The sequence below is a fragment of the Panthera leo genome, chromosome B3 (assembly GCF_018350215.1).
Source record: "Panthera leo isolate Ple1 chromosome B3, P.leo_Ple1_pat1.1, whole genome shotgun sequence".
Taxonomy (NCBI): domain Eukaryota; kingdom Metazoa; phylum Chordata; class Mammalia; order Carnivora; family Felidae; genus Panthera; species Panthera leo.
This window is the reverse complement of record NC_056684.1, coordinates 130,687,416-130,831,594: the sequence shown is the minus strand read 5'-3', so window position 1 is coordinate 130,831,594 and position 144,179 is coordinate 130,687,416. Positions and strand designations below refer to the sequence as shown.

The following is a 144,179-nucleotide window of genomic DNA, read 5'->3' as shown; positions in this document are numbered from 1 at the left end:
CCTGACAGCATCCATTCCAGGCGAAGCCCCACTTCCTGGAACTCTGTTTAAAATCACCTACCACAGACCCAGTCTCTACAATAAGGCCATTCTAACACCCTCTTGTTGAGACACTCCATGGCTCCCCCTGGTGTGCATTCTCTCTCATTGCAGCCAGTCAATAAACCCAATTTCATTGGACGGCAGGTTTTACCCCTCCTGGTAGTCTTTGGCTAGCACTCCCATCGGGTACAATGTGCCTTCCATTGCATTATATTGGTTAAGGCAAGTCACAAAGCCGCCTCAATTCAAGGAGAGGGGAAACAGACTCCTCCTTCTTGTGGGTGGAGCAACGGGGGGATACAAGGGACTGTGTGGCCATCTTTGGCAACAGAACTGTAGCACGTTCATTCATACTTTACAGAGAGCGGCTGAATCTTGAAAAATGTATGTGGGACACTGGCATTGCCACCTGCTTGAGCCATATTCGGTGACGAGGACTTGTTCAGCTAATAGAAGGATTCAGCCTCTCTTTACACTTTCAAAATATGACCTTCCTTCAGTGTTTTTACGCTGCCTCCCATCTTTTCCTTCATCCAACATGCCCCGCCCCCCACTGACCTTTGACAGCAACTTCTTGTTCTGGGGCAACTGTTTCCCTGCTGGTCACCTTCTGGAACCCTGGGACAAACGCCTTCGCTGGTTGTGTTGCTGTTATCCCCACTGTGCCTTGGAGAATTGGTGGGACCAAGGCTGCTTTCCTTCCACAGCTCCGTCTGTCCCTCCCAGGCACCACCAGCTACAAGGTTGGTGTATGAAAGAGACTTCAGCAATGGTGACGTGTAGCACAGAGGGAAGGCTGTCAGCAGTGTGTGGCAGCTGGGCACCCATGTGGCCCTGGGGAGGGTCATCATCGTTCACCTCTCTCTCCTGCCCTCCTCCCCCAGTGGGAGAATGGACGCTTTCAGATAATTTCCCTTGTCGCCCCCTTTAGTCTACGTACAAACAGCAGTCATACATCATGAATCACCCCAGGGTGAACTATGATAATCTGCTTGTGTAAGACTGTGGGTGTTTTTCTCTTCTTTTTGCTCATCTGTATTTTTCTACAATACAATATTGTTTTTGTAATATGACAAAAAAAAAAAAAAAAAAAAACAAACCCAAACAAAACCAAGTCTCTTTTTAATTACAAACAAAAGAAGGGGATGTAAACAGAGAACCCTAATGATTCAGGTGTTTGGAAAGACTTTCCCCAGGAGTCTGAAATTTCTCATTACTTTGTGTTTAACCTTGCCAGCGAGTGTTTAGAATGTAGTATGGAAGGAGACAGTGCATTTTTTAATGTAAATGCTTAATGACTTTTTCAATACTTTTCGGACACGTGGTCAGAGAGCAAGTCCTAATAAAGACATGAGGTGTTGCCCGACTTAGTAATCAAAGTAGTTAGTGAGCAACTTGAGGAAGAAAAGAGGTGACTGTGTTGGCTGCCAGCAATGGCAGAGATAATACTCTGGAGACTCAGAAAACGGCATCGTAGGAGTTGTCTGTGGAGGCAAGATAAAAATGAGGTCATCTTACAATAAGATCCTGCAGAGACTTCACCGTGGACAGAGTTCTATAAAGCCCCAACTCAAAACAAATTCTCCTGGAGACGAGAGATGTCCTGCTTCTACTGCTGAATGCCTTTTCCTAGCACATGCTCGTTGAACTTCAGGGTGATGAAATGAGAACACAGGAGCGATTAGTACACATTCTGTCGGCACAATAAAAAGGGGCATCAAGACCGTTTCCTCTCAAGTACCTTGCTTTTGACTCACTTTGTCACTCATTTGCTTTCTCACTTGCAGGTAATGAGGTGGAATGAAGGGTGTAAAGGCTAAGGATGGAGGTTTCCTAGTTTAGGAACTCACATAGGCACCTACCGCGTGCCTCGTCCTGGGCTATACGCTTTCCCACTGCTGGGAAAGACTTACGACAGCAATAATAACAACAACCATTTTTGATGCCTGTTGCGTGCCAATGTTGTGCTGTGTCCATTAGGATATTCAGGCCTTAAAACAACTCTGGGAGGTTCAGGCCAGTCCTATTACCTCTTCTTTTCTAGATACAGTGACTGACACTCAGGAAGTAATTTACCCAAGGCCGCATAGCTAATATGAACCCATTCTAGGACATTAAACACAGCATTAGGGTCTCTTTACCTTCAGTCTTGGGGTATTTCCATTAACTTCATTGTGGTATCTCCTTGATTTTGATTATTAAACGTGCTTTGTTGTTGCTGTTGTTTTTGTTTTGCTCTGAGCAAGTGATATTTGCTGTTTTCATTTTGATTTTCTACTTGGGAGCCAATCTTTTCCTGGTGCGAATGTGGTAAACAGATTACGATGATTACAACAAAATCCTCCTATAATGCTCTTAAGTTTTCCCTCATCCTACACTGATCTATTAAATATCTAGCCTCATGCAAACCTAGGCAGTGATTTTCTCTCATAGTGTCTTACTACTTATTGAATTTTCTCTTCTTGATCCTTGGGGCCCATGTTGTAAAAGAGCATCCACAGCAATCCGTTACTGGGAACAAAACCCCTGAAGGTATGAAGGGCCACGCCATTTGGTATTGGCCTGACATTTTTTTGTTTCCCCTGGAATTCTCTTCCATGAATGATGCAGTTTGAAACAAATTCCCTCATAGCGAGGTATCTAGGGAAGCTCAGAGGAGAGCAAAAAAATGATGAAATGTTTTCAAAATAAGACCCTGGAGGAAGAGATAAGAAACCAAACATGTTCAGCCTTGTGTCAAGAAGACGTAGGGGAGAAATAACTATAAACATGCCTGCTGATGTAGCGGACAAAGTGAAAGGCAATTTGCCTCATTACAAGGGAGGGCAAAAGAACTAGGAAGGGGGCTAAGTTATGGTAAGGAAATTTTAGCTTGAAATATGATATTCACGCATACTGAGGTAGCTTACTGAAGATTCTATTTCCACCCATTATCACTATTGGCGGTTTCCAATGTATTTGCCCCATATACGCACACTTTTGTATCAGGTTGACTGTGGCAGCACATAATGACTGGCGGTGGGATGCAGGGAAGGGGATTCTTGTGTAAATGGACAACTATGGTCTTGTCTTGTACCCAGCTTGAACAACTGAGCAAGGGTCAATGTTTGACTGGTTTGTCACTCCTATTTTATGGCTATAGGGCCATTTTCATCTATTTGGAAATTTATTGTGCTTCTGGCATCATCATCATCATCATGATAATAATCATAAACATTTACTGAATGCTTCTGAAAGTCAGGCGTTGTGCTAATGAGTGCCTCCCATGCATTTATTCATTTGCTTCTCACGATATGCCTGCGAGGTAGGAGTTATTGTTACTCGACACACCCCTGGCACTGGTTTCCTCACCTGAGAAGTGTGTTTCATAGTCATGGTGCAGCTGAGGGCATGAGGAGTACAGTAAAGCCTTGGATCGTGAGTAACTTGCTCCGCGAGCGTGCCAAAGGTGAGCAAACCTTTCTAACACATTTTCACTTGATAAATGAGTGATGTCTTGCAGTACGAGTAGTACGTGACGCAGGACGTCCCGTGATCACCACTGAGCCAATGGTTCTTGAAATTCTCTTTGATACACGAGTGCTTTGGATGACAAACATGTTTCTGGAATGAATTATGCTCGCAAACCAAGATTTTCCTGCATTTAGCAAATAAAAGCCAGGTGTGCTACGTATCTTACAATGCGTGGGGCGGTTTCTTGAAGTTGGCCAGCTCAGAATGCCGACAGAATAGCTCTAGAGACCATGTGAACTCTAAAGAAGTCCCCAAGTGTCTGAGAAGCCTCTCAGCGCAGCTTTAAGGGGGCGTGAGCTCTTTCCTTATGATGGGGCATTCGGACTCTTATACCAATGCCGAGGTGCATTATGTAGAGGGTGATTATTGAAGCTTAAGGGGCCTGGGTTTTATCTATGGTGTCCAGTGATTCTTGGTCCCGACAGACCTCAAGAATCTTCCGGAAAGCTTTGAAATATACAGATTCCCTGGGCACCAGCCCTGGAGATTCTGACTCAGTAGGTCTGAGGTGGATAGATAGCCCAGGAACCTTTTTGTTGTCGCTATTCTTTTTTTTTTTTTTATTTTTTTTTTATTTTTTTTTTTTGTTGTCGCTATTCTACGAGGGATTCTAATGATCAGCCACTGGCCCCACTGCCCTGCTTCAGTCCATCCACTTGCACATGGGGCTGTGAGTTCTCGGGGTTGCAGAGCTGGGCTTAGCACCCAGGTGTCCTGCTTCCTTCTCTCCCACTGCAAGACTCTGCTCCTTGCTTGCTGCTGCTGCTTTGTGTTGGGCCTTCCTAAGGGAAGAAAAAGAGAAAGCGAGAAAAGGACATCCTGCATTTCTAAGATACACCAATGGTTGCGTGTAATTCCCCCTCCCCCCATGGCCTCCACTGGGGGTTGGCTGTGCCTTTAGATTGCAGGCCATTATGTTTTATGATGATCAGTGCAGGTCCAAGATTGATCATGAGCACAGGTGGAGTTTGCACCCACCCAGATAATTAGGGAAGCTCTCTAAATAAAAGCTGTAGCTCGAATACTTAATTATTAGGTGGGCTTGTGACTGTCAGGGAGTAAAGAGTTTACTTTTTAAGGGGTTGAGATGATGTCAGGAAGAAAAGTCAAAGGAGCCCTTTCAGCCGGGAAGTCAAACTGATGTCCCATTGGGAGAAGCCCAGAAGAAGTTGTTTTAATTTTACCCAGCACCTTCCGAGCTCCAGAGTGGCTGAGGGAGGAGTCCTGGTTGTATGAGTCTGTTTGTATAGAGGTGTGTTTGTGTGTGACAACTTGGGGAAAGAGTTCACCTCATTTTAGAAATAAGGAAACAGAAACCCAGCAAGAGGTTAGACAACCTGCTTGGGTCCAGGGGCAGAGCTGGGATTTGAACCACAGCTGTCTGACCGCCACGCCTGAACTCAGACCTGCCGCGCTCCCTGGCCACACAGGGAAGGTTGTGTTGAGCCAGGGCAGCCAGAAAGAGCCCATCCAGGGGTCAGAACCCTCATGCTAACCTGAAGGTCGTTTTCCCAGCCCCAGGCTTAGAACTCCATTTTCCGTTCTCATTCTCCTGGCTTAAATTCTGGCCTACCTCTGTCTGCTTCCGGAATTGTACCCACCTGCTCACCCTCCCCACGTCCCATACCCAGCTTAGCAGGGGTTCTGGTGCTCACCCCAGCATGTGCGTGGGCCCGGTACCTCATCTGCAGCTTCTAGTCTGGCTTCAGCAGGGCAAGTGGGAGCTGCCGCCCAGGGTTTCCGCGCCTCCAGATTTGCCTTCTCTTGTACGTGCACCTGTTCGGGAGCGGCGCTCTCGGAGGGGATGGCGTGTGGGTGGGAGACATGACCGAACGGACAGATGTTTGCCTCTGAGTCCCAAAGACCTTGGACCTAAGGGAAACCAGTAGCAAAGTGAGATGCCCAGCTTCCCAGTTCCGGAGCCTGGGCTGAGGGGAGATGGAGGGAAAGGAAGGGCCGAGTTGGCAGCCGGGGCCGGGGGTGGCTTACGTAAACCCCAGTTGGGTTTGGAGGAGTTAGGATAGAGTCAAGTCCTCTAGTGCAGGGGCCACATTTCCAGCAGAGATTCAGGAGGTGTCAGTCCCCAGGACAGAGGTGACTGTGCTGGATGTCCACGAGGCGGACTGATCCCACCAAGCCCAGCGTGGCAGGGCACCCGCAGGGTCATCCTCCCTCACCGAAGAGTAAGGTGTCAGAGGCAGAGGGTCCTAGCCTCACAAAGGTCCCCAGACGCCAGCGTGGCGTCAGAGCATCACGCTTCCGGGAGAAGGCAGGGGACATGGGAGATAGCGGGACCCAAACAGGCCTCGAAGTCAGGAACAAGGGCTGATGCTGCATTGAGCAGTGCAGACTGAGGACAGGTGTAGACCGAGGACGGGTGTAGACTGAGGATAGGAGCCTAGTTGGAGACGGGGTGGGGGAGGGGGGCATGTCCTGACGCCGGTGTGGGCAGGGCATGAATGAGGTCCAGCCAGCCTCTTGTAGAATTTGCAACAATACCCTGGCCCTGCATAACCGCCCCTGAAACATAGCCACGACGCTGGGGGGGACGAAGGGAAGGGAAATCCGGATCACGGGTTGAATGACATTTCCTGCTAAAGCAATTAAGAGGATTCAAAAAAGTTACAGTTATGCTTTTTTTCCCCCCAAACACGAGATTCTGAAGGGACAAGCCTTGCACTTTCATTGTTCCTGGGTTTTCTGCAGCCCCTGGAGCCCTTCTTTGACTTCTGGGGCTGGGGAAGCAGAGAGACGGGTTCTCTGGATTCACATCCACCACCTTCCTCTCCTCCGGCCGCTTTGAGTGCTTCCCTGCCCCCAGGCAGGTTGCCGCCTCTGACAGCCCAACTTCCTCCTTTTGTGGGCCCCTAGGATTTAATCTCTGCGGGTTTAGCGTTAGTTTTGTCACTCCGATTTATCTGGTGGGATCACAGCCTGCTGCTGCTCCCTGAAAGGTACAAAAGCTATGGTCTATTAGGAGACGGAGGAGAGAGCAGTGACTTGACTGCTTCCGTCTGTACAGCTGAGCAGCTTAGCATTTGACTGATAGGTGTGTAAACAAGAAAATACCGTGGCTGGATCCCCATGCTTCTGAGGAGTCTGATGACACACAAGATGCTGTGCTGTCAGTTGTATAAGTTCAGTTAAATTAATTGGTATCAATTCAATTTTTAATTAATTAACTAATTAATGATTCAAATCTGTGGAGGACCCATCGTGTGCTGGGTTCTGTAGCACTAATGCCCTAGAATCATCCATCCATCCATCTATCCATCTATCTATCTATATTCTATCAGAGGAAGTTTCTGGAAGCAGCCCTCCAGATCGGCTTTGTATTTAGATTCTGACTTGTGCCTATTTCTCTCCAATTCAACCATATGAATCTGCAATATAGGAATCTAGTAGTTTTCTTCCCCTGGTAGCTTTCAATCCCGCCTTTAAAATGTATTAACAATTGCTATCGTTTGTTAGCACTAATCTGTGCATATTCTGAATGTGGCACTTCCCTTATATTATTTCACATACACCTCATAAAAAACTGGTAAGAAGGAATGATCATTTCAGGAATACCCAGGAAGAAAGTGATTCTCGGAGAGGTTACTGTGCCCAAGGTGGCACAGGACGTAAGTGACAGCCAGGACTTGAACTTTGGCCTGCTTTACTCCGTGTCCTAAGCTATACTGAAATGTACTGAGTCCTTACTCTGTGTCTGGCACTGTACCAAGAGATCCGACTCCCATAATCTTACTCCTCAGAACAGCCCTATGAGGTGGCTCCCATTTTACAGATGGAGGAACTGAGGCTCAGACAGGTGATAACTTGCCTGTTGCTGGAAAGTAGCAGACTTTGAAACTTGTTCTTTCTGATTTCAGTACCACCTATGTTATATATCTACAAGTGTACAGGTAATTAATTATATCCAAGTGGAAGGGAAAGAAATTAACATTTATTGAATGTCTTTTTTTATACGAGGGCATATATTACTTTTTTCTAAAACAGCTCTAGTAGGTGGAAATTATCCCCACTTACTGATAGAGCAGGCTCTCTGGGCAGGTGGATTTTTAACTCACTGTCATAGAGCAAGTTAAGTGTGAACTTGATACTTTATCTGGTCTATTTTTCCCCATTACGTCATTTTGCGTCCCAAAGAAATAAAAACCCACTTATAAAAAATCATTTTATGCATTAATTAGTTTTAATTCCTGAAGGACTAGCAAAGAAAAACATCTATGACTAGCACTAGGGGTCAATTCACTTAACTCATTGAATGCTTGGTGCTTCCCACTGTTTCTTTTTTTTTTTTTTTTTTTAACATTTATTTATTTTTGAGAGACAGAGCATGAAAAGGGGAGGGCTAGAGAGAGAGGGAGATACAGAATCTGAAGCAGGCTCCAGGCTCTGAGCTGTCAGCACAGCTTGAACCCACAAACCTGAGCTGAAGTCAGATGCTTAACTGACTGACCCACCCAGGCGCCCCTCCCCGCTGTGTTTCTAAGCATCTTTTAATTCACAAACATGAGTGAGTTGTGACACTTGTAATTCTTGTTAGTTTACTTAAATAAGTGAGCATCTTTTCGTGTGTCTGTTAGCCATCTGGAGGTCTTCTTTGGAAAAGTGTCTATTCATGTCTTCTGCCCATTTCTTAACTGGTTTGTTTGTTTTTTGGGTGTTGAGTTTGATAAGTTCTTTATAGATTTTGGATACTAACCCTTTATCAGAGATGTTGTTTGCAAATTCTCCCATTCCATAAGCTGCCTTTTAGCTTTGTTGATTTTTTTCCTTTGCTTCGCAGATGTTTATCTTGATGAAGTCCCAATAACTCATGTTTGCCTTTGTTTCCCTTGCCTCTGGTGATGTGTCTAGTAAGAAGTTGCTCTGGCCGAGGTCGAAGAGGTTGCTGCCTATGTCTCTTCTAGGGTTTTGATGGTTTCCTGTCTCACATGTGGGTCTTTTAGCCATTTTGAATTTATTTTTGTGTATGGTGTAAAAGAATGGTCCAGTTTCATTCTTCTGGAAATACAAATCAAAACCACAATGAGATACCACCTCACACCTGTCAGATGGCTAAAATTAATAACACAAGAAACAACAGGTGTTGGCGAGGATGAGGAGAAAGGAGAACCCTCTTACACCGTTGGTGGGAATGCAAACTGGTGCAGCCACTCTGGAAAATAGTATGGAGGTTCCTCAGAAAACTAAAAATAGAACTACCCGATGACCCAACAATTGCATTATTAAGTATTTTTTCAAAGGATACCAAAATACAGATTAAAAGGGTACATGCACCCAAATGTTTATAGCAGCATTATCAACAATAACCAAACTATGGGAGAGCTCAAATGTCCATCAATTGATGAATGGATAAAGAAGACATATATATACATACACACACACACATATATATACACACACATATGTATATATACATATACACATATACATATACATGCATATATACACATATATACATATGGCATATTACTCAGACATCAAAAAGAATGAAATCTTGACATTTGCAATGATGTGGATGGACATAGAAGGTATTATGCTAAGTGAAATAAGTCAATCAGAGAAAGACAAATACCATACGATTTCCAGTCATATGTGGAAGTTAAGAAACAAAATAGATGAATATCTGGGAAGGGGTGGGGAAAGAGGACAGATGGAAACAAACCACAAGAGATTCTTCACAATAGAGAACAAACTGAGGGTTGATGGAGGGAGGTGGGTGGAGGGTTGGGCTAAATGGGTGATGAGCATTAAGGAGAGCACTTGTTGTGATGAGCATTGTTGTATGTAGGTGTTGTATGTAAGTGATGAATCATTGAATTCTACTCCTGAAACCAATATTGCGCTGTATGTTAACTGACTAAAATTTAAATTTAAAAATAACAAACAAAATTGGGCGCCTGGGTGGCTCAGTCGGTTGAGCGTCTGACTTCAGCTCAGGTCATGATCTCACAGTCTGTAAGTTCAAGCCCCGCATTGGGCTCTGTGCTGACAGCTCAGAGCCTGAAGCCTGCTTCAGATTCTGTGTCTCCCTCTCTCTCTGCCCCCAACCCACTCACATTCTGTCTCTGTCTCTCTCAAAAATAAATAAACATTAAAAATAACAAACCTAAAAAAGAAATACTGAAAAGAAAAAAAATAAAGAAGTGATTTTTATGGTGGAAGCCATGGAGATAGATTGTCTCTTGTATGCAGGACATATCGTACTGCCCATGACTTGAAAAATGCTGTCTGTGGGCTTATCATGTGCCTAAAGAGATAGTGACAATGATTTTTACAGTAGGAGCACCATTGTACCTTATGAGGAAACAGACAATAAGGGACTGCCCCTGTGGTAAAAATAAGTCATGGCTAAAAATGAAAGAGCTAATCCAGGCAAGGTGATGAGAAAGATAGAAAGTATGGAAATTGTCCTGTTGGGACAGATAGCACCAGACTCAAACACAGGGGTCAGGAGCCAGAACTTCACATGTGTATTGTGTGTCTGAAGAACACTGCTCAGCAACTTCTCGTAATCCCTCTGTCGGAGTCATGTCTCCAACAAAAAATTGGGATGCAAGGGCACCTGGGTGGCTCAGTTGGTTAAGCATCCAATTTCAGCTCAGGCCACGATCTCACAATTCGTGAGTTCGAGCCCTGCATTGGGCTGTGTGCTGCCAGCGTAGATCTGGCTTCCGATTCTTCCCCTCTCTGCTCCTCCCCTGCGCTCACACATGCGCCCTCTATTTCTCTCTCAAACATAAACATTTAAAATAAATAAATAAAAATTGGTATGCAAATTTTGCCGTTGTAGTGTTGAAGGCTAGAATGTCTAGCAGAATGTTAGGAATCATGAGTAAGTCCCTGAGAATCTAGGAGCCCAAGGGAAATTTAGGAAAGTCACAATTTTTTTTTTAAACCTGCCAAGATCCTATTTAAAAAAATTATGCCTTGTGATGCAGAGAAACAAAAGCCTAAAAAAAATTAGATTGTTCTATTTAGTTTCCTTTTTTTTTTTAAAGGAAAAGCTTGTACTTAGTGACTTTAATCAAATACATTCTTTTTATTTGTTGCTTTCTTTTATTGGATTCTGGAACAAGCAGAAGCAAAGTGTGTGTGTGTGTGTGTGTGTGTGTGTGTGTGTTGGTGGGGAGTAGGGAGGCTCCATGTTATTGCCACAATAAATATTACAGTGCAAAATCCCGCCAGACTATTTCCTCTAGCGAGAGCTGTTTGAGAGTGTAATAAGGCTTGGTGACTGTGAATTCATGCCTTGTGTATGTTATTGTAAAATGAACATGGCGACAATACATTGTCTTAATGGGTCTGGAACTGGCAGTGAATAAGAGAGGCAGGCTAGGGAAGGGGGCCAGGTACAATAGTAGCCCAGAGACTGAGAGATGCCACCAGTTTGGCAGGGAGGCCGTCTTCAGTCTTTATACTGTGCAAAAGAGGTCCCTGCACTGGGTCCTCATGCTTTAGACGGTCCTGCTCTGGTCCTTCTCCAGCTGTGTCCTTCCCCATTGGGCACAGCGCTTGAGAGGCAAGGGGATGTGCTTACCCAGAGTCCATATCCATCCCTCTAGACCATACTTCAATAACAGTTTCTTGCCCAAATAGTCCACTCCCACTTCTGGGATCTTCTTAAAGTCCATCCTCCTGAGGGGAGGTCACTGTGTAGATAGGAATCCCTGGGTCCCTGTGCTGGCCAAGGGGAAACTGTTTATAGAGGTGTGGACATACCTTAGATCCCGGGTGGGGTGTCCATACAGGCACACATGAGGTGTAACAGGTTGCTGGAGAGAGAGAAAAAAAAAGTGGGGTGGTCTCTGAGCTGAGGGCGAGCTGTCAACTTCCCCAACATCACCACCATGTTCTGTTATGAAACTCCAAAGGGTCTGAGACTGGCAAAGTTGAACTGGATCTCTAGGTCATTATGATGGCACACTTGTTAAGGTGGAAGGATAGAACGTGTTCTAGATAGCAGTTTGCTAGCTTAGTTTATCATGCTGAAAAGGCTATAGATGTGGTATATGGACCTTCACTTGTCTTCCTGCCACAGGCCTCGCAAATATCAGGTATGGGACTGGCAGAGCCTGGCTGCACTTGAAAGGGGATATAAGACTGAGAATTTGGTCTAGCGTTAGGTTGGAAATAATTGGACGTCCCCAAAGATGACTTACCAGTTCTGTGAGAAGGACAGAATTAAGAGTGTTGATGTCAGGCAGAGGTGAAACAGACCCCAGCTCTCTTTTGGACCTCTCCTCTTCCTCTCCCTGGCTTCTCTGCATCTCTTGGAGATATAGTCTGGTTGGACAGAAAGCAGATGTAGTGGAAGGTATATTCAGAGCTGAATTGATGGGGAATCTTTCAGCACTGCCAATTATTGGCCTCAATTTCCCTATTAAAATAGTGATATTTACTTCTGGGGTTGTTTTGAAGATAATGAATTAATGTAAAGTGGTATAATGTAAACTAGTCTTCAAGTTGAAGAGCTGTTCACCCAAGGGCCCCTCCCTTCTCTTTCTGCTTTGATAAGAATAAACTTTCCTGTGTTTTATTTCCTTGGATACTTACCAAAAGTCTTATTTAATATTTTATATAATTCTTACTAATGACATAACACGAATACTCTCAGGAAAAGTTTTGAAAAGTGACTCCTGGAAATAGTGCACTTTAATGCCACAGAGATATTTTGGGGCAACAGGGTCCTTTAATTCTCACTCACAGAGTGACCAGTGCCCATCTCAAAGGCTTAACTATGTTGAGATGCAGGTTTCATCGCTCTGGTGTTATCTTTGACATATCAACATTGGCTTCATCTCAGTTATTGGATTTTGATTTATTTCCAGAATTACCTGGACTGAGTTCAATGCCAGAGAGTATTTGGAATGATGGACTATCACAAGGACTTCATTTTCTTGAAATGTCGCTCTAATGTTCCAATTTTTCTCAGCAGACAGTAGTGTGATGGTTAGTTTTATGTGTCAACCTGACTAGGAGACAGTGCCAAATTATTCAATGAAATGCTAATCTAGGTGTTGTTGTGACTGTATTTTGTAGCTGTGGCTAGCATCTACAATCAATTGACTTTAAGTAAAAGAGATTGACCACAATAATCTGGGGGAGGCCCATCCAATCAGTTGAAAAACCTTAAGAACAATCAGGTTTCTCTGAAGAAGAAATTACGCCTCTGTCTATCTATCTATCTATTATCTAATCCTCCTTCCTTCTTTCCTTCTTTCCTTCCTTCCTTCCTTCCTTCCTTCCTTCCTTCCTTCCTCTCTCTCTCTCTCTCTCTCCCTCTCTCTCTCTCAATTGGTTTCCTTTCTCTGCTAGAACCCTGACCAATACAAATTTTGGTACCAAGGGTAGTTCTAGAAGTACAGAATCTCAAAGATGAGTTTCTGAATTGATTCCAGCTTTTCTGGAATTGTTTTTCTAATCTGGCAGAGTCCGGCTACATTTACAAGGGGATATAAGATTGAGAATTGGCTCTACTGTTAGACTAATGTGATTAGACTGTTTACATTTAGAGGCACTAGTAACGCCATTTCCTGTGGTAAAGAGGGCACTGGTAGTCTGTGGCATGATGTGGCAATAGAGGAACACAAAATATCATCATTGGATACTCCTAATCAAATGGGTATAAAAGGCGAAGTTCTGGGTAATTACATTTGATTGGTGCTTCAGAATATTTTAGTCAAATTAAGGAGTATAATGATCTTGGTTGCTTGCTTCTAACTGGCCTGGAGAAACTAGGGAAACACAAGGATGAACTCAGAGGTGTAAATTCCTAGCTCAAGTTCTGCAAACACGTCCTGAAAGAAACACCGATCTTCTATTGTTGCAGGACTGAGATTTCTGAAAGCCAAACTCTGAGTCTTATCCTATGTGTAGCGTTAATACAACAAACACTGAATCCCAACCTCACAGAGTTTCTTCTGTTAAAGTGGGCCCATTGGTGGGAAAGAATGGGATCCTGAAAATTGAAATGGGATGTATCAGGAAACCTCAATGAACCTGAGGATACTGGACCCTTAAGTTCTGCTGGGTGTTCTTTGCGAATAGTACCTCCCCTTCCTTGTCTGAGGACGTTAGCACTGCTTTGTCCGAAGAATCTGTAATAATCTCCCTGATGTGATTCCCTGGCAAGACACTGCCGATTTTCTTCAGGACATACTCCATACCCCTCTTTGCTTTAAAACTCTAATGAGACTGAAGTTCCAGGGGGTGAGGTGCAAAGCGTGATGCATGAGGAGATGCAAAACATACCCAGAGAACCTCACGATTTTTCCAAATCATACGGACAATAATCTGTGATATGTGTAAGGATGCATAGTAAGGGAGCGGGGTATCGCGGAAAAAAACATAAAGTTGGGTCAGGCTGAATTTACTGATATGCGTTCACTAAGCAAAACTCCTGGATTCGGTTTTTTAGCCTGAAGATTTAGAAACCACTCTAAGTTTGTTTGTTTAATTGGCTGAAACATGGACCAAAAGGTTGTCTGCTCTAAGCTAAGTTGAGGGGCGCCTGGGTGGCTCAGTTGGTTCAGCGTTCGACTTGAGCTCAGGTCATGATCTCATGGTTCATGGGTTCAAGTCCCACATCAGGCTCTGTGTTGAGAATTCAGAGCCTGGAGCCTGTTTCAGATCCTATGTTTCCCTCTCTTTCTGCCCCTTCCCTACTCGTACTCTGTCTCTCAAAAATAAATTAATTAAGTTGAAATGGCAGAACTGCCTTGCTGTACTATTCAGGAAGGTTTTTAAAGGCTTAGGGAGATTGGAATTTTAGATTAGATTTATCATCTAAGACCCACTCATCCACCCTAGGAGGACCTAGGGAACACACCTGTCATTACAACGGTGAGAAATAAATTTTTGAGGGCAGTCTCAGCATCCTTCATGAGCTCTGTGGTTGCTCTTCTCTTCAGGTCAGAATTTACAGTGGGGACTGTTGACACCAAAGAAGGAAGCAGAATAATCTGACTCACAAAGAGGTATGGTGCTGGCTAGATGATCACAGTGTCCCTAGAAAAAGAGTAGATAGACATTCTACTGAATTCTCACTTGATCTGTACAAGTGGAAGTGTTGCAGATTGAGGGAACAGGAGTCTAACTTGAAGCATAGAAATAGTTATGCATCAAATGGTGCCCTTCCTAAATTTGTATGTTGAAGCCCTAATTCTCAATGAGACTATATTTGAAGACAAGGTCTTTAAAAGGGTAATTAAGGTTAGTTTTTTTAATGTTTATTCATTTTTGAGAGTGACAGAGTGTGAGCAGGGAAGGGGCACAGAGAGAGGGAGACACAGAATCTGAAGCAGGCTCCAGGTTCTGAGCTGTCAGCACAGAGCCCAATGCGGGGCTCGAACTCGTGAACCGTGAGATCATGACCTGAGCTGAAGTCGGACGCTTAACTGACTGAGCTACCCAGGCACCCCTAAAGGAGTAATTAAGGTGAAATGAGGTCATGGGGTAGAGCCCCAATCCAGTATGACCTGTATCTTTATAAGAGGAGGAAGAGGGACATCTGGGTGTCTCAGTCAGTTAAGCTTCTGACCCTTGATTTTGGCTCAGGTCATGATCTCACAGTTGGTGAGACTGAGACCTCGAGATGGGCTCTATCCTGATAGTTGTGGACTCTGCTTGGGATTCTCTCTCTCTCTCTCTCTCTCTCTCTCTCTCTCTCTCTCTGCCCCTCCCCACCTCATGCTCTTATGCTCTCTTTCTCTCTCTCAAAATACCGTCAAAATATTTTTCTCTGAGCACAGAGAAAAGGCCAGTAGAGGATAGAGAGCCATCTGTAAGACAACTAGAGAGGCTCCAGGAAAAACCAAACTTGCTGACCCCTTGATCTTGGGTCCCAGAGCTGTGAGAAAATTTTGGTTGTTCAATCATCCAGTCTGTGGTATTTTGTTGTGGCTATGGGAGTAAAGTAAGACAGAGAGTCATGACTCCTCAGTCAATCACTAGACTTGAGCCAATTAAGGCCAGGTTAGAAAGGAACCAGCTACACTTGCCAAAAGTGAATACTTCTAATTTAAAAAAAAAATTTATTTATTTTTGAGACAGAGAGAGAGCACGCAAGGGAGGGGCAGAGAGAGAGGGAGACACAGAATCTGAAGCAGGCTCCAGGCTCTGAACTATCGGCACTGAGTCTGATGTGGCGTTTGAACTCACGAACTGTGAGATCGTGACCCAAGCTGAAGTCAGATGCTTAACCTACTGAGCCACCCAGGTGCACTCAAAATGAATACTTTTAATCTTTCTCCTGGACTTCCCTAAAGGGATCTATTGTCTTTTACCAGAATAACTGCACTGGGTAAAAGGAAATAATCAGACCTTTCAGAGACTACTGGACACTTGCCCTGAACTGATAATAACTTCAGAAGACTCAAAATATCGTTGTCGTCAAAAACAGTAGGACTTATGGAGATTTGGTGATCAATGGCGTTTTAGCTCAGATTCATGTCACGGTGGATTCACTGAGTTGCTGAACCCATACTATGGTTATTTTTTCAATTCTGGAATGTGTAATTAGAAAAGACATACTCGACAACTGACAGAATCCACACATTGGTTCCCCGACCTGTGGAGTAAGAGCTGTAATTGGGGGAAGTCCAAGTGGAAGCCACTAGAACTTATGGTATCTAATAGTGAACTAAGACATTAGTGCCACTAATCAAGGACTTCAGAGACACAAGGTCGTGATTCCTGCCACTCTCCACTCAGCTCACCTATTTAGACTGTGTAGAAGACAGATGGATCTTGGAAAATGACAGTGGATTATTGCAACTTAACCAGCAGCTGCTGGTGCAGATGTGGTTTCATTGCTTGTGCCACTTAACATACCCCCTGGTAACTGATATGCAGCTGTTACACAGGCATATGCTTTTTTGTTTTTTTAAAATATCTGTTAGTAAAGGCAATCAGTATCAGTTTGATTCCAGCTGGCAAGGTCAGCAATACACCTTCACTGTCCTACATTGGGAGAAGATAAATTCTCCATCCCTATGTCACAACTTCAGGAACCTCAATCAACTTTGGCTTCCACAAGACATCGTACTAGTCCATGACACTGATGCTATTATGCTGGTCAGTATAGACCCTTTGGACTTTGGATCAAAGCCTTGCCATACCCTGTGGATAACTACTCTTTGGAGAAACAGCTTCTTCTTGCAGCTGGGACTTAATAGAAACTGAATTCTTGACCAGAGGTCGCCATGTTTCCATGTGACTTGATGAGTTTCCATGTGTTCATGACAGCATAATACACTTGCTATTGTCTGATCTGCCCAAGCCAAGATGGATGTGTACAGTGGCATTCCATTTTCAAGTGGAGGTGGTATATACAAAAATCAGACCCTGAAGTTTTAATAATTTACATGAGGAAGTGACCAAATGTCCATGGTTCCTATTTCTACTATTACTGTCTCTCTCCAAACCTGTATCTATGGCCTCATGGGGAGTTCCCTATGAGCAGTTGATGAAAGAAGAGAAACAATTTTGATGTACAGGTGGTTTTGATGTACATGCTATTCAGGCACCGCCTAAAAGTGGACAGCTGCAGCACCACAGTTCTCTTCTAGAACATCCCTGGAGTACATGGTGAAGGGAAATCTCTCAGTGGTTTCTCATCTTACTTGTAAAGAGAAGTGGCCAGAGGTGTGAGTTTATATCAGTTCATGGGCTGTGGCCAATGGTTTGGCTGGACAGTCAGGGATTTGGAAGGGAAATATTGGAAAACTGGTGATAAGAAGGTCTTGGGAAGAGGTATGTCGATGAATATCTTTGAATGGGAAATAGAGTGAATAGATCTCTGTCCTATGTGAATGCTCACAGAGGAGTAACCTCTTCAGAGGAGGGTATTAATAATCAAATGGGTAGGATGACTTGTTTTGTGGCTACCAGTCAGCTTCTTTCCTTGGCCATTTTTCCCAATGGGCTCGTGAACAAAGTGGGTATGGTAGCAGGGACTGAGGTTCAGTAACATGAACTTCTACTCACCAAGGCCAATCTACTACAGCCACAACTGAGTGCCAATCTATCAGTAGCAGAAACCAACAGTGAGTCTCTGATATGGCACCATTCCCAAAGGTGATCAGCCAGCTACTTGGTGGCAGGTTGATTACATTGGACTGCTTCCATAATGGAAGGGGCAGTTCTTTGTTCTTACTAGAATAAACATTACTCTAGATATAGATTTGCCTTCCCTGCATATGGTGCTTCTGCTGAACTACCATCTGTGGACTAACAGAATTCTTTATCTCCCATAATGGTACTCCACACAGAATTGCTTCTGATCAAGGAACTCCCTTTGTAATGAATGAAGTATGGTAATGGGCCCATGATCATGGAATCCATGAGCTTTATCATGTTCCCCATTATCCTGAAACAGCTGGTTTGATTAAAAAAGTGGAATTGCCTTTTGAAGCCTTAGTTCAATGCCAGTGAGGTGATAATACCTTGCAGGACTGGACCAATGTCATACAACAGGCTATAGGTACTCTGAATCAGCATTTAATACATGGTCCAGTTTCTCCAAAAGCTAGAATTCATAGGCCCAGGAAATGAGGGGGTAGACATAGAAATGGCACTATTTACTATTACCCCTAATGATCCACTAGCAAAAATTTTATTTTCTACCCCTGGGACTTTATTTTCTATTGTTCTGGAAGTCTTAGTTTCCAAGGAAGAAACAATTTCCAACCGAGAGACACAACAGTGGTTCCACTGAACTGAAAGTTAAGACCATCATCTGGCCACTTAGGTCTCCTTATGCCTCTAAATCAACAGGCAATGTTGTCCCATGCTGGATGGGTTCCTTGATCCTGATTCCCAATGTGATTAAAGTAAATAGAAAACTACAGGGACTGAATTCAGGCAGGACTAATGGCCCAGACTTTTCAGAATGAAGATTTGGGTCACTCCACTAGGCTAAGAACCATGACAAACTAAGGTTCTTGCAGAAGACAAAGAGAATATGGAATGAGTCGTGGAAGTAATCATAAATGCAAGCTAAGACCATATGACCAGTTGCAGAAACAAGGACTGTCATTGTTAATATTTCTTCCTAATTTTTTACGAATATATTTATGTGTATGTATGCCTGTATTAATATATATATATATAATATTTTTGTTTTCTTTCCTCTCTTATCCCCTTATCATCTAACATAAGATGTATTAATAATAGTTAAGCTTACATCACAGTGTTTAAGTAATGGAATATCAAGGAGAAGTACAAATGACACCCCAAAACGTTGCGTCCTCTTCTGGGGAAAGGGTTAGTGCATTTTCAGTTATATATAAGGTCATTGGATCCTGTTAGGTGGAATTATTACTTGTTTTTGTCTTGATTTGGAGGTAAAGTATGGTTGAAGGAGGTATGAAGGGGTGCCAAATTGATAAGGAGGGAACTGTAGTAGTTTTACATACCAACTTGGTTAGGTTATAATACCCAGTTATTCAATCAAACACTAATCTAGGTGTTGCTGTGAAGGTATTTTTATATGATTAACACCTACAATCAGTTGACTTTCAATAAAGAAGATTATAAAGTAAATGAACTTCATCTAATCAATTGAAAGACCTTAGGAGAAAAGCTGAGGTTTCCCTAAGGAAGAAGAAACTCTACCTCTGGATGGGAGCATCAGGTTCTGCCTGAGAGTTTTCAGCCTGCTGTTCTGCCCTAGAAATTTAAGTCCAGTCCCCACATTGTGTAAGCCAATTCTTTGAAATATGTGTGTATGTGTGTGTACGTGCGTGTGTATATGTATTAAATATGTTTATATATTATATAATATAAATATGTGCATAATACATATTATATCTATCCAATTCATTCTATTTCTGTAGTAGAACCCTAATACAGATAGAAAACTAAATATGCAATGAGATATATATCACCAAATACAAAATTATATTAAGCAAAATGCTAGGTAACGAAAGCATAATCCTGAAAACTCATGAACTTCTTACACTTCATCCACCTGGAAGAAATGGAATGAAATGATTTTTCTGGCAATTTGTCACCCAAAGCCATATCAATTATAAGAGCTGCCTTTTATTGAATGTCTATTTATATAAGCCAGGCACAAAGCTGGGGACTTTACATTTATTTATGATTTTTAAAAAATGTGACAAAGTAAACATCATTTCTAATTTATAGAGTATGAAATGGTGTTTCAGAGAAAGGGAATAACTTACCAAGAACGTGCTTGTGAAGGCAGTGCAGGGACTTGAACTCAGGTCAACCTGACTCCAAGGTCTGTGCTCTCCGTCAAAGAGATGACAGTATTTCAGCCTAGAATTCCTAGAAGGTAGCCCCGTGTATGTTGAGTTTGGTAGTAGCCCTCATGGGGACAAGTGACAAATGACAACTTCATATACCATTCTCCGTGCTTGGGAAATGAAACAAGATGCTGTGTCAGCCTTTGGACAACTCGTGTGCAACCCGCTTAGTATAATAACCATCCAACTCTATGATGGGGGCAGTGAAAGATTCCAGTACTCATGCAGTTGTGTGTCCATTTGAGACAAGCCGAGGCGACTTATGTTTTCTTTCTTGGGACTGTGGTTGAACACCAAAGCTAAGTCATAAAACACCAGAACAGGCCAAAGAATACATTTAGTGAAACCCCTGGTTTTCTAAACCTAAGGTTCTTGGTTAGAATATTTCGGTCACTCCGAAATTTCTAATCCTTAGGATATTTATAGACCAATAATCAGGGCTAGGAAAGTTGAAATTTACAAGTCAAGTTGACTTCAGTTAATGAGGCACCTCTGGTATCACAAAGAGAACATTGGACCAGGAGTCGGGAGACCAAGACTGAACATCCAACTTTGGGCCTTACTAAACACTGTCTCCTTGTCCGGGTTACTTAATCTTCCCAATTCTCACCGACTCCATCAATAAAATGAGTACGAAATCCCACATGATGGCTGTGGGGTTTTAAATGTGCTTAAATGAGAACACGCGGGTTGAAAATCGTCTAGCGTAATTCATGGCGTGTAATAGGTAATCAATCAACGCTTTGCACAATTTAGCAATCGCTCCCCTTTTCAGGCATACTAATTCTCTGTTGTCATTGTAGAGGTCTTAGTGGGAGAGTAATTCCAGGCATTCATCTCCTACCCAGGAAGCCAAGAGGATGGACATCTTTCCACTCCAAATAGGCCCGTGAACCTAGTTTGCCTCTCTTCCCTGGGACATCGCATCCTGAATGAATGATGCAAGGTCAGGAGAAACAGAGATGACTCATGTTAGGAGCAGTGGCACCTGAGGCTTTCTGACCAAGCTCTTCGAGTTATGGGGACACTGCAGGGTTGTTTGCTTCTAGTCTCATGTCCTTGTGGAGCCTCCTGGTTTCCTGCTCATTCCGAAGTCTGATCTTCCAGCTCTCACGGATGATGTTAGCAGTAGCACCCTCCCACCATCGATATTCTGAAGAATTCTTCCTTTGCTAATAAGTTGGCTGCGGTTGGCTTTTATTTCTTGCCATTGGGATCCTGGCTGACACACATGTGAAGAACTGATATGAGAGAAGCAGTAGACTAGGGCTTATAGTCCTGTTTGCATATTTCATTAGGTTTGGTGAGTTTGCAATCATTGGTGTGGGTGTAAAATTCCAATTTACTTCTCTAATGAACTCTTCAACGATTGACCTGCTCCTAATTTAGCTGTACATTATTATAGCTAAATGTTGGTTGCTACGAAAAGACCTTGTTTTGACCTCATAAGAAAACACCATTCAGAATCAACTGGAGGAAAGCAAAACACATGGCCCAAAGTCAGGGAAGAAATTCACTGTGTGTGTGTTTTAGGGCTGGCTGAGTCCTTATTACCATCTCTTTCCTAATACACTAACAATCTCTTGCACATTTGACCACTGTTTAACATGATCAGACAAATATTATTTTAAAAGGAGACATTCTGAGTTAAAAATGACCCTCCTTCTTGGGTGTGTTTTGTGGTTTCTGCGGCTGGAGGTTACAATAGGCTATTTGATTAATGAGCTGTTTTATTGGGATGCAAATAATGCATAATGTCATAAGATCCATATGTTGTACATTACCGAGGCATAAAACCTACCTTGGCATGAAATGGAAAATTTAAAGCATCTTTCTTGAAAAAATATATCATGCTAAACAAAAAGCATGTGGGTATTTCTGGTATTTATGAAACTGGTGAATGCTATTCCAGATTTGCTTAGGTTTAGTGCTAACTCTGATCTTGTGTGTGTGTGTGTGTGTGTGTGTGTGTGTGTGTGTGTGTTCTGTATTCATCAGAAGTACCTTTATGCTTCTGTTCCTTCTCAGTCTGTTCAGAATAGTTGAAAAGAGCCAAACAGCTGTTTCTGATAACACACAGTAGCTATAACCTGCGTGGGTTAGAATGAAAATGGTAGATACTGGAAAAAATGTAATTATAATAAAAACAGCCTTTGGGATTGTAGCATGTAATTGCCTCTGCATCACCAGAGAGGAGGAGCATGAGAAAGATATGTAAATACACAGTCCAGTGGATACAAATTTCAGAGAAATAAAACCCTTTGGGGGTATAGAGACTAACAAGGTGGTGGGTGTGAAGTGTGTTGGAACCCTGAAGTTTTGGTTGATATTGGAGATTTCACCCTCCCTGAAACACTCATAAGGCCAGATGAGACCGATCAGCCAACTTTCCAGAACCTTCACATGGGTAACTACTCTTCCACCTTCGGCTTCTGCTCAAGTACCATTTCTCAAAGGGCCTTTCCCCAGTTACTCCCTGGCTGCCATGGTCACTCTTATTCCCATGATGTCATTTTATTGTCTTTATGAAAACTTTTACTGCCTGAATCACCTTGTTTACCTGTTGGTTTACTTATGTAGTGTATGCTTTGCAGGAGAAAATAGGCTCCAGGTCAGATGGGTTCACAGCTATAAACTCTGGTCAGTGTCTGGAACACAGTAAATGCTCAATAAATATGTATGGAATGTTGAATTTAAAAGTGAGGATAATAATAATCCTTCTCCCTTGTAAGGAATTCTATAAGGCTTAACTGAGATAATGCTTGTGAACTTGACATGATAGTACCAATGCAGAGTATTTGGCAACTGTTAGCTAGCATTATTATATGTATATTAATTAATATATAATTAATATAATTATTTAATATACATTGATTATATTGTTTATCATATTACAGATATTATATATGATTTATCATATTTCACATTTTATATATCATATTATATACATTAATATATTAATTAATTAAGGTGTAATATAATTATACAATTATATAAATTGTATATGTTATATAAATTATATAATTATAGTATATAAAATTAACATATATTATATAATATATCACATATAATTAATACATTTTTATATCATAATATATTAATTTTAATTAATAATTTAAATATAATTTAAATAAATATTATAATGACATAATAAATAATTAATATATGTTAATATATATTAGTAATGGGCAGTTGGCTCATGTGATGGTCATGAAGGCTGAGAAGTCTGATGATCTGCCATCTGCAAGCTGGAGTCCTAAGAAAGCAGATAGTGTAAGTTACAGCTCAGTCCCAAAGTTCTGACAACCAAGAGTGCCAATGGTATAAGTCCCAGTACAAGGGCAAGAGAAGGCCGTGTCCAGCTCAAAGAAAGAGAGAGAGACAGCTGATTTCCCTTTCTTCCACCCTTTTGTTCTATCCAGGTCCTCAATGGACTGGATGATACCCCCCGCCCCCCACCATATGGGGAGGGCAATCTACTTAGTCTACCAATTCAAATTCCGGTCTCCTTAGAAATATCCTCAGAGACATACCCAGACATAATATTTAACCAACTATTTGGGAACAGCATGACCCAGTCAAGTTGACACATAAAATTAACCATTACAATTCGGATGCTATAGAACCATACAGGAGGTTGATTGATGCCCATGGGGAGTGATTTAACTTGGCTCTGTTATTCTGTAACTTATTCACCTAAAAATTTGGAAAGTAAAGTTTCACAAACCTAGATCAAGAAAATTACACAGGGGCACCTGGATGGCTCAGCTGGTTAAGCATCCAGCTCTTGGTTTCGGCTCAGGCTGTGATCTTGGGGTTTGTGAGTTCGAGCCCCACATTGGACTCCATGCTGACAGTATGGAGCCTCCTTGGGATTCTCTCTCTCTCCCTCTCTCTCTGCCTCTCTCCTGTTTGTGCGCTCTATCTCCCTAATTAAATAAATAAACTTTGAAATAAAGAAAAAAACCAAAGAATTAGTTGCACAGATTATTAACATTCTCTGTCTGCTATAGCAGTGAGATTATGCCTACTGTCGGAGAATTATGACTCCATCAAGAACTGGTATGCTATAACAAACTCAGCAGGAAAACTCTACAGGAAAGAAGTTGAGTTAGAAAGCTCTTTCAGATTGTGTGGTGTCTCTGGGTCACTGGGTTATCATTAGGAACCTTAATTATTTCTGAGCTTCATTTATTTAAGTGCTTTCTTAGAAATTTCTGGCTCAATGTAATTGCACTTACTCTAGCTTATTTGATGGCATTATACTCTGCACCTTTAATAAACCTGCTTTATTAGGAAGAAAAGATACATCAAATTTCTTTTATTTACACAGCACAACATATGTAGGCTTTATTCTTAAGCTTCCTATAGATAGGGTGATGAGATATGCGATCCTTCTTGACTGAAGTTCCACTCTTCAAGCAAAGTTGTGGATGTGTTGCTGTTTCTTTTCTTGATGATAGAATTTTACTTTCTAGCCAGGTTTATCTTGCCTACCAGAAGGTCAGGGCATGGGCCAGTCCCAGCTGGGGAAGGACTGTTACTCCTGTGAAATGTCTCCTTGCTGGTTCACTGCACGCCAGAGCTCCTGTTCACAGGTATTGATTTTTGCACAGTAAAATTCTGATGGCTTCCTCAAAGGGGCCAGTTTTTTTCAGATTAACAGCTGCTCTGTTAATGTCAGAGGAGCTCAGTGGCTAAAAAAGGTCTTTATTTATGGATGTCAAAGAGCATGTCTCAAACATCAGGCCTCTCAAATTCAAAACAAAAGGAGTGTAATAAATGGAAAATTATAGTTTATGTGAACTGTCCTCTTTGACTATAACATACTTTAGGTAATAAAGTCAGGGAATACAAAGACAGTAGATGTTCTTGTCATTACTTATGTGGTATGTTGACTTTGTACTATTTCCACATGGACGCTAAAAATCTGTGTTTAGTGTTCTTTTAAATTTAATTGTATTAACGAACCAAGCAATGACTTGGCTATGTTTTTATTTTTATTTTTCCTGTTGTAGTAGGAACAAAGAGACAAGTAGGCACAGATCATCATTTCTATTTCACCAGACCATTTGTAGTCTAACGTGAGTCATGGTGGAGATGGGATCTGAATGGACCCCAGATATCAGGGCTGGACACAGACTTCCTATTTATCAGAAAACTATCTACTTTTCCTGGAAGAAGACAGTGAAAGGGCTCTTTGGCTTATAGGTTGATCCTGTGTATCTCTTTTTGAATGAAAAGAAGAGATCACAACTGCCCCAACCAAGAAGACAGGGAAACTGCCCTACTATATAGAAAGTTGGAAGACATTTGCCACCAGCCTGGGTTACCTGTGGTTCTGGATTGAGGAGCCTGTGTGTCATGTAGGGTTGTCTCCCACAAGCCTTCTGATTTTCAAGGTTCCACAGGGAGTGCTCCCATGTAGTTATCTGTCACCTCTCTTTCCAACCTCTTCCCTGTAGCCTAATTCTTCATTTCTGAAAATTAATTAAAAAATCTTTTTTAATAAAAAAGTTTATTTTTGAGAGACAGAGAGAGATGGAGTGCAAGCAGGGGAGGGGCAGACAGGGAGGGAGTCACAGAATCTGAATCTCCAGGCTCTGAGCTGTCAGCATAGAGCCTGACGTGGGGCTCCAACCCACCAGACGCGAGATCATGACCGGAGCTGAAGTCGGACACTTAACGGACTGAGCCACCCGGATGCCCCTCTGAAAATTAATTTTTATCAGAGTAATGCAAGCAATAGGCTAAGAGTCACATATTAAAGAGCCTGTAATGGAAAACAGCTGCAGACAGAAATGCAGCTTGAAAACATGGAGGGAATGGGGAAGAAATACTTTGTTTTCTCTCTCTTCCTGTCTTGTGTCTCCCGTGGGCCAGTACTTACCAGAAATGGGAGCCTGGGTGACGCATTCAACAGGGCAGAAGATGACTGCATGGAGAACCAACGAAGCTGGCAAACAACAACAACAAAAAATAACCTAATACCTACGCGGAGTAGCTACTGTGAGACTTACATGAGGTAAAGCTGAAAAACACCAGGAAAGTAACTGGTAGGTGGTGGGTCCTCAAATACACATTTTCCTCTCCCTTTGTTCCCCTTTCTCATTGATCAGAATCTGCTTTAAAAAAAAATGATTTGTTTAGTGCATGAGCTGTAAATGTCTTAGAAGCATTTTAACAAGGATGAGACTAATTCAAAACATTTAGGATATTTTAGTGTTAGTAACTTGTGAGTGGTATTTTGACGGGGTGGGTGGGCAGGAGGGGGCTTGCCTCCATCTCTTGTTCGCACCCAGGGGCAGCTGCTTGTTTAGTTTGCCCTGCCTTGTGTGGTAAGGTCCTGCCTGCTTTGCTCCAGGGCCCCCTCAGCTTTGCCTTTAGGACTCAGTGCGCTGTTGCCACAGAAAGGTGCTGTAATCCGAAAATGCCGGTCGTAAATCTCTCTGGAAGCCGGGAAGCCTGGTTGTCTCAGACCACTGAGCCACCGCATGCAGCCACTCTCGCTGCAATGCATGCACCTTTGCATTCCCTGGCACGTTTGCCAAAACCACGTGCCATTTGGTCAGTGCCAAAGAAATGACTTTCTACCCTCTGAATCTTGTTTCCCACCCGTACTGTCCTTGATGCCGTGGGTTCTGATGGGTTGCCGGTGCCCTTTATTCTTTGCTATTAACTTCTCCCTGCCTCTCACTAATAACCCTTCAGTGGATCCCAGGGAGTTTCTAGGTTATGATTGGAGCAGTTGTCTGGTCCAGGGAGTCATGACATCCTTCTGGCAGAGAGAAATGGTCCTGTATTGCAGGACCTGCCTCAGTCCCTGGAGGCTGAGCTTTGACCTTGCTCAGGGAAGCTTTTCTGACCTCTGGAAGGGGCTGACCAGCAGAGAGTGCCCCTGAGAGCTGGGCTGGGCTTCCCGTTGGGATCTGGGACAGCCCCTAACCCCACGAGTCCTGAGGAACATAATTTTCTCTCAGGGCTCCCATCTACCCTCCACTAATCTACTTCACCCAGTTTCCTCGTTAAAGTAAAAATCATCAATGTGCTTTTAATGTGGCTTTTTGTGTTTCATTTCCTTTGTTGCTTAAAAAATGTTTCCAATGAAACATTTTATAAGATTTCTATACAGTGCATACATTTTGAACATTTTGTTCCTATTAACATAAAATATTATTCTCATTTCCTCTTGTGTTGGGAAGAAAGAGGAAAAAAGTATTCTAAAAATTAAAAATAATTTCTTTGCTATTAAGGAGGTATGAATGATTTATGAGCATAATAAAGGCAAGTCTCTTTGGTCAACATTATGAATTTGAAAATAAAACTTCTTTTCAGATTTTTGAAATGGCTTCGATGACAGTAGGCCCTAAAATAACAAAGGAGACCAGGTTATAATGGGAAATTCTTTCCCTCTGCTTTTCCTCTCTGGGGGACATCGTGTGCTCTCTACCCTTGGGAAGCAAAGTGGAGTCATCCCAGGGTAGAGTCAGGGAACGCGGTGTCGAAGAGGTTGTTTCCAGGTGCATCTGTGGGTCATCTGCATCTGTACAGAGATGCACTGGAAAATCCCCTCTGTCATTTTTATATGTCCTTAAGGGTCATATCTAGTTGAGTCTTACCAAAGCTACCCATGTTGGCTGACTCGCTCCGGGTGACACGGGGTCCCTTGGTTCCTCCCACGTGCCGATCGCTCAGTAGCTCTGGGAAATGACCTAAAGGACTGTGTGTTCTCAGGGTAATTCCCCTGAAGCTCCATCAGGTCTGCCCGTTAAATCCCATGCTTGCCAGAGGGAGGGGGTTCTGTATTTGGTTTTTGGTTCTGCGTCTCATGGTTCCCAGCCCATTGTCCCAGTTCTGCAACACTCGGCTATATATTAAGCTGGGGATATCACCAGGGGAGGCTGGCAATTGCAAGGGTCCTCTTGAATGGCGTTTCCTAGGTGAATTCACCCTCGTTTGAGGTCAAGTGGCTGGCAGTGCATGCTCAGAAACCAGATTCTCTTAGTGTATTAACAATGTGCTGGGGAATGGCCGTATATCAACCAGCTTACGGGGCTGAGGAAGAGCCTGGCCCTCCAGTTACAATAGAAATACCACCTTTGAAACACTTGCATCGATGCCAGATCATTGCAGGGAGAAGGTACCCGCTTGGTGAGACCTAGAAAGACTAGTGGTGACATCACTAAGATGCTAGCTGCTGGATGTTCAAGTTCTAGGCAACTTACTGAGCACCTAGTTCAGGGAGGGCTCTGTTTGAGACACTGGGGATACAGCAGGGAACAAAGCAATCAGAAATCCTTGCCCTCAAGGAGCTTGTATTGTAGAGACTATTTGAGCCCAGAGGTCTGGGTAAATCACTCATGCACACATGTTTGGATTTCCATTTTCTCTCCTCAATGTCTCACAAACTCACCCCAGAAGTGAAGGCATACTGAGGCAGTCCTTTGGAGAAATAGCCTGAAGAAAGGGCAACGTGGTGAGAAATGTCTCTCCACGCCTTCAATTTTAACCCAGAAAATTCTTTTTAAAAAAAATTTTTTTTTACGTTTATTTTTGAGACAGAGAGAGACAGAGCATGAACGGGGGAGGGTCAGAGAGAGGGAGACACAGAATCCGAAACAAGCTCCAGGCTCTGAGCTGTCAGCACAGAGCCCGACGCAGAGCTCGAACTCACGGACTGCGAGATCATGACCTGAGCCGAAGTCTGCCACTTAACCGACTGAGCCACCCAGGGACCCCATTGACCCAGAAAATTCTATGTGTGGGAATAAGGACAAGGTTTGATACTTTGTTATGGTGTTCTCTCTCCCCCCAGTCCTGCTAGCTACAGAAAAGGTCTTGTCAGCCTGCTTAGCGAATTTAAAACTGAAAGAATATGTGAGAAGGGACAGACCTCAGACAGAAAAAGGAGAGAAGCCAAATCCATCTTCAGGATCAAGAGTGCGTGGTGTTGCAGAGAGAGGGTTTGACTCGCAATATCCGAAACCGTGGTGAAGGAGAGCAAGAGAAGTGAAGACAGGAGGGAGGGTTTTCAAAATGGCTGTGTTAGATTATGAATTGAATTTCCTTTCATGCTTTTTTTGAATGGAATTACTTTTGAACTACTTTCGATTACTAGTCTGCAAAGATTAAGCCATAAAGGGCCCTAGGATTTATTAAAGTTTGTGAATTCTGGGTTCTGCTTTTAACCTGATTATTCTTAAGTCCTTCAGTCTGCTGGCCTCATATTTTCCTTTCACATACAGTTAAAATAGTATGATCCCCCTTTCCACCGACCTGCAGGAAGTCTGCTATCCACTCCAGTATTTTTAAGGTTCCAAAGGTGCGTCAACTGACTGTCATCTCCCACTCCAACATTCTAGCTCGATTCTTCACTTCTTCAATTCAGTTTTTAATGAAGTAATGCATGCGCTAGTTTGAAACTCAAATATTCAATGGATCAAAATGCAAAACAGAAGTCCTCAACTAATTGTTCCAACCAATTGTCCAACTCCTTTCAGGCAACCATTTTTAACTCTTCCAGCTCTTGCTTTCGTATACAGTAGAACCTTGGATTGTGAGTAACTCGTTCTGCGTGTTCTGCAACACAAGCAAACATTTCTAATGTATTTTAGCTTAATAAATGAGAGCTGTCTTGCAACACGAGTAGTACGTGACGCCAAACATCACATGATCACAACTGAGCCAATGGTTCTTCTCTCTCTTGCTGTGGGATTGTGGGTGATCGTCGATGCAATGTCACCTTTCCGTAAAACCCTCAAAAGGGGGTAAAAGCAAGTGTCATTGGATAGGTTTCTTGTTAAAGTTGCACGAAAAGAAAAAGATTCCAGTGAGCCAGGAGTGATTCTGTTAGTGACAGTGAAAGTCGTCCTGCATGATAACCCTCCTCTCTCGTCTCCCTCACACCAGCCATGAAGGTTTTCAAAGGTAAGGGCAGGTTAATTTGTTTATTTTTCTTTATATTTTGCATTTTATTTATTATTTTGTATTATATTACAGTATTGTAATCATTTTTATATGAATATTTTTGGGTTATGGAACGAATCATGAGAGTTTCCACTATTTCTTATGGGAAATTCACTTTGAAACACAAGTGCTTTGGATTACAAGCATATTTCCAGAATGAATTATGCTTACAAACCAAGGTGTTACCTTCTTATTTCTAAATAAAATGCTTGCTTTATCATTTATTAAATTATTAACTTTAGGTGTTAGGGACGGATATTCTGTTATGATGGGCGAAGGTTTAACTCTCATTCTTCTACATCCCCCCATCCTGCCCACCTTCTCTTCCTATGCTCTATTTGAATGATATAAAGTATTTTTGATCAAATCAGCAGTCAGGATTGACATTATTATGACTATGAAAAATATTAATAACCAAGAACTGTGTCATAGTTCTATCTTCTTTCTTGTACATATTGTTTTTTCCTAGAGTTAGTATTTTCCTCATTTTTTATTTGCTTATTTTTGTGTGTGTGCTTCTATTTAATATTTTTCATGCTGCATTGTATTTTCTTACACATCCATTATTATTATTTTCTAAATGGTCAAATAAACAAAATAATCTATCAACTAATTCTTTTTCCCTGGGTTCCTCTCTCCAAATGCTTCCTCTCTTGGTTTCCATTTGGACAGTTGCTTCTCAGGCCTGCTGCTCTCATCATGGATTTCCTTTTTTGTGTCTTTGTGTTGCATCCACTGTTTCCAACTCATTCTGCATTTGCCCCCTCACTTGAAGGAGGGAGCACATGCTCCTATACTCGTGGGAAGTTGTTCATAGTGATAATTATGTGTTTAAAATATTGCCTTTTTGTTTCTGATCTACCTTCATACTTAGTTGATCATTTGGGTATATAATGGTAGGTTGCAAATCATTTTGCCTCATAATTTTGAAATTATTTTTTCCATCGCTTTCTAACCCCCAGATTTGTTGCTAAGAAGTCTGATATTATTTCATTCCATACACTTTGTCAATGACCTTTCCTCCCAACCCCAAGGAAACTTACAAGATTTGTTTCTTTTACTTTCTGGTGCTCTGATATTTCTTAATGAAGAGCCTATGTGCTTGCTTTTTATCGTTTGCTGTGCTGGACACGGTGTGTTGTTCTTTCAGTCTGGAGAATCTCACATCCTCTGGCCCTGGAAAATATTCTCTGGTATGAATTTGAAAATAGCTTTCTCTCCATTTTTCCTTCTGTTTTATTAATCTATTGTTGAGTTTCCTGGGCCAATACTCTGAGTTTCTTATCTTTTCTCTTCATAGTTCTTTTGATTTTATTTGCTCTACTTACCAAAACGTTTCTTAGTTTTTATCTACCAAACTCGTTGTTACTTTTTTAAGAGTGGGGGGTGTAGAGAGAGAGAGGGAGAGAGAGAATCCTAAGCAGTCTCCACGCTCAGCATGGAGCCCAACGTGGGGCTCTATCTCACGATGCTGAGATCAGGATCTGAGCTGACATCAAGTGGTGGATGCTTAACTGACCGGGCCACCCAGGCGCCTCAGTGTTACATGTTTTATTTTGACCAACAATTTTCCAGTTTGTTCCCCAACACTTGTCTATGCAGCATCCCATCTTCCTCTTATATTTGCCTCGTCTTTTCTTATCTCTCCACTTTCATTCCTTCTCCCTTATTGACTAAGCTCATAGTTTTCTTTTCTTCCTTCCTCCTCCCCTTCCTCCTTTTTCTTTCAGTTGTGGTATTTTGGGTTCTTTCCAAACGTTGAAAGTTGTTGCCGTGTTTTGGGTTCTTTTCGTGTTGGATGCCTTTTCCAAATGTCTGATTGTCTCTTCACATTTAATAGTGACGACTAAAAGCTGATTAGAAGTGCTGAAAGGGGCGCCTGGGTGGCTCAGTCGGTTAAGTGGCCGACTTCAGCTCAGGTCATGATCTCGCGGTCCATGAGTTCGAGCCCCGCGTCGGGCTCTGTGTTGACAGCTCAGAGCCTGGAGCCTGTTTCAGATTCTGTGTCTCCCTCTCTCTCTGACCCTCCCCCATTCATGCTCTGTCTTTCTCTGTCTCAAAAATAAATAAACGTTAAAAAAAATTAAAAAAAAAAGTGCTGAAAGTGGGGACTGGACATATTCATAAGTAATTTTCAAGATACTGGGATTGGATGCTACCTGTAGAGCTGATATCAGTATCTGGCAGCTTTTTATTTGGGGATTGTAATTTTTCCAAAAGAAGACTTTTCAAATCTTCCACCTATAAGGGCTATTTCTAGAAGTAGAAATTTCACTTAAACTTCTATTTTCAACTGTTGATCTCTCTCTTTCCTGGATTTTGACTAATGTCCTGAGTTTCCTCTGTTTGTCTTTTCCTGAGAATGAACCATGGGTCCTGTGTGTGTGTGTGTGTGTATGTGTGTGTGTGTGTGTGCATGCGCGTATGTGATGGGGGGCTTCATGAGGTGAAGAAGGAGACAAGGAGCCAACCCTTCCACAAAGGGACTTTTGACTCTTTATGGGCTGAACTGTGTGTCCCCCAAATCTATGTGTTGAAGTCCCTCAGAATGTGATTATATTTGGAGACAGTTTTAAAGAGGTAATCCAATTAAAATGAAGTCATCAGAGTGGCCCTAATCCAATATGACTAGTATCCTTATAAGAAGAGGAAATTTGGACACAGGCAATTACAGAGGGAAAACTATGTGAAGACACAGGCAGAAGACGTCCATTCACAAGCCAAGGAAGGTGATCTCAGAAGAAACTGATTCTACTGACACCTTGATCTTGGACTTCTAAATGCCAGAACTGTGAGAAAATATATTTCTTGTTGTTTAAGCCCCTCATCTGCGGTACTTTGTTATGGTAGCCCAAGCAAACTAATGTACCATGTTTTCGGCCCTGTTCCACATCCCTAAGTTTGATGATGCCTGTTTCCTTCAAATTCTGTTCTTTTCAAGGTCCTGTGGGATGAACTGGCTCACATCCCCTCTGCAGGCTGCCACCCTTGTATGTCACTCACTGTGCCTCTCTCCATCTGCTTTCTGTCTTCCTAAAATTTGTGGAATTATGAACATTTCTTTAAGTGTGCCTCCTACTGTCTTTATTCGTTAGAGTTTTATACTAAAAACAAAACAAAACAAAACATCTTTTGCTGCCATTTTAGTGGTTTTCGAGAGAGGGAAGAGTTATACTTGCATTTTAACCTAAGGCGAATTTCTAAAATTCTAGAACCTTTTAACCTAGCAATGGCAATAATCAACATGTTATGAAACTGTCATTCTTTTTAACAAATTACATACATACTGGCACCCAATTTGTTGGTTCTCAGCTCCCAACGCACGCTTCTTTGCCCTATTTCTGATACTGGAGCTGTATCCTGTAAACATTTCTGGTTTACCAGATGGCTTCATACTAGGCTTCATCAATAGGGGACTTCGGAGGGACACTGCAGGGGGAAGGAGTTTCTCTTCCTGGTTCCCCTGTTCGTTTATCTCCGGCTCCTGTGGCATGAGGCTGCCAAAGGCATATGGGGCAGCCATGACACAAACACTTCAGTGAGTTTCACAGACACCCATCTGTGAATTCCTAGTGAGTCTTGGGGGCCTCCTAATGGGGGCTTCCCAGTGAGTCCCATCACGGCCCAACAGGAAGTTTTCAACTTGCCAGCACAGGCCTATGGCACTTCAATGAATTTCTTGCTATCCAGTGGGCCCCAGTCACAACTTCTCAAATGGGATCTGAATCTCAGCCTGGTGTAGTGGGATATTTTTTCTCAGATTTTTCTCTTTTTGGGGTGCTCTGTCTCAGCCCTAGATGTAGTGGCTCTCTCCCTTACCTGCTAGTCTTGTATTTTTTAGAGCAAGGGTGTGCAAAACTTTTCTGGAAAGAGCCAGCAAGTAAATATTTTAGGCTTCACGGGCCATGGGGTCTGTATTACTCAATGGAATGTTGTAGTGAGAAAACAGCCACAGACAGCACACAAATGAACGGGCATGGCCAGATGGGCCACAGGTCCACTCCTGCTTCCCTATGCTCCTTAGCCCATAGGCATCAACCCCCTGTTACTAGTGAACAGTTCTTTATATGAAGTTCTCACTGTTCAAATTACTGGTGTGGTTACTTCTGACCGGACCCTGATTGATATACCACATTGAAATTTTAGGCGAGGACTTGGCTCGTGACTTGGGCCAGCTGAGAGTGTTTGCTCTGGATCTTACAATTTTGGTCAGTGTTAGAGAATGAATGAGAGAAGGAGTGACTCTGTGGCAGTCTTAAACAGTAAAAATAACAAGCGGGTGGATATTTTAGGCAGGGCTTTCTTACCTGCGTGCAGACAAGACTTGGGGCAAAGCAGAAAAATCTTCTCTTCTTGTCAGTCGTAAACTTCAGGTTCATAAAATGTTCCCTACCGTTACCTACTCTATAAAACTTTCACGTTTATTTTAAAATAATTTCCCCGAGATCTTCAGGTAGAATTGACACTCTAGGAAGATGCAGGGCGTTTTTTCCTGGGGCTCACTCTCCCCTAGGCTCAGGATGGCAGTGCTCTTGGGGAGCACGTGTCAAATGCTCTTTGGAGTGGTAGTTTCACTGCCTCCCCAAGCTTTTCTTAGCCAAAATACATCGCAGTTGATTAGTTTTCTGCTTTCGAAATTGCTGTCAAGTTCCAGACTCATCTCCCTGAGATTATTCCCATCATCTTTATTGGAGGTTTGGGTGTCTGCAAATTCTTCAGTGACACATTTACAGGCTGTCTTTTGCTTTATGCTCACAGATGGCTAATCACAATGACACCGTGTATTTTACTAGTTTAATTCTCAGAGGGTAACCTCTTTTCCAAGATTTTGTTTCTCCATGCATTGCCACTACCAAGAAAATGTTCCCTGATCACAATGGGACAGAGAACACTTACCCCAAGGCTATCCCAAAGACAGGGCTCTGGGACTTCCTGAAAATCAGAACCTTGCCTGAGATGTTTCTGCCAGGTTCCCTATGGCTTTTAACTCACGTGATGGGTTAGGGAGAGAAGTGAAAGGAAAAAGCATGCTTCCAGGCAATCCTGGGGTAAAAGCAATAGCAGTTGGCAAAACGTTTGCCCTAACTGCCTATCAATTTTTCTCTTCGTTATGATACAAGCAGGAAGGTTGTAAGATCAGCTGTCGTAAATGATGAGCTAAGACAGAATTATGAGTACAGGATGCCTTATTGCTGGTATCATACTGAAACCTCTGAAGGGAAAACAGGGGAAAGGGAAAGAAACATTTTTCCCCTTGCTCACGTAAGGCTTGGGATGGAGTATGAGAAGGCGCTCCGATCACCAGCTGAGAGCTTTCCACTGCCCCTCCTTCCCATCCCATTTTGGATCAACCAATCCTCTCTTGTAGACAGAATACAGGGTCCACATGGCGCCTCGCAAGGATTCAAAATAGGTAAGGTCGTCCTCTGGGTTAAGCTATAAAACTGACTTAGATCAGTGTGAAAAAGTACAACGTCATCTCAGAAATAAAATGTTTTCTAGGCTAAGACAATGATGAATGGACTGTAGGCACCGATGCAGGCAAAGGAAGAAAAGGCTTTGCAGAAAGAAGTTGAAGCGAGGCAGTGCCTGTCCAGGTCCGTTGTGCAGGAGAGACACTCCACCCCCAGCCCCTGTCCCCAAGGAATCAGGAGCATCAGCCATTATCATCTTTATACTCACCCTTCGCCACATTTGATCTTTGGCAAGTCAACTTCTGCTCATGGTCTTACTCCCTGTGTGGATTTGTCTGCAGAGAGAGAATGGCTTGATCCCCAAACATCCCTATCACATCCACTTGACAGCTGTTTCTCATTGGAAATGAACAAATTAGCAACATGGTGGCTGCCAAGTTGGTTGGTATCTGAAACTTGGGGTGCTAACAGATCAGTTATGTGCCATGTTGGATAAGGAGCCCCAGTGTGGGACCAGCTGGGCTCCTATGGCACTTGTAAATAGTCCTAAAAGATGTCTGAACTTTTTTCAGGCAGACATTTTTATTATCTAGAAACTTAATTCTAAGAGAAAAAGTTGATTAAATTGCAGCCATTAAGAGACTCAGAATACTACAATGATGACGATCAGGAACTTCAGGTTTAGACAACACGGGCTCCAGGTCTGGTCCTCTAGCCTTTCTTCATGATGTCCATAGGCACTTAGTTGGGTCTCTGTGTGCTCAAATTGTTTCACCTATCAAGTGAGCATAGTAGTACATAATAAAGTATTTATGTAACAGGTTTGTTGTGAGCGTTAAATGAGATTTGCCCATGAAATATTTATTGCAGTGCCTGGCACTCAGTAAGGGATCCATAAATTTTAGCTATCATCACCGTGATTATTATTATCAAGTATTTTTTTCTCCGTTTCAAGGATCAAAGTCATATGTGACTGCCAATCAGAGTTTAGACCAGCCCAAGATAATCCGTGCTAAAAAACCCAGTTGAAAGCACTTTTGACCAGGCACTATTCTGGTATAAAATAATAGTAAGCAAAAAATAAAAAAAAAAAATACATATTTATTTAACAAGGAATATCGAATTTAATTTCAGAGAGTAATAAAGGAAATGGAGGTAAGGGCTGCGAGAGGGTGATGGCGATGACGTTAGATAGCGTGACTCTACGGGTTTTAGATCCAAGAAGCGATAGGAGCTGGATGGAGTGAAAGACCCTGAGAGAAAGTGGCATCAGAGGCTGAGAGCCAAAAGATGAGGTCAGCCCTTTCTGCTCTGCAGCAAACATTCAGGAAGGGGGTACAGCTGATACAGCCTGGAGGAGTGAAAGAGCTTGGGATTTTTAGCAATAGAAAGAAGGCCAGTGAGGATGGAAAACAAGGATGGGGGATAGGCAGGGGGGGCGGGTTTGGGAGGGAGGGGTTGCAGGCTACCGTAGAGTGGAGGGTTTCAAGCCTAAGGTGGAAGGAATGACTGGGTTTGAGGCAGTGCAGCCAAGGCTGGAGTGAGGAGAGTGAATTGTCATGGGGTAATGTATCCCCTAAGGGCAGGGAGACTGTCTGGAAGTTAACAGCTTGGCCAGGGAAGAGAGAATAGTGGCTTAGGCTGGCGCAGAGAGCGTGCAAATGGAGAGAAATGGTTGGATGTGTTTTGGAAGGAAAACTGATAGGACTTCCTGACCAATCGGGTGTGGGGAATAAAGGCCAGAGAGAAATCAAAGACGATTGTTGGATTTTTGGCTTGAACAGTGACGTCAAGGATTGTTTCATTAAGTGTGGGTGGATGGACGGGGACAAAGTGGATTTGGTGGGGAAAAAATTAGGTTTATGAGAAATAAGTTGAGACTGTTAGATGTTGTGTCAGATACTTAGGTGGCCTTTGCATGGCATGTTTGTGCTTTCTATAAAGTTTTAAAAACCCAAAATCCTATTTCAAGGAGCTCTATCATCCTAGAGCCCTATACTGGGAACTGTTCTTCTGTTCAATCCTTTTGTTACACATGAAAAAAAATGTTACGTAGCAATGAGATTTCCATTGTGACTTGGTGGTGGAACTGGCCCCGGCACCTGAGCTTACTTACTGATCTATTTATTTCTGATGAGTTATTCTGTTCTGAGCTTCACATCAGCTTCAAGATCGTCTCTATAATAAGAAGAGTCTCAGGAAACCCTAAGCCTAAGAATGTCTTTTGGATAAAACAAGGATCTTGTTTTCACGCAAATGTGGCCTCATAAATGAAGAGACGTAGAAATGGATGTAGAGCCAAGCTGTGGAGGCGAAATAGATTTTCTGAAACACCAATAGTTTCCTAAGGGATCGTTTGCCCATCTGGGTTTATTGGGACTGCCAGGAAGAAAAAAAAAAAAAAAAAGAAAGGTCATGTGATCATGTCCAAAGAGTACGCCGTGTCAGTTATGAAATAATTATTTAAATGGTATTATTTGGATACTGTCTGAATTCATATTTTTCTGCCCCAGGGATTGGGAGGGGTCAGGGAAGCCATTAGTGATTGCTGAGAAACCAATACTACGCATCCCAAACAAACCTGCACACAATGTCCCATAAAAATCTCATTACTCACCCTGTTCTCCCTGAATCAGCATTCTGGGCACTGTTGTAGATATCCTGTAAATTGCACATTTATAAATTACTCATTTATAACATCTGTCGGAAGGCAGCTATAGAAGCAGATAATCTTTTCCCTGTAGCCTCAGCTCTGTAGCAGCTTGCTTTCGGATTTTGCTTTGATCTTTTTTCAGTGTCCCTGAAGACTTCAGACCTGTTGTTGACTGGCTCTAAATTATCTGGGAGTGTTCCAATGAATCCGGACTGCCTCTTTGACCCAGTCGTGGAGGAGGCTGGAAACCAGCCATGTGCCAGGAATTAGACGTTGGGAATAAAGAGGTGAAAGAGACAGTCCCTGTTAAAGACGGCCACAGAGAGCTAAGAAAATTAGTGAAGACAGCACAGCATGCCAAGAAGTGCCACCGGGATTTGCACAGAGTATTGGTGAGAATGGAAGAAGCATCTAACGCCTCCTGGGTGACACTCCAGGAAAAAGAGGTGGGGAAATGCTTTAAAGTGACACCAGAGAACACTCACACACTGCTGGTGGGAACGTAAAACAGTGCAGCCACTTTGGAGGACAGTCTGGCATTTCCTCCGAAGGTGAAACACAGAGTTACCACGTGACCCAGCAATTCCACTCCTCGGTCGGCACCCAAGAGAAATGAAAATACAGGTTCACACACACACACACAAAACTTGTACGTGAATGTTCAGAACAGTATTACTCATTATAGCTGCAAAATGAAAACAGCTCAAATGTCCCTCCCGTGATGAATGGATAAATTAAATGTCGTGTCCGTACCCTGGAATGTTATTTGACGTTAAAGAGGAAAAAAGTACTGATGCATACTACAACGTGCATGAAGCTTGAGAACGTTATGCTGCGTGAAAGAAGGCAGTCACAAAGGATCAAATATTGTGTGATTTCCTTTGGGTGAAATATCTAGCATAGGCAAATCTGTAGAGACAGGGAGTAGATTACTGTTTGCCTAGATCTGGTGGAAATGGGAGCATTGAGGGGTTATGGCTGAGGGCCACAGGGTTTCCTTTTCAGGTGGTGCTTTGAAATTGATTCTGTAATCGTTGCACAACTTGGTGAATATACGAAAAGCCCTTGAATTATACACTCACATAGGTGAATTGTATGGTATATGAATTCAATCTCAATAAAGTTGTTAAAAACAACAGTGACACCTGAGGACCGGTAGGGGAGAAGGTTACTGGGCAGAGTGACAATAATGAGCAAATATACCCCATTAGCAACCCCCCCCCTTGACTCTACTGCCAAAATGTGTCCCCCCAGATCCTTTTAACCTTCTCTATTCCCACCACTACCCTCCTGATCCAAGCCACTGGTATCTACCTGAACCACTAAAGTAGCCTCATAACTACTATACTCCTGTCCCTGTGCTGGGGGGTTGAGTGGCAGCACAGGACCATCCTTCTTCTCTGGAGGGGCTGAAAGTGTGGGGAGCCCATTTTCCAGAGGCCCTGCTTCGGGGCTCCAGACTGCCCATGCCCCTTCCCTAGGGCCCCTTCCCTGTTTCTGCTGAGTATCCAGCTTATCCCTAGTCACACTGTCTTCCCCTGTGACACTCGATCACGACTGAGAGTGGTTTTCTTTGTAGCTCATGTCACCTGCTGAGGTTCACGTATGTCCTTTCTTGCTCACTCTCCATCTCCTTTCTGGAAGGCAAGCTCCCTGCAAGCAGGGACTTTGATTCACAGCGGTATGTGTGGTGCCTCATTCAAGTCTCTCGTACACAGAAGCTTCTCGTACTCTTGCTTGCTGAGTGTGCGAAGACGAGGCAGGATGAGGACAGGGCGTTGAGGGCCTATCTCGCACCGTCCGTGGTTGGAATGCCACGGGGCACTTGTGGGGGTGGAGGGAAGTGAACGGTGAGGTTGCTGGGAAGATGGGTCCCACAAGGTTTTGCTATTTCCTAGCTGTGTCATCTTAGAAAAGGCATTTCATCTCTCCAAGCCTCTCTGCTTCTCCACTTTACAATGGAATTTTTAAAACCCATCTTGTGAGGGTTGAATGTGTACATTACATGAAAATCCTGAGGAAATTCGTATATTGAACATTGAATATTCTCATGTGCCCACAGGGGCTAGGCCCTGAAAATTCAGAGATTAAAAAAGGTGTGTTCTCTGTCCTTGAGAAGCCCATGTCTGGCAAGGAAGACAGACCCACAAGAAGTCATAAAAGGTGTCTTACATGATTATTGCCTCAAGGCCTCTCAGCCAGAGTGCCTGACTTCCAGTCACTTCTCATGACAGGGTGCCAGTCTGTGTTGTGTCTTTATTAGCACTGGGACCTCCTCAAGGACAGTGGTGGGCCTCCACCTCTTCCACAGGGCCTGTGGGGCCTCCTCGGGATCCAGGTACTAAGGAGGCCCAGCCTGCCTCTTCCCTTGAATGGGGGGCTCGGCTTGTCTTCAAAACCAGGGGATCAAAAATCCCAGGTATCCCGACCTTGTACCCTGAGTTACAGAAAACATTTCCTTTTATGACAGGAGAGCTCTTTATTCTCCTTGCATCGCCTTTCCCGGATGCGTATTCAGTCAGGCGCCATTTTGACATGACTCTGCTTTCTAGGCGTAGGTTCTTTCCGCCCTGCCTTTTCACTGCATCACTTCTCCTCTTGCAAACTTTCTCTCCTTTGCTAAAGTCTGTTGTACCCAGCCTTCATCGTCTTAAAAACCAACTGCTGGGACTCTTTGTGACTGGGGACTCTGCTTTTTACCCTTCCAGGTTCTCAGAGCTTAGCGGTGCCCACAGAAATGTCCTCTCTGCTCCCCAGAATTTTATCCACACCCTGTAACTGTTTGGAGGCACAGTCCGCGGCAGTGCGTGTTTCTCAGCTGCTTGTGACATCAGGTTGGGAACTCCCTTGGGATGCCAGCCTTTGTCACCTCATCACTTGGTGTGCCTGGCAGAGTGGACAATGGTGTATGGGATGGAGGTTTGATGGCTTGGAGTGACAATAATGTCTTCAAACCTACCCTCTTGCTCTCGTTTGGGTCTAAGTAAAAAATGCCAAATGAACAGCCTCTTCCCGGCCTCCCTCAAGCCAGCTGGGACCAGGCAGCAGCCTTCGGGGTGGCTAAGGAGGAGGAGGTGTGTGTTTTACTATCATACCTCCAGTCTCCAGTTTTCTCAAGGGCTTCATTTCTTTTGCTTGACTGGGGGAGCTGAGTGTCTAAGTAGAGTGCATTGTTTCCCCTGCTTCCGATTCACCTCAGGACTAGACTGGCAGCTGTGGGGCACCCGGGTGGCTCAGTCGATTAAGCATCTGACTTCAGCTCAGGTCATGATCTCATAGTTCGTGAGTTCCAGCCCCGCGTCGGGCTCTGTGCTGACAGCTCAGAGCCTGGAGACTGCTTGGGATTCTGTGTCTCTGTCTCTCTCTGCCCGTCCCCCACTCATGCTCTGTCTCTGTCTCTGTCTGAGACAGAGTAATAAACTCTGTCTGAGACAGAGTAATAAACACTAAATTTATTATTTACTAAAGTAAATAAACACTAAAAAAAATAAAAATTAAAAAAAAAAAAGACTAAACTCATTCTGGTGCTCAATTGCAAGTTTTGAGGAAAAAAAAAGAAGACCGGCAGCTGTGTCTGAGAAGAAGACGGTGCTGGTGGGGATGGAAGGAGAATGAGGGGCAAGTTTTGATTAGAAATAAATGGAAAAAATGAAAAAAAAACCTAAGGAAATGCTTTATTCAGAGATTTACAACATGTTTGCTCAATAAACCTTTATTTATTGCCCAAAGTCTGATTTCTTTTGGAAGATTACCTTGGCAGACAGTCTATAAGTAACGGCAATGCAACAGAATTGGAAACTCGAGGCAAGGGGAGCCTTAGAAAGTAGTTGTCCATCTGTGTGAACTTTAAAAAAGTTTTTTTAAATATTTATTTTTTGAGAGACAGAGAGATGCAGAGAAAGAGAGAGACACTGAATCGGAAGTAGGCTCCAGGCTCCGAGCTGCCAGCACAGAGCCTGAGGTGGGGCTCGAACTTGTGAACTGTGAGATCATGACCTGAGCTGAAGCCAGAGTCGTAACGGACTGAGCCACCCAGGGGTCCCCTGTGTGAACTTTTAAACAATTTTTTTTGTTTTTTGTGGGGTTGGAGGGTGATGCATGGAGGAATTATTCCCTTTGAAAGCCAGCAGGAATGCGATCGTGCTGTCCTGGGTTTGAGGCTGCTACCGTAAAATCTTCATCTTTCACCTAATTATGCCTGCTTCTGATAGCAGCTCTTGGGTAAAAAAAAGTTTTCTCCTTATAACTACACATCTGACTGCACATTTGTCAAAGTGTTGATCAAGGGCTCTTTCTTCTTTTAATAAATGTGATGTATCCATTCCAAAGCATTCCTTCTATAATTAATAACAATAAGATCCAGTACCTGTGGAGAGCGGAGACATTGAAGAAGAACCAGAAAAAATACAAGATGGTATCAGCAGCCTAACAGCAGTGCTCTCGGCCTTCTCTGGCCCCCGTGCAGATTGCACCTGCTACCCAGAGATCCCACCTGCCTGTGGGGGGCCCCTTGCTCCCTTCACGCTTCCCTTGGTTCTTTATTTTAAAGGAGAAAAAGTTGGATTGCAGTAAGAAGATAGATCCCATTTAGGGGGGATAAAGCTAAGATAAAATATTATACTTGCAAAACAATAATACAAGGAGTGTTATTTGCCCTGGACACTAGATTTTTTTAAGATTTGCTTTTGAGAAGGAGAGACAGAATGTGAGTGGGGGAGGGGTAGAGAGAAAGGGAGACACAGAATCTGAAGCAGGCTCCAGGCTCTGAGCTGTCAGCACAGAGCCGGACCAGGGGCTCGAACCCATGGGCTGTGAGATCATGACCTGAGGCAAAGTCAGATGCTCAACTGACTGAGCCACTCAGGCACCCCTGTACTTTTATGTAATGCCAACAGCTACCTTTCGTAGCTGGTGCATCACTTATACCATTTATAATAATAATCATAGCTAATATTTAGTGAAGCTCTCCCGGGGTCATGTGCTGTTCTGAGGCACTTCATGTATTTGATGGACTTCTCCAAAACACATATGGTAGGAGACTTGCCACATATTTTATATAAATTAAGTCAACTCTGGTCCTTCTGCTGCATTTTGCTTTGTGGGAAAGTAACTTGTTAGTATCTCTCTCCTTCCCTCCCTCCCTCCCTCCCTCCCTCCCTCCCTCCCTCCGTCCCTCCCTCTCTCCCTTTCTCTCTCTCTCTCTCTCTCTCTCTCTCTCTGTCTCTCTCTCTCAGGTCTTAACAGGACCTAAAGTATTGCAGGAGAAAGGGGCAAGAGTTCTCTGTGCATGAAACAGTCTGGGGTCCTTGATGAAGACAGTCACTGCTTGGTCACTTGGAGACCCTTAAATCTGGACAGCTCCACTGAAGGTATCTAGATCTCAGTCTATATATTATATGGATTTATATACATTATGTTTCACCAGAGAAGCCTAATACACTGTTCTTTGTGAGACCATACCTGGAATAACAAAGTCTTATTTGGAGAGGTCTCCAAGGAAGTGGGAAGTTTGCTTTTTTTTTAGATCATAATGAGAACAGTTATTGCCTTTTTCTAGGGAGAGCCTAGTCTTCAGGAACCCAAACCTGTTTATCTCTTGGGGCAAGAACAGGAAATGGTTCTTTCATTCCTTTAAAAATAACCCCCATGTGTAGGAAAAATAACACTGCTTGCTCAGTGCTTATACTGCTATCCACACAGTTTGTCTCTTGTTCTCGCAATTTCTCACTGGGGAAGGGATGAACAGGGTGATCATTTCCTTTTTCAGATAAAGAAACTGAGGTCAAAGAGAAGTCAGGGAACTTCTCCAAACTGATCCAACAGGTTGTTCCTGGTAAGGTCAGGATTTACACTTGACCAGGCTGACTCCAAGCCCATCCTCTGGGTATTGCTGTGTGTTAATCTCAGTGTGCAGAAGCAGACTGCCTATGAGCTTCTAAGATAGTTTTGGGTGACCATACTGGCTTGGCCACCTCCAAAGTGCATGATGTGGGATACGCTGGGTGGCCTGACCCATCCCCTTCCCGGTGCCCACTGCCCCGTGGTCACACTAGCTTTCTTTCTGCATCTTCTTTCTGTCTCCATCTTGGGTGCTTTGCCCTTTCTCTTCATTCTGCTAGAAAAGCCCTCTCCAGCACATTTTATTGGCTGGTCTGTCAATATTGAGCGCTCTACCTGAATGTCCCCACCTCCGGGCACCTGGGTGGCTCAGTTGATTAGGCATCCAACTTTAGCTCAGGTCATGATCCTGTGGTTCGTGGGTTTGGACCCCGCATCGGGCTCTGTGCTGACAGCTCGGAGCCTGGAGCCTGCTTCCGATTCTGTCTCCCTCTCTCTCTGCCCCTCCCCCACTCACACTCTGTCTCAAAAATAAACATTAAAAAAATTAAGTGTCCCGCCTCTGCCCCAGAGCCCCTCCAACATGTCACTCTGTAGCAAACCGACTGCTTCCTCCCTTCACAGCACTTATTAGTGCTTGAAGTAATGCTGTTTGTTGGTTTCAGTGCTTATTTTTTATGTTTCCCTACTAGAATGTCTGTTCCTCGCGGGGCACCGTGTCTTTCATATTCAGCACCGTATCCATTCAGTGCTTGGTCCATACATAATGCATGCCCCCAAAATGTCTATGAAATTCTGGACTCACTGGCCCCCAATTTATTTTCAGGTGTAGTATCTGGATGGTATTGTTAACTTTTGGTATCATTGCTAGAAATCGAGGGAATACGCACGTCTTGGTGCATCGCCAGCTTGGTGCTTGGTGCTCAATAAATAGTAGCTATTCTGGTGATCATTGGCTGCTTTTCTTTTCACTACCCAAGGGCTTGGAAAAATGTTTCGCTGAACGCAATCTTGGCAGCAAAGAGGTCCCCAAAGCATTGCCTTGCCTGCCCTCAGCCTTGGGGAAAATAAATCACATTTTCTATTTAAGGGTGATGTAACATCGCCACAGAAGAAACTTTATCTGTTTGGCCCTATCCATCATTTTTCTCTCCCCACCCCTCCCTGCCTATCCCTCCCTGGGAAGGCGCTCACATTTACCACGTGTGCCCTACCCACTGTGTTTCTGCCTGCCTTGGTGACTGATCTGTAGCTAACAAATCAGCTGGGATGGCAGCGTGGCCGCTGTCCCCTTCCGCCTCTGATGGAAGGTGCGGTTGCTCTGTAAATCATCGCTGGGAGCTGCAGGCTGGGTCCGCCGGGGCGCAGCTTCAGCCGCGCTCTGTTGAAGAGGCTGTCGTGTGCACTCTCCTTCAGGCAAGGTGGCAGCATTGTCATCTGCCCCCAGGATCAGGGCCAGCGCGCATGTGTGCTTTTGTGGCCCGTTCCGCTGCCTCCTTGAACTCTTAAATCAAAACCCGGCACAGCACAGAGGTCAGGAAGCCAGGGCTTCCAGGGGTCTTGGTTGGGCCTTTTTGTGACTAACGACAATAATAAAAGGATTGAAAAGGGATCTTTGAACATATTTTAGCAGAGAAAATTGTCACACGTTGTTGGGAACTTTCCCTTCCTTCCTCCACTCCATCATGAAGAATCACGTCATTTGTGGGATCTCTGGCAGGGCCACCGAGAGAACCCACCACGCGTCCTGATGACGACGACGACGACGATGATGAAGATGATGAGACCTCACCGGGCGCCCTGCACCATTAATCACTTTCCATACAGTCGTATTTAATCTTCCAGGAATAATGGGCTAAGGAAGCAGGTCAGATCTTCTTTGGTGGGAATGCATGCAAAGCAGGAGTCCTGATTTTGAAATCTGGAAAGTACTGGGTGGAAGGGGTAGCGTTCAGCCAGTACCTACCCCAGCTTCAACCCTTTCACATAAGGTATGCCATCTGCCAACCTTGCAAATTAGGTAGCCTCTTCCCTACGTTTTTACAGGTGAAACTGAGACTCAAGAAGCCTTAGCAGCCTGTCCGAGATCACACCCGGTTGCTAAGTGGCAGACCCAGGATTTAAATCAGATTTGTCTGACTCCAGACTCTGGTTACGGATAGAAATGGTCTGAACAGGGTCCGTCTTACAAGTAGGCAGTCAGATGGGAAGTCTGCCTGTTAGAAGTTTTTCCTTCAAGCCTTAAACTTTTCTCCTATTCCTAACGCACAGGCAATGCACTCGCCACGCACCCCAGTCTGAGGGTGGAACCAGACAACCTCTGCAAAGCACCATGAAGCCGCGAGGATTGAACTATTCCAAGCTTTCACTTTATCACTATTCCAGCTTCTAAACTTGTCATCTTTATAGTCCATTGAATTAATAAGAGAAGCGGATGCTCGTTGACATTGACAGAGCAGGACACTGCATATTATATAAACTGCTCTGTGCAACCCCATCTGATTGCTGTAGAGACACGGATTCATACTTTTCACCATCGTAACCCATAATCGTAACCCAACATCCATTCAAATTAAGGCGCTGTAACTCTTTTTAGGAGTGGAGAAAAAAATTCTTGCTGCTTTTTACTAGTTGATTTATTGGTACATGACAATATTGGGTATATTAAATTTTAATATTGGTGCTGTCTTTTTCACCGTAAGTCTTGTGCTGAGGAGCTCAGAAATTATTTCATTTTAAAAGGGACATTTATTGCACCGTATAGGCAGGTAGGTAATTCCTTCCTCTGAGAAGCTCGTGGATTATTCTCCTTCTGAGGTGTGAGAACTTTTGATTTGCACTTGCTGTGCTGTTTAAGTGCAAAGGAAGGGTGATTTACTGTTTCCACTGGCATAAATAATGTGCCGTTTGTTTCTGCATCATTTTCCAACACCCACTATTGATAGTGCCTCGCAGTGTACCAGGCAGAGAATTCAGCCTTTTACTGTAAATGTCAGGGAGAGAGAATGCAAAAACAGCCTTGGATTTCAGCCTAATGTTCCAGTGGGTCCCCAGTCGCACTGGAAAGAGACAATCCAGTCATGGTGGGCTAGTGCTACAAAGCACCTGTCCTTTCCAGTTCATTTCTTGGAACCATTAAAACCCTTTAGGGAACATGGCAACCGTCTGATCCTTACAGTAAGACCAATCCCAGGATAATTTATGCTTTTACCGAAGATGAGGCATCTCTTCTGTTCTACTTCTCACCCACCAATTTTCTCCATGCTTCCCTACTCCGACCTTTTTAAACATATGTGCCAATTTGTGAAAATATAATGGGGGAACTCTGGCATAGCACAACTTCCTGGGATCTCTACAAAACAGGTAAGACAGGACCTGTTTGTTCCTGACCCAACGTCCATTTTCTTTTTCTTCCTTGGCCATCAAAGCTGATTTTCTTTGGCGTGGCAATATGTTTGCCCTAGATACAAATTTCTCAGCTCCCATTACAACTTCAGGTGACCATTCTGGCTAATGAGGTGGAAACAGAGGTTATTGGGCAGACACTCTGGAAACCAGAACTGTGAGGCAGACGGTTGGTATGGGCTCATTTTTTGCCTTTCTCTTCTAACTTCTACTTCCTGTTCGATTGTGGACAGTTGGCTGGATCTCTAGTAGGTCTCCATATTGACAGAGGAGGCAACCTTCAGGTCTTGTAATAAGGATGGGGGGACAGAATCCAAGGCACCTGATGACTTAATGTGGCACTATGCCAATCACATACCACCTACCTTAGGACTTTTCTAAGCGAGAGAACACATATCTACTTTATTTAAGCAAATATAGTCATGTTCTATTATGGGCATCTGGGGGAGCCAGTCGCCATATTGTGAGGACACTAGAGCAGTCCTACAAGGAGGTCCACATGGTGAGGAACTGAGGCCTCCTACCAACAACCAGCATTGACTCGTCAGCTGTGTGAGTGGACCATCTTAGAAGCGGATTCTCCTAGCCCAGTCAAGCTTTCAGATGACCGAGACCCTGGCTGGCAACTTGCCTCTGACTTTCACGAGAGACCCCAGATAAATATTTATTGTTAGTTTAAGCTGCTACAGCAATATATAAGCAATACAGATTTTAGCATTAGGTGTGTATTCTTACGTACATATTTTAAAGCTGATGTTATCAAGTGAGTAATGCAAACCACTAATATTCTGAAACCCTATAAATGAAAATATCCACAAAGGCATTTAAGTGCCTCCTCTTTTTAAGGCATCATAGTTAAATATGGTGGCAGACTTAATCACTTTTTAGCCACCCTTATGAATACAGTCGATAATTCTCATGAATTTCACATTCCACTACACAGGCCATTTTCTTAACTGACCGTATGTCAATTCAGAATTAGACTAAAAATCCCATATTCTACTCCCCTGCTTCCTCACTATTGTGGCCCCCCTGCCCTCAGTTCTGAAAGGCTGGAGTGACCCTTTAAGCCCCAGATCATAGAGGATTGAAGATTCCCAGACTGCTTCCCTCCCCTTAATGATAGTGTCTCACAGGGAAAACTAGCCTTTGGAAAGGAACATGACTTCCCAATTTCAAGTTCAATTTAACTTGGTGGGAATGAAACTACCTTCCCAATTTACCGTGAGATCTGCGTGGTTAGCTGCCTGAGTTCTCTGCTGATGGGCCCCCAGCCCCCTTCCTGATTTCCATAAACACTTACTAAGTTTCCAAACACCTGGCTTCGTTTACAGCAGTCAGAACCTTCCTCATAGAGCACGAACCCCACCCCCCATCCTGAAACTTCCTTGATCTTTAATCTCTCACACCCCACAGTGACCCCTGAGCCCTGGAGGAGGTTGCCAGCTGAGCTGCAGAACATAACACCTAGGGTGTAGTTTTCCTTGAGCTAGAGCCTCTTTTAGGTTAGGTGCAAAGCTTCAGGACCGAGGTGTATTGGTCACTTAGTTATGATTCGCTATCACTTGTTTGCCTCTTCCTAGACTGCGGAGCATTTCCGGGAAAGCCCCCATTCGTAACATCAGGGATGAAGGCTGTCGTGTCCACAGGGGGATTCATTAACCCGCATTTCAGACCTGCTTATTCCAAGATTCCATTTGTGACTCCATTTGATTGATAAATATCAAGGGCTTCAGCAGGGTAATGGCAAACTGTCCTGCTGAATTTACTCAAATCCCCCTGATTAATCCTGTCTGGCTGCCCAAAGCTATCATTATCACTTACATGCTGCCTTTTAATTTGGATTTTATTGCCCTCCTCCTTCTCTTCTGCCCTCTCTCTTCCTTTTGCTGTCCACATGCTTGCAGGTTAGAAGTTGAAGCCCCTGACTTGATTCTTGTTTGGTTGGATCCTTCCTTCCTCTCTTCCTTCCTTCCTTCCTTCCTTCCTTCCTTCCTTCCTTTCTTTTCTTTCTTTCTTTCTTTCTTTCTTTCTTTCTTTCTTTCTTCTCTCCCTTCTTTCTTTCCTTCTTTCCTTCCTTCCTTCTTTCCTTCCTTCTTTCTCTCCCTCCCTCCCTCCCTTCTTTTCCTCCCTCCTTCCCTCCTTTCTTTTTTATTTTCTTAAGGCGTATTCAGTTCTGTGCAATGAGAACTTCAGAACCCAAAGAAGGAACCATCATTGGCTCAGCTCTATGCCAGAAGCATTTAGAAACTGTATGGGTATCCCCATTTTTTCCCCTTTTAAAGCTATCTAGGTGTGTGCCTTTATAATAACACCTTCAGCCAGGCAGACGCAGTTGAGTGATCTATAAATAGGGTTTGGGATTGACTGATCAATCAGAGCTTCTCCTGCTGAAAGGAGGGACTAGTGCACCTGTGTTCTGGTCTGTGTTCACTTGTCAACCTCAAACTTGAGCAGTTTGGAGACAGGTTTGATTTTTGAGGCTTTTTCTTTGGTTAGGGGTGGGGTGGGTGGAGGATGAAGAGGAAAATCTCATTAAGATATTGTTCTACTCTTGCCAAACAGGTAGTATAAAAGGACTCACTTGCTAGATACGGCCATTAAAGGGTAACTGCTTATTTTTCTTCTTTTCCAAATGGGCAGCATATTTTCTGCTCGCATCCTATGCCCAAGGTAGCAATCTGGAAGCAGCTTGAAGTCAATAGCAGCGAGCAATTCCAATGTAATTTGTGCCCAAGCTCAGCTTGTGTCTTGCAGCGACTCCACTCAAGCTACTATCAACTGACCATGTGAACACACACACTTACACATACAAGTACATGTGCAGATGTATGTTTTTTCTATCCAACGCTCTCACCTGTACCTTCTCTTCATTGTCAGAGGAAACAAGCCTGAACACACAATGGTTTTGGCTGAAATGAAGGTATTTGCCCTTGCTACGTACAAATCTGAAGAGATAGGAACCTTGAAGTAACAGGGTTGCTCTGCGGTCCATCTCTCCTGCCTCCGTGAGAGTTACCAACCTCACGAACCGGGTGGGTGCAGAATCCAGTAGTCAGCCCGTGGGAGAGAACGCGGTGGTCCTCCCAGCTGCGGCTAAAAAGTCCTAAGGATCAAGAGTGATCAATAACACTTTTTCTTTTCCCCTAGGTAGGCTTTTCTTCCTATACATCCTTCCAGTTGCCATTTTGGGCATCTAGGTTTGCAAGCCTTTGTCCACGTCCACTGGGACATCCGTGTTTGATTTGGGGAGAGAGAGACGTGCTGGGTGAACCTTTGTATTGATTCTAAAGGTCTTCCTGTGTAATACTTACAGACAGCTCTAAGGGCCTGCCTTGAATAGCTGCCCTTTATAGAACAAGATAATGCTGCTGATACCCTAGGAGCCCTTTCTCTTTCAGGAGCCACGATGGGGTACGCTGAGCTGTCTACCCTTATCTCTGCCCCAATAATGGGTCACTGCTCAAAGTTAGGCATACAGGCAGCATTGTCTTAAGAGCTCCAGCTAGAAGACCCATGTGAGTTGGGTGTGAATCCTAATCACCCCTTAGTAGCCGTGTAAATTTGGTCAAGGTTTTTTTTTCTTTCTTTTTTTTTTTTTTTTACATCTTTCTTAGCTTCAGTGTCCACATTCGGAAAAGTCAAGTTAGTACCCCATTTGTTGTGACAAAGTTTAAATGGAATCATTCATTAGATAGATGAAGAAAGAAGGCGACTATGGGGTGCCAGGCACTTTTCTAGGCGCTGGGAATAGAGGGGTTAATGAGCCAACAAATTCTGCCTTTGGTTACCGTGGTTACCAACTGGAGGGTAGCCGCATATGATACATAAAGGAGTCAGGACATGAGGTCATTACAGAGAGTGAGCAGTAGTATGAAGAAAATAAAACTCATAGATGTGTGAAGAGTAAGTTGGGAGAGGTGGGGTAATTCTACACTGGATGGTCCTGAAGGTTTCTCCAAGGAGGAAGTGAATGTAAACCCATGTAGCCCAGCGCCTGGCATGAGTTAAGAGCACCACAAATGCTGTTCCATTGAAATATGTATATATACAATTATTTATGTCTGGGACAGCCAGTGGAGTTTGCAAGCTGATATTCTGGCATTATGATCATCTCCCCGGCCCTCTTTTCTTCAGCCTCCAAGCAATGGAGAAAAACAGTAAAGCAAAGTACTTGGAGAGAAGTCTTTGTCGTTCTTCAGGTACAAATAAGACATTGGCCTTGCTAGAAATCAGAGAATGGGCAGTCCCTGGATTGAATGTGCATATCCAAATTATCTTTGACAGGAGGCTTCACAGGAAGAGGTTTCCTTCCCGGATTCTGTGATATGCTGTGATTCCCTGGGTGTAAACAGAAGGGAGTTGAAATGGACTCATTCGGTGATCGTGAAGTGGGTCTTCCACTGTGGCTGCAAGAGCACTCAGGATATTGTCTCATTTGTGAGGAGGGAGAGCCGAGAGGCAGAGATGCCCAGGGAGACATTGAGACCCACTCCTCCAGCCCTGTTTTGGTGAACGGCTCCGTTATTTAGCCCATAGAGGAGCCAGGAACCGTGGTGTCTGCGTGAGACTCTCTCTCTTGCATTCAGGTGGTCACCGACATCTCCAGGGTCTCCCCCTTTACTGTCTTACCCATTCTGTTTTCTCTCTCTCCACCCCCACTGCTATGGCCTCTTCTAGGCTTACATCTACTCTCTCCCTCTGATCCGCTATAGGCTTCACTCGAAACTCTTTCCTCTAGTAGTTTTAAAAATGTTAAGATCTTTAGGGCAAAAACAAGGCCGCTTTCTCTTTTGCCTACTCTACAGTAGTGATTCCTAAGTTATGGACTGAGAACTCCTCGGAGCAACGGCTAAGGAAATATTGCAAGAGATCCTTGGATCTGTTGTCTGCGGAGTGGATAAGTAAGTGCCTTAGTCTGTTTGGGCAGCTATAACAAAGTACATAGGCTGGGTGCCCATAAACAACAGAAATGTATTTCTTATATTTGGGATGCTGGAAGTCCAAGATCAGTATCAGCACGACGGGGTTCTGGTAAGCTTCCTCTTCCGGGTTGCAGATTGCACACTTCTCCTGTCCTAACAAGGTGGCAAGGGCTAGGGAGCTCTGCGGGGTCTCTTTTTTCAGGTAATAACCCCATTCACGGGGGCCCCACCCTCACGCCCTAATCACCCCAAAGGCCTCACCTCCTAATACCTTCATCCTGGGGAAAGAGGGTTTCAACATATGAATTTTCTGGGGCGAGGGGAAACACAAACGTTTATTTCATAATAATAAGCTTCAAAAATAGACGTATAAAGATTTTCAAATACATGTAAATACCGTTTTGACAATAAGATGCACATTTACTCAGAGTTGCCGAATTGAGTTTTTCATTGTATTATTTTTAAAATCAATAAGTGCTAAAAAGGGATCTTTTCTCCCTTAGGGGCCCACGATAGCGTTTTCATCTATAAGTGGGTCTTCGGCCTTGAGAAGGAATCTTGGCCATCACTGAGATGAAGTACAGTGACAGATGTGTTGGGGCACCTGGGTGGCTCAGTCCGTTCAGCGTTCCGACCCTTGATAGTGGCTCAGATCGTGATCTCACGGTTTGGGAATTGGAACCCAGCATCTGGCTCTGTGCTGACAGGGTGGAGTCTGCTTGGAATGCTCTCTCTCCTCCCCCCCCTCTCTGCCCCTCCCCGACTCACACTTTGTTTCTTTCTCTCTCTCTCTCTCTCAAAATAAATAAACTTAAAAAAAAAAAAAAAACCAGACTGATGTTTCATTTGGCACCTGCTACAGCTCGCGGTACCCCGTAAATGTAAACGCCGGTTCAGACCAGAGCCCTGTGTGTGGGTTCGAAGAGGGACCAGAGGATGCTGCCCTCCAAAGCACTCGACAGCACTAGGGTCCCTGAAGTAGGTCGAGGGACATGGAAGCCAGCTTTCTGGCTTCTGCGGTGCTCATGCCTCAGGTGCAGAGGGGATCATCGAATCCGGATCCCATTCAGGCAACACGTTAGTCTTGGATGTTTGTGCGAGAGCAGTGTGCCGAACGGACACATCGGGCCTTTAGATGGCAGTTGTCACCAATTTGTATGCGTGTGAAGGCTGTGTCGGAGCTGTTTCCGCCTCCGCTTGCTCTGTTTATGCAGCACGAATGTCTGGAACACGCAGTCGTGCTGCCGCTGCTTATCAGATACGCCATCCCAAGGTACCACGGGGAATAGCTTCATTATTAACATAATAAGAGGGGAGCAGGCTGCTTGTGGAAACTGTCTGCGTATTTCTAGAACTCGCCTTTGTGTTACGTGCCGGCTGCTAAGTAGAACCAGGCTGACGGTGGCGGGGCATCAAAGGAGGAAAGGATCCAGGCGAACACCACGGAATGTTAGGACGGCGGGCTGGGGGGCCTGGGCGGTTCAGAGTTTGCCTGCAGAAGAAAAGAGGTACGAGAAATGGACCCTAAAGGAGAGCTTCCTACCAGGGGTTCCTACCAGGCCTGAGAAATGAGTGAACACACGCTTACCTCTGGGGAGACGCTGCCCGTGTCTGTCTGTCCTTCCTGTACATCTGGTCAGCTCGGGAGGGGGCTGTACCTGGGCTCTCTGATGCAGCCGGGAGGGTGCACCTGACTTAGCTTCTCAGAGGAGCCAGAGAAGCAGTACCAGGAGGGGAAGGGAAGGCCATTTTGCCCCCTCTGGATCGTCTTTGATACTTTCATTACTGTGATCTTAAAAAAATTACACATAATGCAAATATAATATTGCAAATACTCAAGGAATTCCCAAGTGCACAGATAGAAAATGAAAAGTCCCCCCATGTCCCCACTCGATCCCACCTTCCCCTCCAGGGATGACCATGCATATTAGTTTGTGGTGTATCTAGAGCCCATCTACTCACCTACACAGCGTTGCTTTTTCCAGTGACCGTATCTTGAAAATCTTGCCGTGTCGTGACATGTAATGCTAACACAGGCTGACCTAACTCGTTTGTCATAACCGCTGCGTAGTATTTCAGTGACATATGTATGTATTGTAATGTGTTTGATCATTCTTTTATTCACAGCATTTCTTAAGCCTTTGACGAAAAGCCTTAGTAGGATTCTAGCCCTGTATATTTTCTTTGTTTTTCTAGTTTCTTCTCTTCCTACATTTCTTGAATAATGTGCCCCCCGCCTCCACCATTTCTGGAAACAGTGAATGTACCTTATATGGCCAAAGGGCCTTAGTTTTTATTTTATTTATTTTTTTAATGTTTATTTTTGAGAGACACAGAGAGAGAGAGAGAGAGAGCACGTGAGCATGGGAGGGGCAGAGAGAGAGGGAGACACAGAATCCGAAGCCGGCTCCAGGCTCCGAGCTGTCAGCACAGAGCCCGATGCGGGGCTCGAACTCACAAACCGTGAGATCATGACCCGAGACGAAGTCAGATGCTTAACCAAATGAACCACCCAGGTGCTCCCAACAGGGCCTTGGTAATTACGGACTTGAGATGGGAACATCATGCTGGATTATTTGGGTGAGCTCGACGGTGGGAAGGGTGCTAGAGGGTTCAGTGAGAGAGAGAGGTAAAAACAGAAGATCGAAACAGAGGTCGTGGTCATGTGGCCGTAAGCCAAGGGATGCCAGCAGTGTTTGGAAACTGGAAGAGACAGGTACCCACTCTCTCCCGGAGCCCCCAGGAGAAACCAACCTTCCCCGTACACCATCTTGATTTTTGGACTTCTGCTTTTATAAGCCACTACCTTTACTGTGGCAGTGTAAAAAAGCTGTGGTAACTTTTTAAGCACCACTAGGAAACAAATATACTTGGCTCATCTGGCTGTATTCTTTGAATAACTGATCGTTACCATTAAAGATTTTTGGGGGGGGGGAGAAAAAAGATCTTGGCTGTCATACAGATATAAAAATGAACACGGGCTACAGATTTTATTTAACACACGAGGAGACCAGACGGATGTTCTAACTGGTTCAAAAAAGAACCAAGTAACGTGACTGTCTCCTGAGAAAGAGTTGTTGAAACAGGAGCAAATAGGGGCCCACCTGGTTTTTGTCATTCGAGGAGGGAGGGAAGCCCGTGGAACTTCTCCCAGGTGGGACAGAGTTCGCAGCCTGGTGGTGGTGAATGAATCTGCCCGAGGGCTCAGGCTGGAGCTTTAGGCAGGAGCTGGGAGGCAGGAACGGGCTCCTTAGCAGGTGGGGGTGGGCTGGTCTTGGGCCAGAGGGTCAACCTGTTATATGGGAGAACTTCACCAGAGGGGAGGGTGCGGGTGGTCCAGAGCTGGTCTGTGGGAAGGGGGCTGCGGAACTGCAGGGAAACTTCCCAGAGAATGAGCACCCCAGGCCTCCGACAGATTGATCTTTGGCAGCCGCACATTCACCCAAATATAAATAAGCGAAAACTGAGGTGGGTTCTCCCCTGACAGCTTGGAGCCTGCTTGGGATTCTCTCTCTCCTCCTCTCTCTACCCCTTCCCTGCTTGCGCGCGCTCTGTCTCTTATATACAAATGTTTATTTAAAAAAAAAAGTAAAAAAGGGTCACCTGGGTGGCTCAGTCAGTTAAGCTTCCCACTCTCGGTTTCAGCTCAGATCATGATCTCAGAGTTCGTAGGTTCGAGGCCCGCATCGGGCTCTGTGCTGACAGCATAGAGCCTGCTTGGGATCCTCTCTCTCTCTCTCTCTCTCTCTCTCTCTCTGCCTCTCCCCTGCTCTCTATCTCTCTCAAATAAATAAACATTTCAAAAAAAAAAACTTTACAAAAAGAAGTAAAAGGAGGAGACATGATCAATGGAGGTCTGAAGAATGTGCACATACACTGAACACAGGCAAATGCTTAAACTTCGAAACATGATTGTTCTACAACCTGCTCTTCTCACTGAACCGTATACTGTGGACATCTTTCCTTGTCAGGGGACAGGCATCTGTCTCTTCCTCCTGGTAACCGTGAGGGATTCCGCTGCGCACATGCCCCAGAATTTAATTCACTATTTTCTTACCGACAGGCATTTACGTTGTTTCAAAGTTTTCACTACAGTCAAAAAAGAAAAGCTTTCAATATGTCTTCTTGTCAGTTTGCTTAAAAACAATGGGCACACGCAGAGAAAATTCTGGAAGGATTGACACTAAAATATTTACTCTAGTTGTCTTTGGAGGTGGGGGGGGGTTACAGAATGTTTTCTTTCTGCTTTACTTATTGCTGTACTCTTTGAATTGTTTTTTTTTTCTACAAGCATGTATCATTTTTTCATAATTAGAAAATGCACACAGAAAGAGCTTTCAGTGTTGGAAAGAAGTGCAGCTTCATTGAAATTGTTAAGCTGTCACTGACATTCTGTTAGATGCTCAGGTATTTACATGAGAGACATGCTTTTGGCTTTCTGAGAAGGAGAAGCAGTTGGCAACTGTTGTTGCAGGGCCCAGGTAAAGAAGAACAGGAGTTTTTTTTTTTTTTAATGTTTATGTATTTTTGAGAGAGAGAGAGAATAAGAGAGAGAAGGGGAGAGCACCTGAAGCAGGCTCTGTGTTGAGAGCAGAGAGCCTGATGCAGGGCTCGAACTCATGAACCACAAGATCATGACCTGAGCCGAAGCCAGAGGCTTAACCAACTGAGCCACCCGGGCACCTCTGAGAGCAGGTGCATTTTAAGTGACATCTTGCCCGGGCTGGTAGGCATTTGCTAAATGGGGAGGGTGGCAGGATCTGAAGAGAGAGACGGGGTTAACTCACATTTTATTAACTTCGAGGCACTCACAGGGCAGCTGGGCTAGACGGAGTGGCTGGTTTCGCCTGAGTGGCCCGTCCCGATGTGAGGATTCCCTCCACCTTTGGTTCTGAGCCAAGACGCGGCGGGGGAGGGGAGAGCTGCTCTGACCAGGTCTGCAGGGGATTCCTGGGAGAAGGGGAGGTGGCCACCCGGCGCCCATAGCACAGATGCTTCTTCTAGAATGAGTATTCCATCTAAAGGGGTTAATAATTTAACAAGCGCTCTCCAAATCCTAGAGCTAAACTCCTTTTCCTATAAGCTGCGGTACAAACTGAACGAGAGCACAGTCTGTGCGACCAGTTTTGTTTTGATGAAGGGGCTGCCCCCCTCCGCTAAGGGTGATGTGGAAAAGCAAGGCTCGGGTTGGGGGGATCCGGAGGGGATCTAGGGGAATCTAGTGCCCATGGGGTCACTCAGGAGCCACAGCCTTGTGCCAGGGCCGGGCACCTTTGCTGGGGAGGAACCCCAGCTCCAGCATCTCTGAGATTTGAGGCTGCCGGAGAGGTGACATTTCATTTCCTCTTTTAACAGAGGATTTGTGACATTCGGGGAAGGGGCAGACACCCCTCACCCAGCTGGAAGGGAGGGCCACAGGGGGAAGGCATCAAACACCTCCACAGCAGGCTTTTTCAGGGCTAAAAAATACCAGCAAACTCTGTGGCAAACAGAGGCGAATAATAACCATCATTTTAAGATAGCAAGATTTGGCCTTCGGGCCCTTTGCTTTCTCCTGGGTGCTGAAAATAGTCCTGGAAATGGGACTTCATGGATGGTTCTGAGCATCCTGCAGCTTCAAATAGCGGAGCAGTCTGCCCGGTGGGATGGCCCTTTAGCCTGCCCATATCACCTTCTTTGTTTTGTTAGCATTACTGGAAAGAAAAAGGGTGAAAAATCACTTGAACAGTGAACAAATTCCTTTTCTGACATGCGTTTGCCCAATGGGGTCCTACTGAAAGCAGACCGCTATCAGGAGCATGAAGAAAATACAGCAATTAACATGAATCTAATACAGTGTTTATTTCAGAGCAAAAACTCAAAGTCACGATTTCAGAGACTTTCCCTTTGATCCCACCTCATTCTCAGTGGGGATGTTGCTGATGGTCTTTGCAGAAACTTTCGAGTACACAGTGTAACTAATGGTTGTACAATAGACTTGGTTTCGGAGGCGTAACTTAAGGGCAGCGTTATTCGTGGAAGAGAATGAGTCAACCTAGGGTGGAAACGCCCTTCTGGAAATAGTCGTGGCCATTTCCCGGGGAGCGAGTACAGATCAAAGCTCTTCAGCAGCCCTCTGGCTACAGAGCCCGAAGCCCCTCTATGCTGAGCATGGCTGGGTGCTAACCTTTGAGACTTTGCAGGAGCCCATGGAGGAACAGCACTTAAAATCCCCGCTTGGGTGCCTTCCTAGGATCCCGATGGCAGCGGCAGCTTGGGGGGCATTTGCCCACCACTGAGAGGCAAACCACCCTCTCCACCCTGCCAGTCCCCAATCCTCCAGCTCCTTGGTGTCTGTCAGAACCCAGGTTATAAAATCGCTCCTGCTGTCTTGGTATTTTCCTTGCTTTCTCTGGCTGCGCTGGCTTCGCCTGTCTGTTCTCCCTTCTTGCCTAAAGAGCTGTCCAAGCAAATGCCCTAATTGTAATGAATCACTATCCTAAATAACAGCCATGTGGTATTGTAAATGACAAAGGTCTTTGGTCTTCATTTTTCAGGTTTGAGACTCAGCAGCCCTGTGAGATCGGCGGGGCGGCTATTACTATCTGCATGTAATATACGGAGAGATAGAGGTTCACCAGAGAGGTAGTGGGGTTAGCCCAAAGCCACACAGCCAGTGGGCAACAAAGTAGGAAGGCAAATCTGAGTTTGTCTGACTTCGAGTCCACTGTCTATGTCCCTGGTCTAAACAATGATACACCATCATACATTTCAATCACGCTGTGTCCTTTATAAACACCTTCACCTTACAGGACCCTACAACCAGTGGTCAGTAAGGAAACTAATTCAGAAAAAGAGAACTTTGATGGCCAAGGTGGAAGAGCTAGACAGCAACAGAATTAGGACGTCAACCCACTTCTAACTAAGCTACCGGCTTGTTAGAAGCTGGTTGGTTCTTGCTACCCGGCTTCCCATGAAAGAAGTAAATGTTATCAGTGCCTTTGTGGGTGCACTGACTGCATTTCTTTCTTTTTTTTTTAAAGTTTATTTATTTATTTGAGAGGGAGAGAGAGAAAGAGAGAGAGAGAGAATAAGCAGGGGAGGGACAGAGAGAGGGGGGACAGAGAATCTGAAGCCCAAGGCAGGGCTCGAACTCACGAATGAACTGTGAGATCATGACCTGGGCCAAAGTCCAATGCTTAACTGGGCCACCCAGCCTCCCCCACTGACTGCATTTCTTAGAATCAAACATGTAACTGGAAAGAGAGGCTTCTGTATGACATAATCATTGTGGCTATCATTTATTGAGTTCTTACTATGTGGTAGGCACTGGGGTGTGAGTGTGTGTGTGCGTGTGTGTGTAAGTCCTCATCTAATTTAGTCTTCATCACAAACCCATGCAATGTGTACTGTATTTATTCCCATTTTACAGGTGAGAATCTAATAATGTTGAGGCTCAGGGAGGTTGAGTAACTGCCCCAGGACACACAGCACTAGTGGCAATATTCGACCGCAGGTTTGTCTAATATTTTACTTACCAATACACGGGTCATTTTCTGGTCTCGCTGTAGGCTCGAGAGGAAACTGATCTATGCTGGATGCGGACAGCTCCCTGTGGCTGATCCATTCTCAACAATGCTACCTGGTTATCTAACTATCACGAACGTCACCCTGATCAGAACGCTCGGACAGCTCTCACTGCTCACCAGATGAAGTGTGAAAAGGACCCAGGCTTACTGAGTGTCAGTTCCACTGCCTACATCAGCACAGCTAACCCCCTGACAGCCTGTGAGGGGAGATTTTATTCTTGTCCCGGTGACCAAGAAGTGGGAACTTAGATATGTTATATCACCTGCCTCCATTACAAAGACAGTGAGCACTGGGGCCAACATTTGGACATCTGTGTCGTCCCAACCCTCAGAGAAGGTCTCCAACTTGACCCAGACCCTGTCTCCCACCGTTATGCTGGTGCCTCCGTGGTAGGCACACAGTAGCAAGCCCTTCGTGATTTTGGACTCCTACTGAAGGTTTAGAGGGAGCGAGCATCGGAGGGTGTCCCAGCTTCTTCCTGCGTCTCTGGTGACACCTTCACATATTCCACACCCTAGAGCCACGGCTAAGCCCCCACTTCCCTTGTCCCAGCAGAGACGTTCTGCCCACACCTCAGAGTCTGAGGTCTCACCGAGAATGATAGGTTTTCACACAAAGACCTTTCCTTTCCTTAGCGTTGTTCTGAAGCAGCTGCAAAGAGGAGGCGTGTTTCATTTGGTTGCATGTCGGTTGCTGTCATCCGTGGCGCCCGGGCAGAGCTTTTGGCACTTGCGGAGAGAGAAGGACATGGAACTCCCCTCCACGCTGGCCACCTCATGGTTTTGGAACAAACAGGAAGAGAAATGATAAATATTTCAAAGCTGGAATGCAAGGTTTACAGCAGCACAGCCTTACAAATATACTAACACCGCTGCAAATCTCCTCTACGAGTGCGTTAAGGTGATTCATAAGAATAGAAAATTCATCCTTGTCAGCCAGGGTTGAGCAGGACGGATTACCTGTGGGCCCACTATTACACCTGTTCTTAGTACTTCCAAAATCACAGCTGACATTTATTTCTAATAAGTCATGGTGAAAAAGGCGAGATAGTTTACCTGTGCTAGAAGATAGAAAAGCCTTTTTTTTTTTTTTCAAAAACCATATCATTTTTTTTTTGTGTGGGTTTAAAATAGATAAACCACCCAGGGAAGGGGATGTTCTATAAAAGCACAAGAGAAAGTTTGCCCTGGGGAATCAACAGGACGTGATGATAACTGGCCATTGCTAGGGTGCCTTTTTCCTACCAGGCTGCTTGCAGCTGCTGTCCACAGAATGAAAAAGGATAACGCCATTTGCGGCTATAGGTGCCAGGGCCAATTAAAATCACCGTTTCTAAAAAGTGTGCAGGAAGGCTTTTGGCCAGGCAGTTGCCGAATAACCAGGAAAGGGTGTGTGTATACGTGGGTGTGTTTGTAAGGGTGTATGTGTGTTTGGGAGTGCTCCCTTATCTTGACCACCTCACAAAGAATCTTCCTTGGTTTCTTTCTCAGTTCCGGCTCGGCTCTTGGCTCGGAACCATACCAGCCAGCGGGCGAATGTACACCCTCCTACATTCTTAACTGGCTTGCTGGGAAGGTGAAAGGAAAGGAAGGCACAAACTCCAAGTCTGAAAGCATGCAGGGGTGGTCGAGGAGCAGGAAATGGACCCCCTCCCCCCCCCCCCCCCCCCCGCATTACTGGCGGGACCAAATGGTTGTGTTTTCTTTATGTCCATAGACATAGCCATTTACCAGCAATTTCTCCTCCAGGTTTACTTGAGCATATGGGGAAAGAATACATAATGTCGTTTGTATTAAAGACTACAACCAAACGAAATGGCCAAATGGAATGGCTAAAGAAATCACGATCAACTCATACAGTGTCTTGGCCAGGGACAGGCAAGGAGCCTTCCTATCCTACTTCTTAGCTTTTTATTTGGGAAGCCTCTGAGGTACAGATTCTGCCCCAGCCCCCAGAATTCCCCGGCAGGTTTGAGCCGCAGTTGCCCACTGTAGTGACCCTGCGTGGTGCCTTCAGCTCAACAACACGTCCTTCCCTCCTTCCTTCCCTTCCTCGTGTCACTTCCTCTCTCTCTCCCTTGACAGTTTCCTGAAACCACCTCCCCAGGAAACTACGAGACGATGTCATACCCAGCTGTCCTATCCTTAGGGACGTATTCGCAAGTGATTTGCACCAGAAACCACAGCAGGGGCGTTTCTCGTGTCCGGGACATGAACACCACGGGGCGTCCACCATAGCCTACCCGAGAAGACTCCGGGCCACCCTCTTGCCAGTCCCAGCTCGTGTGGTGTCAGACCTGGTTGGCACCGAACTGTCTTCCCAACAGCTGGCTTCTTATTTCAGCTTAAATGAGCTCCTGCTCGTCAAGGTCTCCTGCTCTTTCAGTCTGGCCTCCAAGTCAACGCTCTACGCGCACCTTTTGTGATGTGAACCTCTCTTCCTCGGAAAGGACAGTCAGGTGAAAGAGAGGGTGTCTCACTTGGTTCAACCTCTGACTCCTGATTTTGGCTCAGGTCCTGATCTCACGGTTCGCGAGTTCAAGCTCCGCGTTGGGCTCTGCGCTGACCGCACAGAGCCTGCTTGGGAATCTCTCTCCCTCTCTCCCTCCCCCTCCCCCAGCTCTCTCTCTCTCTCTCTCTGTCAAAATAAACATTAAAAAAAATCAAGTGAAAGAGAAAAACTAGGCTTAAGCTCAAATGTCATTTCTGGATCTCTTGAGGTTCCTCTTGGCGCTGAAGGAACAGGAGGGCAAAGGACTCCACCCCAACGTCATCTGGTGGGGGCGGGGGGTCTGCGTCTCATGACAGATTCAAGCCTTCCCACACGCCTGTGTTCTGTGAGAGGTGAGGCTGGGATTTGGTGCAGAGAGTAAGCCATGGAATCTAGGCCCAGGCTGACGAAGAACACTTCCTACAGGTGCAGAGAACAACAACTGAGGTCCCGCAGGACGTTGCCCAGGCGACTTGGAGAAAGCCCCTGGCTACCTGAGAACTAGTGAGAGAAAGCAGCTAAGGGCTTCCGCAAGTTTTTAAAACCTCCACTCATGCCACTGTCAAGGATGGCCTCACAGGTGTCTGCTGAGCCCCTGTCACAGGATGAGAGGCACGTTTCTCCGGAGAGCTTCCCCCAGTGGCGATTCTTGGGGAACATGGCAAAGGTAAATACTCAGAACCCAAGGGGCAGGTGGTTCTTTAGACAAGATCATGGAGGATGCTGGTTGGTGTGGCTCAGAAGCTTCCCGACCTGGTGGTTACCAGTGCGGAAGGGATCTCTCCTCTCCCTTCACCTCTGTCTTCAGGTTTTAGAAGCTTTGTACTCCAGGGGCCCTTTTTTGGTGGCAGAAAATGGAAGTCCTGTGGCATCACCATGGCTCAGAAGTATGTGAACAAGGCTGCTGCCTTACGAGGTGGGGAGTGCGGAGACGTAGGTTCGAAGAGAGCATCAGGATGCTCGGGGATCGGTTCAAAGAGAGAATCGGGATGCTCGGGGATCTCAAATCTGGATGCCTTGCTCCCTCCTTCCGTGCTGAATCCTGTGTGTATGAGTGTGAGTGAGGCTTTGTGTAAAAAAAAAAATGAAGGATGGGAGGGAACTTTCGCTTTGACAAGGACAAATTGCCCCTGCTGCTCTCTCTTCCCACTGGGCCCTCTCCTGTTGTTTAGAAGCAGGAGAACGAGAACACAGTGTTCTACCTCTGCAGTTGTAGGCTCATTTGTTAATTTGAATCCAGTTGCTAAAAAACAGGCACCCCTAGGGGACACTTGGGCAGCTTTCAAGGACCTTGCAGCTTTGTGCCTTTACACTGGTGGCCTGTGCTCTCAGACTTTCTTGTTCTCTTTTTTGTTCTGTAGTTCTCTGTTCCTTGCTTTTCCGTTTCTTTAATATGTAAGTTTTATTGCAACAATGGACTGGCAGAGAAGCCGGGGTTTGCAGCTTGGTATTTGCAGTGGGCGGAAACCACCCCGGGCTTCCTGTTCCATGAAAATCTAGATGCCCTCGAGAAACAAAATGAACCAGAAGTCAATGGGGTCTTTGTGGAGAATCAACCTGTAGAGAGCACAGATTTTCTGTTCTGACATCTTACCACTTTGACCTTGCCTTATTCCACATCACCCAGGGGAGGCAGAAGAGTCTAGCATCAACGGTATGGACTTTATCAGCTACATGTGTATTTCTCTTGGGAAAATATTAAACTTCAGTGTCCTTATAAATACGTAAGACAGTAATATCTTTCCCGGGTAGTTGTGAGGATTTAATGAGATAACGTGTATAAAGTACTTAGAACAGTGCGTGACACAGAGGCATTTGAGTGTCATCGAATATCGATTATCATCGAATATCAGGTGTTAGTTGATGCTACTCTTTCTTTGCTTTCTATTTGGCATATATTGTCTTTCAATTAATTATTACAGAGAGTCCATGGTGTTTTTTCTCCCCAGTTTCTCTACCATGATATCTGATGGGCATCTTGAACGTAAATCATCTAAAACCTACCTCTGGATCCTTCCTTTATTATTCTCCATCTCAAAAAATGACAACCCCATTTTTTCCACCCCACCCCCCCCCTTTTCCCTTGTGTCCTGTATCCTCTTCCTTTCATTATCCGTTATCCAATCCATCAGCAAATCGTCTTGGCTTTACTTGCAAAATGTATTTGGAGCCCCGCCCCCTTTCCCCACGTCCACGTCTGAGCCCTGGTCCTGCGATGTCAGAATGGCTTCCTACCTGTTCTCTCTGCGTCTGCCTTGTTGCCCCTCCCCCAAGTCTATTCTCAATAAAGCACAGTCGATTCACACCCTCAGGTGGTGTCCCATCTCAGAGAAAACTGTATTTTCCTTACCGTAGCCTAAGAAATCTGTATACATGTTCCCCTCTTGAGTTCCCCTGCACAAATCCCACATAATTTTTTTAAAACTTATTTATTATTGAGAGACAGAGAGAGACAGAGCATGAGCAGGGGAGGGGCCGAGAGACAGGGAGACACAGAATGTGAAGCAGGCTCCAGGCTCCGAGATGTCAGCACAGAGCCTGACGTGGGGCTCGAACTCACAAACTGAGATCATGACCTGAGCCGAAGTCAGACGCTCAACCAACTGAGCACCCAGGTGCCCTACAAATCCCACATAATTTTACCTCTTTGTCATCATGTCCTATTACTCTGGCCCTGGGTCATTCCCCTCCTGCTACCACACTGACCTGCTAGCCTCTTCTCCAACACACCAGAGACTCAACATCCACTGCTCCCTTGTCTGGAATGCTCTCCTCCACATCTTGCCTTGAGCTCCTAGTACCCTGACTTCTGAGAGGCCTTTCCTCAAATGTCTCCTTCCCTGTAAGACCCCCTTTGGCCACCCTATTTAATATCATAGCCCCCCCCCCCCCTTTATCTACCTCTTGTGCTTTACTCTCTACATAGCATTCATCACCATGAAGCCTATCTTTATTTTCTGTGTCCACAGATAAGATGTAAGCTCTAGGAATTTGTGTGTTAGGGGGGTGGGGTGGAGAGGAATTTCTGTCCTGCTCACTGTCATATCCCCAGTACTTAGAACAGCATCTGGCAAATAGTAGGCACTCAATTAATATTTAGTGAAAAAATGACTACGTTGATTTACAGTTTATAGACTTGACAACAGAATCTCTGAGAGCTCATGTAATTTATATCACTGGGCATCAATGAATACAAGGCCCATGTGAACCCTCCTCTGCTCCACTCTCAATCCTGGTATTTTACATTATACCGTTATCACTGTGATTATCTATCTATCTATCTATCAATTGAGCAACCGATCGAATGATCTATGTATCTCTCTATCTATCATCCATCCATTTACCCACCTATCTGCATATATGTATCTCTATATTCTTTTTTACCCTACTGCCTCTATAGTGAAAGAAAGAAATAAATGTTATGGACTGAATTGTGTCCCCCTCCCCCATATTCATATGTTTAAACCCTAACCCCCAGTGCCTAACCCGCAATGTGATTGTATTTGAAGACAGGGCTATAGGGGAGGAAACATGATTGTTCCTCTCCCCTTCTAAGGTCTTTGCTGAGACTCCTGCAATAAAAGATTAACAAGAGAAAGACAAACAGAACTTTGTTAACATGTATAATTCATGTATACATGAGGTACCTGGGAAGAGTGAATAACTCTAAGGTTTAGAATTCAGATTTAAATACCATCTTCGGCCAAAGATAAAAGAAAGAAAGGTGCGTGGAAGCCAGTTATGGAAACCTTGCAAGAGAGAGTAAGATTTGTAATGCAGATTTAAGCCAGTGCCTTCTCCACTGATATGGTCTCAAGTTGTCTCTAGGGATTAGCCTTTAGGGAGGAGGGGAGGGACACCTTCGTAAATTATGTCCTGCTTCAAAACAAATAGAGGGAAGGCAGAGAAATTTTCTTATACCTGCTTCTTTTCAGTTGCCTTCAGCTCAAAATAATCCTTATGCCAAAGTGGTTTCTTTTGCCACCCTTCAGGGCCTTTAAAGAGGTAATTAAGGATAAATGTGGTCATAAGAGTTGGGCCTTAATCCAGTATGACTGGGATATGAGACACCAGGGATATGTAAGCACAGAGGAAAGGCCATGTGGGGACACAGAGAGGAAGGAGCCATCTGCGAGCCAAAGACAAAGGCTTCAGGAGAAACCAAACCCGCTGACATTTTGATCTTGGACTTCAGCTTCCAGAACTGTGAGAAAATAAGTTTCGGTTGTTTCAGCCACCCAGTCTACGGTACTTTGTTCTGGTAGCCGGTGTTGACGAAGCTAGGGAGGCAGTAAATCTGCGTGCCCACTATGCGCTTAAAAGAAAGGAAGGGAGATTAAATAGTCTAGAGAAACAATAGGCTTTGATTTCCATGATCAAAAAGAACCACACGTGGGTAGCTTGAGCCAATAAGCATTCCACAAATGCATGTTTGTGGAATCCACGTACAAGTGAAATAGAAAGGGTTGGAAGGTAACCTGCAAGTGGTTGCTCTCGAGCTGCCACGTATGTCTTCTTTAAAGCATGGCTGGGAAATTCACAACACATGACGAAAATCCAGTTCTCTCTCCCGCACATTCGTGTGTCCCGTATCTGTGATTCATGACGCCTGTCCTTTCAAATGCAAGATGGCAGGCTGTGGGCTCCTCTCCAAGGTACCTCTAACTCAGTCAATATGCTATTTTCTGGAAAAGAATATTTATCGTTTTAACAGCTGTACTTCTACCTTCTTGGATTAAAAAAAAAATTACCTGCATTCACAAATGACTTCCAGGGATTGGAAAGTAGAGCGTTGAAATTCCCAATTTAAAATATTCTACAGGTTTTACAAAACTGTCCCCAAACCGCAGGAGTTTTCCATTCTGGCTACCTCCGTATCCCTGGAAGGTTTGGGGAAATCAATAGCACTTGTCAGCATCCAGAGTTTGCCTGGGGGTTGGTCCAAAATTGTGTGTGTTTATGGCAATGCCCAGTGAGGACCAGCCTCCTTTACGTACCTGCTGGCCCAAGGAGAGCCAGTACCTACGAGATTCAGAACTCTTGGCAAGTTCTCCTTTAGTTTTCCTGAAACTATTTGTCTTCAAAGAAAGATTTGCTTTTGAAGGGTTGCTGATGATATTGCAGCGCTAAGCTCCCTGGGTTATTTGTTTTTGAGATTGCATATAAACTACTAACATTATTATGACACAATTACCAGTAAGTAATCATCCAATTGCCATAAACATGTCCCTCTCAAAATATTGCAAATTAATATTCATGCTTTCCTCAAATCCACCATTCTGAGCTAATGCGTGCCCACATAGTTCATCAAAATGTATATGTTTTTTTCCCAGTGAAAGGAAGACTTATAGTTCAGTTCTTCATCTTGAGGTATGGGAAGATTGTTTTGACGGTAGCATTAGTTGCTCTGAGAGACAGTTTCCCTGTGAAACTGATGCAGCCACGAGAAATGAACTATTGCTTCCAGGGAAAGCATTTGCACTCCCTTAGAGCTATATTGTTCACAAAGCCTTTATAGTCATTCAATCCTGGCAGCTGAGAAGTCACGGCAACTACATGAGCATATGTAATTGTCATATGTGATGATAATCGTATTTGTAATTCTAAGAGTTGACGGGTTGGTCGCTGCGGAGTGGAGATCCTAGAATCTCACCATGAATAAATCGCTGTAGATTCCTCTCCCCAAACCTCATAAATCTACAGAAAGCAAAGAAGTCCCCAAACATGCTAGGATGCAGAAACATGAAATGCACAAAGATGATTGGACAGTGAAATCTGGACCGAAAAAGTAATCCTAAGATGAGTTAATAGATTTTAAAATTGAATGTAAGCAAACTTAATTTCACTGTATACAAAGCATCAGATAGTGATACTGTTTTCTGCTAATCCAACAGGTTACATCAATGGTGATAATAATATACTAGCTAAGCCTGAGTTGATTCAAATTAAGGAAGTGATTCTAAAGCCCTGAGACAGATTTTTGTGTATCAAACACATATCTATAAATGCTTACACACCGTGGTGCGCTGGGCTGGTGAATGTTTCACAACTGGTTCTCCGAAAACTGAAAAAAAGTCCTATTTTATAGCCTGTTTCAGTTTCTGTGGTATAAATACTCTCACCATGGCTGACTTCAAACTACCATCACGATATCACTGAGCACAGACTTGGGAAGAAATGTGAACAACTGGCCGTGGTGAGCCAGAACGCGATGTGTCTAGCCTAGGGCTGGCCCTGCAGCTAACTATAAAATCGTGGAGACAAGTGTACTCAGTGGGTCACGTGACTTTGAAATTAACAAGTCTGAAATAAAATGTAACACATGTTGCTCTGATATTATATAGAGGGTCACTGGGCTAAAGAAGAGCGTTGAGGGGCGCCTGGGTGGCGCAGTCGGTTAAGCGTCCGACTTCAGCCAGGTCACGATCTCGCGGTCCGTGAGTTCGAGCCCCGCGTCAGGCTCTGGGCTGATGGCTCGGAGCCTGGAGCCTGTTTCCGATTCTGTGTCTCCCTCTCTCTCTGCCCCTCCCCCGTTCATGCTCTGTCTCTCTCTGTCCCAAAAATAAATAAAAAACGTTGAAAAAAAAAAAAAATTTAAAAAAAAAAAAAAAGAAGAGCGTTGAGAAGGAATCCTAGCCCCAGCACTGTGATTGTGCTACCCCCGTCCTTCTGGAGGTAGCGAGACTTTGTGCAAATGATGTGGGATATGCAGTGCCCCAGGCCGGGGTTTAAATCTGCTCTGCTACTCCATAGCTGCAAATCTGTGGATGAGACCGTTTCTCCTAGCCTTCATTTCTTCATTTGTAAATGGCGATGCTAGAAGCCTCCATGGATGGTTATCCTGAGGATTAGTTATAAAGCACAAATCTTCTAACAATGGGCTTGGCACATGGTGGGTTTTTGATATTCTTCTATTCTTTATTGGAGATAGTTGGGTTGCATTATATTTTAGGTTTCTCTCAATGTGTAAATCTCAGAAAAACGTTCTATTATGTAGATTTTATTGGACAAAAGATGTTACAGTCCCAGGCATTTACAAAGTGTTTAATAAATACTGTTACTGGATGGATGGATATTTGAGATTCATATTATCTATGGTTTCTTCTCAAGCTAAAAATCTGTGAGAGGCAACTTTGACTCTTTTCTCTTTTTCCTTTTTTTAAAAAATGTTAATATTTATTTACTTTTGAGAGAGAGAGAGAGAACAGGGGAAGGGCAGAAAGAGAGGGAGATAGGGAATTCGAAGCAGGCTCTAGGCTCTGAGCTGTCAGCACAGAGCTGGACGCAGGGCTCGAACCTACGAACTGTGAGTTTGTGACCTGAGCTGAAGTTGGACGCTTGACCAACTGAGTCACCCAGGCGCCTTTTTTCTTTTTGTAAAACAATCATTCTCCACATTAAATAAGCTACCAGGTATTGACGATTTTTATCTCTTAAATATTTTTTAAAAACCTGTCCCTCCCTCTTTATCTCCCTATGCTGTGCTAGGTCAGTTCATCATTATCTCCTAATTGGTTCTCTGCTTCCTGTCTTGAACACCTCAAAACCATCCTTAACAAGATGGTCTGTCTCCAACCCAACATTCTAAGCAATTTGAGGACAAAGATTTATTTAACTTATTTTTGTCTCAAAGTCCAATATAGCTCCTGGCACAAAATATATGCTAAATAAATGTTTATTTTATTGCATAATGAATGATCCAACTTTTGGGAAAAGTAATTGGCGTAGTTTTTTTGTGTGTTGCAAATTTTCTTCCAAAGTGGCCTCACCTATGTTTCCTCATGTGTTTTCTCATATGTCATCAACTTTGTAGACCTTCCTACACTGTAGGACTTGTGTTTCAGGATTATGTACGGATCTAGATATTTCATGGCACCGTTCCTACGCTGTGAAGCAGGGTATGCTATGGCCTGCCTCTGCTCCCCGGGCCCTGGCTGTTCTGGTGCCATCTGTAACTTTCCTGAGGATGCCCTTTCTCTCCCTTGGACTCTTTTCCATTCAAGTGAGGCTCTTTAGAGCCAGAGGTTACTGACAGAGCAATTAAAGTTTACTTCCTTAAATTAGTGCAGATTGGGCTAAATTTTACAGGGTCAAGGTTGAATACACTGAAACTTTATGTGACTTTAGCTATCTGGAGTGGATTTCCGTGAGCCTGAATGAAAGCCAACATGTAAAGACAGAATTCAAATTAGGTGCTTCTGTTCCTTTTCTTTGGATGGTATCTCTCAACATGTCAAAATAATGCTGTAAAGGTGAAAATTCCAGTAAAAGTAGAGTAAGAAATTAGCATAAGTGAAAGATTGACAGTCACTCACTTCTTCCAAATTCTGAACATCCAGAATTACTAAATTTGGGATTTTTACTGTTGGTTTTACATACACACATACACACACACACACACACACACTCACGTACATGTACATTCTTCCTGTCATTTAAGTAATCTCTGCACCCAACATGTGGCTCCAACTCATGACCCCAAGACCAAGACTTGCATGCTCTAATGACTGAGCCACTCATGAACCCCCTTCCCATCATTTAAAATTTTCCTTTAGTATAAGAAGTGACCACTTTTTTTTAACCTAAACTGCTTTGGTTTGGAACAGACTCATGGACTTGAAGTTGAACTTTAGGGTTACACACCCATAGTTTGAATCTGGGCTCTGCTGCTTATAGGTGTGTGCTACTTGAGTAAATCACTTAACTTTTCTGAATTTCAGTTTCCTCATCCAATATCAGTGGTAAGCATGAGGTTTTGGTGAGATAACATATGTATGCCCTCCATCACGGAGGGTCTTGAATACAATTGATACCCCAATAAATATTAGCTTCTCCATTTTCCCAGTGAGATTAGGGTACTCTGTTTTTACTGCCTGAGACTTATCTTCATTTTCTCCACTCGTATAGACACCAGGCTCCCATAGATTTTCCCTTCTTGTTCTTCCATAGCCCTTACGTGCTTCATAACCATTAGACTGTTAAACTGTGGTGTATTTCATTGTTGTGAATCGCACCACTGGTCTGTGTCTGTGTGTTGGTGCTTATGTACCTTCTCTTCTCAACCAGATTTCAGAGGTCATGTTTATTTATTTCGGTATTGTCCTAGAGGATTTAACAAACAAACCAATCGGTTTCAGGATGCGCTGAAGTGGTATTTGATTGACTTTAAACTCTGAGAGGGGACCAGTGAGTGATGAATTAACACTTCGATTTCTGAATGTCTTTAAATAAAAAAACCATCCATTCTAAATCATTTCCACCCGATGGCAAAAAGCGAAAATATCAAATACGCAGAGGAATCTCTTCCAATTCATTGGTTCTGCTTCTAAGATTTTTACTATATAAAACTAGAGAATATTCTGTTTTCATTTAGTTGTTCTTTAGACAGCTCTGTGCTAGGAACCAACGGACTGAAGCAAATGGAACACCCCTAATATTTTTTGCTACCCATTTTTCCCCATTTATGCTGTTTGTGTTTGGAATCAAATTACTGCCATCAAGGAAACCGCTAAGAGGGTCTGCAATAACACGGTGCTATAACGGGTTTGGATTTCAAAACAATTATTTGCTAATATAGGACAATGCAGTCACCAAGAGCTGTGGAGAGACACAGCCGCCTTCCTTTCCTTCAACCTGACATTTTCTTGATCAGACTTGACATGGCAAGATCTCAGATCCGATATATTGGAGAAAGGATTTGGCACCGTTGGCTAGAGTGGGCAGAAAAAGGGAGCCAGGAGCTGAAATGATTATTCAAGGTATGGCAGGAGCAGAGTTTTCTGTATGCAAGCCAAATGAAATTATTAAGGCTAACCTTCTCACTCAGCACTTAATAGGTAATCAATTTTCACTACCAACAGTGGAGGGTAAAAACCAAGGAAGGAATAATAATGCTGCTTCTTTACATTTGTGAAGGGCTTAGAGGGTACAAAATGATTTTACCTGTATTATTTCATGGAGTTTTCACAGCAACATGAAACTGACCAAGACACTCATGCATACATGCCTTCATTCATTCATTCATTCATTCCATAACACCTATTTGGTTAAGTATTTTTCAAGCCATCAACTATATGCCAGCCTGTGTGGTGAGCACTGGAGAGAGAGTGGAGAATAAAGCAGATAAAGGTTCTAGTGTCCTCATTTCAGAAATGAGGAAACAGATGCACTAGGAAGTCACATGAGCTCTCGAGGTCACATGAGAACATGCCAAGCTTGGAACTTAGTGCAGTGATCTGAATCTTGGTCCATAAACATGGTCATGTGGAAAATGGAGCCTACTCTATTTTTTATCACTCAACTTCCATATCAAGTTCCTGTCTCCTTGGGCTGATGAGGAAGTTAACATGAGATCTGTTGTCTACCCCCTCCTGGTTCATGTGAAAATTCCAGGAGCTTAGACATTTCCATGGCATTGGGAAGGACCTCTGTTCATTTGTCTGTGTGGTGATACCACCAATATTCTTGTCTGCTTAAAGACATCATGATGGCAATGCTGTTCTGGGACCTACAGCCTTCCTCCTTTGGAGCCAGAAAGCATTGTGTAAATCCCTCTGTCTTCTACATTTCCTTCCCCACTCCTTCCCCACTGCTTCTCCCAATGTCCTAATCTCAGGAAAAGCCTTATCCTTTCATGTTTCTCTAATATGTCTTTTCTGTGCCTCCACTTACCCCCTCACTCTTAGGCTTGAAGATTTGGACACAAAAGCATCTGTGTCCATGGTATAGCTCACCTCATTCTGCTGAGGCCAAGAACACACAGCCAAACACCTCTCCAAATGGGAGGAAGAGAAAGGGACCAATGAAGGCAGAAATCGTCATACGCTTTAATCCAAAGTAATTTAGTGACATACCATAGGAGGAGCAGATCAGGACAGAGCCCTGTGGAAACCGACCAGCATGTGAATAGCCTATTTTCCTGTGATTAGGGCTACAAATGCAGAGAAATCTGAAAATCAGCCCTGGAAGACACTGGCCCTCTCCATGGAGTTGAGGAGAAAGCCCCTAAAACTCCCAGCTCAGTTCTGTAAGTCAAGACTCGGAACATGTGAGCAGCAGAGAAAGAATTCAAAGTAATTAATGGGATCGAAGGCCCTGCCTTATGGTTTGAAATTGAAATAATAAAACGTGCATAGTTTTCCCAAGCAATTATGAACTGAAAAAGATGAGAAGTGCCAGCAATTCAGAGCAAAAGGATGAAATGAAATAAGCAATGGGAAACTTTATATGGGAAGTAGCTGGAACCCATTTTCACAAGGGAAAAACTTTTAGCCTTTGCGATGATTTCCTTTCAGAAGAAAAGAAAGTCAGTTGTGCAAAAAAATTTAAGAAAAATACTTAACATGATGTGACATGCACATCCCCAGACTTCACAGCCGGTAGGGACATTTGAGAACACATTAATAATAACATCCTGATTACGATGGTTCTCCTCCCTCTCGCTGTTTTGGAGCACTTGAGCCAACAATGCCTTTTTTTTTTTTTTTTCTATGAACAATAAGAAAGGGAAGCTTCCATTCCTATCGGGTTAAGTTATAAACCAACTATGGGCCATACTTCCCAGAGGCACAGGGTCCAAATCTGGGTTCTGTCCAGTCACGACAGCAGTTGTACCTGGGATAGTCCTGCACAGGCCCACCAGACGGGATGGAGTAAAATGAGGTAGATGCTGTGGCGGCGGAGTGAGGAATTTGCTTCTATCATTTCCAAAGAGACCGCGCCTCCAGTTTGAGACTTTTCCCCGGGGCATCTTCAGTTATTGGAGAGAAGATTCGTGTAGGTCTTCTTGGCTTTTTCCTCTGTCTGTCCCTCACGCCTAGCATCAGAAGATGGCAGCAGAGATTGCTCTCTTCCCACCGCTGGGGCTCCTGTCCTATCTGCCTGGCAGGACACAAATGTTCACCAGCAAAGGCAGGGCAAAGTCCTTTGCAAAAAGCATATTGATTTCATTCAACGGAAAATAAATTCATAAACCGTACGACTGTATTCATCAGTTCATTTGGGGGGAATGTGAGCTGGGCGGCATGAAAAAATAAAATTCCCAGTAGCGGGTATCGTTTGTTATCTCTTCCATATGTACGACTGTAATGCTCGCGAGAGGGTGAACACTGCTGAATCTGACAGCTGCCTTTGCAAGTACCCTTGCTGAACCCACAACCACTGTGTGGAGCTGGTCCGGGGCTCCTACTGAGGCTTTTTTTTTTTCCATGTAAACCACATACTCCAAATCTCTGACCCAAAACACCTGCATGGATCCTGCCTCCGTTTCTCAGTTCATTCTTTCTATTCTGGCCCTCAGCCTCGCTTCATACCCTGGTCCTGAAACTAAAGAAACTCATTCTTGCCAGATTCTACCTAGAGACGTAAAGGTGAGTGTGTGTGTGTGTGTGTGTGTGTGTGTGTGTGTGTGTGTGTGTGTGTTTAGGGATATGGACTGGGTGACCTTCTATTCTTCCAATCACTAGGAAAAGAAAATTCACCCTGGTTTGTTGTGGTTTCTTTTCTCCTCCACTTTTCCATTCCCATACTTATTGTCCAAAAGGGTGTTCAAATTATGCAAAGTTACTAACCATAAGTTTATATAAAGCCCCGTGACAAGGTAACAAGACATGTGTACATAACACATAAAATATTATTTTTAAACTGTTCAATTACAACAGAATACCTGACTAAGCTGACATAATAGTGGGGAATTATTTTTTTAATGTTTATTTATTTATTGAAAGACAGAGAGAGAGAGAGAGAGAATCCCAACCAGGCTTTGCACTGTCAGCCCAGAGCCCAATGTGGGTCTTGATCCCACGAGCCGTGAGATCATGACCTGAGCCGAAGTCAACAATCAGATGCTTAGCCAACTGAGCCACTCAGGTGCCCCAATAGTGGGGAATTATTATACCACCTGTTGAAAAGGAAGGTGGATGCAGGCTTGGTTAATTCCGCAGCTCAGTGATGTCTGGGCTCTTTCCCCCACCCTCTTGTCTTTTGTCTTGTGGCTATAAGCTGTAGCACCAAAATCTCTACCCTGTGATATCTAAAGGGACACATAAAGGAGATACTTTCTCCCACATATTTCCATTTTCCAGGAGAAAAGAATCTTTCTTAAACAGCATAGACTTCTGCCAGGTCCCAGTGCCCCGAGCTAGGTCATGTGACCATCCTAATCAATCACTAGCATATTGGAATGGGTTTACTTGAATGGGTTTATGCCAGTTAAGATCCTTACCCTGGGAATGAGGCTACTTCCCTTGAACACACTGCTGAGACTATGTGAATAATACTGGGTTTCTTTCAGCAGGAAAGAAGTATGACACGGCCACTGGATGGGCAAACAGCATGATGTGCAAAAGTGCATAGTTGTGGCATGAGAGTCTTACTCAAAAGTATCTCTAAAGAACAGAATGAAAGAGAAATCCTCCCAGCGGGCAGGACTCTGAGCCGTACACCTGACTATTCACTTTGCCTGGAAGGAGACATGGCAAGTGGCATGCAGCTAGGGTGATTCCTGGGCAGTGGGTGGTGCTTTGGCTAGTGGTCCAGGACTTGGAACAAACAAGGTTAGAGCATCAGTGACAAGAACGTCTGGGGGATGAGATATGTGGATGGACAACTCAGAATAGGCACAGAGTATGAATATATTAGTGCCCATCTGAATGCTACACAAAGGACGACTATTGAAGAAGGGGCTTTCAACGATCATGTGGCAACAAAACATGAATGCCTAACCTGCCAACAGCAGAAACTAAATTCACACTCCTGATACGGCTCCATTTTTTGGAAGGGACGGCAATTTGTCCTCGCTACAATTCTTCTGACAGCACTGCCTCGTGTGGATTTTTGAAGTGCCTCATTTACCATAATGAAATTCCACACAGCATCTCTTCTGACCAAGGACCCACATTAGAAGGAAATAAGTATAGCAATAAGTTTATACCCGTGGAATTCATTGGCCTTATACATACCTATAGGTATACAAATGTAAGTATACATATACTTAATTCATTGGTCTTATACATACGTGTTTATCACTCCAAAGAAGTTGACCTAATATAGCAATAGAATAGCCAATTAATAACTTGGTCATAACACTGATGGGTGAAAACACCTTTACAGACAGGGGTGATATTCTCCAAGGTGCAGAGCATGCTGTGAACCAACATGTAATGTATACAATATAATACCTTCTCATAGGCAAAATACATAGATTGAGAGCCAAAGGGAAGATGTGATAGTAACTTCTATCACTGTTGCTCCTAATGATTCAGTAACAATTCAGGTTTGCCTCCATTCTTGCAATTTGGGCTCTATTTTGGCAGTCTTCGTTCCCAAAAGAAGGCCTCTTTTTCCAGATAAGTAACAAGACTTCCATTGAATTAAAAACTTATACTCTACCTGGCCCTTGGGCTACTTATGCTACTGAACCAATAAGCAGAAAAGGGATTACTATCCTGCACTTGCTGAGATGATGATCTGATTACCAAGTGGAACTAGAGTTGCCAGCATGTAATGGAACACCAAAAATAAACTGTAATATAAACTGTGGACTTTGGTGATTATTATGTGTCAATGCAGGTTCATCAGGTGTAATATATATACCACTCTGGTGGGGGATGTGGATAACAGGGGAGGCTGTGCATGTGTGGAGGTGGGGAGTGTATGAGAAACATTTGTACCTTTCTCTCAATTTTTCTGTGAGCCTAAAACAGCTCTAAAAAGTCATGTCTTTAAGAAAGGTTAATGGAAAACTACAGTCACCTAATATAGACATAGATCCTTCATGAGTAAAGGCTCGCATCACCTTGACAGGTAAAGCACCTGTTAGCAGAGGTGCCGAATGAGGGCAAAGGGAATATGGAATGGACAGTGAGAGAAGTAGGTTATAAAACCCCACTACGACCATGTGACCAATGTGAAAACAAGGAATGTATTACATAAGGAAGAGTTATACATATTTTAGCTATTTGATACTTCCTTGTTTTGGTATGTTTTCATTTATTATTACTTATTATAATTATTCATTATTGTTTTCACCTTTTCCATTGCCCCACTGTTGAGCATACAGTTTCTTAATTGTAACATATCCATATTTTGAGATTTAAGGTTATACGTTACTAGAAGAGGAATAAAGATTACCTACGGAGAAATAAATTGAATCGATCTAAGACACGTGTCTTCCCTTTAGGGGAAAGAGTAAGTGCATCTTCAGTTTTACAAGGAAAGGTTGCAAGGCAAAATCGTGATGTTGTTATTACCTTTACTCAAAAGTTACATACGGATAAAAATGGTGCACAGCATTGCTGAGAAAACGAGAGTGGACTGTGGCTGATTATCTGTTTCCTTTGAGTTAATGATTTCATTTCATTTGGATACATAAAGAGAAGTAGGATTGCTAGATCACATGGTGTTTCTATGTTTAATTTTCTTGAGGAACCTCCATACTGTTTTCCATAGTGGCTGCACCAATTTATGTTCCCAACAGAATAAGGGTTCCCTCTTTTCCACACACTTGCCTGCACTTGTTACTTCTTGTCTTTTTGATTCCAGCCATTCTGACAGGTGTGAGATGACATCTCATTGTGGGTTCGATTTGCATTTCCCTGATGATTACTGATGCTGAGCACATTTTCATGTACGTCTCGGCCATTTGTATATCTTCTTGAGGCAAATATCTATTCATGTCTATTGCCCATTTAAAAATTTTCTTTTTTAAAAGTTTATTTTTGAGAGAGAGAGAGAGAGAGAGAGAGAGAGAGAGAGAGAGAGAAAGTGGGGGAGGGGCAGAAAGAGAGGGAGAGAGAGAGAATCCCAAGCAGGTTATGTGCTGTTAGTGCAGAGCCTGACACGGGGCTCAATCTCACGGACCCTGAGATCATGACCTGAGCTGAAATCAAGAGTCAGACACTTAACTGACTGAGCCACTCAGGTGCCCCTGCCTGTTTTTTTAATTTATTGTTGCTGTGTAGAAGCTTTTTAGTTTGTTGTAGTCCCCCTTGTGTATTTTAACTTCTGTTACTTATGCTTTGGTGTCAGATCCAAAAAATCATGGCCAAGACCAATGACAAGGAGTTTTTCTTTGTTGTTGTTTTTTTCCCCCTGAGGATTTTTACAAGTTCAGGTCTTACATTGAAGTCTTTAATCCACTACAAGTCAATTTTTGTGAGTGGTGTAAGATACCACTCTTCTGCATGTGAATATCATTCTTCTGCATGTGAATATCTAGTTTCTACAACACCATTTATTGAAGAGACTGTTGTTTCCCCATTGAGTATTCTTGGCTCTCTCATCAAATATTAGTTGGCTGTATATGCACGGGTTTATTTCTGAGCCCTTGATTCTGTTTTATTGGTCTATGTGTCTGTTTTTATGTCAGTACCATATTGTTTTAATTAGTATAGCTTTTTGATATAGTTTGAAGTCATGTTTCATGCCACCAACTTTGTTCTTCTTTTTCAAGATTGCTTTGGTTATTTGTGGTCTTTTGTAGTTCCACATGAATTTTAGGATTATTTTTGGTATTTTGTGAAAAATGAAAGATGCCATGGAATATCTGTTATCAACTCAGCAACAACCCCCCCCTCCCCCCAAGGTATATTCTGTGTCAGAGAAGAGAAGCTGGGAACTACATTTTCCTTCACTGTACAGTTCTGCAAGTGAGAGGAAGTCATACAAGACACGCAAGGCAGAATATTAGGAGAGGCCATTATGATTCTGTGGCAGTTGCTGTCCAGATATGTGGGAATATATTGAAGCTTCATAGCACACTCTTGAGAACAGCTCTCTTTGCTGTTATAGACTGAAAAAGTTGGTGGGGGATTCCCAGAGGATATGGAAAATTCCAAATGTTTTGCAATGAACTCTTGAGAACCTTGGTGTTTCTGGCTGATATTGCCTGTGGTGGTTTCCATGATCTTTGCTCTCCAAACTCTTCCAACTGTTAGGTAAGCCCCTGATTTTCAACATTGGAATCTTTAATTTCTGGAAAACTAAAATGGTTTCTGTTTTTTTAATCTAATTTCAGTTGACTTAAAGATCAATGAAAGGTATAACTACTATATTATGAACTACTATATCTATTTTGTATGTGTGTGTGTGTTTGTGTGTGCATACATGTGTGAAAAAAGGAAAGTAAGAGAGACTTTATCATTTTAAGTTATAAAATAATATATCACTACTGTGAAAAGTGAATATAGAAATCTAGAAAAGAAAGTTTCAGTAACTTCCTTCTTTTTCCAAATCGTTTCTCAGTTTTAGCCACAGTTAAAATTTTATATTTTTGTGGCTCCTAGAATTGTTCTATGGATGCAATTCTATCTTTTGAACAAGATAAAAATGGGTTTATGCTGTATATATTGTTCTAAAGTTTGGTTTTTGGGGGGCGCCTGGGTGGCTCAGTCAGTTAAGCATCCCACTTTGGCTCACGTCATGATCTCATTGTTCATGAGTTCTAGCCCCACGTCGGGCTCTGTGCTGACAGTTCAGAGCCTGGAGCCTGCTTCACTTTCTGTGTCTCTCTATCCCTCCCCTGCTGGTGCTCTCTATGTCTCTCAAAAATAAATAAATAAACATAAAAAAAATAAAGTTTGCTCTTTGGGATGAGACAGTATTTCATAGCGATCCTTCCACATATGCACACACAGTTGGTGCTACCTTGTTGTTTTTTTAGTTTAGTATTCTATTGAATGGCTGGGCCATCATTTATGTAGCCGTATTTACCACTGATGAGATATTCAAGTTACTAAATGTTCCCTTATTATAGATAATGTCATAAGTGACCATTCTTGGGGGTACATCCTTGCATATCTGCCTGAGTATTTTAGCAAGGGAGTTACTTAGAAGTAGGCTTGCTGGGTCAAAGGACTCACATATATCAAATTGTGATGCATTTTGCCAAACTCCCTGAAGGAAATCTCAGTTTGGCTTGCAAAGATGATTGGAATTTCTCAAATAGCCTGAAATCATACATCAGACAAATTCCTACTAAAACCAAGAAAAGGGTTTTTGAATTTGATACGTAACATGCTACTAACCAATAGCAGACTACCTCTATTCGGAAGGAAACTAATTTTTGAGGATCCTTTATATTTCCATTGAAGGCTGAAGAGCCTTCAGAGCCCCCAGCCATTGAAGAGCCCCCAGGAGGAATAAAGGTAAGTTTACTTCTGATCTGAATTCACCAATACTGGCTCTGTGGCTTGTGCCTAAAGATCATAATATCAGTCATTTTCCAGAATGCATCATGGACTGTGGCTGTGTTAGAATATGTTTGTTTCCAGCTTCTTGCTTTTATATTTGAACTGAACCATTCTTGAGACCATTACTCCTCAAAGGAATGGTGGACATCCCAGCTGGTTAATATAGAAGTGATCTGAATATATAACACCAAAACTTATTAGTAAGAAGTGGGTGGAATTCAGTTCAGTTGCTCCTGTAAGCCTCATCCAAAGTAGCCTGATCCCTTGGGGATGGAAAATTTGAGCCAGAGATCTCATTACCAGATTTTTTTTTTCTCATTAGGTACTTGCTGGCTCTAACTAGAGACTGGCTAGTCCCAAAGAACCAGGATATAAGATCCAGATTTGAAATGAAGAGGAGTTTTAATGTGAATGAATGGGAACTGGCAATTATTGAATGCTCACTCTGGCCCAGATAGTTTATATAGTGTGTCTAAATTAGTATCCACAACAACTCTATGTGGAAGTTGGCCACAATCCCATTTTTCCAAAAAGGAAACTGCAGCAGAAGGTACAGAGGTAAATTTGACCGACATCATCCAGCTAGTCCCTGACTGGCACAACTGGGTTCAATGTCAGGTCTGTGCAGTACCGGAAGCTATGTATCCCCATTCAACCATCATGCATCCTTCTGCCCTCCTGGGACTCTTGTGTGACTCAAAGGGAAGAGATGAACTGGACACAGGAATGATGAAATTTGGGACTGTGTTTTACGGTTTATGTTTATCATCTCTCTATTGTTTAAGTGAACCGCTATCTTCCCAGGATAAATTATCTTGACTTTTGAAAAGATCTTTTGTAATCAGTTTGTTGGTGTCAGCGATCCATGCCCGGATATCTTATTTATTTAAAGCAGGATTTCTCAAACTCAGCGCTATTCACAGTTTGGACGGAATAATTCTTTGTTGTGGGGGGCTGTCCTGAGTCCTGAAGGAGGTTTCGTGGCGTCCTTCACCTCTACCACGACATGCCCTAGTAACCTCTACCCGAGACATGACAGCCCAAAACGTCTCCAGACAGTTCTCCCATTTGAGAGCCACTGAGTTAAGCAGAGAGAGATCAGGAGAAAAAAAGAGAGAGAGAGAAAAGAAGTAAAATTTGTAAAGAACTGCTGTCAGGTTCCTAGTATCCAGTGCATAAGACTAAACAGATCGGGGAGCAGGGGAGCATTTTCAGCATGAAATGCAGAAAAACAGGTTTACCCTGACTTCTTGAGCACAAATAGGAAAGATGTATGTGCACTTAGCAAAAATGTAAAAGTGTTATCCGTATGGGGACTCTGGATAGGTGTAATCACCCCGGTCTGCATCACCATCTCTCAGGGAAGGAAAAGTAGGTAAACAATCTCAATTTCTAATTATTGAGCTGTTTAAAATACTGTGTCTAAAATACTGTGTTAAGCACAGGCTTAAAGTTCGATGTGCATTTCTTTTTGCTCCTAAGGATTTGCTGTAATCTTGGATCTACCCTGAGAGTCTTTAACTGTTTCGTGCCAAGCCTACTGGGAGAGCAGGGGAATGGGCATATATGGCTGGTGGCTTCTAGGGAAGTAACATGGTGGAGTGGGAAGAACACTGGGTTGGCCAGACATCTGAATTCTGGCTTGTGGCTGTCCTTATCGAGATGTGTGCCCTGGGACGACTCATTTTAACTACATGGGTCCAATTATGTAAGAATGAAAAACCAACCCCGCAAACCGAGCATGCCCTCTCCTGTGTCAAGTTAAGGTGTGATAGATTGATTGCATTAATGTCCCGATCTCTTTGCCCACATCTAGACCCTTTGTCCTGTCATTTTATAGTCCCCCCACTCTGATTCTGGACTCGGCCATGTGGCTTGCTTTGGCCAGTGGAATATTTCCCGACTGGACGTAGCGGAGGGTGAGAACGTGCTTGTCTGTTCGTGACTATGTATGCCCTCTGCCGTCACTGTGAAAAAGACACATCCCGCTCACCCTAGGGGAATGAGAGACACATGGAACCAGGTTTCCTCATCTTTCCAACAGAGGCCATCCTAGACTTCCTAGATCTGTGAGCAGGCTCAGCTAAGATCAGCAGAGAAATTGAGCTGACCACTCCAGATGTGCGAGCCTTAGACATTTATTGGTTAGTTGTTATACAGCATCACTGTGACCATGGATAATGGATACATAAGATATGTGGGATAATAATTTCAGGAGAAATGGGTCTTTATTTAGGAAAAGACTTTGATGAGCTTTCTTGAGTGTGGAGGCTGAGTCTACCCTTACCCCGAGGCAGCGTCTAGAAGGAGAAGGTGAGAGAGCAGGGGGGCAGTTGTGAGAGTCTGAGGGAAGCCTGAGAGAAAAGAGACAGAGGATAGAGAAGAGGGAAAAAGAGAGAGATTTGGGGAGAGAGAAAGGAGACAAACAACAACACGGGCGCTGTCCCGAGAGGACTCAGCAGCGGTGAGGCAGGGAGGCCTGAGAGTCCAGTTACAGTGGTTGGTTGTTCTGCGGGCTGATATCACCATCCTAGGGTAAGTCCAACCTCAAGTAAAAGTCAGCTACACACACCCTTTTCTCTGCACTGTGTTTACCCCAAGCCATCATCATCAGATAGGAGTCATGGGACAGGCCTGAAAAATAGAATCAGTCCGAGTCCCTCCCTGCTTACAGCCTTCCCTGATCACCGCCTCTTCCCCCTGGGCTCCAGCCACCTGGGCCACTTTTTGGCCCCGGTTCCTCTCTCCTCAGCGTCCTCTCCCTGCGTGCCACAAACACCCTCCCCCGCTTGCTCATGCGCCCTTGCCCTGGGTGGCTCCCTCTCGGCCTTCAGACCTCAACCTACGCGTCTGCTTTTCAGGGAGGCTTTCTTCAACCATCCGGCCTCCGAGAGGCTCCTGGCGGTGCACCGTCTCTCTTCTTACTTGCTCTTACCACCATGACGTGATCACTCTCACTGTGTATCCTGGAGGCATGGCTATCGCTGCCATTCAATCTTGTGCTCTCCGAGGGGACAGACCATGGCCGGGTTGCTGGCTCTTGTATACTTCGTGTCTAACGGTGTGTGTCACCCAATGGGGAACCTGGTTTGTAGCTAGTGAGGAAATGAATGCACGAGCAGTCTCATGTGAGTGGTTCTCCGGCAATGGCCAGAAAGAGGCACAATGGGCTTGGCGTGTCAGGAAGGGACAGGTCATCTATAGGAAGGGAAACCCTAATCAGACCCACTTCTCTGTGGACGGAAACTTAGCGTGAGTGCTTCCAGGGAGCCAGCAGAAGAATCCACCGGAGGGCACAGGACAGAGCGCCCATCGACACAAGAGCCTGTCATTTTTATCCAAATGTTACGTGAATGGGCAACCTCAGAAGGGCGGAAGAACTGGGGATTCCCAGTGACGGACATACGGACCTCATGAGGCTTTGCATTTGGAAAGTGAGGGTGTTGGGGGCTTAGGCTAGGTGCTTGCTACAACCCTTCCAGCTAGAGGATTTTTTGCCACCACCTTAACATGGTGGGGACAAGACAGAGGGGCCGCTATAGGTGAGCAAGAGATTTTTACGGATTGACGGAAAGCAGGCAAGGGTTAAGACTGGTGAAATCATTTCACAGGATGGCGGGTGCCCTGGGCAGATGTTCAGCCCTGTGCTGATCTTTCCCTCTGCAGCACTCCCTCTGATGAATAAACTGGCTCCTTTCTCTGGCTGGCACTCAGTGCTTCCCTTTGTAAAGGAAAGAAAACTCGATGCGTGCCAAATGGTAGAATGCATTTGTAGCTCGACTATATGATATTTAACTATGATGAATTACTCAGGCTAACGTAAGGTTGACAAACCTCAGCTGTGCATCACACGCTCCAAAATGAAATAGAAATCAACGAAGCAGCTAAATGCCCCCTTAAATGCCAATCCCCTTTTCTGTCTAAGCCCCCTTCTAATTCTTTCATGGAAATAAATGTAAGGAATCTTCATTATATATTCAGTTTCCGAATCCATTTTGCTCATTAGGCTGAAATAAGGGGTAGGTGAGGGTTTATTAGGGAGTAAGCATATCTGATAAGCATTAAATTACTTCTGATGGCTTTATGTATTTAATAGTGTTAGCAAATTAGCTTGGTCTTTGATCTAATGGAGTTGATGTTGATGAGGGCTGTGGATTTAACCCCGCATGTTAAACAGAATGCTGACCTGGGGAGCAAGGCGGGGTGACTGCAGAGTCCATGCCTGCTTTTCTCTCTTGTCCTTGGAAATGTTTCCCTTGTTGCCGGTTTCTCTAATTGCCTCCCTGTACATGACTCCCTTCCCCATTATCTCTAATCCTGTCCCTGAATGTCAGTCTTTGCGCTCTCAATTGCCTCCTGCACGGTTGTACCTGATCATGTTGCACGGAATCAACGATCAGACTTTCCCTCCCTTATTACCTGTTCCCTTCCAGACTCCTCGATCTGCCACATGTCCCGCCATCTTCCTGGGACTCTGATTCAAAATCTTACTGTTATCCAGTTCAGCACGTACTTTTTTTTTTTAATGTTTATTTGTTTTAGAGAGAGAGAGAGAGAGAGCACGAATGAGAGAGGGGCAGAGAGAGACGGAGACACAGAATGTGAAGCAGGCTCTAGGCTCTGAGCTGTCAGCACAGAGCCCGACGTGGGGCTCAAACCCACAAACTGTGAGATCATGACCTGAGCCAAAGTCAGACGCTTAACCGACTGAACCACCCAGGCTACCCATCACAGACTTTTAAAAACTGCTCTTTCTGAGCCTAAATGTCCATCAACTGATGAATGGATAAAGAAATTGTGGCTTATATACACAATGGAATACTACGTGGCAATGAGAAAGAATGAAATATGGCCTTTTGTAGCAACATGGATAGAACTGGAGAGTGTTATGCTAAGTGAAATAAGTCATACAGAGAAAGACAGATTCCATATGTTTTCACTCTTATGTGGATCCTGAGAAACTTAACAGAAGACCATGGGGGAGGGGAAGGGGAAAAAAAAAAGGTTAGAGAGGGAGGGAGCCAAAACATAAGAGACTCTTAAAAACTGAGAACAAACTGAGGGTTGGGGGGGGTGGGAGAGAGGGGAAAGTGGGTGATGGGCATTGAAGAGGGCACCTGTTGGGATGAGCACTGGGTGTTGTATGGAAACCAATTTGACAATAAATTTCATATTAAAAAAAACCCTGCTCTTTCTGAGTTGTCGTTGTTTTTAGCTCACTCTCATGACTCACTGTGACACTGCCTCTTGATGCTCTCGGTGAGGAGAGTGTCAGGCTCTGGGTTAGGTGCTGTGGACACAAGGGTACAAGGCAGAGTTCCCGCCTCTCAGAATCACATAGTCTAGACAGGAACTAAATATGTCAACAGATAATTATAATCTAACAGGCATAAGTGATTTATAAGGCGCAGAAAAGGTCACCTAAGAGTAGGAATGAGGGAGTGAGGGAAGGCTTCAACAAGATGACCCTGGACTTGACCTGGAAGGATGAGGTCAAGTATGCCAGGTGTTAGTGTTGCAGGTGGCAGGATGGCCCTGGTGCAGTCTCTAATTATCTCTATAGTGTGCATTACGGCTGTAGCATTCTGAGTATAGGGGGAGCCCTCTGGCTTTCAATTATCTCTGTGGTTTGCACTATGTCTTAAGCATTTTGAAAATAGTAGATGCAATCCCAACTTATCCCATCTTTGGTCAAGTTTCCTCCACTTTTGGGAGGATAGAGTCGCAAGTCAGGTGCAAGATACAGAAGTCACAGTTCTGGCAGGAAAAGGACAGTCCCAAAGAGACTTTCCAATGCAGAGAATATTTACAGAGGGGAGGGCAGGGTTTAGGAAGCACCCAGTACTGTGAAGGATATGGAAGTAATATAAAGATCGCTCATCACCTCAGGTCTCCAGGGGCAGAGGAAACAGGGTGTAAGGAAGTCAGCTGCCCACTTTTGATATAGAAGGTGTTGTCATAGATGCAGCTAATCTCAAAACCTCACCTGAACAAGAAAGGATAGGACAAGGAGTATCTACGTCCAGTCTTTCTCGTCTCCTGCCCCCGGTTGGCCAAACCCAAGCAGAAGCCGGTGGAGCAAAGGGGCCCTTTGTGACGCACAGAAGTCAGCTTCCCAGGGCACAGAGCAGGCAGACAAGGCAGAGGGAGAATCTCGTGGTGACAGTGGGGCGGGAGAAGAATGAAGACTAACCAACACTCAGAGAACACTTTTACCCCAAGTAAATGAGCCCCACCTCCAACTGGCTTGGCCATCATTTCCTCAGAGGCAGTTCCCATTTGTAACTTTTAAAAGAGAAGTGAAAAAGGACTGGTAGGAACAGGGTTGTGTGTAGCCATGCTAAGCAGAAAGAGGGGTTTTTCTTTACTCAAAGAGAGAGAAAAGAATTAATCTCTGTGTCAAACTTACATGGCCGAGATGGCTGGCTGTTCTCATGACTGTTCTCCACTCTTCTTTAAACATACTGGCTTTATTTGGTGAGGCAGTGAGCCCAACTAAAGGACGGCAGTTCTCAGTGACTCTTGCTGAAAGGGGAGAATGAGCAAAGAGCAGAAGTCATCACATCGACTTCCAGGGGGATCCCTTTGCATGGCTTACTTGGCTGGGAGGCACCCCCTTTCACTCATTGCCCTTCCTTTCCTTCCTACCTCGAATCATGGCCTGTGTCCATCTTGTGCCCTTGGGGATGGATTCATGCCCTAAGGGTGGTGGGGCTCAATTCTCTCAATCCATGCTCTCTTTCTATCAGCCAAACACAAATTCTAATGGCTACACCACATTTAGATGAGTCAGATACACTCACGACCTCCTGGCGGGGCATAGGACTTGGCAGCAAAGTAGCCATGTGAAGTCTTTGATCGCCTTGCATGTAGCAAGTGCTTGTTGTTTTGTTTTTGGATGGGTTGCATGTTCTAGCAATAATTTCCTCTGCGTATGACAGATGCATTTTCTGAACCACAAACTGGACTCTTCTGACAAGCACGAGCACACTTCGCGGAACAACAGGAAATAGCACTGGACATTAGGACCAGCACAGAAACAAGTAAGAGGCATACCTTGTCCATTTACAAGTTAATTCCTCGACCCGGAGATTGTGCGACATTTTGTTCCTTTGAAGAGTTCTGGTGAGTCTCTTTTCCAGGGGTCTGCAAACTCCTGGCCTGTGGGCCAAAGCTGGCCTGATGCCTGTTTTTGTAAATACAATTTTATTGGAACACCGTACCTAATCGTTTGACGTCTGTGGCTACTTTTGTGTTACAGTGGCTGACTTGCTGTTTGGCCCTCTACTGAAACAGTTTGCTGACCCCTCCTCTTGTCTCTCATGACCACATTTCACGTTTGGAGCCTTGAGCTCATTTGAGTTTTGGAGATGATGACTCAGTAGCTTAAGTTCTGGAAAACAACGGTATGAATATTACTGCAAGTTCCTGAGTAATTATTTCCTCCCACCCCCACCCCCAAGGAGGTATCAGAATATTTCAAGTCAATCAGTTACCCTGCCAACAACGCCTTAGCCGTAACTGGTAATCATTTAGGGGTTTTGGGAAACTGATTCTGGTTTTGGACAAGATTAGGGTATACAGTTGCCTTGAGGCAATGTATTTGAAAGTTGTCATTTTCTACCAGGGTACTGTTTTAGGACAAAGTACTTGGAAAGGTGAAGGAGAATGGGCAGAGTGAACTCATCTGGGGTCAGAGATCAGTACCTAGCACATACCAACCCTTAAAGCCTGAGGGAGCCTGATTTGTTCTAATTTACCACCAATCCAAATAACAAAGCCCTAAGTTCTTTTAGGACCCAGGTTCTACCTGTTGGGTGATAAACTATTCAAAATGTCTCGATTCATTGATCAGATCTGAAACTTGGCTTCGCCAATTAATGGCTGTGTGACCTTGGGCAAGTTACTTACCTTCTCTGTGCCGTTTTCTTTTTTTGTAAAAGAAATATACAGGAAATATAATGGGAAATATAATAGTAGCTCACTATCAGGACTATTAGAAGGGCCAAATGAGCTGCAAAGTGTACGTATATGCTTAGAACAGAACTTGGCATATTTTAGGCACTCACTACATGTCAGCTATTATTGTTGTTGTTTGATTCAATTTCCTTTTAATCTCCTCAGGCCTCCGGTGTCATGCTAGCTCATGCTACCTAATGTAAGATATTTCATTAGGCAATGTGGGATATGCTCATATGCTATTCATTTCGGTATTCGAAACCCAATCAAGCGCATTTTGCTAAGTCAAGTCCTGTTCCGGGTCTCCCCTCTTTAAAAGTTATGGCTGTGTGTTTATAAAGTTGCATGTGTATCTATTCATTAAGTGAACCCACAGTTTCAGTTAACCTGGGGAACAGAATATTGATTTAAACCATACTTTAGGAGGCTTATCTATCACTTTGAACAAATAAAAACCTACATGAGATTGAACTTCACTGCATGAGACAGGAAAAAACAGACTCCACTGAATACAGCCTGTGGTTGTAAGGCTGAGTTCTAGAGGTATCATCAATATATTGGGTTCCTGCTTTCACTTTTTAATGATCTCTGTCAACTCTGATAAAGATAGGCTCACGTTTATTGCTGCAGAATTTACCCTGTCCTGTTACTTTTTTTTTTTTCTTAACACAGTGAGTATACACCTTCAGCCTGTCTCTATCCCAGCACTGACATGTCTACCTTCCAGATTTGTTAACATTGGGGAAATAATGTATTTCCAAGAAATCCTGTCTTATTTTAACTGTGGGTTTTGAGCTTTCTCTGTGTGGAGTTCTACTTATTTCCAAACCACTTTCACGGGGAGAAAAAGACTATGAGTCCTAAGCCCTGAATTTACCAGCTCCATCTTGCTCCGCCTTTTTAAAAAAAACTTTCTAATGTTTGTTTATTTTTGAAGGAGAGAGGGACAGAGCATGAGCGGGGGAGGGGCAGAGACAGAGCGAGACACAGAATCCGAAGCAGGCTCCAGGCTCTGAGCTGTCAGCACTAAGCCTGATGCGGGGCTCGAACTCACGAGCCGTGAGATCATGACCTGAGCCGGAGTTGAACGTCCAACCGACTGAATCATCCAGGTGCCCCTTGTTCTGCCTTCTTTTGTCAGCTCCAGGGCGCACAGCTAGATAGTTGGATCGAAAGCTTTCTTAAAGGGGCGCCTGGGTGGCTCGGTCGGTTAAGCGTCCGATTTCAGCTCAGGTTGTGATCTCACAGCCCTTGAGTTTGACTCACGCCTCGAGCTCTGCGCTGACAGCTCAGTGCCTGGAGCCTGCTTCAGATTCTGTGTCTCCCTCTCTCTCTGCCCCTGCCCTGCTCACACTCTGTCTCTCCCTCTCTCTCAAAAACAAATAAACAAAGAAACAAATGAAAAAAAAAAAAAGCTTTCTTAAAGTTTATCCAGTTTTGGAGCCAATCAGTCCTGAAAACAGCCTCTCCGGGCTGGTGGCAGAGGCTGGTGCAGACTGTGCCTCGTTTCCTGTCCCTAGAATGCTTTCTCCTATCCTTTTAGTAACAGACCCCTGGCTCACATGCTCATCTAACAAAAGACTCTAATTTCCTAGCCTCCTTTCAAACCGGGGGTAGGAGCCACACGGCTTATTTCTGGCTTACCGGCGTATGAGCAGAAGTGAGGCATGCCAGTTTCACGTTCTACCCCAGATAAAGGTCATGGTCCCTCCATGGTCATCTCCCTTTCTGGCGGCTGGAATGTACCAGCAGCTGGAACAGCCACACTGGACCACAAGGTGGGAACAACCCACTGAGAACACGAGACAACCAGACGGAAGGAGCCTGGGTCCCTGCCAGCCCACAGCTGCCAGCAGCCCAGGGCTCAGCAAGTTCAGATCATCCCAGGGAGAGAAATAAGCTATTTTGTTTAGCCCACTGTTATTTTAGCTCTTGCTTGAGCAGCTCAACTGGTATCCTCACTAATGTAGAATTTGGGATTCAGATGTACGGTGCTACCACGGTAAGACAGACTATGAGGCGTGTTCTTCACAGTACTGGGCGGTAAAGACACAGATATTTCAGGCCAGAAAATGGGTGCTACTTGGCGTGGCCTGGAAAAGCATTTGCTTGCAGCATCTCAGAAGGCAGGCCTGATGCTCGCGGAGTACATGACTCCAGTAGAGTCTGTTGGAAAAACTCAGGATGTTGGTATGGGTTGGATGATTCTTCTTGCTTTGTGAACGGCCACCAAGAGACTAACTCAGAGAATGAAGAAATTGCAATAATGGGAAACGACACTACCCCGAGCCTTTCTCAGGTGTCTCCATAACGGCTGCTGGCCAGGCAATGGGAGCCATCCCGGCTGCGAAGGCAGATGACGGCACCGTCTTCCCACCCAGAGGCTTTTGTTCTAGGTGGCCTCAAGAGAGTCACCATAAGGAGGAGAGAAGAGGGAATTAGGCAGAGCAGATTGAGCACAGGGGCCAAGATATAAACAGCAGAGCTTTTAACACATGAAAAGCAGGTCCAGAGGAGGCTTTTGGTTGTGGTTACTTCCACTTGGAAGTGTCTAGAAGCAAATACATCTTGACAGTTTTGAATAATGGTATTTCCAAAGAAATTGAAACCCTGGTCTGCAAAAGTAGGTGATTATTCAGCCCCACATTTTCTTAAACAGCAGCCCTCTGCAGCCCTCAAGAGAGAAACACTCCCCGGGATCCATTTAATATGAGGCCACGGAGGACCTTATCTATTGTCGAGGTTCTTTCTCCCAGAAAACCAGGAACGGCCGACGAGCCTATCCGAGGATCTTGTTTCACTGTCCAGCTGGATGTGAAAATCACCATTGACACGAGTTGCTTTGGTTTTCATTCATTCCTTTTCTGAATGGGAGTTTTTATTGCCCTTGTCCTGACTCTACTCAACCCTGTTGCTATGGAGACAATAACTTGTAGCTAGCTCAGACTGTGGGCATGCACAACAATCCTAATGGGGAGGAGGCACAATACTGAGAGTCACTACATTGGAGCTGCATTTGGGAGCTGCGCACAACTTTCAGCTGCCTCTCTTGGGGATGATGATGTTCCATGCCTGGGAGGAAGGGAATGCATGAGCATCTGGTCGGCCAAAAGGTAAGCTTGTATCAGAGAATGCTGGCTTCCTCAATATCTGTTGCCTCCCCCACTTGTTTTTCTTTCAAAGTAGAATTTCTAAGATTGACCCCAATGTGTGGCTCCTTGGCTACAGGTTACATTTTATGGCTTCCCATGCGGCCCAGTTGGCTGCTTGACTGGGTTCTGTCCAATGGTGCGTGAGTGGGAGATGGGGGCCAGAAAAGGAATAGGCATATTCTCCCCTTCCATTCACCCCTTCCTTCGTCTCTGCTGGCTGGGATGTGACTGTGATGGAAGGAGCTGGGACAGCTACCTTGGACCATGAGTAGATAGAACCTGCATATGGAAGGTGCGCAGCATCGGAGGTAAGGCACCCGGTTCCCCCACACGGTGGAGCCCGAGACAGCCCGGGACTGCTCTGCATGGACTTCTGTATGAGAGAAAAAAGCCCCTTGTATCTTGGCCTCTGTTTCAGCAGCTGAAATGGGATCCTAACCAGTTCAACAGAACAGTCCTTCCGAAATGGAGCTTGAAGAGCTGACTTCTCCGCCCCGGATCGGGACGGTGGGAACATTGACAGTGGCCTCTCAGATCGCCCTGCTTGCCCCTGCATGTTTCGCAGTGAGGACCGCTCCGGAAGTCCGGCCGCCCGGCCTGTGGCCCCGCTGCAGTGACAGCGCGCCTGGGGGTGGTGATTCTCCGGCCTCGGATGGAGCGGCTGCTGGGAATGCCTGGTGTAGACGCTGCGCGCCCTGCCTGCCGACAGGCACCGTCTGTCCGAGCCGCAGCGGTACCGAGAGCTGGCAGGCCCGGAGCCACCTAATTGAAAAGAGGGCTGTGACCTCCGACTCCGCTGGAGGCGTCACCGCAGCTGCCGCGGTGCACCTGCCGGCCGAGCAGGGCGGCCTCGTGCTCACGGGCCCCGCCTCCGAGCTGTCCGAGCCGCCGGGTCGTCCACACAGCGTGGCGCCAGTAGTCGGCTGCATCGCGGGCACCGTCTCTGCGCACGCGCTTCACGAAGGCGCAAGACGCCTTTGGTCTCAGAGCTGGAGGGGCTGCGGTGAGTTCTGCAATCTCCTCCCGCGGGTGTGGAGAGTGACGTAGGAGTCAAGGCAAGGGCTTCGGAAGAGCATCGTGTTTCCCATCGCAGGTTTACATTTTCCTCCTAATTGCGTCGGGCTCTGCAGTCTAATGGTGGAAAGAGGGCTCTAGAATCAATTGGTTTCGGGGGCGTCTGGGTGACTCAGTCGCTTAAGTGTCTGACTTCGGCTCAGGTCACGATCTCGCAGTTCATGACTTCCAGCCCTTGCATCCAGCTCCGTGCTGACAGCTCGGAGCCTGGAGCCTGCTTCGGATTCTGTTCCTCCTCTCTCTACCCCTCCCCTGCTCATGCTCATGCTCTGTCTCCAAAATAAATAAACATTAAAAAAAAAAAAAAGAATCAATTGGTGTCCTGGCTCTTCACAATGTGACCTCAGACAAGTTACCTCTGCTCTTTGACCCTTCATTGTATCATCTGTAAAATGGGGGTTTTTGTGCTGAGAATGACCTGCCTGAGCGCTTTTACTTAGGGTGAGGAAGCTCTCAGTAAGTGTGGAGTATCGCTTGATATCTTTATTATGATAACTATGCACTTCACCAGGGATGCAAGTAGTTAATTACAAATATCTTTCTGTTACTAAAACTGACAGCCAGAAACTCCTGATGATGATGACAGATTTATGAGGGAGGGGGGTGTGCAGGGCAGTAAAACAAATACCTTTGACGTGATTACCTTGGAAGAAAGGTGGCAGAAAAGAAGTGTGTGCTCAGGCAATGAATATTTATTAAATACCAAGTTGGGGCCAGGCCTTGTTCTGGGTGGAGAGAAGGCAGCAGACCACGATGCCTGTTTGCTGGGGACATATTCTGGTGGAGAGCCATTCAGTAAGCAAGTAAACAACCATTTTGGAGGTGGGTAACCAACTTTCCTGAACTCAAGCTCACCAGTAAGGTGGTCCAAAACCCAAATTTGATTTCCAAAAGTCTGATCTCTGAGGCTTTATGCTACTCTCTGCCCCTTGACCCCTGTCCCTAGAAAACTCACTGGAATCGACGATCATGGGAATCTCTGTGTTACAGTTCATTAAGGAGCCAGCATGCACCCAGTCTCTTTGTTCCAAGCACCTGACAGACTATTTTCGGTAGCACAGCTCACTTAGAAGGCTCAGATCACAGTTTGATCCCCAGCTCAGGCTTCTATGAGCTGTGTGACCTTGGACAGGTTATGCAAGTGCTCAAGGGTCAGTGTCCTCATTGGTGCAAAGTGGGGGCAATGGGACTGACTTTGGACAGTGTGGGTACATGGTTCTGCTGACTCCCTAAACCTGCCCAGCGGACGTCAGCCTAAGTGCATTTTAAAAAGTGGGAAAGAATAGTGCGGCTCATAATAGAAGCACTTAGCTCGAAGTGAGGTTCTGTCTGCGAAGCGTTCCTGGGCTTTGGGGAAGGAGACAGTCGTGCACTGCCCTCACTGCGGAGCGAGCAGGGGCCGGGGCCAGCTAAGAGGCTGGACAGGGGTGGATGCAGATGAAAGCAGGGTGGCATCTAAGTAAAAAGATTCCAAAAGGGGATAGGGATTAGAGAGCTATTAAATGGATGGAGGGTTCACAAAAATAGTCTTTTGGAATAAATGGAAGCTCATTCAGACAGTGAGGGACATAATTAGAACAGAATTTGGGAAGGGATGTGAGATCCAAGGTCCCCACCTACTTGCTAGCTCACCCTTGGATGAATGGAGCTGGGAAGGGCTACCCGCCGATGGTCACCAGCCCCTTCGGGTTGGGCCTGCACATTCTTATCTAGCTTTGCAATTACTCAGTTTGGGCCCCGAGCTTCACTTCTCGGGGTTCAGACATGAACATCCAAGCCCATGCAGTCCTGTTGACTCGCGTGATTGCATGAAGGTTTGCATTTATCTAACACATTCGTGTTTTGTTTTTGCATTGGTACAAGCCTGTCAACTATCCAAATTCTACTTCAGTTCCCTGAGATGGCTCAAAATGGCTGTTCCCGAGGGGACAGAATAAAATAAGGAGAAAGGGAATGGTCTCAGGGTCCAGAATTCAAGGCATGGCCATGTCACTGACCAGCTGTGTGACTCTGGGAAAGTCACGCAACATTTCTGAGTCTAAGATAGGCAACACAGTATCTACTTTGTAGGATTATGTGAGGGTTTGAAATTACAGATCAGTGCCAAGCTCAGTCCCCAGTTTGTAATAGGCACTTAATAAATAGCGGTTAGTCTTAAATTTAATTGATTATATAATACAGGGCAATATGAGTAGTATTCTGTTTAGGATCTAATTTATTTTATTTTTTTTAGCTTTAAATACCTGTCATTTGAAACCTTAAAAATCAGGCTGTCAGTAGTCATTGTGTGAGTCCAGCTAAGGGTAGAATTTGTTCAGTTTTTTTTTTTTCTCCACCACAGTTCTCTTTATTTTTAAGCAAATGTTATTATTATTTTTTTAATGTTTATTTATTTTTGAGAGAGAGAGCATGAGCGGGGGAAGCACAGAGAGATGGGGGGAGACAGAGGATTTGAAGCGGGCTCCATGCTGGCAGTGGTGAGCCCGACGTGGGGCTTGAACTCACACCTGAGCCAAAGTCGGACGTTCAATCGACTGAGCCACCGAGGTGCTAGTAGGACCACTTAGGTCAACAACAATTCACTCTACTCTGCCTTGGTTTCCCCATTTGTCCCTTTCACTGTCACCCAAACATAATACGAGAGCAAGTTGCAGCCTCGAACATATTATGAGGACTGAGAGGTAGGCATCCATTGGCATCATGTAACGACTCTGAAATTTTAAATGAGCCATTTTGGTGGTTGGAAACGTGTCTATATGCAACTCTGATTGTTGGAATCAGCTCTTTCCCTGCCTAATAGTTATAACATTTTCCATCATGCGCTGAATGCTGGGGTAAGTGCTCACACGCACCTTTTATTTAATCCGAACTATAACCCTGAGTGATCTCTCAGGCTGGAGAGGTTCTGGGCTTTTCACAGGTCGCTCGGCTAGTAAATGGCAGAGCACGTGTGTCCCTGGGCAGCCTGGCCCATAGCCCTCTTCGATATGGCCCTGGGGGATTTTGGCGAAGGTCCCCTTATCCACGATGTGGTTAAGAACCAGGGGTCTGTCACATCACTCCTCTCCCGTTCCAAATAGGTTTTGAAAGTGCCATTTACCGCGATACCCTTGTCCCCCACAAAGCAAGAAGCCATGGGCGCCAAAGTCAAAAGGAGGCAATGGCGAGGGGTGGGAATAATACACGCTCCCATTTCTCTCGGGCACCGCAGAGAGGAAGACGCGGCTGCTTCCCACGGTGCTGGTTGCTCTGCACGCTATCTGCACAGGACAATGGGCCCGTCCGGCTATCTGCTCCAGTGACAGCCAGCCAGTCTTTTCAGGCTAATCACGCCTTTCAGCCCCTCTGTCCCCAGATCTCGGCCTCCCTTGCCTTCCGCTGTGGGAGAAGGGAGATGGAGGGAGAAAGCCTCTGGCCTTTAAGTGTCTGCACAGGACGTCTGCGTGGAGTGTAGTGGTGAGATAAGGGCTATTTCAGGCTGTGTCTCCTGCTTGTGTGAATAGCACGTGATTGATTTCAGAAAGGGAAATTTATTTCCCTGCAGACATATTTTTATCATTTGCTTGAATTCCTTGATGCCTTACTCACCATATGTATAGAAGAGTCAGGTCTCCTTCAGAGGGGGAAGGAAGGGAAAAATGGATAACACTTTAAACCTGAAAAAAAAAATATATATATATATAAAAGGCACTGCCAGATAAAATGTTCTGTGACCTATAAGCTTTGGAATGGGTCAGAGGGATTATACTGAGGCTGACATTTAGAAATGATGAGATCCGTTGGCTGCTGCCTTTGCATGGAGCGTGCCAAAGTACCTTCCAGAGCTTTCCTTCCGGGGGAAGCCTCTGTGAAGCCCCACTGAAGGGCGAGCACTTGAACCCCAGGGGTGAGAGCTAGACTTACCGGGTCACTTTGCGCTGACTTTTACAGGGTGAGATCACTTTATTTAGAGGGACCCATTCAATTCAGTTAAGCTCTCAAATTTATGTCCTCCTAAAAGAGAAGGCTTAGGAGAGGCTAATATAAATGGAAATGATTTCAGAGGGAGTGGCGGAGAGGAGGGAGCACGGTGGATGGTGGACAGGGTCGGAGGCGTGGGTAGAGAAACGGGAATTTGTATGCAATGAATTTCTTGGACACAAGCATTTCTTCTTCTTCTTCTTTTTTTTTTTTTAATGTCTGGTGTTTCACATTTGGGTGGGAACAGAAATGCCCACTGGGACGGGTTAGTTCTGTGAGATTTAAAACTTGGGGCGATTTCCGGGACCGCTTAGTTACCCTGGTATAAAGTTAGTGCTTTGGTGATAACATCGACTGCGATGTGAGCGCCTTGGCATCCAACCCTGTGAATGGGGTGATAAGATCATGCAGTTTTCAGACAATAGTCATTTGCGTGGGTGGAGGCCCAGCAGGGGAGCAGAAAACCATCTCTGGCTGGTGTTTGAAGGTGTTTTTTTTTTTTTTTTTTTTTTTACTTCTATGTGAAGACCAGGGCATCTGACATTCTGGGAACGTGCTTCTCCAGAGAGGCCGACCTGTCTCTGGGTTGGCAGGAGGCTGCCTGATGCCCCAGCTGGGCTCCTTCCCCAACTGCTCTCCGCTTCTCATCTGGCATCCTGCTGGGAACTGATCCGTTAGGACTGATCCATGGCTCAGACTTCCTCCGGAAGGGGGTAGAGGTAGTTCAAAAGCGTGTCTGCACAAGAAGCGCACAGAGAGAGCCGGGAGAGGGACTGCACATGAGGCAGATTAATTGAATAATCGAGAAGCCGATAGTCAATAAAGGTGAATGCAACCTTATGCATCTGAGACTGACTATTTATAAAGCAGGGGTGATTTAAACATGTCTTTGAGGGTGAGATGTACACAGTCCGGTTCAGCTAAGTGCTGTTTAACCTGTCCCCTGGCCTTTTAATTCCAAAGTAATTATTTTGGGGTTTTGATTTTATTCAAACTGCATGCAATTTTCCTATCTTTTGATTCATTCTTTCTGGCCTCTAATCCCTCCTTTATCTTGTTAATCATTTTTATCTCTTTCTTTCGTTTGCTCCCTCAGATTGCTCTGTTTGTACAGGTTGCAGAGGACTGATTCTCTCTGCTCTTGGGTCCGGTGACTGTCCCTTGTGGTGGACCACTTTCTTGCCCTCTCCTGGATTCCATCCTCTGTACCTTTTCCCTTTGCTGACTTGAATCTGTATCCTTCTGTTGTTATAAACTGTAATAAACAGCTTTTCTGAGTTCTATAAATCCCTCTAGGGAACCAAGGGTGGTCTTGGCGGGGGGGGGTGGGGGTGGGGGGGGGGAAGGGAGGGGCAATCTCTCAGTGCAGGAAGATACCCAATTTCAACTCCATGCTGTGTGCTTGGTCTCCCTGTGGGTGTTATAATTTCAGCATTTAATTCAAAATATTTAGTTCTTATGTGTACTGTGATCTCTGTAGGGGACAACTTTCTTTTCCAGGGCGCTCACGGTGTTGTGCATATGCTAGTTTGAAGGAAGCGAGCGATGTTATCTGGCACTTCTGAGATGGAAACAGGATTGTTGCCAGGTCTATATGCACCTCGATTGGCCTGTTTGCAAGCCCTCTGATTTCTTGCCTTGCAGCCCCTGTGCCTACTTCAGATTAATCCCAGCTTCTAAGAAATGATCCTTTCTTGGTCACTGCTTACCTTTTTTTGGAACACTCTGAGCCTGGCACATAGTAGGTTTCTAGGACACTCTTGATTTTTGTTTATGTAAAACCCCTTCAGCGCTTTAGTCTTTTTAAAACAGTTATATTTCTTGTTTTTTTTTTTTTTCTGATTTCCTTTGTGGCTCCAAGATTCAAAGCCCTAGACTCTGAAGCCCAAGGGCAGGCATAATGCCAGTTTCTCTGTGTGCACCAGTACCCAGCACAGAACCTGGCACCGAATCAGATAGTCGTTGAAGTCAGACGATCATTGAGCTGATCTGAAGACATACTTTAGAACACCCTATTCCCTGTAAAAGTGGAACAGAGCTTATCCCCTAAAATCTTGCTTCCTCTGAACGTTAATAATGAAGCAAGCAGGTAGAGAGGTTCACTGTCTTCCAAGTCCCACGAAAATAATCCTGCATCCTTCGGTTTTCTCTTTTATGAATTAAAGGATTTCACTCCTCACTGTCTTATGTCCAGTTGTGTGATCTTGTTAACCATCCCTTTCTGAGACTCTTCATTTACTGCTTTATGATGGTGCAAAACTGACATTCAGATGCTTCAATAAGGGGCTGATGGTAGTTGGATGTAACAAGAGTATTACTTTAAGTGTCTTTTGAAAGCATGTAAGAAAACCTGTTTCCTTCCTTCTTTCTTTCCTTCCTTCCTTCCTTCCTTTTTCTTTTCTTTCTTTCTTTCTTTCTTTCTTTCTTTCTTTCTTTCTTCTTCCTTTCTTTCTTTTCTTTCTTTATTTCTTTTTTTCTTTCTTTCTTCCCCTTTTGCTAGGGGAAAGGGTTGGCATCCAACCCTTTTTCATTTTAACTTTTTGAGTCATAACTGACATATAAAATTGTATGATATTTAAAGTGTACATCACAGTGATTTGGTATATGTATATATTGTGAAAAGAGTCCCCCAATCTGTTTTTTTTTAACACATCTGTCAGCTCATACATTTATTTTGTGTGTGTGCTTGTGCGTGTGCGTGTGTGTGCGTGCACGAACATTTAAGTTTTACCCTTAGCAAATTTCAAGTATACAATACAGTGTTATCAACTCTAGTCAGCATGTTTACATTATAATCTGAGACCTTACTCCTCTTATAACTGAAAGTTTGTGCCATTTTTCCAACCTCTCCCTATTTTCCCTGCCTTAGAAACCCACTTTCGACTAGCTTAGGCAAAACAGATAATTGGAAGATGTATTCGAAAAATATTATAGAAATTTACAGAATCGAAGGAAGACTAGAGAATGGCTAGACTTTCCCAAATGAAAAAACCTTTTTGTTGGTAGCACCAGATCTCCTATTTCTAGCTCTCAAGAATTTGGAGACTGTTCTCCCTAGATTTGATTTAAATAATTGGAGGAAGTCCTCTGATTGACTGAGCTTGAGCTATGTGCTTACTCCTGAGCCCAACCTTCTAGCTAGGAATTTGGGACGCTCTGATAGGCCAGGGTTGGATCACATGTTTCTCCCTTTGGACAATGCCTGTTATCAGAGACCATGTGACGGAGAATCAGTTATTATAATTTTTACACATAGTGGATTTTACATCCCTAATTATTTAGAAAAAGGTCATAGCGTATGTTTTTCTTCAGAATTCTAAGTTGTTGACTCAGTGATTATCTGTTTCACAAATGTTGTCTCCTTCAAAGTTATAATTTAGTTTAGTTATTCTATATGTTATATTGGCCGAGCTCGCTTTGAATCACTATTTTGTTAAGTGGATTTCTTTTAGCTCATCCAATACTCTTCCAAAGAACTGAAAAGAAAAAAAAAATCCCCTACAATTCCTCCAGGATAATTTGATGGGCATTCAGCAGTCTGAAATACTGTGTGTTCATGCTAACTCCGTTCTTACTGCCATCACCCTATTGCCTGAGTTGGAGAAAACTTGTCTGCCATTTCTCACAAGGACATTTTGTGGGTGGAGGACTCCGTTAACACTTTGTTTGCTTATCACATCACTTGATTTATCTGAGGGTAGAAGGAGTGAGGTAGAAGGTTTGACAGGCAGTGACAGCTTGGCCAGTCAGGCTCAAATACCACTGGATGAGGATAAGCCCTTAGCCAAAGAGACCTTCCAAATACCATCAAAAGGCAGGAATAAAGCATGCAGACAGGAATGAGGCTCCCATCCAAACATTACAGAACCTCTGTCACACTTGAACAAACTCAAAACACACACGCGTATATGGATATATCCTTTCTCTTTATTACTGGTAACCAGAGAGCTAAGGGTATAAGTTTAGCATCACACAGACTCAAGTGTTGACAACTTATTTTTACAGGGCAGCCTTGAGAAATCCAACAGAGGTAAACCAAAGGAGGGGGAAAATCATAAAGGAGGTGGGGGCGCACAATTTAATCCTTGCTATTGGCACTCACTGGCTTTTAGAACTCACTCCCTCCCACCCCATTTTCCACTATAAGTTTTTTTTTTTTTTTTTTTCTGATAAAAAAAGAATAAAAGCAGCACCGGCTGAAAGGGATACTGCAATTCTGTGTGTGTCGAGGTGCGGGGAGGATTTGGATTAACGTCTCAGGCAATGATCTTGGGAGCATTGGAGAGCGCTGGAAAAGCAGCGTGCTGTTGATTTCTTTGAGGTCACCTCTTTCTGATGAAGGAAGCACACAGGCTGTGTTGGTAATGGCCTAGAGCATGAACCTCCAGGCTTTCTGTCAACACCAATTCAGTGAACTGGTTTAGGATTTGCCTTGCCTATTACAACAATCATAACCTGTTTTGGCTTCCCATGGCCAGCTCAGAACTGTGGAAAGAGCACTGAACTTGGAGTTCAAAATCTGGACCAATTCCTTGTGTTTTTTTTTTGTTTTTTTTTTTTTTTTTAATTTTTTTAATGAGACGGAGGCAGAGTGCGAGTGGGGGAGGGGCAGAGAGACAGAGGGAGACACAGGTTCTGAAACAGGCTCCAGGCTCTGAGCTGTCAGCACAGAGCCCGTCTCGGGGCTCGAACCCACGAACTGATCTGTGAGATCATGACCTGAGCCGAAGTCGGACGCCCAACCAACTGAGCCACCTGGGCGCCCCACCTTGTTTTGTTTTTTATTGGCCACTGACTTAAGATCTGGGGAGCCTTACTCCCCTTCTCTGTAAAATCAAGGGAATAATAGCCTCTTTCATGTAATCACTGGAATTGGGGGCAGCCGTGCACGGGAAATCACTTTTACGATGTCTGGAGCTTTACAAATGCAGGTGGTTATTGTTACTATTTGTGGCCTGTTCCTTTATGTCAGTTCCAACTCTGATAAGAAGATATTTAGCAGCAACTTCAGCTGAAACTCTGCCAGAACCCCTTACCTTTTGTTTCTCTGGGGTAAAAGATTTTCTATATTACACCTAAAACATCTAGAAACACAGGAGAGCATTCAGATTGTGAGAATGGGCAAACCCCCTAAGGAGGTGAGGTAGGAGTGTGTTACTTCCCGCACATTGGACAAAACATTTGTTGGTTTATTCCAGTAGTTCTTAACCGGGGAGGATTTTGACCTCCCTCACCCAGTGCCCCTTTGGTAATGTTTGGAGACATTTGTAATCGACAAGGCTTAAGAGCTGCTCCTGGTAGAGGTCAGGGACACTACTAGATACTCTGTAACACGCAGGACAGCATCTTATAACCAAGAATGATCCAGTCCAAAATGTCAATAGTGCTGAGGTTGAGAAACCTCCCTGTATTATGAGGAGACATTTTCTTTTTCTTTTTAAAGTTTATTCATTTATTTTGAGAGAGAGAGAGAGCACAAGCAGAGGAGGGGCAGAGAGAGAGGGAGAGAGAGAATCCCAAGCAGGACCCATGCTGTCAGTGCAGAGCCCGACATGGGGATCCATTTCAGGAAGTGTGAGATCTTGACCTGAGCCTAAATCAAAGTTGGAAGCCCAACCTACTGAGCCACTCAGGCACCCAGACGTTCTCCTTCCTTAGGATTCCTAGAAGGAAAGGTTTTGTCAGTTGGCAAGCTTCTTGAAGGTCAGTGGCGACAACCATGTCCCTATATATTTCCTATTTTCCTATCATCTCTGCTATAAAATACTTACTTTTTAAATGATAGCCTAAATCAAGTGATACAATTAACATGCAGTTTTCTCTCGACTATCATGCTGAAAAATATGGATGGCTAGTAAGACATCCACTTTCGTATACCTACGTCATTTGCAGTGTCTTTAAGAATTTCTATGTGACCCGTAAGGGTCTAAAAATAAGGAAGCCTTAAAAGTAAACATGCTCTGCCTTTATTTTTATTATTTTTTATTAATTTACTGTATTTGCTTGAGACATTCTTAATCTTTTATATAATTCAGATAGAAATGTTATGTCTCTAGTAAGAATTATGAAATTTCTTATTGAATAACTTTATTTCAGAAAATATATCACCATCTTAGATTTAATAGTAATGTCAATTAAAAAATTATTTTGACAAAATTTAAGCTTTACGAAAAATCTGCAAGATGACTCTTGCATATCCTGTATTCAGATTCCCCACTTATTATTAACGTCTTATAACATTTGCTTTGTCAATCTCTCTCTTTCTTATTCTCTCTGGACGCACCCACACACATAATTTTCCTTTCACACACATAATTGTTCTTTCCGAAGCACTGGAGAATAAGTTACAGACACGGTGCCCCATTAATTGTAAACACTTCCATGTATATTTCCTAAAAATGTAGACACCACTTTATAACCACAGTGTAGACCACAAATTCTGAAAATTAATGTTGATACATTATAACTTTCTTAGGTACAGACTTTAAGTGTTACTGATTGTCCCAACAATGCCCTTAATGACAAAAAGCCAATTTGGAATCATGCATTGCATTTGGCTTTCATATGTCTTTGGCCTCTTTCAAACTGGAAGATTTCCTCTGTCTTTTATTGTTTTCCTTGACCTTCACATGTTTTTGAGTACAGTATTTTGTAGAATGTCCCTCAGTTTGGTATCGCCTGGCATTTACTCACGATTACATTTAGGTTTGCAGTTTTGGAAAAACTAACACGAAAAGCGATGCTGTATTCTCAGGGCTCCCTATTATGCGGCACATAATCCTATTTTGTTCCTTTACGGGTGATATTCAGTTGGTTACTTGGTGAAGGTTGTAACTGCTAGGTCTCTCCACTAAAAAGCAACTACTTTTCCCTTTATATATAATAAGTATTTTTTTGAGGGGGGAATACTTTGAGACTGTGTAGATATACTTTTCTGTATTAAGATTTTATTTGTTAGTTTTAGCTTTCATTGAATGATTTCTGCCTGAATGAATGATTATCATAATGGGGGCCAAAAGGTATTTTGTCTAATCTATTATATTTTTTAGTTGGCTGTAGGAAAGGCCCTTTCTCTTCTCCTTATTTGTTTACTCATTTATTTATTTATATCAGTAGGGACTCACAGAGTCCTATTTAATTTAATGTGTGATTTACAATTACTTTAATTTATTTAATCTCAAGATGTCTCAGATTGGCTATGAGAACCTGGTCAGGCTGACTTCTGTGTTCCTTTGACACCATGTTTCGAGGCCTTCCTTAGCTTCTGGACTCATTTGTACTTTATCAGACCCAGCTGTAGAATCAGCCATTTCTCCAAGGAGAATAATATTTAGAAACCATGATCTGGACACATACTGTGCTTGTTGCCCCTGGGATGTCATTGCTTCTAGGCCCTAGCAGCAGACATGGTAGAAAACACCCATTTCTCCCTTCCTTTCCTTTCCTTTCCTTTCCTTTCCTTTCCTTTCCTTTCCTTTCCTTTCCTTCCCTTCCCTTCCCTTCCCTTCCCTTCCCTCCGCTCCCCTCCCCTCCCCTCCCCTCCCCTCTCCTCTCCCCTCTCCTCTCCTCCCCTCCCTTCCTCCCTTCCTATCCTTTAATCTATCATTATCATGAGTACTTCACACAATTACCTTCAATTTGCATCTAATCCCCCAAAACCCAAAAGAGTCATTCTGTTTTTTAAATTTTTATCTGTGACTCCTTCTCTGACAGTGAAAACCTGCTTTCCATTAATTCTCAGTATTTTTATTTATTTGCTCAATCTTTCTGTATGTATCCAAACTAATCCAATCCAATCCAATCCAATCCAATCCAATCCAATCCAATCCAACTATTCTGGCTGCTGCCTTGGTATGCTGCTTTTCCACTTGGCCCCCAACTTGCTCAGTGACAGTAACTTTTAAGGGGCAGTGAAGTTCTGATTTTAAGAGAGATTATAGATTTTCCTTCCCCTTAGAAAAGGAAGGCAAGGACTATTCTGAGAGTGTGGAGACTATGGTCATAGCAAGACTAGATGCGTCATGTTATGGTTAGCCCCGGGCCTAAAAAATGTACCCATTAAAAAAATTTCCCTGTCTAAAGGAGACTAAAAAGACAAAACAATTAAATGTTATGTTTGAAGGGCACCTGAGTGGCTCAGTCGGTAAAGCATTCGATTTTGGCTCAGGTCATGATCTCATGGTTCACGAGTTCCAACCCCATGTTGGGCTCTCTGCTGACAGCTCAGAACCTGGAGCCTGCTTTGGATTCTGTGTCTCCCCCTCTCTGCCCCTCGCCCGCTCCCACTCTGTCTCTCTTTCTCTCAAAAGTAAATAAACATTAAAAAAAAATGAAAAAAATGTAATGTTTGATATCGCGTTGGATTCTGGATCAAAAAAATTCTTCAAAGGATATTTTGAGGACAGTTGGTGGAATCTTAAAATGAACCATTACTATATGATAATATTGTACCAATATTAAAAATCATGAGTTATATTGTGGATATGTAAAAGAATGTCCTTGTTCTTGGAAAATACACACCAAAGTAGTTGGGAGTAAGGGGGATGACATACACACCATATTCTGGAAGGTTCGGCAACAGTAATAATATGTACATAAAAATGTGAGTTTGAATCTTGGCTCCCTCACTTAGGGAGGGAGTGAATGGAGGTGGGAAAGTGAATCAACTTTTCTGTTCTGTTATTTATTTATTTATTTATTTATTTAAGAGTGAGAATGCTAGCATGGGAGAGGGACAGAGGGAGAGAGAAAAAAGAATCTTAAGCAGGCTGCATGCTCAGTGCTTAAGAGCTCAACCCCATGATCCTGGGATCACAGCCTGAGCCAAAACCACGAGTCAGATGTTCAACCCACTGAGCCACTCAGGCCTTCCAACCTTTCTGTTCTTAATCCCCTCATTTGTAAAATAGTGATGTTAATAATTCCTTGTTCTTGTGGTTTTCTTGGGGATTAATGAAAGTGTGTGTAGATACATGACATTAGGCCGGACACTGAGTTAGTGCTCAATGAACATTTGTCAAGCGCAAATATATGAATGCTATAGTCAGTATTCATGAATAATCCTCATAATAATGTCTCTTATTTTGGACATTGCTGGGACACATTGTTGCAGTTAAAAAAAAATACACACTCTCACTTCTTATTTGAACATTCTTGGGCCCGGTGGATCCTGTCCCCATCCCTAGACTGATGAGGAGCCTGCATTTGGGATGGAAGGGGGGATCTCTTCTCTAACAGAGGCAAGAAACCGAGTCTACAAGGTAATAAACAGCCACCACAATTGTCAAAGCAATCTTTGGGGAAGGTACTCCCATTGACACACAAGGAGAGGACGTCCTGGAGGGAACGGTCATGTGCTTATTAAGTAACAGAGCCAAATTCAAATCTTGCTCAGAACAATCTCACATGCCACTCTGCCAATGGCTGTACTATTCTTGAACTGATTAATATCACGTATAGTTTTAGCTTTTATTACCTCTTATGGGTAAGAAATACTGCCAGTTTACTACCTGCTGAGCTAAGTGCCTCCTCTGTGCTTTGAGCAAAACCCTGAATTCTAGCGTCCTGTGGTTTCAGTGTATCCATTTTTTTGTTGTTGTTCAACAAAATTGTATCGATATCTTCTACATGCTAAATTAAATATTAATGAGCATTACGTAAATGTGAAGACAGAGTGCATTCTTTTTAAATGGTATCCACTAGCCTTTAGATATTTTGTAGATGTCTAGGCTACAGATTGCATGGGATTGAGCAGTCAAAGTGAAGTGTGCACATTCCCTCCTCTACACCTTGCGAGTGCTATTCTTATCACCTGGGACACTCCTTTGGCCCTACTCTTTTCTTTTTTTTTTAATTTTTAAATTTTTAAAATGTTTATTTATTTTTGAGAGTGAGAGAGACAGAGCACGAGCTGGGGAGGGGCAGAATGAGGGGGGGGGGAGAGAGAGAGAGAGAGAGAGAGAGAGAGAGAGAGAGAGAGAGAGAATCTGAAGCAGGCTCCAGGCTGTCAGCTGTCAGCACAGAGCCTGAAGCAGCACTCAAACTCACGAACTGCAAGATCATGACCTGAGCCAAGGTTGGAGGCTTAAGCGGCTGAGCCACCCAGGTGGCTCTGGCCCGACTCTTTTCAAATGGATCTCCTGGACAAATTCCTTGATGTTTATTTATCAGAAATAAGACATTTATTAAGTGCCAGTTGCCATTTAGGTGACAAAGATAAATGCTATATAGTGTCTACTTTGATGAGAATATACAGTCTAATTACACTAATTATTTTCCCATGTCATCACAGTGATACTTGGCTTTTGGCTGTCCTAGGCATGTCTCTATCTCCCATTGCAATTCACTTCTTTCTTTGAGGCATTTCCTTGACCACATTTGTTTTTCTTATCTTCTAGCATGGAGTGTGGAACGATGTCTTAACTTTACTCTCAGTTGGTTTAGGTATGAAAGTCTCTCATTCCCCAACATATCCATGGATGCATTCGTCCATCATCCATCCATCGACCCATCGATCCATCGACCCATCGATCCATCATCCATCCATCCATCATCCATCCATCCATCCATCCATCCGTCCATCATCCATCGATCGATTGATCGATCCATCCATCCATCCATCCATCATTTGCATGTTTAGTTCGATTTATTGAGACTTTACAAAATGCCCTATTTTATCATTTTCAGTGAAGGCTAGAAAAAGGACTAACACATACCTCACTTCTCAACTGGGCAAAACACCACCCCCCCACCCCTCCCCAAGGGTGGGGTGAGGAGCATCTGGAAACGTCTGGAGACATTTGGTTGTCATGACTGAGGAAATACTACCGGCATCTGGTGGGTGGAGGCCATGGACGCTGCTAACAACCCTTCAGTGTGCGGGACGGCCCCCACAACAAAGAATTGTCTGGTGGAAAATGCAGAGGTTGAGAAACCCTAATATGGATTCTTAACAACTCCTAGAATTGGACAGAGTCCTACGTTTAATCTCAAAGATCACCCTAAATCTGTCCAGAAACAGATAATATAGAGTCTGGAATCCTCCTTCCCTGGAAGCTATGAAACTCTGGTTATTGTAGTTTCTCCTCACAGCACCTCCGAGAGACAGAGGACATTCCTGTTTTACTGATGAGCGACTCCGGCTAGAAGAGGTTAAGTAACTGTCAGAAAAAGTGTTCGCTTTTCCTCTTTCATGAAGTATAGCAAAGAGGTTATTGAGTTTTTACTGAAAGGCTTACTCTGGGCTGCTGGGTGTCAGCACCAGCATTTTTGGAGGAAATTCAAGCCCTCTCTCTATAGAGCTGTCAAGCAATGACTCGTCCTTAAAGGTGGGCCAAAAGTTCCCCTATAGTTTTTCAATTATGTGAGAACAACAGCTAAGGAGTTATTGATCTCCAGGGTACGTGCTGGCACAGGGAGGTGAGCATTAGCCAAGAAATAAGACAACTGTGGTCACTGGTCATTTTTCCCACTTCCGCGAGGCTTTGTACAAATCCCACTGCTTTTGTGTGTCTGCTCCGTGCAACTTTTCCTGGTTGTCCTTATCAGGCTCCTAGCTCTTCCCTCCTCCGGGGCACTCAGCTGACTCGTTCACCCTTTGCCAACTCTGCTTATTTATATATTGCGTGGCTTTGTATGGGTGTTTTTGCCGCTTCATTTGTGCTTGTTTTGTACTTACAGCCTGATTGCAAGCTTCTTTCTGAGCGGCACACTGAGAACTGCTGTCGACCAACAAACACTCCGTTGCAAAAGAGACTCATCTTCCAGTCCATTCCTTCATTTACTCTATACATGTTTCCCTGTGGTATGAAAGGAGAGCTTTCCTTTCAGAAACCGAAATGGCGTAAAGTGAAGAAGCAATTACCCTTAATTTACATGGGAATATTTCCGAGCATTCTCAGACCCAAAAAATAACCTCCCTTAGGCTTTCCTCGTAGCCTGGGACAATCTTGCTAACGGATGCACAAAATAAATGGAGATAAGGCGCAGATGCTCACAGGCAGTTGAAAGGTCTGGCGGCTTCAGGCTGGGATGTCGTTGTGGTTCCCGGGGAAGGAGCTTGGCGGCCGGCACTTCTGCTGTTCGAGGTGCACACTGCCTCCATCGCGCTCTGCTTGCCGCAAAACAAATGCTAAATGCTTTTGTCACTTTTTTTTTTTTTTTTTTTTGGAAAAGCAAAAATCCTCTTTGGATTTCTTTCAGTTAGTGAAAACGGGCACTGACTAGGTCTTTCATAAAAGCCAGGTGGCCTAGGGCGCCCGGGTGGCTCAGTCGCTTAAAGCCTCCGACTTCGGCTCAGGTCACGATCTAGCGGTTCGTGAGTTCGAGCCCCACGTCGGACCCTGTGCCCACAGCTCGGAGCCTGGAGCCTGCTTCGGATTCCGTGTCTCCCTCTCTCTCTGCCCCTCCCCTGCTTGTGCTCTCTCTCTCTCCAAAATAAATAAACATTAAAAAAAAAAAAAAAAAGCCAAGTGGCTTGACGTAAACTGTCAAAATGTGGGGATGCCTGTCTATCCTGAAATCATTTACCAAGTATTTAGTGTATTCCATGTATCGTGCAAAGGGAATGTAAAAGTGAAACTATTAAACACTACAGAATAAAAGACACAGTGAGGATTAAAGGGCACATACAAATGAATTACACAGCACAGTCCTTGGTGCCCAGCTACATGTGCTCTATAAATATTATTATTACTATTTCCCCCAACACGCAGAGAAGTGCTATGCAAGCAGTAGGTGTTTTGTACATGTTTGTTGTGTGATCGAAGGAGGGTACGCTGGGACCCAGACTGTGCGACAGGATGCTGACAAGTGTATTTGTAGCCCTCAGCAAAGACTTGGGGTGAGTAAACATTCTTACAGATGCATCATCTACTAGCTGAGCTTGCTCTGGGAATATCTGACAGGGAAATACATTTTTACAAGTGAAGTGAACCGCGGGGTCGGCTCGGCGAGGAGGAGTCGGATTCAAACGTACTTCTCAGCTCTCAGTGTAAATGGCATTTGATTCCCTGGGAAATCTGCCGGCTGCTCTTTGCCGGGTTCAGATTCCACTGCAGGGCTCCGGAAAGCATGATTTACCGTGTATTTTATCAGAGAACACCCTTGTAATAATAATAGCTCTAGTTGTGGAAAGAGGGGTCAGGGAAGCCCAGTAAACAAGCCTAAAATGTCAAAACCCACCGTGAGAGCAATAGACTGTTAAATTCGGCAGAAAAAAAAAAATTGTTTCATGTGGACCTCCGTTCGAGATGTGTTTCCTCCAGGTATCATGAGTGCTGAGGGTTGAGGGAGGATAAAACGTGAGATCCTAGCTCTCCCCCAACGGAAGGATCCCTGTGGCAGCGTCACTCCACGCTGGACATCGTGGGTCCTGCCTTTGCAAGAAGGATGTCAATTGCCAAGATGATGCATCGCCGTGCAAGGTCTGCAGACCCTGTGAAATGGAGATAACAAATCTTGGCCTAGCCCAAATTACCGAATGCATGTTCAAGTCAAATGATACTCTCTCTGTGAGGATGCTAGGACTCCTGAATTTATATTATTGAGTTTGGGCTGTTTTCTCAGTTTTAGACTCATATTTCCAGTCTTGGTTCAACCCGACCCGTCAAACATGACGTGTCCCCAAACAAGCTCTTCCATTCCCACCTTTGCATTCCTTCCCTATGAAAAGCTTTTTACACAATCTCCCTTAGGGGAAGGCTGTGTTCTTTTCTCCATCACCAAGCACATACATTATTGGTCCCTAATGCTGTTCCTTGGTTTATCCACAGTGGGTTCTCACTTGCTGTCTGTTGAGTAAATAGATGCATTCAACTGGTTACCAGCTATTTCCGATTGTATCTCATAAGATCTCTTCACTCCGTTGCTTCTTTTGCGTTCCTATTGCTGCTATCTTTTTTGGAGACATCATCACATCCCATTTTGATTATTGCAAGGATCCCCTCGCTGGTCTTCCTGTCACTGCTAGCGTCTCCATACTTCTGCCTGGCCTGACCTCTCTTCTTTGTTGTCCACCTACAAAACTACGTACCCTTCCCCAGTCTTTGCTCAAGGACTCCAGTGGCCACACACTGCCTAGAGGATGATATTAGAACTCTCACTGTGCATACAGAGCCCAGGCTGTGTGTATGGAAGGTAAGACTGGCTAAGGCTAAAAATCCTGGCATTGTAGTTCTAGCCCCTCCTTCCAGAAATCCCTCTACCTCAGCCCCATTGGGCTTCATGCACCCCCTCTCCAGCTCCATTTCAGGCTATTTCATACCTCATGACTGGCAAGTGCTCCAATCTATATTTAATATTTCTTTCCTCTTTATCTTCATTTGGTGAAATCCCAGCCACCCTTTAAGACCCAGCTTAAATGATATCCCCTTCCTAATCAGCAAGTAGACTAGTTACTCTTTTCTTTGATTTACTGCAAAATTGTGTCTACGAAACCACTCACTATTTATCTCAATTAATTTTTTCACAGTACATTAACTCTAACGTTCATGGCTCTATTGTTTACCAAACTGCTTGGCCTTGGACAAACTCCTTAAGTTCCCCGTGCCTGTGTTTCCTCCTCTGCATAACGAGGGCAATGGAAGCCAGTCCCTCAGAGGATACCGTGTGGTTTCCGTGCATTGCCCAAACGGAAACTTCTTAGAGCAGCGCCTAATGGTCATTCAAGAAATATCAGCTATCACTTTCGTTTTATTTGAACCTCACGACGACCCTAGAAAGTAGGCGCTGTTATTATTTTATAGATGCAGAAACTAAGGTCCAGAGAAGTTGAAAGAGTTGGGATAACCGGGAGGTAGAAGGGCCAAGGTTTGGAGCTGATTTTGTCACCGCCCGAGAGCCGAGCTTCCGGCAGCCACAGAGTTGCTGCTGCACAGGTTGTGCACTGTGGTTGGAGCGGAGCTCTCTGTTCCAGTGTCTGCCCTTAGCGGACTGGACACTCAGGGAGCGCTCGCCTCCGTAATGTCACTACCTAGCGTGGCGTCTGCATGCCGGAGATACACGATGAGTGAACGGAGATACACGATGAGTGAATGGTGAATGTCTCAATGAGATGACTGTGCGTCTTAGCGCTGGGGCTGGCATCAAAGGGGGATGCTGGGAGCACAGCGCCATCAGGAGTGTGGCTGTGTTGTTTGGTTCCACCGTGCACGTGCCAAGGGGCAACTGGACCCTATGAGAACAAGGCAGGAGGGTGGGACGCTGAAGGAGTCGTGGACCCTTTTCTCTTTCCCCTGTTTTCTTTTTTTTTTTTTATTAAAAATTTTTTTTTAACGTTTATTTATTTTTGAGACAGAGAGAGACAGAGCATGAACGGGGAAGGGTCAGAGAGAGAGGGAGACACAGACTCTGAAACAGGCTCTGGGCTCTGAGCAGTCAGCACAGAGCCCGACGTGGGGCTCGAACTCGTGGCCAGTGAGATGGTGACCTGAGCCGAAGTCGGATGCTTAACCAACTGAGCCACCCAGGTGCCCCTGTTTCCCCTGTTTTCTTGACGGCTGCTTCCAGAAGCAGCGATGGGGACTTGTATGGTGTATGATCCCAACGAGGAACCGTATATTGTACACACACACACAAAATCATCTTGTGATTTGCAGTCCAAGAGAAATGTGCACATTTGCCTAAGGGTTTTCACCCTTCTGTTGCTGCCCTGACAAGCAAGCAGACAAGAGAGGCCTGGCTTTCCGCTGTCATGGAAATCCTCATCCCCCTCCCTACCATCGGATGCTCCAACCTCCCGGCCTGTCTGGAAACTTCCCCCGCTTCTATCAAAGCACCTCCTTTCTCTGTCCCCTCGGAGCTGTTTCAGAATGACTCAGCACAATCCTCTGGTGGGTTCCAGAGACTCTAGGCCTCTCCTTTTTCAGAATGTGGCCTCGGAAAGATGCCAACAGTAGCCAGCACATTATTTGTAATGGACCTATTCGTGCAGGTGCATGTTACCGTGGGCGAGGCAGGGGTGGAGATGGCAAGGGGTGGGGGGAGTGGGGAAACCCAGCCTCCAGAGTCTCTCTGTATTTTCCTGTCTCTCCACGTCTCCCACGACCTCTCGGTTTCTCATTCTCAACGTGACTGTCTTCCGAATTCTGCAGACCCAAGTAAGGTGTGAGTGTTTTTAGACTCTTGTGCCAAACCAGGCCTGAATCCTATTTCCTCACCTCCAGAGGGCTTATTGAAAAGAATAAATCATTTTTGGTCTGCACGTTACCTTTGAGTTTTCTTTTGAAATCCCCTGTGTAATTTTGCAGAGTTCACCTGAGCGAAGGGAGCCTCTGGCATTCTCATTTGGTAGCCTCCTTGCCGTTGCTTCTGTATGGGAATACAGCAAATAATTTAATTTTATCTCTTTCTGTACGTTGCTTTCAAGTTTTCCACCAAAGGCACTTGCAGCTTTAGGTGACTGTTGTAGGACTTAGCAGACGTGTTCATTTTTCATTTTATTCACCTCAGACGCTAGGTGGGATAAACACCCTTGTTAATATTTGATTCTTAAATAATGAGGCTATGGCTGCACCTATTAGCCTAATTTTTCTAATTTTATCCCTTATAAAGATGATGGATGATGTTAATGAGAGCCTTTGCTCTTCATCATTCAACAAAGTTTTCATACGGAGGGCAAGATTTCTTTTTTTATGTTATTTCTGGCTGTTAAGCATCTAATACGGGAGACATTTCCTCAGCAAAAGCCTCAAAGAAAAACATCTTTTAAATTTTTTTTTAACGTTTATTTATTTTTGAGACAGAGAGAGACAGAGCATGAACAGGGGAGGATCAGAGAGAGAGGGAGACACAGAATCTGAAACAGGCTCCAGGCTCTGAGCGGTCAACACAGAGCCCGACCGGGGCTCGAACTCACGGACCGTGAGATCGTGACCTGAGCTGAAGTCGGACACTTAACCGACTGAGCCACCCACGCGCCCTGAAAAACATCTTTTAAAAATAAAAGTCGTGGAGGAAGTGGGAGAAGAAGCCACGTGACCCAGTCCAGCTCACGTCTCAGACATTCGGCTCTATTTCCAAACAGAGGAAAGCTCCAGGCTGAGCCCGCACTTAAACCCCCAAATCTTTAATAAGGACCAAAGCTTCAAGGTTGCTGAGGTTGGATGCTTTGGTGATTGGAGGACGCCGACTACACCAGTCATGACATGTCTCCTAATGGAACTGTCAGTGAGAAGACAGACCTCTGAGGCCAGGCTGAATGAGGAGCGAGAGTGTGCAATATGGACTCCTACTCTCCCTGTGTGTCATTTATAGTTGGCCCACCTGGTATGACCCACCGATGGAGGCATCCGTGTGCTGCACCAGGAGCTGCCTGCTTGGAATTGGGGTCACCCCCCCATGAGTGGTCTCAGGTTTTGAACATAAGGTTAAGTGCCAGACACGAAGCTGGGCACTTGCGAGACACCAATTCTTTGAAATGAGTTGGTATCGTTATAAGTGCTTACAATAGCACCTGGCATGTGATCAGTATTCTGCGGATGGGGTTATTATTATCATTCTTGTGTGTCACAAATTCTCACACAATACTGAAAGGCTAACTTTACGATTCCCTCTTCTACTTATAAGAAACCTGAGGTTTAGCGCTGAAAACCAAAGATGAGGGCATGGCAAAGGGTCTCAGGGCCAACTGGAAAGAGCTCCCAATGGGCAAAGGAGGGACGATGGGAGCAGTGAAATAAACAATGTGGTATTGGATTTGGCCCAAAGTGCGAAATGAGTATTTGTGAGTCTAAACTGGTATAAACGATGTAAATAAATAAGTGAAGGAATAAATAAATGGGAGAGAAGAGATAAATCTCCTGTACAGAAGAATTGCAAATAATTTACACAGATACTCCCCTTACTGGAAGTGCAGCTAGAACCTTCCTCACCACCACCACCTGTGGACTGGGCTTAATGCCTGCTTTCCAAACAGTAGGGGGTATGGACAGTGGGGGGAAGTGACGTAGGTGGAGAAACCTGACAGGCACCGTCTCAGCCAAGAGATCAAGGTTTGAACATCATCGCAGATAAGTCACATTAGTGGCATGCACCCTTGATGTGATATAATGAGAATGGCACTCCACTTCTGTGGTCATCCACCTTAACCCATAATTCTAGTAGACTCAGGAGAAAAACATCAAATATGCTCAAATTAAGAGGCATTCTGTAAGATGCCTGACAGTATTCCTCAAAACTGTCAAGGTCATCAAATACAAGGAAAGCCTGAAAAACTGTCACAGACAGCGGAGGCTAAGGAGACATGACTCCTAAATTTAATGGGATATCCTTGATAGGATCCTGGAACGAATAAAGGTCATCAGGAAAAAAAAATACCAGTGAAACTTGGGGAAAGTATGGAGTTTACATAATGGTAATATACCAATGTTGCTTTTGAGTCGTAGCAAATATACCACGGTAATGTAAGGAGTAATTGTGCATGGAGTATATGGTAACTGTTGTATGATCTTTGCAGTTTTCCTATAAATCCAGAATTTGTCTGAACTTAAAAAAAATTAGAAAATAAAACTTATGTAAAATATGTTGTATCTTGTTATATGTAAGAGCATATATAACTTGCTATATGGATATAAAACAAGTTAGGGTAAGATTGCTTAGTTAGAGTCACAATTGATTAGTATCTCACAGGGCAATTAGCAAGGCCATTGGGTTTTTTTTTTTTTTTTTTTTTTTTTGTTTCATCGACCAGAAATTATTTGCATCTCTCCATGAACAACTCTGAAATGTAACTTCTGGTCCTGTGGAAGTAGTAAAGTAACCCAGTCAATAGAAAGTTGAGTTTAGGACTGCAGAGAACAATGGTGAGGAATCTCTTGTTTATTTCCAAGTTTGGGATATTTTTGCTGAGAGTTTCTCTTCTGTCCTCAGTGATTATAAATAATCTTCGAAGATTATTCTTGATCACACAAAGACGCTGCTCTCTTTTATTTGAACTGATTATTTGCAAAGATATAGCAAGAGTGTTAATTGACCATATAGGGACCCTCGAGTTTGTTTTGCCAACCCAGAGCTATATATAGATGCCTCAGTGGGAATCAGATTCAGAGAACTTAACCGGAGTTCCTTGGTTCCTTCGTGCCAGTCAAGAGGGGGGTGCGAGAGGGAGACACAAAGCAAGTTCCTCAAAACTAGTAAGTACACTGTAAGACATAGGAGACAAAGCAGAGTGCACTTTATGTTTGTGCCTCTGCGATAAAGAAACATGCAATAAAAAGTGTTTTATTTTTTTTCCTCTTTCATAGCTTCCTGTTTTGCTGTTGGTGAGGCTGCTGTAGAATCTCATGGAAAGCGAAATCCAGAAAAAAACCCACTCAGCTCACCTGAGTCAACTCATTGCCAAAGTTGAATGCCCATAAAGATAAATGATCATCTAGCCATGGGTGGCAGGATATTCGTGCTTTATTTCCAGTGGATCTCCACAAATCGGAATGCACACAAAATTTATTTCCTGTGTTACGTAATTATTGGCCTAACTCTAAAACACATTTAAGTATTATCAAAATTTAGAAGTGCATTGGGAGAAAGAAGTAAGTGTGTGCAAATAGAAAATCAATTGACAAGTGGAATTTACCAGAGGACAGCATTGCTGGTGCGTTCCCTGGTGGCCGCGTGGCCACCCTCAACGTCACAGCCAAGACTGGCATTTCATTAAGTATTGTGGCTGTCGATACAGGTATTCACTCAAATTTACCGGGCTTTGCTATTTCCTTTGTGCCAATCTTTCCTGATCTATTTATTTATTTATTTTTAAAATGTTTATTTATTTTTGAGAGAGAGAGAAAGAGAGGGAGAGTGCAGAGTAGGGGCAGAGAGAGGGAGAGAGAGACAATCCCAAGCAGGCTCTGTGCTGGTAGCACGGAACCCAACACAGGGCTCCATATCCTGTTAGATCATGACCTGAGCTGAAATCAAGAGTCGGACCCTTAACCGACTGAGCCACCCGGGCGCCCTTCCTGATCTATTTACTTTGTCTGCATTTACTTGATGAGAATTGGCTCAACCTACTTTATACGGTAGGTTTCTTTTCAGTTTAGTATTCTCTGAAGACATACCAGCCTGACATGAGTTTTTACAGAAACACTATACAGTGTGGGGCTTCATTTACTAATACAGTTATTGCTTTTGTGGCCTGCTCCATATCAATGTTCACAGATACCAGTCTCTTTCTTTTTATTCTCGTGATTTTTTATCTTTTATTTTAAGGTAGGTGAGAAATCCTTTTGGATTCTAGTACATGATATTCAGCATTTAAATAAACAAAACTCTGTTCTCCCACAGAAAACCACATTACTATCACTTTCAATACAATTGAAAAATAAAGGTATGGCCCTTCTATTCCCCCCCCCCCCCAATTCTCCTTATAGAATTGGAATAAATCTTATGCACTTGTGCCTTATACAACGTTGACATATAAAATATTTCAGGGTTAGGTTTCTACTTATTTGACGCTAGCAATGAAATCAAAAGGCACCCCAACTACCCTTAAATCTTGTCTTTTTTGACACATCTTTGGAATGGTAAGCAACAAGAACAGACTTCTCTAAATACAGTCCACTCCTGGTGAAAAGAAGTTTCCAGTCCCAAGACGGAACTACACAATCAGCCTCCACCTGGGAACCTCCCCGCACGTGGTTTTCAATGCCTGCATCTGAGAAGGACAGATGATAAAGTCTTCCACACCATTGCCAAGCCAGGGAGGCATTCAATCTCTCTGCTGGTTCTACCCTAATTAAATGTGGACCTCATGTAAACCACAACCCAGACTTTTTATGAATTCAGAGTATGCTGGCTTCATTATTCTTGTCAGGCGGCAAAACTAGACCATGACAGATGAGTTTCTGAGCATTTGCTGATTATTCATCTACAAAACATAATAGTTTGATTCTTTCACTTAGGGCTATTTACAGAAACAGAAGTTGATTAATTGAAGCATCGACACTGGGTAAATTCTCATTCTCTCTCTCTGTCCTGAATCCACTCTTAATGTATCTCAAGGAAATCATCATTAATAATACATTACCAAAGGAGGAATACGGTGACTCATTCCCTCTCGAGAAATTATATGATATCATTAATCTCCAATAAATATATAAGTATTTCCTTAACTCCATTTTATCTTTGTTAAACACACACTCGCATATTGTTAGAGATTGTACTGAGTTCCAAATACATGATGTGTCCATACTTACAAGAATTGCGAATCAGGGAGACAATGATAGTAATATCAATAGCAATAATAATATCCAACATTTATTTAACACCAAGTATGGATAAGTAATTTAGATTTGTTATTTCCAATCCGAACAACTCTAATAAATGAGCATTCTTATCTCTATTTCACAGAGCAGGAAATGAAGGCACAGAGAGATCAAGTGATTTATCCATGGTCAAAGCACTACTCAATTACAGGGTTAAGATTTAAACTCAAATATAATTGGCTCCAAAGCCTATGCTCTTAATCACTGCCTATATTATACTGTGGATGAATCAGATTAGACCACAAGGGGTTGGGTTGATGAACTGATGGCAGATAGACAGGCATAATATATTAACCGTTTGGGTCCCCTACTGTTTTCAAAGATTATCTCCTGACTCAGCATGGCTCCCCACTACCACATTCACAGGGAACAACAGATGGTTTAATTCTTGAGCCACCTCTGCCTCACCCCCATGAGCTCCACGTTCCACAATCTGAAAGTGCCAACTTGAAAGCCCTAAACATGGGATCTGTAGCTGCAGCTTCCTGCTCTGTAAAATGAAAGAGGGGAATTTAGTCCTTCTTGGTTATTCTACTTACGGAACATTGGTTCTTGTGCATCGGCGGAAACTTCTAATTCAACACAGGTTGTTTAACAAGAACCACTGGAGTCCCGCATGGTTCACAAAACATCCCGTTGACGTGGACCCAGGCCTTCGGCAAAATCCTCTGAAGAATTCTCCTCGTGGCCTTTAAAAGGTTACGATTAGGAGCAAGGAAACTTAAGGGATGGCTACAGACCTTCCTTTCTTTCCTTGATCCATTAGCACAATACGTGCCAAGGGGTAGAGCGTCTGTAGAGCCAGGCCAGATGGAAGTGAGGGAGAAAGAGTTTAGGAATTGGTTTTTTATTTTATTTTTTTTAACTTAAATCCAGGCTAGTTAACATGTAGTGTAATAATGGTTTCAGGAGTAGAATTCAGTGAATCATCACTTCCATATAACACCCAGTGCTCATCCCAGCAAGTGGCCTCCTTAATGCCCCTCGCCCATTTAGCCCATCCCCTCACCCAACACCCCACCAGCAACCCTAGTTTGTTTTCTGTATTTAAGAGCCTTTTATGGTTTGTCTCCCTGTCCGTTTTTATCTTATTTTTGCTTCCCTTGCCCTATGTTCATCTGCTTTGTTTCTCCAATTCCACATGTGAGTGAAATCATATATTTGTCTTTCTCTGACTGACTTACTTCGCTTAGCATCATACACTCTAGCTCCATCCGCGTCATTGCAAATGGCACGATGTCATTCTCAACGAGTAATACTGCGTTGTGTATATATACCACATCTTCTCTCCACTCGTCAGTCGATGGATGTTTGGGCTCTTTCCATATGCTGGCTAGTGTTGGTAGTGCTGTTATCAGCATCGGTGTGCGTGGGCCCCTTGGAATCAACATTTTGTATCCTTGGAACACAAAAAGGAGTTGTTTAGGAATTTGTTGCTCAAGAACCATTGTTTCTTTCCACGGGGCTGCTAGGTATGTACCATGAAACTTTTTCTGACATCTGCTCCCGGGAGACAGCCTGATTTGGAAGAAAGTACACCAGAGTGAGTCAGGAAATCACACTCTGTCTCTCACGAGCCTTGTGGCCTTGGGTTCATTGTTGTGCCCTGCGAGCCTCAGTTTTCTCATCTGTCAGATGGGGTTCCTACCTCACAACCCACCTGAGGCCCATTGATGTCCCATAATGTGTGTGAAGACGGTCGTTTTTTGCCAGAAGGGCAGCCGATAGGCAAGAGGTCTTTGATTTATGAAAGCGTAAAGTTCCTTGGCAGATTTTGCAGAACTTTTGATACTTCAGACTCTAAACTTTCTCATATTTATGTCTAAATTCTAGTAAATCCACATCGTAGCATCTTCCCTGGGCTGCCCATCTTCCATTTAGGAGGTTGGGCCAAATTTTTACCCTCTGTAGCTCCCTGGTATACTTAGCAACGAGATAAGTGTGGTTCTATCAAGCTTTCAGGAATAAAGCGACGCCACCGTTTAATTTAGCGTTTAATTATAATACCCTGCCTCCCTGGCAAGTTGCTGGCTTCTCCCTAAGTAAACTGAGTGGAAAATGTCTGTTACTGTTTTGCCTTGAAATTCAAAGTTTGTTTTCTTATGAATTGTTCCATTTAGTTCATTGTTCAATCTCACCACCTGGGCTTGAAGAGGGATAGAGCATGAAAAATATCTGGGTGATACAATAAATACAGGTCTCCATAAACACCAAGGTCAGTCCCTGGGCCTCACGCTTCCTGGCCTTACCTCTGTGCCACTCCAGCTGAGTCAGCTCCTTGGGCTCCCTGCCTCTATTACTTTCCTAGCGCTGCTTGAACAAATTACCACAGACTTAGTGGCTTAAAATGACACAAATATATTCTTCACACATCTGAAGTTTAGAAATCCAATCTGGGTCTCACAAGGCTAAAATCAAGGTGTTAGTAGAGCTCCCCTGCTGGAATTTCAGGGGAGGGTATGTTTCGCTGTGTTTTTAAGCTTCTAGAAGCTGGATGCACTCCTTCACTGGTGGCCTCTTCCTTTATCTTTAAAGAGAATCATCCCAACTTCTTCCTCAGCACGTCTTCTTTTCTCCCTCTGATCCCCCTGCCTTCCTTTTATTAAGACCCTTATAATTACTTTGGGCCCTACCAGATAATCCAGGATAATCTCCCCATCTCAAGATTCATGATTTATTGCATCTGCAATGTTCCTTTTGCTGTTAAGATAACATATTTACAGGTTCCAGGGATTGGGCTGTGGACATCTTTGGGGCTCCTGCCCAAGGCCATTGGGTGCATTGAGGACTCTACTGCTGTGTCTCTAATTTGCCACTCATTTGGGATTGTTTGACCTCTGCTCTTATCTCTCTGCAGATCAGACTCCCAAGCTGCCCATTCTCTTCTAGCTTATCTTGGACATCCAGTTTATCTTGGCAGAGGAAAGAGTAGCTGTCATATCAGTTGTCATGACAATCCAGCCAGGAAGGAAGTAACATAATCCTCATTTTACATATGATGAGAGTTACGGACAAAGACGTTCACTGAGGTCCTCACATCTCTGGTCAGTGGCAGAGCTGGGATTTGAAGCCAAGAGTCTGTGCTTTAACTGCCAAGTATCCCGTCTTTCCATCAAGTAGAGTTACTACCCACTTCCTCTGTCCAGAGTAGGAGATACCCCAACACCATTTAGCATTAACCCTCTGCTCTGGATTTTATCTCTTTCCACCTCCTCTGGGAACTGAGACCATTATATGCTTCTTCTATTTTGGTGATTTCTTCATCACGTTTATCTCATCCTCTTCAACTTACAAATGTGCTCATCCAAAAAATATTTTCTTCAAAATTATCTCGACTTTTCCTTTGTTTTACATGATATCTGTCCTTGAGTTGACCATATCCCTGAAAAGAACATAAAAGCCATTCTTACTTTATTCCTTAGTTTCCTGCAATCTAGTTGATGCAAAAAAGTTCCCACCTTTCCCACCCCCTTTGCAGAATGTCACCATGTGGGGCCACACATCCCATCTTGGAACCTTTTCTCTTTGTCTTCCTAAGACACTGCGATCTTTTGGTCCTTCTACTGGTTTTTCCGTTCTGTGGTTGGCTTCTTTCCCTCTTGTGAATCTTTTCTATCTCCTTCACAATTCCATCATCCCCCAAGAATGCAGCCATCACCTCAGTCCTGGTGACTCCCCACACTTGATTTCCAGCGCTGAACTTGAGTTCCTCATGCCTCCTCCCTGTCGCACATGGTCCCTGAAGTCCTGCCAACTGTTCAAACACAGTGTGTGCAGATGTGAGCTCATTCATTCGGCAGGATTATTTGAATGGCTGCCCCATGCCAAGTGCTATGTTGGGAGTGAGATGTAGACTTTAAGGAATCTAGTGGGAGAGAGACCAGGCTACATCATTGTAATGCAGTTTGGTACGATGCATAGTAGAGAGATGTGTTTAGGAGTAGAGGGGGGCAGAGAGGGAGGTCCTTATGCCACCTGAGCAGAACTTCAGAGGGGAGGTAAGTTAAATGGGTAATGGGGTGGAAGGGTCGAGCAGAAGCAAGAAAGAATGGTCTATGCAGAAGAGACTGTGTAGAGCACAGCAGAGTTGAATGTACGAAATATCTAGGCCCTTGCCTGAGACAAACTCTTCTTCCCTCTTTGGATCCGTGGGGTTTCCTTTTTTTTTTTCCCAGGAAGTGTACCAACACATGGGAAAACATTCAGAGCACTACCCGGCTTAAAATAAGCGTCCAATGAGTATGTATTGAAGGGAAGGAGGAGAAAAGTTTAGAAGTCACAGTGTCAGTGAGAAAGGTCCCTGCCCTGGCGGATGGGTTGAAGGTCTCTTGGAGGGCTGAGGGGAGGTCTCTATGAGAGGTTTTCTGTTTGCCGGGGGTGGGGGGGGCTGTCTTGAGGCCTCAGGCCTCAGGTAGTAGGAACTTCATCTGCCTGCCTTGCACTTCTATCTGGCTTCATTTGATACCTATAATCTTCTTTTCTGACCCCGTTCGTGTTCAGATCAGCTCTGAGGAATGGTTTGATCAAACTCACTTACACTCGTGTGTCTTCACCTATTAGCTTTTATCCCTAAAAGTCCCCTGGGAATATTTACAGAAAGCATTCTACCCTACTGGGGAGAATCCAGGCTTTTGAAGATAGAGAAAGCACTATTTTTTTTTAAAGAAATGGTGGCCCTTCACCCCTGTACGAAATCCGACTTGCCTACCCATGAAGTTGCTCAGCCTGGCCCAGGTGTGACCTGCTTGGAAAGGCCTCAACATCTCTTCCATTTAGCAAACTTTATTCGGCGGTTTATTCTGTGCCCGACACTCTCTACCGTGGGAGTACAAAAACGAATAGCCCGCTTCTGGTGTGCAATCCAGTAGGGATTGAGAGCAGGGAGGAGCAAAAATCTGACCTGAGCTGATGAGCAGAATTTGAGAATGAATTCAAGGAGGCGAAACATGTCGGGAGACAGTGTCCCCTTCCTTCCCAACTTTCCATGAGGTCAGGTTCTCAGGGGTGCTTGGGGACCTGAGTATACGTGTGGGAATGGGGGAAGGGTGGGTTACACCATTGAGGCTGAGTGCGCCCCTTGCCCCTCTAGGGGGCCAAAGCTCCAGGATGTCCTCTCCCTTCCCACCCCATTGGTCTGTGAAGTACTTCAAGCTGGGACCGGCCTTATTCTCTTTGTGTCCCCCACTCACATTACCAGCTACATAAGTGCTTAGTAAGTATCTCTGGGATAGACGAATGAATAATAAAGTGGAGGTTGTAACTACTTTCCGTGCCTCTGGGGCATTGTAAGACATCATTAGTTAATGTGTGCAAAGAGTCGTATGAGCCTTAATTATTAACATTATTTTATCTGCCAACCGCCCATGGCTTACTTTCTGTGTATGATATGGCAACTGGGCCTGGAACAAAATTACCCGCTGTCCACTCCCAGCTTCCAGTCCTGGATTTAATAATTCAGACTATGGAGGTGCTGGGAGGGTGCGAAAGGGACCCCTTCCCCAGAGTGCATGCAGATGAGGGGCACAGCAGCCATCTTCCCAGTGCTTCAGGGCTGGGTTATGAGGAAAGGGTGGGGTCTCACCCTCAAAGAGGAGCCGAGGGAACGTCACTGCTTCCCTTGTTTGACTTGCCTTTTTCTGAGTTGGTCCAAGGACAAATCGATGTCTGTCTTTCTCTATTATTCAGGACTTTATTAGGAGGAAAGTAACTTCAGGCTTCATGTGACTTTTTCCTCTGCCTTAAACATTTATTCAGCCCGAGTCCTTTTCTACTCTGTCATCCCCTCAAATGAGAAATGCTGGAAAACGAACTCCAAAGATCACAAGGCAGTTAAGAAAGTCACAGAATACATGATGGTGACTTGGAATTTCCGCGTCATTGATGAGAAACGTATTTTGTTAATTCGTCAAGAAATCGCTCTATTATAATGCAGAGTTAAACGTGTTCTCTCATTTCCCCATGGTGAGATGACCCTAAGGAGGTGTGTGTGTGTGTGTGTGTGTGTGTGTCTGTGTGTTGAGATCTTATCACCAAGTGGGTTTGGAAACCCACCCGTGAGTTATTAAACTTCCCAAATTTTCTTTTGGAGGGGAAAAAATATTGGTACTATATATTCTCTTTTAATAGTGTCTCTCTCTCTCTCTCTCTCTCTCTCTTTCACACACACACACACACACACACACACACACAAGCGTGCCTGCGCACGCATAAAACACACACACAGCTCTGCTTAGAAACTCATTGGGATAATAAGATCTATATATAGAAAAGTTAACTGTCCAAGATCATGACATTAATTAGCAGATCATTGGCATGGCTAAGTAGAAGTGGGAGTTTATTCACACTATCATGGGATTCACACCAAAGGCTGGCTGGGCAACTGGACAACTTCCTCATGGAACTATGCCCCACTTCTCCATTCCTGCCTCCTTTTCTGTAGCTACACTGCATCTCCCCTACTTCCCTCTTGGATTCTCAACCAAGCTTGACCCTCTGAGGTGCTGGTAACTGACTTCTGGACTCTCGGTGGACCCCTTCAGCTATGCCAGTTCCTGTGACTCACATCTGGTGTCATCTGTGTCATCTATTTGTGTCATCACCGGGGTCTACAACTCAAATGCCTGCAGGGCCTGGCAGGTCACATGGTGGACCAAGTCTCCCGGGTCAGGAGGGTGTTTGGTAACTGGAATGTGCACACCCTGTCTAAAGAAAGCACCTTCTTTTGGGCTCCGGCTGACCCCAGCTAAACATCGCTAAACGATGAGAATTCAAGCCCGGGGTTGCCAATGCACCAGCAATTTCACTACTCAGTTATCAATGCGAAATCTCCCCAGTTTGAAACCATTGGCACCTAAATTAAGAAAACATTGTGTAGACCAAACAAAATGCATCTTAGAAGATCCTACCTGTAGGCTCCCCTTTACCACTCTGATATTTTGCATCCGGGAGCGCAAAGTCTAGTAGCCCAGACAGAATAAGGGTACAGGAAGTCTCTTATCTGGAAACCATCCGAAAGGACTCAGTGGAGTTAAATAGGAAAGAACAACAGGAACTCAGTCCCTGAGAAGCCTCTTTACTCAGATAAGAAGATTCGCCAAGCGGCCTCTGATATCACCCAGTCCTATAAGACCATCAATGCATCTTCCTAGTACCAGGTGGTCATTCGTGCTGAATTCTTGACCCACAGAACTAGAGATCTGAGGAGTAAAGTTACCAATAGATTGTGCAGCAGAGGAAGCAAGCAGTACATGGAGTCTTGGACTGTTGTCTGAAAGCAGCCATATTTTCGGAGAGGTCTGAGGAGTTCTTATAAAAGGCAAAGGACTCACCTACTCTCATGTGCCTTCTGCCCAGAATGGGGATTGCAGATGACAAGTTGGGCATAAAACATGATCACTGCAGGCTCAGCGTGTCTGTTGATGTGACACACGACATGTGTGGCTGGGCCTTCTTATTTTGGAAAAATCTGTCCTTGCGATGCCAATGCCTTGTTATCATCTAGGTTTATATCACCATTTTGGAAGAACTCACCTTGAAATATTATATATTTCTGACTTCAGGCATTTTTTTTTAAGACAACGAACACTTCTGATTTTTGAACCAAACTTACAGTGTGGAAGGTCACATCTGGAATAAAAAGGACACAAAAAATAGAGGACATGGGCTGTATCTCTGCTCTAGTGGTCATGAGTCCCTGAGGCCGATTGTACCCCAAATATTTTTGACAATTTCATAAGATGCAGTTTATCTTTAAATAACAATGACTCAAACTAGGGGCCCTGGGGGGGGGGGGGTCCTTCTGGTGAAGTATGCTATTAAGCACAAATTATGCAAAAAATAAAAAATGAAAACCCTTAGTTTCAATGAACTGATTTGCCTTTCAGACATTCTTTCCTATTTTTGCACATTGAGAACAACTTACATATCTTCACACAATCAATGCAATTAGTTGTGTTTAGTGAGGTATATGAATCAGAGCGTTCGTTGTCGAACTGATCTTCCTTCAAGGTGAAGGATAGCCTGTGACCTATAGAACTAACTTTGTTGAAATGTCATTCTGAATCAAGTTGAATGAGTCATAATGTGTGTATTTACAAGCTCTTCCTAGCTGGATGTTATTCTCCTCTCTCTCTCTCTCTCTCTCCCTCTCTCGCCTCTTCTTCTCTGTTAACGTCAGTATCATGTTAGGATTTTAATGAAACTGTGAACTTGGACAAGGAGCTTAGCCGTGGCTAACCTAAGTAGAAGGAAAATTGGCTGACCCTAATTAAAAAAGCAGATTATAGGTCTATGAGTATTTGGTCCGTCCTTGACAAAAAGCGGTCTCTCCCCTCGTTAGTCATTAAAGGTCAGGAAACAGAACAGACACCAGATGAAAATAAGAGGAAAATCCCAGTTCTAAGAGCCTTAAAATGGAAGGAAAAATGAAACACCATTTCTTTTTGTGGCTTATTTTTGCCTAATTATCCAAACGGCATACTTAGTCACCCCCCAATTAAGGGAATGTTTCCCTTAATGTCTTCGATGTCGCTAGAAGGGATCACTGAAGGTACCAGGAAGCCTTCACTGTGGGTAGACCTCTGTTTTCAGGCATGATAGTCAATCTTTGTATTTTTTATTATTTTTTTTAAGTAGGCTTCACGCCCAGCATGAAGCCTGACAGGAGACTTGAACTCACCACCCTGAGATCAAGACCTGAGCTGAGATCAACAGTCAGACACGTAGCCTACCGAGCTACCCAGGCACCCCAAGAGTCAATCTTGCATCAAGATGTATCTCCGTATCTCCTTACAGACCGGAACCACCTGCAGGGTAGGAATAAAAATGTGAGTTTTCTTTTCAGCATGAAGAGCCCAGGCAAACAGTCAACGCTCCGTGTAGTTTTACTGGATCACATGACAGGGATAAAGTGAATGTCCCTCTCTTGGTAGATAGGAGGCTGCGTGCTCTAGATTTGCCAGCCCGTGAGTCCCCACCTGCATGGCTGCGGGACCTTGGGGACCCTCTCCTCATGCTCCCTCAACCACCATCTGTCATTTGGCTATGTTTCCACCCCCCCAAGCTGCTCAGCACGTGTTCGCTTAATCTCGTCAGCTCTCATCTGCTTTGAGGTCCACTGGCCACGGTCCTCTGAGGCACCTCTCAAAACCCCACCTCCTGGGGTGTGAGCACCCCTCACTGTTCCTTCAGGTGCTGTACTTATCCCTCTGTGACCAGCCTGGGCCCACAGGGTGACTCCCCTGCCTGTGGCCCACCGGGAGGGAATAGTCCCCTCACCACCTCAGTGAAACAAGCTCCTGGACGTTGGAATCGGACAGACACGGTTCCAAAACTCAAATCTACCACTTAGTAATTCAGAATAAGTTATGTATCTCTTTAAGCCTCAGTTTACTCAGCTATAAAAATGGGTGGGGACACCTGGGTGGCTCAGTCGGTCGAGCCTCTGACTCTTGACTTCGGCTCAGGTCATGCTCTCTTGGTTCCTGAGTTCGAGCCCTGCATTGGGTTCTGTGCTGACAGCATTGAGCCTGCTTCGGACTCTCCCACTCCTTCTCTCTGCCCCTCCCCTGCTCGCTCTCTATCTCTCTCTCAAAATAAATAAAAATAAATTTAAAAAAATGGGTCATTTGTAGCACTGGGTACATGGGTAGTATGTGTATAAAATGAAAATCAAAATGGGGGCGCCTGGGTGGCTCAGTCGGTTGAGCGTCCGACTTCGGCTCAGGTCATGATCTTGCAGTTCGCGGGTTCGAGCCCCGTGTCGGGCTCTGTGCTGACAGCTCAGAGCCTGGAGCCTGCTTCAGATTCTGTGTCTTCCTCTCTCTGCCCCTTCCCTGCACATGCTCTGTCTCCCTCTGTCTCTCAAAGATGAACAAACGTTAAAAAAATTTTTTTTTAAATGCAAAATATATGTAAAGCACTTTGTAGGATGATTAGCCTATTTAGTAACCATTCAGTAGATATTAGCCACCGGAAGTGTTAGCAACGGCTGTTGAAGTCACCGCAGTATCCTTATTGGTGTCATAAGAAACTATTTCCTCTTCTATCCTGTGCTATTGAGCACCCCGTTCTACACCAGTCTCCCAGGAAAAATTTTTCTCCTAAGTACTTCGGTCTGTGTCTATAGCCACTGACTACTTTGACATTTGTCCACTTGCACATGGGGCTCTCTGTTTACCAGTGATGGGTGCAGGGGAGGAAACTCGCTAGTTCTCTTTTATCTATATATTTATAATTTTACCACTTGAACACTCATTTGCTTTTTTTTTTTTTTTTTTATGTGAAGCTACAGTGAACACTCCTGTTACTACTTAAACACATGTACAAGAAAAAATATTTTTCTGACTCTCTAAGCCAGCCAAGCACACTTTTTGGTGATATATTGGGCCCCAATGGCTTTTTCTGATTAAAAGGCTCATGGCTTATAGTGAAAGGCTGTAGCTGTCCGCATTGCAGTTATTAGCATATAAATGCTCATCTCTGTCATGGTTGTGTATAATCATGAAATATGTTACCATCTAAGTAAGAACGTGCAGTCGACTGGGTTACAGAACATTATAGCATCTTACAGGAATGTAACATTTATGGTCGAATAGTCTTTTTCAATAGAAGCAAGTGTAATAATTTCCCCCTGAATACTGTCAGGATAAACAGAGTTGGTCAAGGGCCAGAAAGAAGTGCATTGGCTGGTCCATGAGGACAACCTTAGCCATTCCCCCGCTGGTGTTCACAGACCTTATGTATTTAAGCTTTAAAAATTGTACCTACTCCGACATATGAAATGGTTTGGAAATTTTTGACTGAATCAAAAATTCAGCTTTTGATCTACTGACCAATTCAAAGATTTCCTTTTGAAATTTAGATTTTTGGAATGTAAAGAGGCACACCTTCGCATCTTGCCCCAGGCATCCCCCTGGAAATTGTGGGTGGTGTCTCATCTCTGATGTAGCTGAATTATCTTAAGGGCAGGGTCTGTTTTGTTCACCCTATCTTCAGTACCTGTGACTTTTAAATTAGCCATTCTTTGAAAGAAGTCATGGCTTAGTGAAGATGGTGACGTAGGTGCTGTTTATCTCTGAGGACTTTTCTTTCCCCTCTGTGCTCTCCACCATAAGCCTGTGAACTTGAGCTCCCCTGCCAAGTACCCCTGTGCCTTTGTCCCCCTTTCTATCTCAGCGGCTTCCACCTATGGCATCCAGACTCAGTGGTCCACCTGTGGCATCCACACTCAGTTGTGTCCGTGTCCTGAACATTTGCCATTAACAAGGAGCAGAGACCTTACCACGAATGGATGAGAGTCTGATTGGTAAACTTTCAGGCATCAGTCAGCCTCATATGCAGATATGACATGACGATGTTGAAGGCACACGATGATGATTTTGAACATCGGGCCTTCTTAGAGTCTTAAAATCACACACATTTATGGTGGTGCCTAACATTGCTCTGTTGTGTTCATAAGACAGCTGGATTAAACTGTCCAAATGCAGCACCATTTTCAAATAACTGTTTTCAATTATGGATAGAATTGAGTGTTTTAATATTATGTAGGCATGGGGCAATCTGAGTACTTTCATGCACAACCTCTTTTACATATTTGACTCTAGGTTGCTTCTTAACAAAGGGTCTTGTTTTTATTAGCAACATTAGTCCACGTCAGTATGGGGACCAGCGTTGAAGCATTTATTAGTTCTCTCTAAGACACTGCTAATAGTTGAAGCAAAATAAACCATGCTACCTTATTTTATTTTTATATTAATTTGTTTCAAATCTATGTACATATTTTTAATAAAAATATTTTAGCGTTAGATTCTGCCATAAGTAATACAGGTTTCCAAATAGTGGCTTAAATACAAGTTTGTTTCCCTCTTACATAAAAGAAGCCTAGTGGTAGTATCACAGAATTACTTTGTCATTTCCATGAAATCACTTATGGTCCAGAGTTTTGTCAGCTTACTGTTCCACCTAGCATGAAGCTCCCATACTCATGGTTTAAGGTGGCTGCTGGAGATCCAGCCATCACAGTCTAACTTCATGCAGTAGAATGAAAGGAAGAATAAGGGTGCAGGCTTCCACTTAAAAGCGCTTATGGAATGCCCCAACATCTTTTAGACTCAAGTGTTACTGGATGGAAGAAGCTCAGTGACACACCAAATTCACTGATGTCTACACCACATTTCAGACAAGTCTGGGGAATGTAGTTTCCAGCTGTACAGCAATGTTCTCTGCTAGAAATACAGATTGCACTACAAAAAGAGAAACGCTATTAGTAATGTATTCATTTTCTATTGCTGGGTAACAAGTCATCACCAATTTAGGGCCCAAAAACGATTTCCATTTATTATTGTGCAGTCTCTGCGGGTCAGAGTCCAGTCATGGCACGACTAAGCTGGGTTCTTTGCCAACGGTCTCACGAGGCTGAAATCAAGGTGTTAGCTGGGCTTCATTCTCTTCTGGGGCCTCCACAGGGAAGCACCTGCTTTGAGGCACTCTCAGGTTGAAGGGCCCCCTCGTTGAGTCAGGCCCACGCGGGACAATCTCTATTTTGATTAACTCAGAGTCAACTGGCGATACACCTGATAACGTCTGCAAGGTCCCTTTATCTTCGTCCTAGTCTACTGTTATGAAGAAAGTCACAGTCCCGTCCACCCTCGAGGGGAGGGATGACACGTGGCAGTGACTCAATGGGGGTACGTCCACCACAGATCTGCAACTGGGGATACTGCTACACACTTGTCTATGATTCTTTTTTTTCTCTTTTCTACAATCTTCCATTAAACAGTGACATGCCAGATTCAGAAAAGAATTGCCTGAGAAATTACCTCGTGGATTTATGCAAGATGTTTTAGCGACTCATGGCTGCATGAGCAGAATTTAGGCATTGCCAATTAAACTCATGCTTATCGTTCACTCAGGGTGTTAGTTTGTCTTATAATTTCAACTCATGCTTGTAATATTTTATAAAGTGAGCTCTTTCGAATTTGTTATTTCACAATGAAATGAAAAACTATTTTTGTCATTTAATCTAAGTGCGCGTTATATTTTAGAAGTGCCAGTTCCTCTTTCCATCCAAAAATTATAATTAAAAACGTGTCTCGATGTCAAAACAATTTGAGAAACGCTAGCCTTGGCAATACAGGTGGGTTCTTCAGGAGAGGTGAAGGGTGGGTAGGAGTCCAACTCTGTCCATCAAAGGAAGTCTCTTAATGGCTCTTTCCCTTAAGGGGACTATTTAATAAGATCGTGGCATCTGAAGCAATAAGGCTCCCATTAAGAACAAGCAGTGTATCCATAGGTCTCCTGGCTTGTGTCTCTACCTAACAAGAACTTGTAATAAAGAAGAATGCGAAAGCACCCGAGCTATGAATATCGATATTAAAACATTTGGATAAAAATGCTCATGTGCTTACCGAATGGACAGTCTTTCTCAGAAGCTTTTCCATTTGCTTCGCAATTCTAGTAGCCTTCGTTACCTGGCTTCTTTGTCCTTAGGAGAGAAGTAATGGAAAGAAATGAACTACCACAGGCTGAGAGACCCCAAGAGTGCCAAGAAGTGACCTCTCTGGAGAAGACAGAACAAACACAAAATAGAACCAGAAGTTCAAAAAGCACAGAATTGTGAGGCCATTGAGGTCAGGGACATATGGGAACATGTGTTACTACAACCATTTACTGTGTAGTGTAAACTCTACACAGTTTACAAATAATCACCGTGATGACCTTGGGTTATCCAAAGTACTGAATACCTTTGAAAAAGTTTCCAAAGGTAAACTTTTCCTCCCAAATCCTTTCTCACAGCGTTGCACCAAACCAATGACTGTAAGGTACGTGACAGGGGAGTTTAAAATAGTAAATCCTCAGTGATGTTAGATATTATCATCTACAACTGTAACCATTGTCATGGCTTTTCTTGTCCTGGCCTTGATAATCCTCAGTCCTAAGCCCTTCCACTCTGTATCAGCATATCCTGATTCCATTCTTAGGCTACAGTTAACCCAGGAGTTTAATAACAGTTAGGGGTTCATATTGCCCCTGCTAAGCCACTCATACTCCTATATCTGTAAACAAAAGTCTTTTAGGAAGGTTACTCTGGATATAGGGCCAAACCACTTCAACTTTGAGGGCCTTGTGCATTGTCATTACCGAAGCTGCTTGGTGATTGAACACTTATTTTTCTAGGTCTGACATAGCTCTATGCACGGACATACAATTCAAGAAATAAGTGTGCAAGGACAATAGGTTGCTATGGAAGCTGATATTACAATGCCCAAAGTCATCTAGCTCTAGACACTGATGTATTAACGAGATGTTTTAGCAGTTAGCGTGCCCTGGGAGTGTGCGTGGATGCAAGGCTATGTTCTTCTCTTAATACTTAACACAGGAATCTCATTTTAAGGGAGTTACTTTGTATGTCATCATGTGAGATAAAATGAAGGTGGCTATTTTCATTATGCATCTTTTTTTTTTTTTTTTACAAAAGAAAGCAGATATTGCAAACGTATCACTTTATTGTTCTTGTTATATATCCTGTGGGTTTAAGAATAACGGCTCCATTAGAGTTTTATGTATCTCCTGAACCAGGCAATGGTCAATTATTGGCAACAATCACATTCCCCACACCTACCTAATGGCTGGTGGCCCACACTGTAAATTAAATAAGAAACATAGAGCAAGCAGAAAACGTGGACCCCTGCTTTGGCTAATTTAAAAGGTGTTTCATAACATTAACCCTGCATGGAGAAATCCCTGCCAATTGCCATGGTACTATAGAAATATGTGTGGAGTATGGATTTCAGTTTTGGGTGCTGCATTTTGAGACCATCATTAACTATCTGGATAGAGACCAGGGTAATGAAGGAAATGGAAATCATACTGAATTATTGAATCAATGGTTGAAGGAAATGGGATGATCTTCCTTGAAGAAAGGGACATTTGGGGGAAGACTTAATAGCTGTCTTTAAATATTTGAAGGTCTGTGGGAAGTTGTTGACATAGTCTGTTTTAAGGGGTCATAATAAGAGCCATGGTTAGGGATTACTGATGTTCAGGCTCCATATGAAAAAGGATCTTTAAAATAATCAAAGCTCTCTAACAAAGGGACGGTCTCCTCTTCGAAGAATTAAATGTTCCTTCTTTGGAAATGTTCAAGCAAGCCCTGATGAATGTGGTTGTAAATGGATTTACTGTATAGCCGGGTGAGTTGGACTAGATGATATGTTAAATTTCTTCGATCTCAGGATTCGTCTGTTTCCCCCAAGTCTCTCATGTCTTGCTTTTGCACCGTATCCTTCAACAGGAAACACTTTGAGCAAAGAAATGGACAGACGCTGACACTAACACTTCATTCATTCAATAGCCGTGATTGTGTGCCTGGCACGTGCATGCGCCTCTATTTGGGAGAACCGCATGGAGGCCCTGAAGGCTTGTTTTTATAGGTCGGTTCTACACCATGATACCGGACGTTTGTTTTTTTGTGTGTGTGTGCATTGTGTGGTGGAAGGGAAATCAATGAAAGAATGAGTTAAGATAATACCAAGTAGTATCTTGGAGTTGTTCAGGCCAAGAACGCTTTTGCCTTCTACCAGATAGTACAGGTCACCTGCGAGATCTAGCCTGGAGTCACCTACTCTGTCTTATGACCCCCACTTAGGTTCGGTTAGTGCATGAGGTTGATGGCATGGTCTATACAGTCTTCCCAAAGAAAAAATCGAAGCTGTACAACATTTTGGAATACATCCTTTTAGTTCTGGTAGCCTAATTTCAAGCATTTTGGGGTGTAGGGTCAGTTGTGTTTTAATCAGAAAGTCAATTCCAGGGTGACCTTCCAGAATTGAGAGTGCCAGGGAACAGTTGTGCAAGAAGGGAGTGGAGCTGAGCATCTTTGCCCTAGCAACTGAGTATTTGCTATTTAGTAAGGGCAACTTCACGTTTGGTGAAATCTCCATCCGTGGCCTCAGGCCAAATGCTCTGTGAGTACCTACTGAATGTTAATTGGCAGAAGCGATTTCTTCAGAGGCAAGTTCAGATTCACTCAGGCGTAATCGGCTTAGCAATTTTTCCATTTGGGCTCCACAGAGACTCTCTAGGATGCCATGGCGATAGGGGAGTGGGATTGTGTTACGGTTAACTTCGTGTTCCAGTCCTCGTCTTTTGGCTTATTATTGGAAACTGTAAGAATTTCTGGGGGCATCACACAAATCAGCCTACCAAATTTTCTTAGATTCCCTTCAACTTTGAAAACACCATGTATTTTATGCAGAACATTTTGGGAGCTTGAGAAACTACAAAATAGTAACAATAAATTTAAACTTAGTAGTAAAAGTTGGACAATCTCTGCTCAGACTTTATATTTATTTCTTTATTGTATTTATTATTATTATTACTTTTCTACCCACCGCCTCCACTCCATTGTCACCCTGGGTTAGGTGCTTGTTGGGTCCTGGCTATTTCTATCTGGAATGTTACACTAACCTTCCAACTGCAATCTCCATCTCACACCAGCCTTTCCTCACTCCAATACCTCTTTCGTTGTTGCTTTTGTTTATTTTTTTAATAGAATTTATTGTCAAATTGGTTTCCATACAACACCCAGCGCTCATCGCAACAAGTGCCCTCCTCAATGCCCATCACCCACTTTCCCCTCTCTCCCGCCCACCCCCCCCCCCCATCAACCCTCAGTTTGTTCTCAGTATCCAAGAGTCTCTTATGAGGGAGGAGAAGGGGGGAGAGTTACAGAGAGGGAGGGAGGCAAACCGTAAGAGACTCTTGGATTCTGCTCAGATTTTAGGAGAAGAGATGGACATACATTGAGAAGTCACCCGGAGACATATGCTGGACAGAATGAGGCTTGAATGAAACCAAGAACAGCCCCATAGTCTCACTACTCATTTTGAACGGAAGAGAAAGGAGGCGAGAAATAGGCTGATGCCCTGTATGCTTGGTCGTTCTGTTGGCAGAGGCAGTAAGAAGAAAGGCTGACTTTGCTCTGTTCATTCCTTTTAACCGACTGCATAGCCTGGGAACCATAGGTACCGCGTGGGAATGACAGGTTGAAAGTGTTCTTGGTCCCTGTCAGGGAGAAGGAAGTGTGGCAAAGAAAACTTTTACAGCCTGTGTTATTTGAACCTAGGCTGCATTTTTGACCCCAGTGGGGGGTTCTTTCTCCCTCAGAACTGCCAGACTCCATCTTTGTGGGTTGACCATAGGCAGCTTGCTCAGGTTGCCCAAACCAAAGTCAGCTCATGTCAATCCATCTCATTTTCAGCTTTGTGTAAAGCCATTCCCTTTATTATTTTTGACACACATTCTTAGATTAGATCCATATGTTTATTAATTCCAAGAGAAATCCTTTGGAAATCAGATCTGGGCAATTTATGACTCCCCAAACCCTGGAAAGATTATGGAAATCTTTTAGTAATAAAATACAATATGCAGTTATTCTAAAAATTTTTGCTCACTTATCTTCATAATCATAAATTATTTCATACCTAATTACAAATAGGCAGACTGAATAATTGTCTTCAATGAGGGATGTTTGACACTGAGAAAATATAGCCTTATTTTATAAACCTTTTAATGTTCAGACTATAAATATGTCACCGCTAAGGAGTACTGCATCTTTAAGTGTATTAAAGTCACTCTTGTGTAGCCAAACATAATGGGATTTTTAAATGAATTATAACTAAAGTAGTTAACAAACAACTTTTTAAACTTTCAACATGTGCACAGCTATTTGAAATTGCCCTTTTCATATTAAATGCCCCAACGTATATTCCATTTGGAGCTGTTTGGCAAAAAAACACACAAAGTTATACTGGTGGAAGCCTTTTCAAGATATGGGTTTAATGGAAAAAATAATTTGATAGGGAATTTGATACGTGTTCTCACAGGGAATCACATCAACGCGTTCTCAGAGTGCTGTTTGTGTTTGGGAGGGTTTTGGAGCAAGAGTGGTGCACGTGCGTTTAATTTAGCAAGAGGATTGTCCATGTGTTTGAGATCTCAATTCACACCATGAACAGGCTGGCCAGCCCTTGGAAAGTAAGAGTTTACACATTTATCTACTTTTCATTTATGTCTTATGTGTCTTATTTCATGATTCTTATGACCGACTGGAATGATTGGTTTATATAAGTCTTTGGTTGACATTGAGATTGGTTCCTAAATTCCAAGAGAGGAGGATTTTTTTTTTTTATCTGTTTTGGTCATCACTGTCTCCTAGGAAATCATAGGAGTTCAAGGAATTTTCATTTTTATTTTTTGAATGAGGGAAGGAACACGCATTCATTAAAGTCTTACTTCTTAGGGTTTGGAAGTATAAGAGCAAGTAAAAAGCCTTGGTTTTTGAATAACCTACTCCTTAGAAGAGAGAATGCTTCCAACAACTTGTAAATGTGGACAGCTTAAAATAAAAATGCTGTTTAACCAAAGCACCATTTTTTGTTGCTTTGGTGCTTAACAGGTAGTAATGTGACTTAGTATAAGACAGATGAAGCATCAGAGGACAGCTCTCTTGGCCTGGTGGCTCCAGGGGTTTGTTGAATAGTCTTGGGACCCTATTCAAGCATGGGCAGAAAGACCCCACAATTGCAAATTTATGGGAAACAACTGTGCTGGAAAGTTCTATTGATGATTGAGCGAGGGCGCTGCTTCCATCTGAAGACAGACATCATGTTCAGCATCTCCGTCAAAACTTGTTGAGATGACACAGTCCTTCCAAGTGACATGAGGCACAGTACAAATGACCCTACTATGGAATCTCTCTGGAGTGTCTGAGCCCTGGTCTCAGAACAGAAAGCTTTCTATCAAATTCATTGTAACACCAGTAACTAACATTCCTTGTGTGGGTCCTTCCAGGTTCAATGTATTCCAAATCAAGACTGGACACTTGGTTATAATCTATGTAGATTCTGGGCCAGACAAGGACAAATTGTTGAACGTGGGCAGTCTACAGGTCTCAGCTGTAGTTCCCACGACCTAATGAAAGATCAAGCCTGAAATAAACGAGTCAATACTATGTCCTTAAGCACTATTCTGTTCCAACAATGAAAAATAATCTGCTACATGAAGGAAAACTTTTGTCACTAGGACCTTGCTACAACAATTTGAAAAGATAAAACAAGTTTCTCCTTTTCTCCACCTTCTCTCATGATTCTCTAAATTCAGGGTGTGAGTGTGGTAAATACGTAAATATGTCTGTAAGTTGGTTGGTGATAACAAGACTCTCAACTAAGGGAGAGAAATCTAATTGAAGTAAAAGAGAAGGACCTAAGTTGTCTCTCCCCTTCCTCTACCCATGCAGTTAAATAAAAGCAGGATATTTGTAATGGCCATTGGGGTTTCCTTCTCACCATCACCATCAGGAAATATAAAGCTGAGATGAACTGAGTCTCATGCTTTTCGCTTCATCTTTATGCTATTACTTTTGAGAGTGTGGTTATGCTGAGAATAAAACGCATCTCTTGGCCCCAGTGGTGGTGGGAGAGAGTATTCCATTCCAGCCATCTGAGATCCTAGCTCGTTATCATGGATTAAAGAAAGGTCACAAAACAGAGCAGAGCTAAACAAGCAAGGAAAGGGGTACTAGACAGGATAGTTTTCTGCTGGTTTATTTCAAAGAAGGGCTCCATAGGGACATTTCTTTATTCAAGGGAGTTTTGCTTAAAAAATGTATACACACACACACACACACACACACACACACACACGTATGTATGTATATATGGATTTTCCTTTTTCCTCCATAAACTTTGTCCTCTTATCTCATCTACTCATTTCCAATAAAGTTGATTGCTGCTGCTATCCTTCAGAAGAAGCTGGAGACCTCTGTAGACTTTTCCTCTTGCCTTATTTATGATAGCAAGAGCCTAAATAGACAGAGGCTGTCAGACTTATCAGTGAGAAGTCAAGAAGAGTTTATTTTAAGCTGTGAAGAATGCAAAAGCCTTTTTTTAACTTAATAACTGAATATTTTCCTTCTTCCCAAACTCAATGGATAGGAAGGGATGTGAATGGAATTCAGTGGGTCAATAGGGGTGAACACTCCTGAAGAATAAGTCATACCAGCTATTATCACTTTTATGTGTGTGCACACAAGCTCACTGGGAAAAAGAAGCATATAAATCAAATATCATTGATGACTGATATTTTTCCTAATTCACCATATATTGAAGTTTTAACAAGAAAAAGTCTGGAAAGGGGGTGCAATTGGGTTCCATGGAAGGCTTCCATTGTTCTGTGGGAACTCTGGGACAAAAGACCTGGCATGAGCCCTCTCTTTCTCATGTACATGGTGTGAAGGGCAAACCACTCCATTCTTCCCTATCACATCCTTATCCCTGTGAAATGGGAATCTCCAAGGCATAGTGATGAACACCGAGTCAGTCAAACCAACTTCTGTTATTTCTGACAGTGTAGGATAGGAGTCAGGAGCATAAAGTCTAAATCCAGAGTGCTGGCTCCAAATCCCTGGCTTTGCCATTTACTGGAAACTAACCAGGAGCACCTATAAGGTGAGAGATAATGATAGCTTACCCCTGGAACAAAGTAAGCACCCTATAACTACGAGTCATTGATGTTATTGATATTATCATCATCTGCTTGTTCATCCAGTTCTGAATTCAGGCAATGGTCACCGAGTGCCAGCTCTAGGCAATGCCCTATGCTGACTTAATCTCTACTAGTAAAAATCAGTAGACCTTCTCTTTTTCGGAAATTCCAATATGGTGTGGGGAGGCAATGTATAAAAAAGTATGTTTTAATGAAAATTTCAGATCATTATAAGTGCTAGTGATAAGGTATAGGTGTGATAAGGAGGAGATGTGACAGGGTAACTTTGGAGTGTAAGTGGGCATTTCTTTGAATCACGGTGTGACGTCAGCCCCTTCTGAGGCCTGAGACCCATGTTAATATGCAGTTGTGTTATTTTTCTCCTCAAAGGGGTTCCTCTGAGTTGTCTAAGCTGCACACAATCTGGATATGCCTCTGTTGAGCATTGATACATGACAGACCACCTTCTTATATAGTAAGAAGGGCCCGTCCATGTCCAGACCCAGGAGGAATGAGTGTCTTCCAGGTAGAGGGGTCCACATGTGCAAAGCTCTACAAAGAGCTCTACGGGCTTGAGGGACATCAAAGAGGCCGGTGGGGCCAGGATGTAGGGAGGTGATGTCAGAGAGGTGGCAGGAGTCAGATCCCCAGGACACTGGTTAGCCAAGTTGACAAACTTGGAGTTTTCTCTAGGTGGGTGTTACGAGTTGAGTCGTGTCACCTTCACCTCAATAGGAAAACAAAAGAAAAGGTATGTTGAAATCCTAAGCCTCTAGTACCTGAGAACGTGACCTTATTTGGAGATAGAGTCATGGAGTTAAAAAGAGGACATTAGGGTAGGCCCTAAGCCAAGATGACTTGTGTGATTATAAAACGGGGACATTGGACACACAGACAGGTGTATGTAGATGGAGGATGACTGAAGACCCAGTGAGAACCGCACGTGAAGACAGAGCGTGGCCGAGACGCAGCTACATGCTGAGGCACACCAAAAATTGCCAGCGAACTTCCAGAAGCTAGAAGAGGGAAGGAAGGATTCCCCTACAAGCTTCAGAGGGAGCAGGGTCCTGCCAACACCTGACTTCAGACTTCTAGCCTCTGGAGCGGAGAGACAATAAGTTTCTGTCATTTTAAGCCATCCAGTCTGTGGTACTTTGTTTCTGCAGCCCTAGGAGACAACTATAGATGGGCAGGCATTGGCGGGTGTTAAGCCAGTGAGTGACACACTTTATGTTCTTATAAGATGCCTCGGTAAAGAGTACATTGAAAGTGAGCAGAAGGAGGGAGACCAGCCTGCGACTTTCGGGGATCCTGGTCTTAGATGACTTAGATGGCTGGCATTTAGATGACTTAGATGATGGCTTAGATGACTGCGTCATGGCTGTGGGGGTGGAGAGAAGTGGACGGTTCCTGGATGAATTTTGCCAATCGGCACATGGAATTTGCTAGTGGACTGGATGTGTGGAGTAGAGAACGAGCTCAAGGATGGCAGAGTCCCTGAGAGTCTCCTCTCCCTCTTACCTATAACGTGGCCTGTCTTTTGGCTGAGAAATATTCAGAGTGCCTCCGAAATCCTCGCTCGCCAATTTCATGGCACCATTTCACTTAACAATCTCTTGTTTATTAACTTTAATAGTGTTGTAGCATTTAGTTACCATGCGATGAGGCTAGCTATTATGCCAGATGGTTCCACAAATAATTATCTTCATTTGGACGGGAGTGCTCTATTTATTTTTGCTGATTATTAGCGCAGTTTTTGAACCCATTAAAGCCTTCAAGCTCTACCAATAGGCACCTAAATAAGGCCCCATCATCCTGAAGAAGAAGAATTTAGCATGTGGTAGTTGAGCTACTAAACTCTCCCCAGCTACACTACTGTTTCAGTCATTGAGAGTTTAACGGAGGAGAAAATCAGAATGTATTGATTTCATCTTATGTCCCTTGGAGGAGGCATTCCAAGTTGTTTTTATGATGTTTTGAAGCACACATGACAGTGCCTCTTAGAGTGTTTGAAGAAGCCCAACTCCGCAGGATGAGCCCGTAGCCAGCTTTTACCTGGGGTCTGGCTCTACATTGATATAAAGCCCTATGTTAGGGCGTGGAGGCAGAAAAGATGGGACAGCTTTCCTCCCTCCTGGGAAGTGTGTGTCCTTGGACCACAGACCACAGATCAGATTCATGGATTGCATTTTCCCTGCTGACTCCAAGGACTGCACCCTCACTTTGTTGAAACCTGTGCACATTTGCTTATAACTCCATTTTACAGTTTTATATGTGAAAAATCCAGCAGAAATAGCCCCTTCTGGTTTTCAATCCCCCGAAGCCTGCTGCCAGACGCCTTTTCCCTTTACTTCTTCCCACGACCCTTTCTTTTCTCTTCTCTTTCTATTAACTTAGATCGGGAGGTATATATTTTGTGAATCATGGGTATTAAAGATTGTAGAATCTTGACCAAACAATGTTTTAATGATGAGCCTGTGTCAAGTGGTCGTAAGTCAAATTTAGTATGTGTTTGGAGGCAAAGACATACTGTTGGAATGGGGCATGGGATGGGAGTAGCTAAATGAGATGGGAGTAGCTGGACAAGATGGGAGTAGCTGGGTTTTCCTTCTGACTTAGAAAACCTCTCTGACCTTTAGATTCTTTATCTGTGAAATATACAGATAATGATCCAGATAGTGAAGGTCAGATGAAGTAATGTATGTGAAAGGACTTTATAAGCCCTAAAGTGCTAGATATACGTGACTTAGGATCGTCTAGGAACTCCTACTAGGAATGTCTAAAATAAAATAAGGAAGACCTCTAGGCACTGAGCTGGAAAGAACTGCAGCACTTACTGTTAAGTAAAACATAACAAAGCAAAACACCACAGAGCAATATTCTTGGTGTGATTCGCATTAATGCGAATTTGTATACGATCAAAACAAACCATAGGAAAAATGTGTGTATCTGTGTTCACAGATGATTGTCAGTGTGTAGAAACATGATGGGAAGGATGTGCACAGACTGGTGGTGTTGCCCACGCAGGAGACACATTTCTCTGTGGGGAAGGAACAGGCTGGAGGCGGTTAAGGGGAGACTTTTGCACATTGTACCCCCATGTGGTAAAACAAGCATGTTTTTTGTGTTACTACATTTACTTTAGTAATATAATTGTACACTATTATTAGAATTGAAAGTAACATAGTACTACTGTATAAAATAAAACCAAATAAAGCCTTTTTAAGGTAAAAAAAAATACCAGTAAAAAACTGGGGGTAGCAGTGGAGATCATAATACTAAAACTCCTCTTTTGCTATTTATCTGAGTCACATTTTTCATTCCTCTTCTCAGTCAGCAATAAATATTTCTTCAAAGGGCACCTGGCTGGCTCAGTCAGTGGAGCATATGACTCTTGATCTCAGGGTTGTGGGTTCCAACCCCATGTTGGTTCTTAAGTAAGAAATTACTTAGAAACATAGAATCTTAAAAAAAATTCTTCTTCATCACTTGTAAGTTATCCACTGTACTAGGTACTGGGCATCGCCCAAAATATAATAAAATATCCTCCCTGAGTTGTCATTACAGTAAACCCTTGGTTTGTGAGCATAATTCTTTCTGGAAACATACTTGTAATCCAAAGGACTTGTATATCAAAGCGAACTTCCCAGAAGAAATAATGGAAACTCAGATGATTTGTTCCATAACCCAAGTAAGTAACCTGCACTTACTTTTGAAAACCTTCGTGGCTGGTGTGAGGGAGACAAGAGAGAGGAGGGTTATTGTGTAGGATGACTTTCACTATCACTAATGGAATCATTGCTATCTATTGGCTCAGTGGAATCTTTTTCTGCATGGGGCCATTGTATACGCTCGCATGGATGTTGACTATAGTAAAGTATTAATAAACTCTTGTCATATACTGTATTTAATGTAACTGGCAATAAGGCAGCAGAGGAAAGTGTCTATATCTGCAAGGAGCCTGACCTAGAATGAAGCTAAGCATTCCTTAACCGACTGAGTCACCCAGGTGCCTGAAGCTAAGCATTCCTAAGCTTACTCTTGAATGGAAAAGCAGAGGACTGTCCATAGGTGCTTTGAAGTGACAAAAAATACACTAGTGACCGTTGTGGGCACCTTCCAATGTTCTGAAAAATCACTCTTTTCTACCAAACACTGCGGCCTGGGACCGAGCATCCGAGCATGCGAGATGATCACCCACAACACCCACAATCCTGAAGAGAGAGAGAGAGACAGACAGACAGAGACAGAGGTAAGAACCATCGGCTCAGTTGTGATCATGTGATGTCTGGCGTCACATACTAACATTGCAGGACATCGCTCGTTTATCAAGTTAAACTTTATTAGCAATGTTTGCTCATCTAGTGGAACACTCACAGAACAAGTTACTTGCAATCCAAGTTTTTACTGTATTTACAATGTTTAAGTTCTGGGGAAATCCTGGATTATAAGGGGACCAACTGTAAGATTGAAAGATCCTCGATAGGATAAAGAGAGAAGTATATTTAAAGAATTATGGCAGACTCTCTTGGTGACCCACTCAGTATTTATTTCGACCTTGTTTCCCATAAAGAAGGTCTCAGTTTTGTTCAGGCAGTGATGTGCCCAGCTGTCTGTTAATTGCAACTCAATGCATTCCTAGCTGATATAGGAATGCATTAAAAATACCACACTTGAGTATGATTCAAAAAGTAATAAGTGAACAACACATTTAAACCCACCTTGACATAAGTCATCCCCCAACGAATCTGGTAAACTTTTATAGAATACTAATGTGAAACCTACATCTGCATATGTCTCTGACAGGAAGTTGGGAACCAGAGGGCCACATGCTCAGACCTAGCTCTGGTGCTCGGACAGATACCAGTTGGGAAGGCTGGGGAAGGGCATACATGGAACCATGTGGAAGAACGAGGCTGTGGGCAGGGCCCCAGAGGGGCTGTCCACTGTGGTACGATTGCCAAATATTTTCCAGTCTTTTCCTTTACAGGTAGGGTTGCCAGACTTGAAACATAAAAATACAGGATGTACAGTTAAGTTTGAATTTCAGATAAGTGATAAGCAATTTAGGCGTGTAAATATGTCCCATACCCTATTTGGGACATTTGTTCATGACAAAGACACACAAACAGGTGAGATCAAGTGAGCGAATGCGCTGGAAACAAGACCTTGGGTCTCCAAAAGTAGGTTCTCTTGCTTGTCAATGGGTTTTCTCAGAAGAGTTGGTTTCCTTCTCTCAGTCTGTGTGCTTTGATTTTTTTTTCCATCATCTGTGCTTTCTCCATATGTATATAAAGGTAAAAAAAAAAAGGAGTCGTGACACATGAGACTCAGGCCCACTGTGGATTCTTTGGCATGTTTTCTTTTATTTGCTCTTGAAATTTGGGTAGAGGCTGAAGGAGAGAGAGGGGATGGCAGGAGCCACCAGGGGAAGGACGCACAGAGAAGGGACTGGTGGGGCCCGGGGACTTCAAATCCGACCCTGTCCGGACGTCGCGGCTCTTGTGCAGAGCAGCTGGCCACACTCACCGAAAATTGAATGCCACCATAGTTATCAGATAAGTCACCCATCAGCGCTGTGCCTGATGCAGTTCGGCTCCCCAGACCCTTTCCCATAAATCTCCGCCTCAATTAGAACGAGAAGAGATATTCAGCTTCAGATTTCTGCCAGGCTTTCATTAATCCTCTAGACACCGGCGGGATCTGTCTCGCTTTCTCCTTTTCTTTGCCAGCGAAATGACACTTAGCGGAGAAGGTAGCTCTGAACACGCTGGTACATCCCTGACAAACTTTCATAAATATGCCCAGCTGTTTCTCCAATCTCGGCTCCGTGTAGCCTGCAAATCACTGATTAATTTGCACACAGCTGCTACGGATTCTGGGGAGACAAGCTCCTGAAAAACATTCAGCGTTGCCGGTATTAAGCCTCTAATTTCCTTAAGTGAAA

At 43.9% G+C, this 144,179-nt stretch overlaps 3 long non-coding RNA genes across 3 annotated transcripts; 1 reads left to right on the top strand and 2 right to left on the bottom strand.

The window, feature by feature from the left end:
- Nucleotides 1-24,322: 24,322 nt before the first annotated feature.
- LOC122221409 lies at nucleotides 24,323-40,798 on the bottom strand. The gene is made up of 5 exons (XR_006203203.1): nucleotides 39,461-40,798; nucleotides 37,836-37,879; nucleotides 25,859-25,960; nucleotides 25,172-25,318; nucleotides 24,323-24,426 (listed from the first exon to the last, which is right to left on the bottom strand). It is a non-coding gene; the product is annotated as an uncharacterized LOC122221409 (long non-coding RNA).
- Nucleotides 40,799-50,964: 10,166 nt separating this feature from the next.
- LOC122221408 lies at nucleotides 50,965-52,730 on the top strand. The gene is made up of 3 exons (XR_006203202.1): nucleotides 50,965-51,316; nucleotides 51,402-52,148; nucleotides 52,543-52,730. It is a non-coding gene; the product is annotated as an uncharacterized LOC122221408 (long non-coding RNA).
- A 7,564-nt stretch (nucleotides 52,731-60,294) lies between these two features.
- Nucleotides 60,295-87,640, bottom strand: LOC122223017. Its single transcript, XR_006203987.1, has 4 exons — nucleotides 87,343-87,640; nucleotides 86,696-86,811; nucleotides 66,577-66,783; nucleotides 60,295-60,381 (listed from the first exon to the last, which is right to left on the bottom strand). It is a non-coding gene; the product is annotated as an uncharacterized LOC122223017 (long non-coding RNA).
- Between the last annotated feature and the right edge of the window lie 56,539 nt (nucleotides 87,641-144,179).